General features: G+C 43.5%; 1 protein-coding gene across 1 annotated transcript; it reads right to left on the reverse strand.

Moving 5' to 3' along the window:
• Nucleotides 1–421: 421 nt before the first annotated feature.
• On the reverse strand, nt 422–80,693 carry LOC127572559 (15-hydroxyprostaglandin dehydrogenase [NAD(+)]-like). The gene is made up of 7 exons (XM_052019952.1): nt 80,526–80,693; nt 55,723–55,846; nt 42,225–42,331; nt 38,850–38,946; nt 14,938–15,014; nt 8,014–8,177; nt 422–1,995 (listed from the first exon to the last, which is right to left on the reverse strand). Exons 1-7 carry the CDS (start codon nt 80,616–80,618, stop codon nt 1,887–1,889), a joined length of 771 nt encoding a protein of 256 aa, XP_051875912.1. The 5' UTR covers nt 80,619–80,693; the 3' UTR covers nt 422–1,886.
• Nucleotides 80,694–138,060: the final 57,367 nt, after the last annotated feature.

The raw sequence follows: 138,060 nt of genomic DNA on the forward strand, positions 1-138,060 counted from the left end.
CTTTAAACTTTCCCACTTTCACTTTAAAGCTATGCCCTCTGGTATATGACATTTCCATCCTGGGGAGAAAGAATCTGACCATCTACCCTGTCTATGCCACTCACAATTCTCTCAGGTCTTCCCTCAGCCTTCGACACTCCTGAGAAAACAATCCAAGTTTGTCCAACCTCTCCTTATAGCCAACACTCTCCAATCCAGGCAACATTCTGATGTGAAGGGGTGAAACAGTTCAAGTAGGCAATTCACCAGCACCTTCTCAAGGGCCATTGGCGATGGGCAGTCAATACTGATCTTACAGTGATTTGCGGATCTCAGAAAATGAATACCTTTTTAAAAGATTCTCTTTAACATCAGCAGCTTGTGATATGTAGAGGTGGAGCTAGGACACAATATAAAATGGAAATTAACCAGAAAAATACTTATAGATATCGGAGGTTGTATGTTTTTAATAATTTTAGAACAAGATGTTAAAACAATTTTGTCTTTGAATTCAGAGTACATATTGAGAGTATACAATTACATAATCCCACACATTCAAATGAAAGTTTTCAGTGACATGACGATTACTTAATGGTTATCTCTGGAGCCTCTGTAGTTAGGAATGAGTGGATATTGTTACTAAATATATACTGAGAGGTTTCCTATACAACAAGCATATAGAGTCATAGTCAGAGAGTCATAGAGAGATACAGCATAGAAACAGGCCCTTCTTCCCATCGAGTCTGCACTGACAATCAACCACCCATTTAAACTAATCCTACATTAATCCCACATTCTCATCATCTCCCACCAGATTCTACCACTCACCTACAACACCAGGGCAACTTACAGTGGTCAATTAACCTTCAAATCTCATGTCTTTGGGATGGAGGAGGAAACTTGTCAGAGGAAGAACGTGCAAACTCCACACGGACAGTACCTACGGTCAGGATTGAACCCGGGTCACTGGCATTGTGAAGCAGTGGCTGTACTAATTTCTAGGTGTTACAGGGAGTAGATGCCCACTGTTACCCAAGATAAACTGAGGTTCTCCAGATTAACGAGGCGAATGTACATTGGTATCCCAAGCATACACTAAGTGAACGTACGTATATTGTAACACAACATATACTAACATACACCAGGAACAGGAAGTATGTGACAATTCTTTCTAAGTACATATTGAAGGCACCTTCATGCAGGGACTAATCCTACATTGAAAGCCTGTAGAATTTAGAACTCTCTAGGCTCGGGGAGTACATTCAGTCTGAAAAATAAAAAGAAGCTGCAGATGCTGGAGATCTGAAACAAAAAAGAGAAATTGCTGGTCAGCAGATCAGGCAGCATCTGTCGAATGAGAAACAGAGCTAACATTTCAGATCGAAGACTGTGTCAGAGCTGCAATATTGCATGGCGGTCTAATCAAGTAATACAGCTTGAAATATCTTTGGGTATTGTTTTTATAAAGCAATAAATATCTTTGGCACAGCAACAGAATAGGAAGCCTTGAACAATTCAAAGGAAATTATAGATTAAGCAACCTGAAATATTAGATGCTGACTGACCTGTTGAGTATTTTCACCATTTTCTGATTTGTTGCTATGTATATATTATCTGTACTATGCCACAACAGTATTTCACTGGCCTAGAAATAATGTAAGATGTCCTAAGTACAACAATTTAGAGGTAATTCTTTCTTTACAGAAAAATAAAATTATAATATCTTTCATGCTTGGTTGATTTAGCCTGGAGCAGACAAATTGCGTGGATATCAGGTTTCTCCATTTTGAATGTACTTGGCTGCAATAGTGAGGAATGTGAATTTGGAATCTGTGAAGGAAACTTTGCGAACAGGCAGATACCGCCAACGGGTAAATTAGCTCAAGGTTTTCTTGCTGTTCAGAATTCTAATAGTTCTCAAAGTGAATGCCCTTGGACTTGGTAATTTTCATTGCTGCTCCGTTTAAGCTGTCATCTTCAACCAGTTGTATAAAGCCATCAGCTATGATCGATGGTCTGTAATACAAGATATAGGTGGGAAAAAATGTTAGCAAAGCCAGATCGTTAGAGAACTGTCTTTGTCATAAATTCTTTGACAAGGTAGATTACCATGATTATAAACAACACACACTGGGTGACGAGGGTAACTGGGGATGTCATTATCAGCTCTGATACAGCAGATTTTTGTTTTTTTTTGGTATTATAAATATTCTCCGAGTTGCCATGCAGACATCTAATTTGGCATCTAATTCTGCCAGAGGAGGTGGTAGAGGCAGGTACAATTACAATGTTTAAAAGACATTTAGACAAGTACACGGATAGATAAGTTTAGAGGGTTTTGGGCCAATGCAAGCAATTGGCATGAGCTCAGACATCTTGGTCGGCAGGGACGAATTGGGCCGAAGGGCCTGTTTCCTGTGCTGTATAAGTCTATGACCCTGTGACTCTATGACATGCGGATGTAACATGACCTGACTGTTTTCTAGTGACTTGCCACTCTTTACATTTATGGACTCAACTGACTGGAAAACAAATCAGTTATAACTACTGTTTTGTAGGCAGTATTAGGTAGGTCCCACCTTTGAAAGGTCAGAGACAAAATTGATAAATGATCATTTTGAGTGAATAAGTCAACAGGCCAAGAAAATAAGGGAACCTAACAAACTATCTAAAGAGAAGTAAACAATAAAATGTACGACCTTTATTTCTGGCTGTTTCTGAGTGTTTACTTGCACTATGTATGGTTACTCTTCTACCTTAGACAGCCCCTTGAGAGTGGGGTTGACTTGCTTCTACTCATGTCCTGTGGGTTCCAAGGTGACTGATGTGGACAATCTGGGACCCAAAGACTCTTCACAGTTGGGGAAAGGAGGTGCTAGATGGACAGGGTGGGTAGTTTGGGAGGTGGTCTGCCCCTTTCTCTGTGTCTCCTTGATGCACGGACTCAAGGTGCTCAATAACCACCCAAGTGCTCCTTCTCCACTTTGAGTGGTCATGGGCCAGGCTTCCAAGAGTCAGTGGGATATTGCACCTTTCCTAAGGAGGCTTCCAGTACATCCCTGTATCTTTGTCTCTGTCTACCTGGTAATACCTTCTTGTGACAAAGTTCGTTTCAGGAGTCTGGTGTCAGGCATGCAAATAACGTGGCCTGCTCAATGAAGCTCACAGTGTAATTCAATACAATAATTCCAAGCAAGCTTGTCACCAAACTCCGAGATCTAGGATTCAACACCTCCCTCTGTAACAGGATCCTTGACTTTCTAACCAACAGACCGCAATCAGTGAGGATAGGCAGCAATATCTCCGGCACGATTATTCTCAACAGTGGTGCCCCACAAGGCTGCATCCTCAGCCCTCTACTCTACTTCCTATGCACTCACGACTGTGTGGCCAGATTCTGCTCTAACTCCATCTACAAGTTTGCAGATGATAGCACCGTTGTAGGCCGTATCTCAAATAGCGATGAGTCGGAGTACAGGAAGGAGATAGAGAACTTAGTGGAATGGTGTCATGACAACAACTTTTCCCTCAATGTCAACAAAACAAAAGAGCTGGTCATTGACTCCAGAAAAGGGGGCAGTGTACATGCACCCATCTATGATGCTGAGGTCGAGAGGGTTGAGAGCTTCAAGTTCCTGGGAGTGAACATCACCAACAGCCTGTCCTGGTCAAATCATGTAGATGCCACAGCCAAGAAAGCTCACCTTGGTTTGTCTCCTTTGACTCTCACTAACTTTTACTGATGCACCATAGAAAGCATCCTATCTGGATGTATCACGGCTTGGTACGGCAACTGTTCTGCCCAGGACCACAAGAAGCTGCAGAGAGTTGTGGACACAGCCCAGCGCATCACGGACGCCAGCCTCCCCTCCTTGGACTCTGTCTTTACCTGTCGTTGTCTTGGTGTAGCAGCCAGCATAATCAAAGACCCCACCCACCCAGGATATTCTCTCTTCTTTCCTCTTCCATCGGGTAGAAGATACAGGTGCCCGAGGGCACGTACCACCTTGTTTAAGGACAGCTTCTACCTCACTGTGATAAGACTATTGAACAGTTCCCTTATACAATGAGATGGACTCTGACCTCACATCACTTGTTGTGACCTTGCACCCCATTGCACTGCACTTTCTCTGTAGCTGTGACACTTTACTCTGTACTGTTATTGTTTTTACCTGTACTACTTCAGTGCACTCTGTACTAACTCAATGTAACTGCTCTGTGTAATGAATTGACCTGTACGATCAGTATGCAAGACAAGTTTTTCACTGTACCTCGGTACAAGTGACAATGATAAACCAATACCAATAATTAGGATCTCAGTGATGGAGGACACTAACACTGATGTACATATCCTGCCAGTGGATTTAGTGGATTTTGCACAGTGTTGATGATATCTGTCCAGTGCCTTGAGATGGTGCTGTAGGTAGTCCAAGTCTCAGAAGTCTCCACCAGTCCATGAACTGAGAGGTGGGGAGTGAAATGCCTTGTCACTCACCCTGGACATAACACATGGAATGAGCTCCTGCTACACCGTGAACGTCTATGGTAAGTAAATGATGTGCACTTACAGATAACATGTGATCCCTATCATTTCCTGCAAAGAATTTGTTCCTCTGGGGTGAGAATTCTCCAGAATATTTTTTAAGATAAGAACATAAGAATTAGGAACAGGTGTTTGGCCCCTCCTCAAGATCACAGCTGGTTTACATCAGCTCCCTGTTCCTGGACTATCCGCATGTCCCTTGATTTCCTCCATATCCAGAAGCCTCCACAACCCCCGGGGTAAAGAATTCCAAAGATTCACCACTCTCCAAGTGTAGAAAGTTCTCTACCATCCCTTATTTTGAAACTGTGACTCATATTTCTAGATTCCTCACCCAGGAGAAGCATCCTCCCTGTATCTTACCCTATTGAACTCTGCAAGAATTTTGTAAGTGTCAATGAGATTAATTTCTTCTAAACTCTGGAGAATTCATGTCTAGTCTATTCAATCTCTTCTCATTGGCAAACCCACTTTCCCAGAAACCAGCCTGGTGAATCTTTGCTTTACTCATTCTATGGCAAGAATGTCCTTTTTTAGATAAAGAGACCACAACTGTACACAACACACCAGGTGCAGTCTCATCGAAGCCCTATATAACTGCAGTTAAAACATCCTTATCCTCATTTTATCCTTGTTGGCCATGGACTTGTGCTCTAGTTTTGTAGAATTGCTCAGACAGTTAGATGACTGTGAAATAGTTAGAAAGTATCTGGGGACATGACTCCAGTTATCATGAGTATGGTGCAGATTTGATGAACCAGTTAGATTTTGTCCGCCCATCATTTTCATGGAGAGCACAAAGGCCTTGAAAGTAAACAGCTGAAATTTATTGTATGATTGTTGAACATATAAAATTTTACAGGGGCAATGGTTCAGTGATGATGACAGGACCAGCCCACTACATCATAAGATAAGATAAGATATCTTTATTAGTCACATGTACATCGAAACACACAGTGAAATGCATCTTTTGCATAGAGTGTTCTGGGAGCAACCCGCAAGTTTCGCCACGCTTCCGGCGCCAACATAGCATGCCTACAACTTCCTAACCCATACGTCTTTGGAATGTGGGAGGAAACTGGAGCACCCGGAGGAAACCCACACAGACACAAGGAGAACATACAAACTCCTTACAGACAGCAGCCGGAATTGAACCCGGGTCGCTGGCGCTGTAAAGCATTACATTGATCATGGTGATGTACTGGTGATATAGTGTTCAATTGGCTTGGAAACGTTTCATGATGTCCTGACAATGCAAATTATTTCTTTTAGACAAGTTCTGGGTTGTTAAATGCATCAGAGTTGTGTCAATACACGTGGTTATTCTGGTCATGGGGTTGGGGGGGTGGTGTGGTAACAAACTGCTGGAGGAACTCAGTGGGTCAGGCAGCATCCTGATGCAGGATCTCGACCCAAGACATCGACTATCTCTTTGCCTTCACAGATGCTGCCTGACCCACTGACTTCCTCCAGCGGTTTGCTTTTTGCTCTAGATTACAGAATCTGCAGCTTCTTGTTGTCTCCATTATACAGGTCATGATATGGGTTGCCCTTGGAACACTGATTCGTCCAACGGGTAAGGAAACATCACACTGACAATGTGTTTGCCTAAACTACACTACATTTGGTGCTACCTTGTCTGGACATGGAGCTGAAAGAGACAAAATCATTTTAACCTACTGCTCTCTGATCCCAGATGAGAAAGTTGTCCTCTGAGGAAAGACTGAGTAGAATCAGGTAGGACAGTGACACAGCTAGTGGAGCTGTTACTAACACTGTCAATGACCCGGGTTCAATCCTAACCTCTGGTGCTGTCTTTGTGGGGTTGGTACATTCTATCCTAAAGATGGGTTAGGAAGTTGCAGGCATGCTATGTTGGCGCCGGAAGCATGGCGACACCTGCGGGCTGCCCCCAGAACACTCTACGCAAAAGATGCATTTCACTTTGTGTTTTGATGTACATGTGACGAATAAAGATATCTTATCCCTATGATCTCGTGGGTTTCCTCTGGGTGCTCTGGTTTCCTCCCACATTGCAATGATGTGCAGGTTGGTAGGTTAGTTGGTCACTGTAAATTGTCCCCTAGAGTGATAGAATCTGGGGAGAGTTATGCATGGAGAATTAAAATGGGATTAGTGTAAGATTAGTATAGATGTGCTCTTGATGGTTGGCGATACTCACTGAGCCAAAGAGTCTGTTTCCATGGAGACACAAGAGACTGCAGATGCTGGAATCTGGAGCAACGCACAATCTGCTGGATGAATTCAGCAGGTCGCGCAGCATCTGTGGGAGGACGGGAATTGCCGACATTTTGGGTTGAAACCCTGCATCAGGACCATGCTGCTCATCCCTCTGAGTTCCTTCAGCAGATTGCCTGATTCTGTGCTGTCCAACTCCCTGATTCTTATTGGCTTATACTCACTGGGATTTGTAACAATGATATGTGCTCACATTATAATCAGTACAAATCAGAGAAAGTTGGACAGGGTTTGATGCTGAGTGGATACTTTCTCTGGCTGAGGAATCCTGAACAATTTCAGGATTCATCCATCATCTGTCAACATCCATCATCAAAGATCTCCACCATTTGGGCCATGCCATCTTCTCACATCTACCATCGGGCAAGGGGTACAGAAGCCTGAAGTCCCACACCACCAGGTTAAAGAACAGCTACTTCCCTTCAACCATTTCGTTCTTGAACCAACTGGTATAACATTAATCACTTCAATTTAACATCACCGTGACCACTTTGATCAGTTTGCACTAAAATGGATTTTGTTTTTATTTGTTCCAATTGCATTCTTGTAATTGTGTTCTTTCTTGTAAAAGTTGTGTATAATTTATGTTTTTCTTGTGAATGTTGTCTATCAAATGCTGTGTGCCCGTGACGCTGCTGCAGTAAGTTTTTCATTGCACCTGTGCATACATGTACCTGTGCATGTGACAATAAACTCGACTTTGACTTTGGATAAGTGATTGATCACTTAAATCTATTTACTCAGAGGGTTATGTATCTTTGGAATTCTTTATCCCAGGATGTTGATGCTTGGTTATTGATACTGGCACTGATACATTTTGGGATACTGATTGAGATAAGATAAGATTTCTTTATTAGTCACATGTACATTGAAACACACAGTGAAATGCATCTTTTGCGTAGAGTGTTCTGGGGACAGCCTGCAGTGTTGCCATGCTTCCAGCACCAACATAACATGCCCACAACTTCCTACCCTGTATGTCTTTGGAATGCGGGAGGAAACCGGAGCACCCGGAGGAAACCCACGCAGACACGGGGAGAACATACAAACTCCTTACAGACAGCGGCTGGATTTGAACCCGGGTTGCTGGCACTGCAAAGCGTTGAATCAAGGGATAAGATACATGGGACCAGCTCTGATCATATTGAGTGGTGGAGCAGGCTTGAGGACTTGTGGCCATCTCTTGTTCCTATTTCTTATGAGAATCAGAAGGAAAAGAGTTATAAACTTACTCCAGTATCCCAAAGACATCCATCAAATGCTTGACCGTGTCCTTAAACTGATAAAACATTCCAAGTGTTTCTTCATGGTTTATGGTGTCAAGAATAGGTGTGTTGACAAAACCTGGGCACAGGGCGTTTATACGAATCCCGTAATTTCCAAGTCTTGAAGCTTCCTGGGGGAAAGAAAGGTTGGTTATTCCCAATGCTCCTTCCCCTTCCCAGCAGCTCTTTAATGTATCATCTGGCTGGTGCCTGACTAATCCGATTGAGAAGTCTTGTTTGAGTTATAGAGTCATACAGCACGGAAACAGGCCCTTCGGCCCAACTTGTCCCTGCCGACTGTGTTGCCCAGTGAGCTGGTCCCACCTGCCCGCGTTTGGCCCACAGCCCTCTAAACCTCTCCTTTCCACATACTTATCTAGATGGCTTTTAAATGTTACTAATGTGCCCACCTCAGCCACTACTTCTGGCAGCTCATTCCAAATATGCACCACCCTTTGCGTGAAGAAGCTGCCCCTGATGTCCCTTTCAAATCTTTCGCCTTTGATCTTAAACAAATACCCTCTGGTTTTTAGCACCCCCTCCCTGGGAAAAAGACTATGTGCTTTCACCCTGTCTATGCCCCTCATGATCTTATATACCTAATGGTATAGCTAATGAGAGGTATGGCTATAGCTGATATCCTTGAGTCAGAGTTGTAGTCAGCCTTCAGCAAGTTTGTTCTTAGCTTCTAGCAAACCAACATGGATTCTTGACCAAAACTTTCACCCAGTATGCCTAAGGGAACCAAGGGTCTTGATAAAGAACTTTTCAATCAAGCTGTGAGCTGAGAGAAAGTGCGGTGCTGTTCATACAAACACAAACAGGGTGCAGTTGGAATTTAACTATCCGGATTCTTCCCTGAACTCTTGTAGTGTGACCATCTACAAAATTTACACCTCAATGCACAAGTAACAAATGAAAACAGAAAACATTCAGCAGGTCAGGCAGCAACTGTGGGAAGAGAGCGGGTTATGTTTCAATCTGTGATCCTTCATCGGAGCTGGGAAAGAGAGGAAAACAAGTTTCCAATCAGGTATGTCACAGGTATGTTTGGTTTTGTCCACAACAGCCTTTGAAAGTGCTGAACATCAGAACTGTCATTAGTGTTAGACCCACTCGCCAACTTTTCAGGATGCTGATAAGCTCAGATTTTTCCCCGTTGTAGCATTTTTGTTGTGTTTGTGGTTGAATAATAAACAGTAGCTATGTTGAATACACCGTGGATTTTCAGGAGGCATAGAGGATGGAGACAGTACGACCAATGGGAATGGGGATTGCATCAATCAAATCATCCCCGTTGTGATTCTTGCAATATAAATTAAGAAGCGTTCAAGGGCAAATTATAGCAACTTGAAAGACAGTAATCACTAGTTTGAGCTCTGTTCAAACTCGTGTATTAAAAGGTGAGTTACACTTAAAGGGCAGCTTGCAAGGGAACTGCAGACCATTGGGATCATCGATACAGACAGAGTCAGGCTTCTACAAGTGATCACTGGAGTGAGTTGTATCCAGAATCAATCGGAGTGTGAAAGTCATAGAACAGTTAGGTGTTAAGGTAAGACACAGAGTACAATGGTTATAGTGGTTTGTAGTACTTTCCATCATGTAATCTTCAATCCTTCCCTGAATATCTTGCAGGGCTTGTATTTATTTTATTTATGTTGTTTTCTCAGTCTTCATAAACATTTGCAAGGGTGCTGGGTTCTGCTGCTCTGTAGGCCTTAACTATCTTTCTCCCATCCTGACGGGTTCAGACTGAACTCAGAGGATAAGTATAAAAGACAACTATGTGTAGGATGTTGGAGAGTTTTCACTGTTGACCACTCCAACAATTCTAGCTGGGGAAGTCAGTGCATAACTCTCTGGGGTGGGACCCATAAACGTCTGACTCAGGAGTGAGCATTCCAAGCAATAAGTAATGCATTATATCTTAGCTGGTGTCAAACATATCTTCTGAGTTGTAAGTGTGCTGGTATTTCTGACCTTGAACTACATAAGTTTAACCATTGATCTATACTGATATTTGCAGAAACCTGAGTTTGAATCCCACCATGGCAGATGGGGAACTTAAACACAAGTAATTAAATTGTAGAAGAACTTATTTCAGTAATAGTGACCACAGAAAGTTGGGATTACTAAAATGGTGACACAAGAGACCACAGATGCTGGAATCTGGAGAAACAAACAATCTGCTGGAAGAACTGCTGGATATTGGAGGAAGTGCAGAGGATGATGCCCGGACTCGAGAGACTGAGTTATGAAGAGAGGTTGATCAGGCTGGGACTTCATTCATTAAATCGTAGGAGAATGAGGGGTGATCTTATAGCGGTGTATAAAATCATGAGGGGCATAGATAGGGTCAATGCACACAGTCTTTTTCCCAGGGTTGGGGAATCAAGAACTGGAGGACATAGGTTTAAGGTGAGAAATTTGATAGGAACCTGTGGAGCAACTTTTTCACCCAGAGGCTGGTCTGTATATGGAATGAGCTGCCAGAAGAAGTGGTTGAGGCAGGTACATTAACAAAATTTAAAAGATTATTGGACAGGTACATGGATAGGAAACGTTTAGAGGGATATGGACTAGACACAGAAAAATGGTACTAGTTTAGATGGGAACATTGGTCGGCATGGACCACTTGGGCCGAAGGGCCTGTTTCCGTGTTGTATGACTCTATGAATTCAGCATGTCAGACGGCCTCTGTAGAGGGAACTGGACAGTCAACATTTTAAGTTGAGATCCTTGTCATAAAAGCACATCTACTTCACAAGGAAGGAAGTCTTCAGTTTGGCTTCCGTGTGACTCCAGACCCTTCAATGTGCTGGGCTGTTAGATCTCTCCTGTTTAGGAGGCATCAGGGATGGACAATAATTGTTGTGATGTCTACATCTTGTGAAAGGATAAATAAATTTAGCTGACTTCAGCAGTTCGGATCCTGGAGTCAGGCTTGGTGCTGCTAATTGCCTTTTATTGGCCTCGAGCTACAAATGCCTGCACAGGTATATTCATTATATTCCCACTGTCTCTAACCAATTTTTGTTGAAAAAGCATCCTATGCATCACAACTTCGTATGGTAAGTGCTCTGCCAAAGACCATGAGAAATTGCAGAGAGTTGTGAACACAGCCCGGTCCATCATGAAAACCAGCCTCTCATCCGTTGACTCTGTCCACACTTTACGCTACCATAGAAAATCAAGGACCTCTCCCATCCCGGTTATCCACTCTTCTCCTCTGTCCCATTGGGCAGAAGATACAAAAGTTTCAGGACATGTACCACCAGGCTCAAGGACAGCTTCTATCCCACTGTTATCAGACTCTTGAACAGATTTCTTATATGATAAAGATGAACAATTGATCTCTCAATCTACCCCATTGTGTGCCCTGCACTTTATTTGTCTATCCGCACGGCACTTTCTCTGTAACTGTAACACTATATTCTGTGCTCTGTTTTCTTTTTATGACCTTGATGTACTTACTTATGGCAAGACCCACCTGGATAACATGCAAAACAAAAGCTTTTCACCGTCTCTCGGTACAGGTGACAATAATAAACCAATACCAATATATTGGTAAGCTAAGATAAGATATCTTTATTAGTCACATGTACATCAAAACACACAGTGAAATACATCTTTTTTTTGCGTGGAGTGTTCTGGGGCAGCCCACAAGTGTCACCACTCTTCCGGCGCCAACATAGCATGCCCACAACTTCCTATCCCGTACGTCTTTGGAATGTGGGTGGAAACCGGAGCACCCGGAGGAAACCCACGCAGACACATGGGGAGAACGTACAAACTCCTTACAGACTGCAGCCGGAATCGAACCCGGGTTGCTGGCGCTGTAATAGCGTTACACTAACCGCTACACTACTGTGCCTACCCTACACATCAATTGGGTGCCAACGCATCAATTTCTACTGTAATATCCCAACTTCCCAACACAGTCAAATGGAGCCTTGGTACATATGGCCTGACCCACTTGGTCAGCTGAAGGAGGCACCATTACACAGTCATTGAACTAAGAAGGAAAGGAATATTTATGCTGCATTTTGGTCTCATTTGATTGCAAATTGTATTTAAGTGCTGATGCCACATAGCTCCAGGGACATGTGTTGGTTCTGATCTCTGTTGCTGACTGTGCGGAGTTTGCACATTTTCCCTGTAACTGCGTGGGTTTCCTTCAGGTGCTCTGGTTTCCTCCCACATCCCAAAAATGTGTACGTTGGCTGCTGAAAATTACCCCTTAGTGTAGGTGAGGTGGCAGGAGATTCAGGGGGACTTGATGGTCATGTGTGAGAGTTTAGTTTATAGGGAAATAAGTTAGGGAATGGGATTGATGGGATTGTATGAGAGTTGGTATAGACTCAGTGGGCCAAATGGCCATCTATGTTGTAAGGAAATATGAGAAAATATTGAGCAACTGTGCATAAACTGGGGTAAAATTCATTGCTGTCAGTATTTTGGTTGGTTGTTAGATTGTGTGCCTTGAATGGAAGTGTCCAGATTTACCCAGATAGTGTGGGATCTCATAGGTTAATTCACCAGTCTTCAGCTTTCAAAGAGGTATCCTATGATATTATAGCTTGGATACAGCCTGTCCTGAATGATGGACAAGCTGCTTTCTGGCTACAATATCACAGGATAGATTGCCCCTGAACAGAACAGAAGACCTCAGGAGATAGAGTCATAGAGTCATAGAACATGGAAACAGGCCCTTTGGCCCAACTGGTCCATGCTGACCAAGATGCCCCATCCAAACTAATCCCATTTTCCTGCATTTGGCCCATAACCTTTCCTATCCATGTACCTGTTCAACTGTCTTTTAAAAGTTGTTATTGTAACTGCCTCAACTACTTTCTCTGGCAGCTCGTTCCACATAGATACCACCCTCTGTGTAGATGAGATGAGCATTAGGTTTTACATTCCCTTGAGCCTGCTCCAGCATTCAGTATGGTCAAGGCTAATATGATCCTGGCCTGATTTCCACTTTCCAGTCTAATCCCATATAAAGTGTGCATCCAGTTGCTTTTTGAAAGTACTGAGGGTTTATGGCTTCATCACCCCTCAAGCAGACTTGGTTCAACTGTCACAGCCAAGACTGCTTGAAGGATGGTGAAGCCAGAAGCCCTCAGTGCAACTTGTTTTCAGCTCAGACTCCGTGAATCACAAGCAGCAACACAATTGTCAGCAGCTGTAGTCATAAATGTGACATAAACAGAAGTGGCAGTGGTACATCTTGGATTCAGCCGAATCTCTTTGCTCCCTCATTTTCACAAGCTTTTGCTTCACTCCCTCAGTGAAATCCTTCCTGACCTGTTGGATCAATTCAGGGATCTAATGGGCAGCTCACAGTTGGTAACAACACACAAGATGCTGGAGGAACTCAGCGGGTCAGGCAGCATCTGCAGAGGGAAATAAACAGTTGATTTTTTGGGTTGAGACCCTTCATCTTTTCTGTGGAAACAGGCAAATACTTCTACATGCAACATTTTGGAAATTTGGACTCACTTCCACAAGTGATAATTGGTAGCTTTAAATCAGGGAGGGCTAGGATCTCATTAAATGATGTCAAGGAAAAGGCAGATAAATGGAGTTAGATCACATATCAATGGTGGGCGTGGAGTTAGATCACACATCGACAGTGGGTGTGGAGTTAGATCACACATCGATGGTGGGTGTTGAGTTAGATCACACATCGACAGTGGGTGTGGAGTTAGATCACACATTGACAGTGGGTGTGGAGTTAGATCATACATTGACGTTGGGTGTGGAGTTAGATCACACATTGACAGTGGGTGTGGAGTTAGATCACACACCGACGGTGGGTGTGGAGTTAGATCACACATCCACGGTGGGTGTGGAGTTAGATCACACATCGACGTTGGGTGTGGAGTTAGATCACACATCGACGTTGGGTGTGGAGTTAGATCACACATCGACGTTGGGTGTGGAGTTAGATCACACATCGACGGTGGGTGTGGAGTTAGATCACACATCGACGGTGGGTGTGGAGTTAGATCACATTAGATCACACATCGACGGTGGGTGTGGAGTTAGATCACACATCGACGGTGGGTGTGGAGTTAGATCACACGTCGACGGTGGGTGTGGAGTTAGATCACACATCCATGGTGGGTGTGGAGTTAGATCACACACCGACGTTGGGTGTGGAGTTAGTTCACACATCGACGTTGGGTGTGGAGTTAGTTCACACATCGACGTTGGGTGTGGAGTTAGATCACACATCGACAGTGGGTGTGGAGTTAGATCACATTAGATCACACATCAACGGTGGGTGTGGAGTTAGATCACACATTGACGGTGGGTGTGGAGTTAGATCACATATCGATGGTGGGTGTGGAGTTAGATCACACATCGGCGGTGGGTGTGGAGTTAGATCACACATCGGCGGTGGGTGTGGAATTAGATCACACATTGGCAGTGGGTGTGGAGTTAGATCACACATCAATGGCTGGTAAATGGAGTTAGATCTGATAAAGTGGAAGAAAATGTTCAAACGGCAAAATGACCCACTCCTCCTTGAATAACTCGGATGGGGAATTCTGGAGAAAATTCTTTACTGAGAGAATTGAATACAAAACTTGCTGCCACGGGAGTGAGGAAGTGTGGGAAGTAATGTTGATGGATTTCAGAGGAAGTTAGAGAATTCAGAGGAAACAGGGGAGCAGGATATGCTGATAGTGCTTAATGCAGTAGCTGGCTTGTTGGAACATCAACACTGCCATGAACTGGTAGTCTGAAAGACCCCTTCTAATTGTTAATTCCATATATTCATTAGGTCAGAAATAAAAGTAGCTCCAGCGTCTACTTAGAAAATGATGTCCAACCTGGTAGTATCGGCTGATCACCGTTATTGCTGACAATACTCACAGCGAGTGATCTTGTGAAACCCAGCACCCCGTGCTTTGAGGCTGTGTACACTGGAGCATGGGCAGCTGGTAAGAAACCTGAATGTCAAAGAACACACACAATAAGTTACAAGGATCTTCAGTTTAGTGTGCAAAAATAGAACATGCTGGTCAGGCAGCATCCGTGGAGAGAGAATCACAAAGTTAACGTGTCAGGTGGAAGAGCCTTCATCAGATGCTGTCTGACCTGCTGAGCATTTCCAGTATTTTCTGTTTTATTTCTAGAATTACTGTATCTGCAGTTTTCTTATAAATTTTCAGTTTCATCTGACCATCCACAATGTTGCTGGCTCCAGTTATCCTGGATGAGGTTTGCAGGGCTACTGTCAGGGCAAGGAATTTAGTTATGAGAGAAGATAGGCCCAGGTTGAGGTCCCTGTGCTCTGGGATTGGTGCCAATATGTTCTGGGATTGGGACCTGCCCACTGAAGGACGGTATCCTTCTATGCCTTGTCTATCTAAATATCTGTCTAAATATGTCTTAAGAGTAGTAACTGCATCCAATTCCATCACCTCCTCTGGTAGTGAGTGTAAGGTATCAACCATTCCCTGTGTAAAATACTTTTCCTTCATATCCCCTTTAAAACTCCATCCATTCACCTTAAACCCATGCCCTCTTGTTTTTAATACCCTTACCATGGGGAAAAGTTTTTGACTAGCAATCCCACCCATGTCTCTCCTAGTCTTATACATTTCTAACTCAGCCTCCTTTGCTTCAGAATTAGTGGTCGTACCTTCAGTTGCCTAGAATTCTATCTCTAAGCCTCTCCACTCCCTCTTCCTCCCTTAAAACACTTTTAAAAACCTACCTCACCTGTCTCAGTAAGACCATGAGATAGGAGGAGAAGTGGGCCATTTGGCCCATTGAGTTGATTCAGACATTCAATCATGGCTGATTTTTTTTGCCATGATCCTCCGACCCTCTGACCCTGAGAAAAATACTGTGACATTCCTTCTTATCTATTCCCCTCATGGTTTTATTAACCTCTATAAGGTCACCCCTCAGCCTCCTTTGCTCTAGGGAAAACAGTCTCAGCCTATCTAGTCTCTCCTTATAACTCAAGCCGTCCACTCCTCGCAACATCCTTGTGAATCTCTTCTGCACCTTCTCTTGCTTAGTCACGTCCTTCTGACAGAACAATGACCAGGACTGCACACAATATTCCAGGGTCTATCTCACTAAGGTCCCATGGGCAAAGGGTCTGTTTCCATGCTGTGTGTGACTATAACTTCATTCAGGAGTCCCTTGTATCCCATGAGGCCAACTCCTGTTCTTGTGGAAAATGAGGTTGTGGGCAATGAGTTGGAACATCTCCCTGGTAAGTCTTTTCTTCTACCTGTTCCATTTCTTCCTCCCGGTTCCCAGGCTCCAGGTCTCCTTGATTTTGAACCTCATCCCTGACTGCTGCCAATGGTTTGTAAGGTTGTACAGCATGCAGCAGTGACAAAATTGGCCTGTACTGCAGCATTCCCCAAAACTAATGCAGGCAATGAAATCATACCTTGAGGAGACCAACACTGTTTCCCACCACAATCCTGATACTTGTCTGGCTCATGCTGTGCCTGTGCTGAGCTCTGTGATAGGGACACACACTGTATTGAGGAGGCAGGGGACAGAGGGTATCCCTCTCTAGATTCACTCCTCTAGACACATTGGCCACCGTAACTGTCTGACAGCACAGACGATTGACGTTAATGTGTGCTTCCTGGAAACACAGCATTCACCGTGACAAAATTGTTCTGTTGATTCACAATCACCTGCACACCCAGGGAGAAGAGATCCTTCTCGCTCGGAAAAGGCACCTGGGTTAGTAATCGGATCCCTGATTGACACGAGTGCGGTCAATAGATGCTTGCACTGGGGTGAAGCCAGCAATGCCAGCAGACCCCACTGCCCAAGCTGCCACTGTTTCCTCACTGAAACCAAAGCAGATGAAATCATTTCTTTGCCTCTCTGATGAAGACCCATTTGGGAGACATGGCAGGGATCTGCTCGTAATAGTTCTTCAGTGAGGAAGTTGAGTGTCAACCTGATCTTGACCTTAATGGATAGAGCAGTACAGACAGAGAGAGTGGCTGAAGAACTTCCTGCAGAATATCACTTGTCCCAGTGATGGCAGCCTTGGAAAACCCGAGCCTGCAAATGCATTATTCATCAGAGATGTCTAGTAGATTGTGGTGTCTCTGAAGACAGGCTCTTTGTTAATGGAGCAGCAGACAATCTGCTGGAGGAGCTCAGAAGGTCGAGCAGCATCTGTGGTGGGAAAGGAACTGTCGACGTTTCGGGTTGAAACCCTGCATCAGGTCCTGCTCGACCTGCTGAGTTCCTCCAGCAGATCGTTTGTTGCTCCAGATTCCAGCATCTGCAGTCTCTTGTGTCTCCATATTTGTTGTTGGATATGTCTCCCGCTCTGAGGTCTCAGAGTGACCCTGAATCCAGCCATTGCCATGATGATACCTCCAGTTATGGAGTGCTCCTAGCTGTGTCACCTACTGAAAGACTACCTAAACAACTAAATGCTGGAGAACGCACTCCTTCCTAGTTTAAGCACACCCTGTGCACTTTGCAAGGTGTCTGAGCAGCTGTAGTTGGTTCTGACTGTGCCCATGTCCCAATCTCAGATGAATCTCTTTATAGCAAAACAAGCAACAAAGAAGTGTGACGTGCTCCTTGTCACAAGAGTTGTGGGATCATACAACCATGGAAACAGGCCCTTCAGTCCATCGTCCTCCCCAGCCATCACGCACCCATTTACACTAATCCTAAACTAATAGCAGTTTATTCTCCCCATCAACCTCCCTCAGGCTCCACCACTCACCTACACACTAAGGGCAAGTTACAGTGGCCAATTAACCTACCAACGTCTTCAGATACTCTTTTGCAACAATCAGCCTGTGGAGTTCTGTGCTCCATTTTACGAATGGTACAAGGGTGTGAGGCAAATAATGACATTGTTAGGTTTGCTCCTGAAGCCAGGGGAGTGTCAGGCATGCCAACGTGAACAGTGTCCACTCCTGTTTCTTGTCTGATAAGATTTCATCCGCAAATACTCTCCATTGTGATATGAAGGCACAGAAGGCTATAGGCCAAATGCTGGAAGATGGGATTAATATTGGATGGGTTCCCATTGGTTGGGGTAGAATTAGTGGGCCAAAGGGCCTGTTTCTGTGCTGTGATGATTATGGTATTCCAAGCAAAGTTGGAGTCAGATCATGCAGTGCCCCCTGAAAATAATGTTTTATAGGCAATGTAGCCCGTTTATTGGACGCTGGGCAGAGTTAGCATATTGATTCAGTGGTGAAAAACAAGAAGCTGCAGATAAGGGAAATCTGAAATAAAAAGCAGACAATGCTGGAAATACTCAGCGGATCAGGCAGCTTCTGTGGGGTGGTAAACACAGTTAACATTTCAGGTTGATGACAGTCCATTCGACTTGGAAAAGTGAGAAATCAAATGAATTTTAAACTGCAGAGAAGAAGACCAAGTGAGACCTTAATACAACTGGTGGTGCCGCCATCAGAGAGAGAGTAGTGACAGCTTGTTGACATAGCTTATCTGTCCTGGGGAGATGTAAGTCAAAGGATACAAATGAAAATAGAGGGGGGAATAAAGCTACAATGACACTGAAATACAAAACAGTGCAGTCACTGGAAATCTGAAAGATAAAGAGGATTCCTGAAATTCTCAGCAGGTCAGGCAGTAGCTGTAGAGAGGGAGAAAGGAGTTCACGTTATAGGTTTCATAGATTCATAGAGTTATACAACACAGAAACAGGCCCTTCAGCTCAACTTGTCCATAGATAACTGTCCAAGCTAATCCCATTTGCCTGCATTTAGCCGATATCCCTCTATTCCTCTCTTATCCATGAACCTGTTCAAATGTTTCTTAAATGCTACGATTGTGCTTTCCTCTACCACCTTCTCTGGCAGCTCATTACATAACGCTATCATAGTGCCAGAGACCAGGGTTCAATTCCGGCCGCTGTCTGTAAGGAGTTTGTACGTTCTCCCCGCGTCTGCGTGGGTTTCCTCCGGGTGCTCTGGTCTCCTCCCACATTCCAGAGATGTACGGGTTAGTAAGTCACGGGCATGCTATGTTGGTGCTGGAAGCGTGGCGACACTTGCAGACTGCTCCCAGAACAGTGTACGCAAAAGATGCATTTCACTGTGTGTTTCCATGTACATGTGACTAATAAAGATATTTTATCTTATACCCACCACTCTCTGTGTAAAAAGCTTGCCCCTCAGGTGCCCTTTAAATCTTTCCCCTCACACCTCCAAACTGTGCCCTCTAGTTTTAGACACCCATACCCTGGGGGGAAGATTGTGACTATCTACCCTATCTATGCCTCTCATAATTTTAGAAACACCCACGAGCTCACCTCTCAGCCTCCTTCACTCCAGGGAAATCAATCTCAGCCTATCCAATCTCACCTTATAACTCAAGCCCTCCAGTCCAGATACAAACTGGAAAGGCAGGTTATCTGAAATGGTTGAATATTGAATGGTGAGGACTGCAGTGTGCCCAGATGGAAGCTGAGGTACTGCTCTTCAAGCTTATGTTGAGCTTTGTAGGAACAGAACAATAGGCCCAAAGACAGAGAGGGCAGAGTGGGTGTGGGATGGAGAATTAAAGTGACAGGCAACTGGAAGCTCAAGTCATTCTTGAAGACTGAAATGATGCACATTGCAAAGTGGTCAGATATCTGTTGTTGGTTTTTCCACTGCAGAAGAGACCATATCATGAGCTATGAAAGCCATACACTAAATTGGAAGAACACCAAATGAATTTCTGCTTCATCATGGAAGCAATTTTGGGTGCCTGGGATCGCAGGAAGGGAAGAGGTAAGAATGCAGGTGTTGAATTTCCTGTGGTTGCAGGGGAAAGTGGTCTAAGAAGGGTTGTTAAGAAGGCATTTACACTATCAGTGGGTAAACTACCACAATCTTTCTATGAAGCAACTATTTCTTCAATTCTTAAAAAGGATAAAGATCCCACTGATTGTGCATCTTATAGACCTATTTCTTTATTAAATGTAGATTCAAAAATATTTTCCAAAATATTGGCCTTTAGAATGGAAAAGGTTCTCCCACAAATTATCTCTGAAGACCAGACAGGATTTATTCAGAATCGTTATTTACATTTTAATATCAGGAGATTAATGAATATTAATTAATGTATACTCCTTCAGCCCAAATTCCAGAATGTGTTGTTTCACTAGATGCTGAAAAAGTGTTTGACAGAGTCGAATGGGAATATCTATTCACTACACTTCAAAAATTTAATTTTAGCCCTAAATTTATATCTGCGATTAAGATGATTTATTATACACCTATGGCTTCAATACTTACTAATAATCAAAGATCTCCTTTGTTTAGGCTTTTTCGAGGTACTAGACAAGGTTGCCCGTTAAACCCTTTATTATTTGATATTGCTTTAGAACCCTTGGCTATTGCACTTCGGGACTCTTCAAATGTATGTGGCATTACTCGCGGACAGATGATTCATAAGATATCTCTCTATGCCGATGACCTGTTACTTTATATTTCTAATCTGGATGAATCTATCCCCGCAGTACTATCACTACTAGATCAGTTTAGTGTTTTTTCTGGCTATAGATTAAATCTTAATAAGAGCGAACTTTTTCCATTGAATATGCAAACCCCAATTTATAGTCAATTACCTTTTAGATTGGTAACTGACTATTTTATGTATTTAGGTGTTAAAATTACCAAGAAACATAAGGACTTATTTAAAGCTAATCTATTGCCTTTAATTGACCATGTCAAATAATTATTTACTAAGTGGTCTTCACTGTCTTTATCATTGGTAGGCCGAATTAATGCGATTAAGATGAATATTTTACCAAAATTTTTATATTTATTTCAAGTGATTCCAATTTTTGTCCCTAAATCTTTTTTTGACACAATTGATTCTAAAATTCGTTCATATATTTGGCAGAATAAAAACCCAAGGTTAATTAAGAAATATTTACAAAAATTAAAAAAGGATGGTGGTTTGGCCTTGCGTAACTTTAGATTATACTATTGGGCAATTAATACTAGATATTTAATTTTTTGGATACGAGATTCTGATGTAATTCAATGCCCCAAATGGGTATGCCTTGAGCCACAATCAGTTCCTGACTTTTCATTAGTTTCTATTTTAGGTGCTTCTCTCCCTTTTGCACTTAACAAGTTAAGTAAACATACGACTAACCCAATTGTTAAACATACAATACGAATATGGTTTCAATTTCGTAAATTTTTTGGATTGAATAAATTTAATTTGTCAAGTTCCATTCAATCTAATTTTTTCTTCCATCCATCTAGAGTTGACTCAGCTTTCTCCATATGGAAAAGGAAGGTAATAGTATGTTTTCGGGATCTATTTAGTGATAACTGTTTTTCATCTTTTGAACAATTGTCTAATAAATATAATTTGCCTAGATCACACTTTTTTCGATATTTGCAGATTAGAAATTTTTTAAAAACTACTATACCCTCTTTTCCGACACCTTACAAAATTGAAACTACGGAAAAAATTTTAGGTCTTAATCCTTATCAGAAGGGCTTGATAGCGATAATTTATGATTTAATTATGAAAATACGTCTAGAATCATTAGACAAAATTAAGAATGAGTGGGAAAGGGAACTCCAGACATTTATACCTATAGAGACTTGGAAGAAAATTCTTCATTTAGTCAATACATCTTCAATGTGTGCCAGACACTCGTTGATACAGTTTAAGGTAGTCCACAGGACCCATATGTCCAAAGATAAGTTAGCTCGTTTCTATAACCATATAAATCCTGTATGTGATAGATGTAAATCGAATGTGGCTTCTTTGACACATATGTTTTGGTCCTGTCCTCTTCTGGAAAAACATTGGAAAGACATTTTTAACATTATTTCAAACATATTGAAGATTGATTTACAATGTCATCCTATCACTGCAATTTTTGGATTACCAAGGATAGAGTCTGGCCATTTATCTCCTTCCGCTAACCGTATGATTGCTTTTGTTACATTAATGGCCAAACGATCCATTTTGCTTAAATGGAAGGATCCAATACCCCCAACTACTTTTCAATAGTTTTCTCAAACCATATCATGTTTAAACTTGGAAAAAATTAGGAGTGGTACTGTTGATCCTTGGCTTAAATTTGAAAATATTTGGAGTCCATTTATTCAATAGTTTCACATAATGTAGATCCCCCTTCAATAATTTTCCATCTTGGAGGAACGGACTTCCCGACATAATATTGCACTGTTTCTACTGAGAAATTTTAGCCCAGTTTTTTTCCCCTTTTTTTTGTTGTTTGTTTTTCTTTTGGAAAGTTTTTTTTGTTTAGTTTATATTGTTTATAATTTTTTTTATTGATTTGGGTTTTTTTAAAAATTTATATAATAAATCTTTTTCTTTCCTTTCTTTTATATTATATTCATTTACTAAGAGATCATTGGATCTACAGATTTTTAAAATATTTTATTGTTCTTTATGACTATATATGCTATGATTGTTATCCTGATCTCTTGGTATTACATGTATAAATATTGTTGCTATATATCAATCTGTATTAATTTGAAAACTAATAAAAAGCTTGAAAAAAAAGAAAGAAGGTGTTTGGAGTGTTGGTCTTCATTAGTTGGGGTATTGAGTTGAAGAGCTGCGAGGTAATGTTGCAGCTCTATGGAACTCTGGTTAGACCACACTTGGAGTATTGTATTCACTTCTGGTCGCCTCATTATAGGAAGGATGTGGAAGTTTTAGAGAGGGTGCAGAGGAGATTTACCAGGATGCTGCCTGGATTGGAGAGCGTGTCTTATGAGGATAGGTTGAGTGAGCTCGGGCTTTTCTCTCTGGAGAGAAGGAGGATGAGAGGTGACTTGATAGAGGTGTACAAGATGATAAGAGGCATAGATCGAGTGGACAGTCAGAGACTTTTTCCCAGGGCGAAATGGCTAACACGAGGGGACATAATTTTAAGGTGACTGGAGGAAGGTATAAAGGGGATGTCAGAGGTAAGTTTTTTTTTACACAGGGAGTGGTGGGTGCGTGGAACACACTGCCTGAAGAGGTTGTGGGGGCAGATACATTAGGGACATTTAAGAGACTCTTAGACACATGAATGATAGAGAAATGTGGGGCTATGTGGGAGGGATGGGTTAGATAGATCTTAGAACAGGATAAAGTGTCGGCATAACATTGTAGGCTGAAGGGCCTGTACTGTGCTGTAATACTCTATGTTCTATGTTTGAAGAAGGGGAGAGGGCGTTGATGGAGATGGGAGAATAAAGCAGGGATTCTTGGAGATAGCGCTGAAAGGGAAGTGGAAGGGAAGACGTATCTAGTGATGACATCACATTGAGTTGATGCAAATTACTGAACATGGTGTTGAATATGGAGGCTGGTGGGGTGGAGGGTGAGGACATGGGGAACCCTGTTCTTGCTCTGGATGAAGGAGAGGGGTTGAGAACAGAAAATTAGAACTAATGTGGCTGAGAAATACAAATATCCTTTCCAACTAATCAGGAGCATGCACAAGAAGAAGGTGGGGTATGGGGTGGATGGGGAGCCAGACACCATCCTGACTGCACCCCATCCAATGACCATCTCAAAAAATGTAAAGTTATGGGTTGTATCTGCACAGACCTTTGTTGAAGTGTGCGCAAGATGCTGGCATCTTGCTAATCCCTCTAGCTAATGCAGTATGCCCTGATATACGGTAGGGAGAGGCATGAAGCAATACACAAGCAATAGTTCTTTGCTCAACCACATTGTTTAAACGCTGCTCAAACTGTGTAGCCTGCAGCCGCATCAGCAGTATTCCTCCGGTAGTCCTTCAAATAGACATGTCAACGGTGCTTGAATCTTTTCAATAAATGTCAGGATTTATGAAATATTTATTTATCTGAGTAGCAGGAAAAATATTTTCTTGCACAGATTCGATTGTTATCTCTCGTGTGAGCTGGCTTGCTTGTCCAGTCTTTTCAATAGGCCACTTGACTCAATAATAGCCTTTCAATGCAAAGCACATGGGAAAATTCCATTTCTTTATAATAGCACAAGGCACGGTTACACAAACTACCTCTGGGGAATTTTGGCTTCCTATGTACACATGCCACAGCTATATAAAAAATAAATAATGTAGATTGACAAAACATTCTGAACAGCCATTGCTTCAGTTTGACTGATTCTTTCACAGAGCATTTCATGTTAGGATTTTGCTCTAAATCTGTGTTTTGTTTCATGGTCTACAATCCAGTTGACCCCTCCAGATGGTTAAAGACCAATGACCTATTGCACAAAGCAACTTGTTACAGTAATGATTACAGTAGCTGGGACTTGAACTTGCCCTGACTGAACTGCAGCTGAAGGCAATATTTTACCAGGTTAGAATAATCATCTGCAAAAGACAAAATGCTGGAGGAACTCAATGGGTCAGGGAGCAACTGTGGAGGGAAATGAACAGTTGACATCTCAGGTTGTGACCCTTCATCTGGACTGGAAGAGTTGATGGGAGATACCCAGTATCATAAGGTAAGGGGAAGAGGTGATAGGTGGATCCAAGTGAGGAGGGTAGAGTGGAAGTAGCGGCAGAGGCTGGGAGGTGATAGGTGGAGGTGACAAGGGACTGAAGGTGCTGGAATTTGATAGGAAAGGAAGGTGAAGCCTGGAACCAAATAAGGGAGGTGGGCTGGGCAGATGTGAACAGTGGGGGGAGTTTGTGGGTGATGAAGTCCTGATGAAGGGTCTTAACCCAAAACGTTGACGAGTCCAATAACTTAACCACAATATAACTGTATCTCTGCATAACACAAGCAAGATAGAGAGAGAGAGACAAGAGACTGCAGATGCTGGGGCCTGGAGCAACACACAGATTTCCCTCCACAGATGCTGCCTGATCCATTGAATTTCTCCAGCATTTTGTTTTTTTTTGTTCCGGGTTCCAGCATCTGCAATCTCTTGAGCCTCTAGAATAATCATGTGATCATTGCAGCACAGAAGGAGGTTTTGGGAATGTTGAAAGGAGAGGAGGGGGGAATACATGCCCGGTGGTGATATCACCTTGTGGGTGGTGGAAATTACTGTTGAATTTGGGGGCTGGATGGGTGGAGGGAGAGGACGAAGGGATCTCTATCCTTGCACTGGATGGAAGGAGAGAGTTGAGAGAAGTGCAAGGAATACATCTCACATGATTGAAGAACATAAGCATGTTTTACAGCTGGTCAGAAGCATGCAACAGGTGGAGGTGGGGCAAGGTGGGCAACAAGCAAGACATTGCTCCACCTCACCCCATCCTATGATTATCTGGAAGAAAAATAGATGGTTATGGGTCGTGTGTGCACACAGCTTTGCTCTATAGCATGAGTGCAGGTGGGCACTTCCCTCCAAAACCTCTCTCCCCTCCTCCACCTGCCTATCACCCCTCCTCACCTGGATCCACCTATCACCTGCCAGCTCTTGCTCCAGTCCTTCCCCTCACCTCGTTATACTGGCTCTCTCCCCTCTACCTTTCAGTCCAGGTGAAGGGTCTCAACCCGAAACATCGACTGTTCATTTCCTTCTGTGGATGCTGCCTGACCTCCTGAGTTCCTCCGACATCTTATTTGTTGCTCTGGATTCCAGTACCTGCAGTCTCTTGTGTGTGTGTGTCTCCCTCTATCTTGCTTGCTTTATGTAGAGGTCGAGGTTAAGTTATTGGGCTAGGATTTAGCAGCTTGCAATAATGTTTAGAAGTCCATATTGACAGCAGTTGATTTATAATGTTAGATCAATAAAGCTGAAGCAATCGCCCGATAGCAGCAGAATACCATTTAAAGCACAACTGGCTTCACTGGTGATCCTCAGGGAAGGAGACCTGCTAACCTTGGTCTGATTTTACTCTGGACTCGTGATATAGAGTTCTCACTTCAATGGACCAGCAAACCACTTAGTTCAGGGGCAACAAATTCTGGCCCAGTTGGTGATGCTATGAAAGAATAAATTACTACAATATCCCTTAAAACAAACCCTCTTGGACGAGCTTTTGGGCATTTGGTTTCATACAATTTTTGGTGACCGGGGCATAAAGCAAACTGCTGGAGGAACTCAAGGGTTGAACAGAGATCTGTGGGAGGAGAGGAATTGTCAATGTTTCGGGTTGAGACCCTGCATTAGGACGACGGCCACAGTATCCCTGGAAGGTTGAAATGTAAGAAAGGCAAGTCCAGGGAGCCTTGGATGTCAAGGGATGTTGAGGGTTTGATAAGGAAATATAAGGAAGCGTATGGAGCTATAGAGAACTCAAAACAGGGGAGGCACTTCAGGCATATAGAGTGTGTGAGGAGGTGTGGGGGAGATCGTTTTAGAAGAAAGTTAGGAGGGCAAAGGGGGGACCGTGGAATAAGACTGGCAGACAAGAATAAGGAAAATTCCAGGCATTTTATAAGTATATCAAGAGCACGAGGGTAACCAGAGAAGGACTATATCTAACATCTGCTGTCCTTTGTTTCTCAAGGACTCGTACCCATTGGGAACCAAAGAGGTATCTGTATGTATAGACAGAGGATGTGGGTGAGGTCTTTTCATCTGTATTCTCTAAGGAGAAAGATGTTGTAGTTGCAGGTTTCTGAGAGTAAGACGGAGATATTCTAGAACCTATTAACACTAAAATGAGGATATATTAGATATTCCAGGAAGCTTTAAGATGGATGAATGACCTAGAGTCTGATGAGCTGTATACAAGGATGCTATAGGAGGCAAAGGAAGAGAATGGTGAGGCCCTGACAAGAGATTTTTAAATCTTTGCTGGCCCCAGGTGAGGGGCCAGATGATTGGAGGACAACAAATGTGCTGTCTTTGTTCAAAAATAGCAGCAGGGATAAGCCAGCTTATTACAGGCCAATGAATCTTACTCAGTGGTAGGGAAGATATTGGAAAAATTCTGAGGCACAGGATTGATCTACGTTTGAAAAGGCAAGGTTTGAAGAGGGAGAGTCAGCACAGCTTTGCTGGTCGGAGATCCTGTTTGACTAATTTGGTTATTAGTTTGATGCAGTCTACATGGATTTCAGGAAGGCCTTTGACAAGTTTCCACATGGAAAGCTTAGAACTGGTGGGATCAAAGAAAAGTTTGCAAAATTGATCAAAAATTGCTTGGTAATAGGAGTTGGAAAGTGAAGGTGGAGAGTTGCTTTTGCTTTTGTTATTGGAAGTCTATGATTAGCGGCATACCACAGGGATCCGTATTGGGACTCCTACTACTTGTCATATAGATCAATGTTTTGGATGTGAATGTAGGAGATATGATTAGTAGGTTTGCAGATGACTTGAAAATTGGTGTTGATGATGTTGAGGAGGATCGTTTTAGGTTATAGAACAATATTGATCAGCTGGTAAATTGGACAGAGCAATGGCAAATGGAATTTAATCTGGATAAATGCGGAATGATGCATTATGCTCTCAAATAAGGGTGGACATGTACCATGAATAGGGAGTATTGAGCTGGGATCGAGAGGGTTGAGAGCTTCAAGTTCCTGGGAGTGAACATCACCAATAGTCTGTCCTAGTCAAATCATGTAGATGCTGTGGCCAAGAAAGCTCACCAGTGCCTCTACTTCCTCAGGAGGCTAAAGAAATTCGGTATGTCCCCTTTGACTCTCACCAACTTTTATCGATGCACCATAGAAAACATCTTGTCTGGATGCATCACGGCTTGGTATGGCAACTGCTCTAACCTCACGATCTGCCTTGTTGTGACCTTGCACACCTTATTGTACTGGACTTTCCCTGTAGCTGCGACACTTCACTCTGTACTGTTATGGTTTTTACCTGTACTACCTCAATGCACTCTATGCTAACTCAATGTAACTGCACTGTGTAATGAATTGACCTGTACGATTGGTATGCAAGACAAGTTTTTCACTGTACCTCAGTACAAGTGACAATAATAAACCAATACCAATACCAATCCCAATACCAAAAAGAGGAACCCTGGTGTACAAATCCCTAAAGGTGGCAATGCAAATGGATAAGCTGGTGAAGAATGCATACAGGATCTTTACCTTGGATGACACGGTACTACTTTATAAAACTTTGGTTAGGCCATAGCCAGATTATTGTGTACAGTTCTGGCTATGGCTAATCAAAGTTTTATAAAGTTGGTTTATATAAACTTTATAAAGACATCATTGTATTGGCAAGGATGCAGAGGAGATTCACCAGAATATTGCTTGGGATGGAGGAGAGACTGGAGAGGCTGGGTTTGTTTACATTGGAGTAGAGAAGGCTGAGAGAGCACCTGATAGAGGTGTACAAAATGATGAGGGGCAGAAATAGAGTGGACAGTAAGAAACCCTTAACAGAAACGACAAAAAACAGATGGCATAGATTTCAGGTGAGGAGTAAAAGGATCAGAAGGGATCTGAGGGAAGATTTCTTTCACCTGGAGGGGATTGCAATGTTGAACTCGGTGCTTAAGAAGATGTTGGATGCAGATGTATGTGAACGAGCACTTGAATCACAAGGCATATAATACTGCAGACCAAGTGCTGGTAAATAGGATTAGTATAGATGAGTCCTTGTTGGAACACATGGACATGATGGGCCAAAGATCCTGTTTCTGTGTTATATGACTGTACAACTCAGAATCATAGTTAAATACCATTCCTATATAGAGTAGGCAGAAATGTTAGTATGTTAAAAATGCATGGATGTTATAATTGTTGGTGAATTTGAACTATTATGTACAAAATTGTTGGGCTTTTCCTCATTTCATTTCTGAGTCTGTTGCAGACCCTGGCTACCTGACCCATCCCAACAGGGTCAAAATTTATGTGATGGGTTCAAGGTCAGGTTGGTTGTAAATTCTGATAAAACTTTTGGGTTCAGATCGGGCCAGACAGCCCAGCTCAGTACTTTATCCTGGTCAAGATGATTTGCTAGGGAGAAGGTAATTTTCAGAAAGGTTGGAAGTGTCAGGTACACTCATATCAATGCATGGCTCCTAAAATAACATTTCCAGTGACAGCTTGCTCTCAGTTTACAACATATCATAATCCAGTCTCTTCTCTACAAAACAGTGCAAGAATATTTGGAGTCCTGATGAAGGGTCTAGACCCGAAACGTACAGTGTTCATTTCTCTCCTGCTGTCTGACCTGTTGAGTTTCTCCAGCTCCTTTGTGTGTTACTACAAGAATATTGCATGGTAGAAAAGTGCCATTCAATTCTGAAACTAGTGTACTTTGGATGAGAGTTGAAACAAGTCTGTTTCTGGTAAACAGGTTCAGTGCAAGAAGAAGAACAGGGGAGATAGCCCTGGAATATTTAACTAATACTTAACTAACATTACTCAGAACATATGTGGCATTACCACACTGCTGTTTGCAGGAGCTTGCTGGACACAACTTGGATGCTGTGTTTCATCTGTTACTATAATTCTAAAGTTCTTTTTTTGGTGGTAGAAAACTTGGGATGTCCTGAAATTTTGAAAGGTGCAAAGAAATTGCAACCCCTTTCTTTGTTTAGTTCCCTACTGATGAAGGGTCTTTGACCTGAAACATCAGCATTGTTTGTCATTCCACAGATGCTGCCTGACCTGTGGGATGTTTCCACCATTTTCCATTTTGTCGCAATGTATATTGTTATACACTACAGCAGTATTTTGTTGGCTGTAAAATGCTGTAAGATGTTCTAAGTACAATAATACAGAGATAAGTCTTTCTTTACTGAAAATAAATTACAATATCTTTCTCTCCTATTTGATTGCCTTAGCATAGAGTAGATAAATTGCCTTTTCATTAATTTTAAATTCCTTCATTTTACTTGTACTTGGCTGCAATAGTGCATTTTCTGCTTTTTGATTCAGATTTCTACATCTACATTTTTTTTGATTTTCCATTTTTTGCTTGAAGAGTGCAGTGTTAAAGGTAGATTGATGCTGTTTCCTGCTATTGCCTATTTCTCCCTGCTCATTTGGAAGACTTGGATCCATTGATAGTATGGCTGGATCACGTCTTTCCGTCTCTGCAAGGATCATTATTTGAAGAAGAAGACAAGAGGTTACAAATCGTGGCATCACTCTCTTGTTAACTTGACATCTTCCATGATACTTGTCAGAAGATGATTGACATAAGAAATAGGTATCTTAGTGTCAGTTAGATTGGCCAACTAATTAGAATGGCCTTAAAACAGAAATTGACCAGTACTCTGGAGAGGTCTTCTAATCCTCTTCAAAGTAATACCCTGTGTTCCTTAACAGAAACAGCCTTAATTCAACATCTCATCCATTGGATGCTGGTTGACTGTTTCATAACTGTATAGTACTTTCTTACCACAGAATACTCTTTCTGTGTTTTGTGGAGCAGAGACCGGATTATGATATCTTGAAAAGTAAGATTAAACCACAGTTGGAAAAGTTCTTTTAGGAGCCATAGATTGATATGGGTGCCTCTGTGGTCAAGATCTCTCCCAGCATCACCCAGCATAATACTAAAATAGAAATACTCAGCAGGTCACACAGCATCCATGGAGCAATAAATAGGGAATAGTGGGCTGAATTGTAGTCCATCTTCTGCTGTTTGACATGTTTTTGTCTCCTATGTCTATGTGCAGCAGTGTGGAAGGTAGAAACTTGCTGGTTTGGCAGCAGCTCTGTAATGCACTCTGAGAGGTTGGATGCACTTTGCATCTGGCCCCTCAGTTTCTACCAGCCACAGCTAGTTTACAAAAAGGTGACCTCATCAATTTAGAAAAAGTCACCAGCCTTCATTGGAAAGGTTTGTTCAAGTGACTTGTTCTGTTTATATTTCTTTCCAACTGTGTTTAATTAATTTACAGTATGTTAATTAATGTTTAGTTTTTTTCTTATTTTTAAATTAGTTTTAAAATAATTTTTACTTTTTAAATTATTTAAACCCATTGAAACCAGCTTTAAATGACTTTAAATATCAGAGATTTTTCAATAAGCAGCAAGATGCCAGTGGCTGTCAGGGTGGTCTTGGGGACACAGTTTCGGGTTCCTCCATTTGTGGCCTTTGCTGCTGTGCAGTAAAGTCACGGAGTGGGCGTCTTTAGTAAAATGGATGCTGCGGGTGCCACAGCAGGGAAGAATGGCTTCAGGATTAATGAGGGAGCTGAGTGCAAGTGGTCGATAGACTGAGAACTAGAATCGATCAACAAGAGTATGAATTTTGTGCTGGTAATTTGTCAGAGATCCAAAAGTTAGTCCTTGTTTAATCTCATTAATTTCCAGCAGTGACAGACACTACTCTATGCTATAATTATTCAATTAATTATCCAGTTAATAGTATAATGCTGTACTGAGATATTACACTTCAATAAATAGCTTGGTTGATTCATTATTTCTTACTCAAGATGACTGTCTGAAATGAGCTCTGCCTTTTAACTGTATAAAAATGCTTAAATATAAATAGTAACAACTGTAGCTAATAAGCAAGTGTCAATGCATGGCTTATCGCATAATCTCTTACTTGATGATTAGATGAGATAGGGTTAATTTCAAAATCAAGTATTTTTACAGAGTAGAACAGGGAACACAGACTATTAAAAGGCTGCTGCACCTGAAGCTTTCAATGATTCAGAGTCACTGATGGCTTCCTTATTGGATTACTTCCTTTCAGTGACGAGTTTGGGGTGGTACCTTCTGCCAAACCAATGGTTTTTGTGGGATTGATTGGGTAGGGTTGGAAGGCTGGAATTTTATTCAAGAGTCCAAATTATGACATCCACATGAAAAGAAAAGCTCTGCCCAGATCCTGACCTATATCCCCCATTTAACATCAAAATTCCAGATTTTCTGATCATTTTCCCAATGCTATCTGTGGGAACTTTCCATGAGCTTCCTTTCCTACTACACTTCAGAAGGAATTTTTTGGCTGTTAAATGCTTTGAGATATATTGAAGTTGATGCCAAAGGTGATCCATTGGGACAAAATATTCTTTTTTTCCACTTTTTTGGTCAAATTTTAATAAGCAATGATTCAGTGACTGTTGATTTCATCCATCAATATATGAAACAAATGTGTTGCATTTTGGAAAGTCAAATCAAGGTAGGAGTTTCACAGTGCACGGCAGGGCCCAGGGGAATGTTGTAGACCAGAGGCACCTTGGAGTTCAAGTACATAGTTCCCGGAAAGTGGAGCCACAGGTAGACAGAGTGGTGAAGAAGGCTTTTGGCACATTCGCCTTCATCAGTCAGGGCACTGAGTATAAAACTTGGGAGGTCATGGTGCGATTGTATAAGATGCTGGTGAGGCCGCACTTGGAATATTGTGTTCAGTTTTGGTCACCTTGCTATATGAAATATGTTATTAAACTGGAAAGAGTGCAGAAAAGATTTACAAGGATGCTGCCAGGACTTGAGGGACTGAGTTATAGGGAGAGGTTGGACAGGCTTGGAGCATAGGAGACTGAAAGGTGACCTTATAGAGGTATATAAAATTATGAGGGGCATAGATAGGGTGAATGCACTCAGTCTTTTTCCCAAGGTTGGGGAGTCAAGAACCAGAGGGCACAGGTTTAAGGTGAGAGGGAAAAAAAATTAATACAAACTTGAGGGGCAACTCTTTTACACAAAGAGTGGCATGTATGTGGAATGAGCTGCCAAAAGAAGTGGTTGAGGCAGGTACAATAACAATTTTTAAAAGACAGTTGGACAGGTACACGGATAGGAAAGATTCAGAAGGTTATGTGCCAAATGCTGGAAAATGGAACAAGCTTGGATGGGACATCTAGGACGGCATGGACCAGTTGGACCGAAGGGCCTGTTTCTGTGCTGTATCTCTCTATGACTCTATGACTGAATTCCAAAGATTCCCATCTGAGTGAAAAATGTTTCCTTATTTCAGACATGAATTACTGACCCCTTATTTTGATGCTATATCTTCTATCCTAAACTCTCCAACTGGAGGAAACGATCTTTCAGCATCTCTCTGGCCAACCTCTCCAAGAATTTTTAGAGCATTATAGATTACTGAAAGTGGCCATGCAAGTAGATAGCGTGGTAAAGAAGGTGTATGGCATGCTTGTCTTCTTTGGTTGGGGCTGAGTATAAGAGTCAGGAAGTCATGCTGCAGCTATATAAAACATTGGTTAGACCACACTTGGATTGTGTGCAATTCTTACCCCATTACAGGAAGGATGTGGAGGCTTTGGAAATGGTGCAGAAGAGGTTTACCGGGATGCTGCCTGTATTGGAGGGTATGAGCTTCAAGGAGACGTTGGACAAACTTGGGTTGTTTTTGCTGGAACGTCAGAGACTGAAGGGAGACCTGACAGAAGTTTATAAGATTATGAGAGGCATAGATAGGGTAGAAAGTCAGAATCTTTTTCCCAGGGTAGGAACGTCAAGTACTAGAGAGTATGCATTTAAGGTGAGAGGGGAAAGTTTAAAGGAGATGTGTGGGGCAAGTTTTTCACACATAGAGCGGTAGGTCCCTGGAAAGAGCAGCTGGGGAGAGTGGTGGAAACATATATGATAGCGGAGCTAAAGAGGCTGTTGGATAGACACAGGTATGTGCAGGGAATGGAGGGATCTCGTGCAGGTAGAAGAGAATTAGTTCAACTCGAAATTATGTTTGGCGCAGACGTTGTAGGCCGAAGGGCCTGTTTCTGTGTTGTACTGTTCTATGTCCCATGTAATGTTATCTGTTTCAAATGAGATCATCTGTCCTTTAAATTTCCAGTGGGGTCGGCTCTTCCCACTTAATCTCCTCTTCGCAAGTCAATCTCTCCATCAACTTCCGAATGTCTCAAAAATCATAGAATTCTTAAACAGAAGTAGTCCGCTGGGTCCATCGTTTGTGTCAGCTCTGCTCAGACACATTCCATGCCTCCACTCTTTGCCTGTTGCTCAGAAAAGCTTTTACTGACAAATATTTATGTCTTTTGAAATCTACATTGCACTGCCCTCAAGGGAAGTGTTCTTCCCTGGGTATGGATTTCATTATAATATTTATAATATTCTACGAAATAAAACTATGCACAAAATCTGCTATGGAATTACATGTAGCAACATTTTCAGATTGTATTACATAACACTAGTGTGTGATCCAATGTACTAGCTCTTTGAAACACATTCTTCCTTTCCAATAAGATATTTGCATGGGTGGATTGTAAAGATTAGATCTGCCAGAAATGGAATTCCCACAATAATACCTGGAAGGGAAACAGAAAGGGAGATAGGAAGTAGAAATGATCGCATGTCCAAGAGGAAGACTGGGTCAAATAACAGAGAGCAGCCAGGTCTTTCCGAGGCATGGAAGATTTCAAAGGATTATTATAAAAGGATGGGATGAGTCAGCTTGACCTTGAGAGACTCAGTATGCTACCAGTTTAAAGAGCATTTCACTTAAGGCACAGAAGAGCCATGTAACTTCCCTGAGCAACAAACAGATTGCTGGCGGACCTCAGCGGGTCAGGCAGCATCTGTGGAGGTAGAAGGATTGTCGATGTTTTGGGTCCTGATGCAGGGTCTTGTCCTGAAACATCAACCGCCTCTCTGCCTCCATAGATGCTGCCTGATCCACTGAGTTTCTCCAGCAGTTTGTTTTTTTGCTCCAGATTCCAGGATCTGCAGTCTCTTGTGTTTCCATGTAATTTTCCCATTTGTTTTAGGATGGAGGGGTCTGGAACTCAAAGGGTGGCAGAAGCAGAAGCAATCAAAAACTCCTTCAATGTTCATTAAATGTGCATAACTTCCAGGGCTATGAACTAGCAGTTGGAAAAGGAAATTTGAAGCTATATGAGCTGTACTAAGCAACATAAAAGGGGATAATCACCAAGAGTGTACAATGGACAAACTCCAAGGCGGAGTACAAAGTTAATGGCAGGATTCTGGGTAGTGCGGAGAAGCAGAGGGATCTGGGGTCCATATCCACTGATCCCTGAAACTTGCCTCACAAGTGGATAAGGTAGTTAAGAAAGCTTTTGGGATGTTGGCTTTCATAAGTCGTGGGATCGAGGTTAAGAGCCACGAGGTAATGATGCAGCTCTACAAAACTCTGGTTAGACCACACTTGGAGTACTGTGTCCAGTTCTGGTCGCCTCATTATAGGAAGGATGTGGAAGTGTTGGAAAGGGTGCAGAGAAGATTTACCAGGATGCTGCCTGGTTTGGAGAGTATGCATTATGAGGAGAGACTAAGGGAGCTAGGGCTTTACTCTTTGGAGAGGAGGAGGATGAGAGGAGACATGATAGAGGTGGACAAAATATTAAAAGGAATAGATAGAGTAGACAGCCAGCACCTCTTTTCCAGAGCACCAACACTCAATACAAGAGGGCATGGCTTTAAAGTAATGGGTGGGAAGTTCAAAGGAGATATCAGAGGAAGGTATTTTACCCGGAGAGTGGTTGGGGCATGGAATGCGCTGCGTGGGGCGGTGGTGGAGGCAGGTATATTGGTCAAATTCAAGAGATTACAAGATGGAGGAATTTAAAACAGAGGGATATGTGGGAGGAAGGGGTTAGATAGTCTTAGGCGAGGTTTAAAGGTCAGCACAACATTGTGGGCCGAAGGGCCTGTATTGTGCTGTACTGTTCTATGTTCTATGTTCTATGATCTCCAAACAAGAACTTGAAAACACGGTTGCGAGCAAAGTTCTATCAAGTCCAAAAGCACTAGGGTGGTAATCATGGGTATTTCATTTCCCGTAATACTAACTAGGATACATTTTTGGGCAGCACAATGGTGAAGCCAGTAGAATTCATGCCTCACAACTTGGTTTATGTTGGTAAATTGGTTTATTGTTGTCACATGTATCGAGGTACAGTGAAACACTTTGTTTTTCATGCCATCCATACAGATCTATTCATCACAACAGTGTATTGAGGTAGTACAACGGGAAACAATAATAGAATGCAGAATAAAGTGTTACAGTCACAGAAAAAGTGCAGTGCAGGCAGACAATAAGATTCAAGGCCACAATGAGGTAGATTGTGAGGTCAAGAGTCCATCTTACTGTATAAGGGGACTGTTCAATATTCTTATAACAGCGGGATAGAAGCTGTCCTTGAGCCTGGTGGTGCGTGCTTTCAGGTTTTTGCACCTTTTTCCTGATGGGAAGGGGGAATGTCTGGGGTGGGTGGGGTCTTTGATTACGTTGGCTGTGTGGAGTTTGCATATTCCATGTGGTTTCCTCTAAGTGCTCCAGTTTCCTTGCACATCCCAATGACGTGCAGATTGGTAGGTTAATTGTCCACTGTAAATAACCCTGAGTGTGGATGTGAGTGGTAGAATCTGGGGAAAGTTGAAGGGAATGTGGGGAATATGAACAGGAAATGGGTGTTTAATGATCGCCAAACACTCAGTGGGCTGAAAGACCTGTTTCCACACAGTGTGTCTATGCAAAAGTCTTAGAGGGCATTAAATTCCTCATTTTCATTCGGGATAGCTTTTTTAGCCAGTATGTGGGGAGCCCAACAAGATTGAGAAGTTGAAGGGAGTGGTAATTCCGGACTAGGTTTTAGGGAATATGAAGCTAGCCACACATTGAGGGACAGCAGTTTGTAGCAGTGATCATAAGTCTTGATAGACGGAAATAAAATACCCCTCTGACAGATGGAAAAGAACAAATATAAAGAAAAGGATTAAAAGTTCTAAATTGCTGTAACACCAATTTTACTTGGTTGACCTGTGATTTAACTAAACTGCAATGGAAACACCTACTTGCCAGTTAACAATCCATCTGCTGGAGGAAATCAATGGGTTGAACAGCATCTGTGGCGGGAAAGGAACCAACGTTTCGGGATTATTTCAATTCCTTTCAATTATTTCAATTCCTTTCCCCCCACCGCCACAGATGCTGCTCGACCCACTGAGTTCCTCCAGCAGATTGTGTGTTGTTCCAGATTCCAGCATCTGCAGTCTCGGTAGGCACGGTAGTGTAGCAGTTAGTGTAATGTTATTACAGCGCTAGCGACCCGGGTTCAATTTCCACCGCTACCTGTAAGGAGTTTGTACATTCTCCCCGTGTCTGCGTGGGTTTCTTCCGGGTGCTCCGGTTTCCTTCCACATTCCAAAGACGTACGGGTTAGGAAGTTGTGAGCATGCTATGTTGGTGCCGGAAGCACGCCGACACTTGCGGGCTGCCCCCAGAACACTCTACACAAAAGATGCATTTCACTGTGTGTTTCAATGTACATGTGACTAATAAAGATATCTTATTATCTTATCTTATGTCTCTAACTTGCCAGTATATTAGTCGCAAGAGGCTCAGAGTAAATATGCTCCCACAGAGACAAAGAGTGGAACTGCCAAATCTCGAACCCCCTGGATGACAAGGGTAAGTACTAGGCAAGGAAGAAAAGCTTGTGTCAGATACCGACAACTACAACAGAAAACTGAGAAGAGTGCAGAAGGTATAGGGGAGAAATTAAAAGGGAACACTGGAAAGAAAAGAGAGAGCATGACTATAATGGCAGGTAAAATCAATGAAAATCCAAAGAAGTTTTATAAGCACACAGACAGCAAAAGGTTAACCTGAGAAAGACTAACGCATAGTGGGGTCAAAAAGTTAACAGACAAATGGAGGCAAAGGACATGGGTGGGGTTGTTGCTGTTTCCACTGCAGGACAATGTCGATGCTGCAGATAAAGAGGAAGTTATGAAAAATTGGCTGTGATAAACATGGTAGAAGAGGAAGTATTAAGGGGATTAGCAACTTTGAAAGAAGATAATTGCAGGTCTGGGCAAAATATACCCTGCACTGCTAAAAGAAGCATGGCAGGCAATTGTAGAGGCTCTGACCATCGTTTTTCAATCTTCCCTGGATGCAGGTTTGGTGTCAGAGGACTGTTTTTCCATTGTTTGTTTAAAAGGGAAGGGAACAAACTCAGTAATTACAAGCCAATTAGTTCAACTGGTGGCAGGCAATCAATTCTGAGGAACAGTTATAAACCTTCATTCAGAGAGGTGCAGATTAATCAGATTAATCAGACATAATCGGCATGGATCCCTTAACTGCCTAAATTAATTGTATTTTTCAAGGAGGAAATCAGGTGGGTGGATAACTAGCCCCTCGAACTTGCAGCAGAGTTGGACAGTTCTGATGAAAGGTCAATCTGCAACATTAACTTGCTCCTCTCTCCACAGACGCCACCTGGCCTGCTAAGTATTTCCAGCAGTCTCTTTTATTTGAGATTTCCAGTAATTGCAGAGTCTTGTATCTCACAGTTCCACAGTGGTTTTCCTTCCTCTTTGCTCTGTTCTCACTCATTTCTTTCAGAGAGTGATTAACAAGCTTTCATCATCCTCTCTCAGCTGACACCACCTTCTTTATGTGTTGCTCCATCTCGCTTGGTCTCTGCCTATCACAGACATTCCCTTTTTTCCCCTCTCCACCCACCGGTCCCTCCCATTCCCATCCCCCTCCTGGCAACTTTAAGACATTTGATTTTTAACTTTTCCTAAACTCTGACAAAAATGTCATCAGCCTAAAGTACTAAACTCCGTTTCCCTTCCCACAGAGACCATCCGACCTGCTGAGCATTTGCAGAGTATTCTGTGTTTAATTTGTAACTATCCAATTCTCAGTCTGAAGTCATTACTGAGTAACTGTTAGCACCAGACTTCCAGTGGGCAATGAAAATTCATATCATCTTCTGCTTTGGCTCTTTTGCCTGTTACCTTAAATCCATCTTCTCTTGTTACTAGCCCTCCAGCCAAAGGAAACAGTTTCTTCATAAATGTTCCATCAAAACCCCTCTTGATTTTGCACACATTATATTAACTCTTCTTCTTAACTCCAAGGACAACAACGTCATCTCTGCTCTTCATGTAGACCTGGTACTATTTTAATTTCCCTTTGTAGAAATTGGTAATTATTTATTTTTAAGCACTTGCATGACTGTAACATTTTTCACTTCTTACTTGACATGGAGGCCACATTCACGATGCTACCACCCTTCCCTCCATGATCGCACCTCATGTGTTCCAAAGCCAGATAATTTGCTTGTACCAACGCCACCTGAATAAAAGAGTGGAAATGATTAAAGGAAAGTAGGTTGAGGCTAAAATCAATCAAACGAGTTAAAGCCAGACAACCAGTTGGGGTGGCACAGTGTCACAGTGAGTAGAGCTGCTGCCTCACAGTGCTGGAGACCTGGGTTCAATCACGACCTCTGCTGCTGTCTGTGTGGAGATTGCATGTTCTCCCTGTGACTGTGTGGGTTTCCCCCGGGTGCTCCGGTTTCCTTCACAATCCCAAAGATGTGCGGGGTTGGTAGGTAAATTGGCTGCTGTAAATTGCCCGCAGTGTGTACATGAGTGGTAGAATCTGGTGGAATGTGATGGGAACGAGGGGAGGACAAAGTGGATTAGGTTAAACTTGGTATACAAATAGGTGCTTGATGGTTGGCATAGACTTGTTAGGCCAAAGGGCTTGTTTTCCATGCTGTACCTCTCTCTGACTCTATTTATCCTAATATTTAGATATTTGTCCTAATATCTACATATTTGGCTTATTACCAAAGTTTGCTTGGTTGAAATTCTTGTTGAACTGTTTGGGATGTTTTACTATATTCAAAGTACTGAAATTGTATAAATTGGTGAGGTGTTCTTTAAAGGCCATCAGAAGTTTCATATTGACTGCTTACCCTGAACTCTCTCTTACCTATCACTTTACCATTTAGACTGTGCATTCCACTGTTATTCTTCTGTAAACTCTGAAGCACCCAAGATATCATGAGTGCAACCTCTCTGCAGCTGAAGAATTTTGTGCATTTGAAGGACTCATGAATTGCATAAAATCTTCCAGCAGTTGTACTTTTACATAGTGCCTGACTCTATCTATCATCAAAGATACAGAGGAGTTCCTTTTACACATACTTCATGTAATCCACTATAAGGCAATAAAAACAATATTTTCCACTGTATTTCCAGATATTGCTCATAATCGTACTCAATGAAAGATTCATATATTGTCCTCTTCTGTAATTGTTCACTCAGCTGAACAATATAACTATAATTGCGTTGGAAGCTTTTTGATTTAGGTAATTAATGAAACTGGTCCAGTAGTTATAACAGGTTTGGTGCATTATCATCAACTTCTTATCCAAATAATTCCTTTCCACTACCTATCTAGGCTTTGAATTTTCCATTGACCCCTCCCTTTGTGGGAAAGAGTTGCCAATTTCCCATAATCTTAGTGTGAAGAAAACTTCTTGATATATTTCCTGAATGAGTTTACTATAATCTTAAGGTAATGTTCCTTTGTTATTTTATCTTCCAGAGGAAATGGTTTCTGTCTATCTACCAGCCTGTCCCCACTGTAAAATAATCACTCCTGACAATCAATGTCCATGATGTGACCATGACTCTGGCAAATATGAATCATGAGCCACTTCTTGGAACCACCTGTTAGTCAAGGCAGACATAGACAATGAGATTCCCCTATTCTTTACCTGCACTGTACTTTCTCTGTAACTGTACTATATTCTGCATTCTGTTATTGCCTTTCCCTTGTACTACCTCGATGTACTTATGGTTTGAAATGATCTGTATGGATGGCATGCAAAACTAATTTTTTCACTGTATCTCGGTACAAGCGACAATAATGAACCAATACCAATTACAGATTTGACGCTGTCTCTAGTGCACAAGCACAACTTGCAGTTGACTGAGGAAAAGTATATTCAAAGACCATGACCTACACCCTGGTGTCAACCTCTTAGTCCATCAAACAGCAGTGATCTCTGCCCTCCTGGATACTTCAGAGACACGGTCAACATAGGCATCTCAAAGGATTGGAGGAGTAGCACCTACACTGTCTTCACAGTCTTCCAAATCCATTGATGGGATTGGCATATTAATATCAGCATGCTTTCCAAGTGGACAGAGAAAGCACTTCAATGTTGTTCTCAAGGCCTTCTTGAAAAATGCAACATCCTCACTGACTCGTGGGAATCCATGTCTCCTGATCACTCCCAATGGAGATGAAGTATCTGAGAAGGCATCAAGCACCTTTTGTAGACGGAACATGTGGAAACCATGCACTAATAGTGGAAGGAACACACAACATCCTAAATGACCCACTCTCCTGACCTGTAGGTACCACCTGCCTGACCTGTACAGAGCCTACAGATCCTCAATAGGACGATTCAACCACCTATGGAACTGGAATGGAAACAAGTCCTTCTAAATCTGAGGGACTGCCTAAATCAGTACTGCATACAGGGGTCAAACTGGAGAGATGTAACTAAAGCACTGTGGAGACAGAAAACCAGCAAGGTTGAAGATACAAGGCGCAGTATTTAACAAAACATCCATTTTCTTTATCAATTAAGAAACAGCTTACATAGAACAGTACAGCACAGGAACAGGCCCTTCAACCTACGATGTGGTTCCGAACTAATTAAATTAGTAATCAAATGCTTGACTAAACTAATCCCTTCTGCCTACACAATGTCCATATCCTTCCATTTACCGCACATTCACGTGTCTCTCTAAGACCCTCTTGAACGACCCGATCGTATTTGCCTCCTCCACCTCCCCAGGCAACTCATTCCAAGCACCCACCATTCTCTGTGTAAAAAAACTTGCCCCGCACATCTCCTTTGAATGTACTCCCTCTCACCTGAAATACATGCCTTCTGGTATTAGGTATTTCAACCCTGGGAAAAAAATACCGGCCGTCTACTCTATCTATGTCTCTCATAATCTTATAAACCTCTATCAAATCTCCCCTCAGCCTCTGCTGCTGCAGAGAAAACAACCCAAGTTTGTCCAACCTCTCCTTATAGCATCTGCCCTCTATAATCCAGGCAGCGTCCTGGTAAATCTCTCCTGCACCCTCTTCAAAGCTTTGACATCCTTCCCATAATGGGGCAACCAGAGATGAATGCAAAACTCCAGAGGTGGCCTAACTAGAGGTTTATAAAGCTTCAGCATAGCTTCCTGACTCTTGAACTCAATGCTTCAATTAATAAAGACAAGCATGCCATACGCCTTCTTTACCAGCCTATCAACCTGTGCAGCCACTTTCAGGGAGCTATGGACTACTATAAACATATTGCAATCAATTTAGTCAAGATATAGTATCCCACATTCTATATTTCCTTTGCAAGTTAACCAGGGTGATGTTTTTCTAACTATCTTGAGGGCAGCATTTTTTATCTTCCCTTTAGCTATCAGTAATCGCTGTTGAGTCGACTGTATCTTCTGATACACTTACTGTCCAAAAACTTTCCTTCTGAATCTTTGGGGCAGGTTTGATAAATAAACAAAATTTCATTTCACAGTACTTACCAGATTGACAGAAATAGTCTCTTCCCAGGAGTTTTCATTATTTATTCCAGCATTATTGCACAGTATATCTAGTTTTCCAAATTTCTGCAGTGTTTTACTAAAAAGATCTAGAAGACATGATGAAAGAATTTTGAATTAATTGATCTGACTGAGCAAGTATACTGTCCTGTAGCATTGTGCATTAAATAGACAATTAAATGAGCTGGATCATGGGAAAATCTTGGCAAATTAGGATTTTTCACAGTTTATAAGAGTAGGAGAAATAGGAGTGAAGCTGGCCACTCAGCCCTTCAAGTTAGCCTGCTATTCAGTGAGATGCTGGGTGATCCTTTGTCATTAGGTTGACTTTCCTGCTCAGTTTTCATATCTTCTGATACACTTACTGTCCAAAAACTTGCCAACCTCTACCTTAAATATTTTCAGAGATAAAGGATCCTTTGCCGTCTGAAGCAGAGAATTCCAAAACTCAAAGAAATTCTCATCACCTGAGTCCCAAAAGGACAACCGCTTATCCTGAGATTAAGCCTTCTGGTTCTGGTTCTCCAGCGAGAAGAAGTTGTTTCCAGCCAGAAGAAATGGATTCCCAGCATCTACTTGTGAACCTTATTTCTGTGTTTCAGTGCGATCATCTCTCATCTAATTTCCAGTTAGCATAGACTAGTTTTAATCATTCCTCAGGTCAACCCTGTCTAACCAGAAATCAGTCTAGTCACTTTCCCTCATACTAACTCCAATTGAAGTATATTCTTCCTTAAGCATGGAAACCATAGTTGGATACAAGTGCCCAACACCTTGCCTCACCAAAACCCTGAATAATTACAGCGAATTCTGACCCATTAATTCACCACTATCTTATTTCAGGTCTACAGCACAGAAACAGGGTATTGGTCTTCAATGATTTTATGCCTATCTGATGGCTGTTTGTGGGAGCATTATATTTTTGCAGTACTGCATTGTCTATGAAGTGTTGGTAATATATAATTGGCTTATTATTGTCACATGTAGAGAGGTACAGGGAAAAACTTTGTTTTGCATGCCATCCATACAGATCATTCCAGCACATCAGTACATCAAAATAGTACAAGGGAAAAGCAATAACAGAATACAGAATATAGTGTTACAGTTACAGAGAAAGTGCAGTGCAGGCAGACAATAAGGTGCAGGGCCCTGATGAGGTAGATTGCGAAAGTCAAGCGTCCATCTTATTGTACAAGAGATCCATTCAATAGTTTGGAACTTTCTGAGGTCGAGAGTGCATTGTGTAAATTCAAGGCATAAATTACCCATTTCCATGCATTTATTGATCAATTTTGACCATGCTTCAAATTCCATTTATGTACTGATACCTTCCTGGACTATATGACCTCACATGAAGCAACTTTAGTTGATCTATTCAGATCTTCTGCTACCCTAATTCCTAAGTAGTCCCTTTCCTCCTGTAACATAATTTTATAGGCCTTGGAGTCTACTCCAGTCACTATATTCTTATAATTTTAAATGTAGCTGTTGTTCTTGTTAATCCCATCTGATCTCATATTACCCTGTTACAGGAAAGACATCATTAAGCTGCAAAGAGTGCAAAGAAGATTTACAAGGATGTTGCCAGAACTTGAGGGCTTGAGTTATAGGGAGAGGTTGGGCAGGCTAGGACTTTATTCCTTGGACCATAGGAGACTGAGGGGTGATGTTATAGAGGCGTATAAAACCATGAGCATAGATAGGGTGAACGCACATTGTATTTTTCCCAGGGAAAGGGAGCCAAACACTAGAGGGCATAGGTTTAGCGTCAGAGGGAAAAGATTTAAAAGGGAGCTGAGAGGTAACTTCACAGAGAGTGTCACACATATATGGAATGTGCTGCCACCAAAAGTGATTGAGGCAGGGACAATAAAAGACATTTGGACAGGTACATGGATAGGAAAGGTTTAAAGGGCTATGGGCCAAACATGGGCAAATGGGACTAGATTTGATAGGCATCTTGGTCGGTGTGGACCAGTTGGGCTGAAGGGCCTTTTTCTGTGCTGTATTACTCCGTGATTCTATGACTCTATTTCCAAACCCTTAATAAAACATGAAAATTCCTAAAACAGACCTGAGGGACCTTCCCAGTAACATTCTCCCAGGTAGACAGTACTGTGGAGGTTACATTCAGGATCTTATTAAATGGTTTGAGGGACTGAGTGGCCAACTTCTGCTCCTATTTTATATGCTTAAATGTAATATCAACCCTCCTGGCTTCTATGAGTCAAATGCTATTTAACCACTGGAAAATATTTCTAGTGGTTCCCACTTTCTCTTATTTTCACATTTCATTCCAAACGTTTGGAAGAATGAAGTAGATCTTTCCAAGAATTGAGAACATACCAAAGCACTTTTCAAAGTATTGTCGCATGTTGTAACACTGGAAAAATTGTAAATTTGGCAATTAGGAAGGGTGATAAATACTGGCTTTGCCAGTTACACCCACATGTTAAAAATAAATGTAAAAAACATTTGCAATCTTTCCACAGAAACAAACAAACTGCTGGAGGAACTCAGTGAGTCAAGCTGCATCTGTGAGAGGAAAGGAATACATCCTGCAGCAGGAGTGGGGTTAGCAATCTTTCAATAGACACAGAGGATGGAATTGCCCTGAACATAATTGAAAACAGATCTTTAAGCATCTTCAATGATTATCTTTTAGTTGTGGTATAAATTAGGAGCTTTCTATTTATTTTTTGTACCTGTGTTGAACAATGGAGCAGCTGGGAGAGACACTTCCTCAAAGCTCCAGTCACCCGGGTTCGATTCTCACCACCAGTGCTGTCTGTATGGAGTTTGCATGTTCTCCCTGTGACCTCATAGTTTCCTCCAGGTGCTCTGGTTTCCTCCCACATCACAAAAAACGTTTGGTTGGTTGGGTTAATTAGTCTATCATTTGTCCCTAGTGTGTAGGTGTGTGGTAGACTAAAGTGGGTAAGGGTAGGATTAGTGGGTGCTTTATCATTGGCACAGACTCAATGTGGACCTAATGTCCTGTTTCTGCACTATATCTCTTTATAACTCGTATCCTGTGGATTTTAATAGTATAACTTTGACCTTTGTGGCCATAGCAAAGTTTACAATATCTCTTGATCTGTGAGTGTGAGTGCCTTGTCAGAAGAATATAAATCCTCCAGAAAAGGAGCAATCTACTGCATTTTTCTAAACAGTGCGTTTTCTAAAAAGTTGCTGAATCTCAGCTGACTGCATCCTTCAAGTTTAACATTCTCCACTGAAAGATGTCGGGATCAATTTAATAAATGAATTCTTTATCAGGGAATGAAGTGAAACCATCAGAGCTAAACAAAAGCCTCTTCCATCACCAAACAGCTGTTTCAGTTCCGCAGTTAAAGATGTGCTTGAAAATATCACTCTTCACAATCCTGGGTGCTTCAAAGTGCTTTGCCACTAATAATGCATAAATGGAGAAAATGCTTTTAACAGACAAATTTGAAACTTAGAATTTCCTTAAGGACTTAAACAAATTTTTGTGCACCTTTTTGGATTAAGTTTTTGTTATAATATAAATTGCTTTGATTCATTTTCTTCTATGTGTCCAGCAATAACAGTAGCCAATACAAGTAAAGTAAGATCCCACAAACAGCAAATGATAATAACTGGAGAAACAAAGGACTGCAGATACTGGAATCAAGAAGAAAAACACAGTGATGCTGGAGGAACTCAGCAGGCCAGGCAGCATCTGTGGAGAAAAGCAGGCGGTCAACGTTTCGGCTCAGGACCCTTCTTCAGGACTGAAGATAGGAAAAGGGGAAGCCCAATCTATAGGAGGGAAAAACAGAGCAGTGATAGGTGGACAAAAGAGGGGAGGTGGTGTGTGCACGATGTGGTGATAGGTAGATGCAGGTAAGAGATAGTGATAGGCAGGTGCATGGGAAGAGGGGCTAGTGAGATCCACTAGGGGATGGGTCAAAGGTAGGGAGAGAAAGGGGAAAAAAAGGTAGAAAAAATTAGGCTGGGAAAGGGAAGAAGAGAAGAAGCATGGTGGGGGGGGGGGGGTTGTGGGGAAGGAGGGTGGGGATTACTTAAAGTGGGACAATTCAGTGTTCATGCCATTAGGCTGCAAGGTTCCAAGATGGAAAATGAGGTGCTGTTTCTCCAGTTTGCACTTGGAATTCTCCTGGCAATGGAGGAGGCCAAGGACTGAGATATCAGTGATAGTGTGGGAGGGGGAGTTGAAGTGACAATAACTGGGTTCATCTATTTTTAGGAGCAGGATGAAAGCCCCTTCATTCTTCAAGCAATGTCATGATTTTTTTTTAAAATCTGGCCTTTTGATATTGTGCTGGAAATGTTAAAGTGGATTTTGTGCTCAAGCCCCTGGTTGGGTATTGGTATTGGTTTATTATTGAACTCATAGCCTAGAGACTCAGGTGATTCCAGTTTCAAATGCTAATTGGTCACTGTCCTTTTACCTGAAGGTTCTGTTAAGAATGTGCATACTGAAAGCAGGTGACATTGAAGATTTAATCAACACCAAGGCAAAAGACTGAAGTGAAGGGACTTATTCTTGGTTGACTTGGCAGAAGAGTGAAACCTATTGGTAGGAGCTAGCATGGTACTTCCACAGGATGGGTCTACTTACTTGCTTTCAATTTGGCAGGATGTCCACAAAACCAGTGTAAATTATTCCGCCATGTGAAAGAACACTTCTTTCTCCCCAATGGCAATTCAAACAAGCAAGTCGATGGACTTCAATGACACTGAATTTCCGAGGCATTCTTTGTCAATAGGCAACATTGCCAAGTCAGGTCAAGTTTATTGTCATGTGCACAAGTACAGTGAGGTACAGGTGCAATGAAAAACTTGCTTGCAGCGGCATCACAGGCACGTAGGTACAGACTACAACACAGAATATAAATTATACATAAATTATACAAGACGATGAAGAGAGAGAGAAAAAAAGATCGTGCAAAAGCAAGACCTTAGTACAAAAAAAGACACAAAACAGAGACAAGTCCATGGTGACATCACTCCCAATAATGCTTTTAAAATCAGGATGACTTCTTAGTCATGTTTGTAAATTCATGTAATAAAATGTTTGAGTTATAAAAGGTGTACATGTGAATTTGGAACCAGTGTAGAGAAAGCTAAGAACCAAATAAAACATGCCTTTACAGCAAGCAAGGTAGCGTAGCAGTTAGTCTAACGCTTTACGGTGCCAGCGACCTGGGTTCAAATCCGGCCACGGACTGTAAGGACTTTGCACGTTCTCCCTGTGTCTGCGTGGGTTTCCTCCGGATGATCTGGTTTCCTCCCACATTCCAAAGACCTACAGGTTAGGGAGTTGTGGGCGTGCTATGTTGGCGCCGGAAGCGTGGCGACACTTGCGGGTTGCCCCCAGAACACTACGCAAAAAGGTGTATTTCACTGTGTGTTTAGACGTACATGTGACTAATAATGAGATCTTATCTTGTCTATGGTTCTGCATGTCAGCTGTAATCTCGTATTGAATATATGTTAATTTTTTTGGGATAGGGGAGCATGGGAAATGCAGGAACGAGGATTGGAAATAAGCCCCTCAGCTCCTCAAACCTATTCTTCTCAAACATATCATGGTCGATCGATATCTTGATTCAATTTATCCATCTTCACTCCATGTTCCTAGCTATCCTTACCGAGCAAAAATGTAATGATTTGGGGTTTTGGAAGATCCACATATACACCATGTCCATTGTATTTACAGTGTCAGCCGTGTTTTAGTTGGTAGTAGTCTTGCTTCTGAGGCAGTCCTGCATTCACCCTAGGGGAATGAATGCAAAAACTGGGTGGCTGGGTGTGCAGGGGTGCAGTTCAGGGTGGGTAGAAGTGCCATCTTTTGGATGAAGTAACGTCTGACTTATAAAGTGCTCCTGCTGCAGGAAAGCTCTCACTGGTCACCTGTTTCTCAATTAGCAATGCAGAAAAACAAATTAAACTGTAGCTCACTGCTATGGAAGCTTATGTGTGCAAATTAGCTGTCATGTGTCTTATAACAGAAGGGTGATGAGACTACAAGAATACCTTATTGCCTGTGGACTGGTTTGTGACACTGTGAGGTCATATGAAATGAGAAGTGTTTCTCCTTTTATCACACTAATGAAACCTCAGCACCAGCACAGCTGTTGCTCCCTCTTGTTACTGAATCCATGGAAATAAATGTTTACCTAAAATAAAATAAACTCCTCAATCAGGATACAAATGAATACAACTTAATAGCTACCCTAATAATCTTAGAGATCTTCTCTTGTTTACAGAGTGTAGGCAGTGCTGGGAAGGCTGATATAAATTGCCAGTCTTTAAATCTCATGTTTTTATATCTCATGCTTCCTTATGATGCAGGTGGCCATTCGACTCATTGAGTGTCCACTGGTTCTCAGAGCATTCTCATCAGCCCATTCCCCCAACACAGTCTCTCACACACCCCTGCCTGTGTCAATGGTGCTGAGGTGGAGATGGTGGAGAGCTTCAAGTTCCTAGGTGTAAATATCACCACTCATATGTCCTGGTCCAGCCACGTAGACGCCATGGCCAAGAAAGTACACCAGCATCAGGCTAAGGAAATTCGGCATGTCTCCGATGACCCCCACCAATTATTACAGACGCACCATGCATCACAGCTTGCTATGGCAACTGCCCTGCCCGAAACTGCAAGAAGTTGCAGAAAGTTGTGAACATAGCCCTATCACAAAAACCAGCCTCTCCTCCACTGACTCTGTCTAGACTTTCCGCTGCCTCAGGAAAGCAGCCAACCTCTCCCTTCCCAGTCATCCTCTCTTCTCCTCCCTTCCATCAGGCAGAAGATACAAAAGCTTGACAATACGTACCACCAGGCTCAAGGACAGCTTCTATCCCAGTGTTATAAGACTATTGAAAGGTCCTCTTGTACGCCAAAGAACTCATGATTTCTCAATCTACCTCATCATTGCCCTTGTACCTTATTTGACTACCTGCACTGAACTTTCGCTGTAACTATAACACTCTGTTCTGCATCCTGTTATTGTTTTTCCTTTTGTACACACTCGATGTACTTATGGAATGATCTGTCTGGATGGAATGCAAAACAAAGTTGTACTAAGTATTGTGACAATAATAAACCAATTACCAATTACCTACACAACACTGTAGGTGTAAATACTTCTCAACACTGGTGCACCTCAAGGCTGCGTCTTCAGCCCTCTACTCTACTCCCTATACACTCATGATTGTGTGGCCAGATTCTACTCTAACTCCATCTACAAGTTTGCAGATGATACCACTGTTGTAGGCCGTATCTCAAACAGAGATGAGTCGGAGTACAGGAAGGAGATAGAGAGCTTAGTGGAATGGTGTCATGACAACAACCTTTCCCTCAATGTCAACAAAACTAAAGAGCTGGTCATTGACTTCAGGAAAGGGGGTGGTGTACATGCACCTGTCTACATCAATGGTGCTGAGGTCGAGAGGGTTGAGGGCTTCAAGTTCCTGGGAGTGAACATCACCAACAACCTGTCCTGGACAAACCACGTGGATGCCATGGCCAAGAAAGCTCACCAGCGCCTCTACTTCTTCAGGAGGCTAAAGAAATTTGGTTTGTCCCCTTTGACTCTCACCAACTTTTACCGATGCACCATAGAAAGCATCCTATCAGGATGTATCACGGCTTGGTACGGCAACTGCTCTGCCCAAGATCGCAAGAAGCTGCAGAGAGTTGTAGACACAGCTCAGCGCATCATGGACACCAGCCTCCCCTCCTTGGACACTGTCTTTACCTCTCGTTGTCTTGGTGAAGCAGCCAGCATAATCAAAGACCCCACCCACCCAGGACATTCTCTCTTCTCTCCTCTTTTATCGGGTAGAAGATACAGGTGCCTGAGGGCACGTACCACCAGGTTTAAGGACAGCTTCTACCCCACTGTGATAAGACTATTGAACAGTTCCCTTATACAATGAGATGGATTATGAGCTATGACCTCATGACCTGATGATTTACCTTGTTGTGACCTTGCACCTTATTGCACTGCACTTTCCCTGTAGCTGTGACACTTTACTCTGTACTGTTATTTTTTTTATGTACTACATCAAAGCACTCTGTACTAACTTGATGTAACTGCACTGTGTAATGAATTGACCTGTAAGATCGGTTTGTAAGACAAGTTTTTCACTGTACCTCGGTACAAGTGACAATAATAAACCAATACCAATACCAATACCACTATGGGCAATTTACAGCAGTCAATCAAACTAACGGCCCATAACAGGGAGGAAACTGGAGCATCCAGACAAACCAACTTGGTCACAGGGAGGACATGCGAACTCCACATAGACAGCAGCAGGATCCAACCCAGATTGCTGGAGCTGTGTAGTCGCAGTAACTGCTGCACCACTGTACCTTTGAACTCTGTGGCTGGCCAATTACAGATAGCGGTTAAGAGCCAATCAGATTGCTATGGCATTAGCTGCCTGAGGGACAACTTCTTCACACAGAGGGTGGTCAGTATACGGAACGAGCTGCCAGAGGAAGTGGTTGAGGCAGGTTCAATAACAACGTTTAAAAGACACTTGGGCAGGTACATGGATAGGAAGGGTTCAGAGGGATATGGGACAAATATGGGCAAGTGGGACTACCTTAGATGGGCATCTTGGTAGGCATGGACCAGATATGGGTTGAAGGGCCTGTTTCCATGCTGTATAACTCTATCAGACCAGGTATGGACAATCGATTTTTGTGCACCAGTTGGACTTAGTCATATAATGCAACACAGACATAGGCCCTACAGCCCATCAAGTCCATGACAACCATCAAGCATCCATTTACCTGATTCCATTTTTAGTGTAGTGGTTAGCGTAACGCTATTACAGTTCCAGTGACCCAGGTTCAATTCAGGCCACTGTCTATAAGGAGTTTGTACGTTCTCCCCGTGTCTGCGTGGGTTTCCTCCAGGTGCTCTGGTTTCCTCTCACATTCCAAAGATGTACGGGTTAGGAATTCGTGGGCATGCTGTATTGGCGCTGGAGGTGTGGCGACACTTACGGGCTGCCCCCAGAACACTCTATGCAAAAGATGCATTTCACTGTGTGCTTCGATGTGCATATGACTAATAAAGAAATCTTATCATTCCCCCCACAACTCTCGCCAGATTTTACACACAAGGGGGGCAATTTACTGTGGTCAATTAACTACCAACCCACACATCTTCGGGATATGGGAGGAAACTGGAGCACCCGGAAGAAACCCACGTGGTCACCGAGAGGATGTGCAAACTCCGCACACATAGCACTGGAGGTCAGGGTTGAACCCAGGTCTCTGGGGCTGTGAGGCAGCGGCTCAACTGGCTGTACCACAGTGCCACCAGTACAGGAATCTGGCAGCTTCATGCCTCCTAGTATCAATTCCAGCTCTCTAACAGCAGAATTTATTTTATTGACGGAATTTAGATTCCCAAGCACCACAGAGGGACTTGGATCAACCACCACATTTCAGCTGAAGGCTTAAATACTCCAAGCCTCAGGAATTAGTTCCACACTGTGTCAGTATATAGGCAGGAACTTAAATAGGCAAGGCATCGAAGGATACAGACCCAGTGTGGACAAATTGGATGAGGGTAAATGGGGAAAAAGGTGGTGGATTTGTTTCCATATTGTACGACTCTATGTAAAAGACAATAGTGAGGCCGCACTTGGAGTATTACATAGACTTTTGAACATAGAACATAGAACACTACAGCACAGTTCAGGCCCTTTGGCCCACAATGTTGTGCTGACATTTTATCCTGCTCTAAGATCTATCTAACCCTTCCCTCCCACATAACCCCCTATTTTTCTATCATTCATGTGTCTATCTAAGAGTCTCTTAAATGTCCCTAATGTATCTGCCCCCACCACCTCTGCCGGCAGTGCATTCCACACACCCACCACTCTCTGTGTAAAAAACTTACCTCTGGCATCCCCCTTATACCTTCGTCCAATCATCTTAAAATTATATCCCCTCATGTTAGCCATTGTCACCCTGGGAAAGAGTCTCTGACTGTCCACTCGATCTATGCCTCTTATCATCTTGTACACCTCTATCAAGTCACCTCTCATCCTCCTTCTCTCCAAAGAGAAAAGCCCCAGCTCACTCAACCTATCCTCATAAGACATGCTCTCCAATCCAGGCAGCATCCTGGTAAATCTCCTCTGCACCCTCTCTAAAGCTTCCATATCCTTCCTATAATGAGGTGACCAGAACTGAACACAATACTCCAAGTGTGGTCTAACCAGAGTTCTATAGAGCTGCAACATCACCTCGCAGCTCTTGAACTCTTTGGTCAGCCTGTTATATCAAAGACATTATTAAGCTGGAAAGAGTGCAAAGAAGCTTCAGGAGAGTGTTGCCAGAACTCGAGGGCCTGAGTTATAGGGAGTGGTTGGGCAGACCGGGACTTTATTCCTTGGTGCATAGGAGTCTGAGGGGTGACCTTATAGAGGTGTATAAATCATGAGGGGCATAGATAGGGTGAATGGTCACAATATTTTTCCCAGGGAAAGGGAACCGAAACTGCAAGGCATAGGTTTAAGGTGAGAGGGGAAAGATTCAAAGGGACCTGAGGGGCAACTTCTTCATGCAGAGGGTGGTGCATACATGGAATGAGATGCCAGAGAAAGTAGTTGCGGCAGGTACAATAACAGCATTTGGATAAGTATATGCATAGGAAAGGTTTAGAGGGATATGGGCTAAATGCAGGCAAATAGGACTAGCTTAGATGGTTGGCATGGATGAGTTGGGTTGAAGGGCCTGTTTCTGTGCTGTATTACTCTGTGACTATGACTCTCCCTGAATGGCTTGGATTTGTTTGAAATTTCTTCCCTCCACTGTTTTGGCAGAGGAATTGGCCAGCTTGAAATGATTTTTTTAATTCCTTCATTAAAACAATGAGACATATCAGGTGAGTATTGTTTTGGAAGTTGTATCAATTATTTGTTTTTTGACAATACTGATTGACCTGATCTTGAATCATTTGGTGACTCAGTCTAAAAGTCACAGTGTTTAGTTAGAATGAAAGCAAATACAAGTACAATTCAAAACAACATCAGCTTTTGACATGCAGCCCACGTTCAGTCATCCAGTATCATTACCATCTGGCAGCAAACTACCATCATGCCAAGAATGACTACACAGTTGCTGCACCTACTGCACCTCCCTAGTGCATTCACACTTTGATGCACATTAGATCACCATATCATTGATAACAAGTTCCCTTCTCTCGTTTCCAGCTCAAGATATACCAGTCAGTGACATGAAAAGTGATTAGGTTGGGCAGATAACATCTACAGGACAATCAAAAGCTTTTCATCGAAACTGAAAGACGTGCAATTGTTTACCTTCCCTGGGCTGTGTCTCATGTAGTTAAGCTGTTCAAACATCAGTCAATTCACTTGGCAGATCGGACATTATTTGCAGATAGAGCGTAGAACAGAGATGGCACCTCAGTTCAATAACCTTTCTTCATGATCGAGTGAGAGATCATTAAGCTGAAATGTTAACATTGTTTCTATTTCCACAGATGCTGCCTGACCCCTTTGACTATCTTTATTTCAGATTTTGCTTTGAAGGATAATGTAATTACTTTCTTAAGTGATTTTTTCCCCATTTTTAGGTGTCAAAAATGACAACAATGTCTTATCTATCTCTTATGCTGAGCATGGAGCATTTCACCAATTATTCCTCTCTTGGGCAGTTTCTCCTTTCATTTTTCCTCTGATCCCATTTATACATTCACTCATTTTTTACGTGAAAAGCTGGGTGACAAGAGCCAGATTCTGAATTCACTCACAAGCAAGCATTTATGACCATCCCTAATTCCCCTGAACTGCAGGACCACTTCACAGAGCAGTTCAGAGACAACCACATTGCCACAGTCCGGAGTCACATATAGGCCGATTCATATAGGTCGATTCACCTCCCTAAGCATTACGAGTGACCAGATCGGGTTTCACTACAATGCAGTTGTTTTATGATTCCAGTCACTGATATCAGCTTTTTTGCAAATGTAATTAATTAAGGTAATTTTAGTTCAGGGATAGGGCCTCAACCTGGAACTTATTGTGGGAGATAGAGTTCTTGTTTTAGACACAGTCTAAAATCAGAAAAATATTTATGTATTCCTTAAACTACTAGGATGCATTTGTACTCAACACTGGAGAGGTTACTGAAGAGAAGTTACTGAAGAGAGTTCAGAGGATGTTACCAGGCGAGAGAATTATAGTTAAAGGATAGATTGACCAAGCTGGGTTGTTTTCTTTGGAACTAAAGAGAATGAGCTGTGTAACTTTAAGAGAGGCCTAGAGAGGTGAGCAGGAAGATCCTATTTTCCATGGTAGAGAGGTCAATAACTAAGGGGCATAGACAAGTTAATTGGTGAAAGGGGTTTGAAAGGTGGAGTATGGAACTCACTGGAAGAGTGGTAGAGACAGGAAGCCTCATATAAATACTTGAAGAGCTGTGGTCTGCAGGACTATGGACAAAGCGGATTTAATCTAGTGTCCATTTTTGCTCAGTATGGGTACAATAGGCTAAACCACCCCCTTTTCTGCTGCAGAGTTCTAAAATTCAATGATTCGATGAATGACTTAAGTAGTGACGTAATAAGTACAATGCAGGAACCATTATAGACCAATGTAAGAAACATCCAATGGATCAAACAGGTCAATGAAAGGTGTTTTCACTTCCTCTTAATCAAAAACAAATCCTATGCAAATACAACCTAATTGTTTACCTGCAAAAATCAAGACCACTTACCTGTATCACTCAGCTGATGTACTGCCTCAGCTGATGTTGGCCTCAACTGATGTACTCGGCACAGTAGGCCTCAGCTGATGTACTGCCATCAATTCTCTCCACAGAGGTTGGGCTCCTTGATGTGGAGAAGGTTAGTGGGAGATTTAATGGAGGTGTTCAAAACAATGGATGGTTTTGACAGTGTAAATTATTCTTTTTCACTGGCAAGAGCTTCAGAAACCAAAGAGGCACAGATTTAAAATAATTTACACTGGAGGCAAGCGGGAGATGCAGAGAACGTTTTATTTTTGGCAATGAGTTATGTGATCCAGAATACATTCTCTGAAAGAGAGGAGGAAGCAAGCCCAGTAACCACTTTCAACAAGGAGTTGGCCAAATAATTGAAAGGCTGTAAAAGAAGTTTGCAGGCTACGTGGGCAAGAATAGGGGAGAGGAACTAATGAGCAGCCCTTTCAAAGAGCTGGGACAGACATGCTGGGCAGAATGGACTCCACCATATCTTCAGATTAGACACCAAACCTGATTACAATTCCCTGCTAGCCACTTGGAAATTTTCAGAGCTCCAATTTGGATCTTCCATGAAATGTTTGAGCTTTTGACTGACCTAATAATGACTGCATTAATTTTAAAATGCAAAAAAAAATGGCAGAGGGATTTATTTTCTGACTGTTCAATGGCCACGAACAAGAAAGTTTTAATCGTAAGACAACTACTACTGACCTTTCAACTGGGATTGGGATGTGACATCACAGGAGATAAATGTAGTTTGACTAGTCCCATACTTCTGATCAAACTCCGCTTTCGTAATTGCCCCTTGCACATGGTTGATGTCACTTATAACCACCTGAAAGATGAAGGGAAGTCCTTTACACCGTTGAAAGAATGTAATGAAAAAGGAACTGTGGAACCAATTCTTCCAAGAAGCACACAGTCCTTTTCGCTTGAAGATAACAGAAGCTCCTGTTGTTTGTTTGAACAAGAATCAGAAGAAATGTAAATTAAAAGCAAAAATATAAACAGCATCCATGGGGAAAAATAAATTGATACCTCAAGAACTGAGTTCTACTTGATGATATTTCAAATTTTCAAGAATTCAGAGTATTTTGCTGTTGTCTAAGAAGAAAATTCTCTTAGATGTGAAAAAGGAAGGAGCATTCACACAACAACATTCACATTCTCAGAGCGTACCAAAAGCACTTCATGAGCAATGAAATGTGTGTAATTTATTGCCATTATTCTTGTATTGGAAAACCATTAAGAGGCTATCCAACACCCTGATCCATTTTGTATGCAGTAAGTGAAAGTCAAAAAAGCCTAATACAAGTTCGTAGAATGTTTATTGATTTCCTTAAATTTAAAACCAATTGCAGGGTCTGAATTATGAGTCTGGCACTTGAAAATAAGTCTTCATATAAGCATAAATTGAAATGTTAAAAAACCACAGACGCAAGAAATTTAACATAAAAACAAAGTGCTGCAAATATTTAGCGTATGCTGCCTGACCTGCTGAGTATTTCCAAAACTTTGTTTTTATTTCACGTGAGTATCACTCAGTCATGTATTGAATGTAAAGGCAGATGGATTTTAGAAGTAAGCAAGGAATATAGGGTTATCTGAGGTGTTGCATTTTGGTCAGTTAAACAAGGGCAGAACTTACATAGTAAGTTTGTCATGTAAACTAGGGTTAATTGGTCATTTTGGTCATTTTGGTCACTTTGGTCATTTAGACAGATCATTGATCAGTTTAAACCAGGGCAGAACTTACACAATAAATAATAGGGCCCTGGACAGTGTTGTAGAACATTGAGACCTAGAGGTACAAGTTACATAGTTCTCTGAAAGTTGCAGCACATATAGACAGGATGGTGAAGAAGCTGTTTGGCACGCTTGCCTTTATCAGTCAGGGCATTGAGTACAGGTGTTGGGACATCATGTTACAAATGAACAAGTCATTGGTGAGACCACACTTGGAGTACTGCATGCAGTTTTGATCACCCAGCTATAGGAAGGATGTCACTAAGCTGGAAAAAGTACAGGAAAGATTCATGAGGACATCACCACGACTAGATGGCTTGAGTTATAAGGAGAGAATGGATAGGCAGGCACTTTTTTCCCTGGAGCATAGAAGGCTGAAGGGTGACCTTATAAAGGTTTATAAAATCAATGGCATGGATAAGGTGGATGGAAACAGTTTTTTCCCAGGATAGGGGAGTCTAAAACTAGAGGGCATAGGTTTAAGATGAGAGGGAAAAGATTTAAAAGGGGACCTGAGGGGCAACCTTTTCATGGTCCTGGGTGAACACATTCTTCCTCAGATCAACAATCTCTCACCATTTAAAAAAAAACTCATTTTTTTTGTTTCCTACACCATAGTGAATAATCTCACATTTCTCCGCATTATGTTCTGTCCATATATCTGTTCTCTCCGGCTCACTCAGCTTGTCCATATCCCCTTGAGGCTTCTCTTTACATCCTCCTCCCTACTCACAATCCCACTAAGTTTAGTATCTTCCCCGCTGCTATCAGACTTCTGAAGCAATCACCTCTTTCACATCCCCTTCCCGGCGGTGCTGCCACTTTCTTGAACCCTTAATTCTACCTCTTCCGTTATTGTCACTTTAACATTTCTTTTTCCATCACCCCACTTTGGACCATTCTGTTGTTTTTGTGCTCATCACACTATTTATTGCTGTATTAATTATTTCCATGTATAGCTATTTACCCTGTGAACTTCACGTGAGCAACGAATTTCATTGCACCCTGGTGTATATGACAATAAACTAATCTGTATCTGAATCTGAATCAGCAAATTTGGAAACATGACATTTGATCCCCTCAGCTAAATTGTTGATAGGGATTGTGAAAGACAAGTCCACTATCGTATCTGCTTTTGCCACTACCCCTGGCAGCTCGTTCCAGACACCCACCACTCTCTGTGTAAAAAAGGTTGTCCCACACTTCCTTTTAATCCATCTCCCCCCATCACCTTAAATGCATGTCCTTTAGTATTTGATATTTCTACCCTGGAAAAAAGATTCTGTCTACTTACCCTGTCTATGCCTCTCATAATTTTATAAGTTTTTATCAGGTCTCTCCTTAGCCTCCGAGGCTCCGGAGAAAACAGTCCAAGTTTGTCCAACCTCTCCTTATAAGACATGCTCTCTAATCTAGGCAGCATCCTGCTAAACCTCTTCTGCACCCTCTCCAAAACCTCCACATCCTTCCTGTAATGGGGCGACCAGAACTGCACACAATACTCCAAGTGCAGGCTAACCAAATTGTTATATAGCTGCAACATGACTTCCTGACTCTTATACTCAGCCCCAACCAAAGAAGGCAAGTGTGCCATACTATCTACTTGCGTGGCCACCTTCAGGGAGCTATGGACTTGGACCACAAGATCCCTCTGTACATCAATTATAGTTTCTTCTTTAATGTGTTTTGCGTGGAAAGGTAATTAAGAGGTGTGGCAGAAGCAGTTCATAAATACATGCTCTCTACAAGTATAAATGCCACAATTTTTTGTATGTCATTGGCAGTACCTGTAGTCAGCAAGAATATAGGGCATCCTTTCTATCCGATTCGCATTCTCAAAGACTATCAAGAAAGAGTATCAACGACTTTAGACTTATTTAAGTATGCACCATGATTTCCACCACTGGATTTACTGAATTCTTTCAGTGAATGTCTGAAATTGCAACATCCACACTTTTACTGAACACGTCTGCCATGAACTGATTCTGCAGCACCTCTTGATCACAGCTCTTTGAAGAAATGCAACATTCCCATTGGCTCTTGGAAATTTCAGGCCCACGATCACTCTAAGTGGAGAAGGAACATTCAGGGTGGTTCTGAGAACAACAAGGCTGTGTGTCAAGAGCACAGAGAAGCATCAGAAGGAACAGGCCTCCTCTAACCTACCCATCCACACACCCTATCAGGAACCACTTGCCCTTATATGCTAAAAGATGAACTCTTGATGTTCCAATCTGCCTCGTCATGGCCTTTTATTATGCAAGACAAGTTTTTCACTGTATCTCGGTATATTTTAAGATAAGATATCTTTACTATGTACATTGAAACACACAGTGAAATACATCTTTTTGCATAGTGTTCTGGAGGCAGCCCGCAAGTGTCGCCACGCTTCCAGCGCCAACATAGCATGCCCACAACTCCCTAACCTGTACGTCTTTGGAATGTGGGAGGAAACCGAAGCATCTGGAGGAAACCCATGCAGACACTGGGAGAACGTACAAACTCCTTACAGACAGTGGTCGGAATTGAACCTGGGTCACTGGTGCTCTAATAGCGTTATGCTGACCGGTACGCTACTGTGCCTGCCCATGTAACAATAATAAACCAATTTACCAATTTATCTGCACTGCACTTTGCTGTAACTGTAACACCATATTCTGCGTTCTGTTTTCCTTTTTACTTCCTCAATGTACTTATGTTTGGAATGATCCGTCTGGATGGCATGCAAACAAAAGTTTTTCACTGTATCTCAGTACATGTGACAATAATAAACCAATTTCAATTCCAATTCCAATTCCAATTCTTGGAAGAATTTGTGGTTCCCACATTTGCCTCATCAGCCACCTCAGAACCCATAAAACCGCAGTGGAAGTAAGTCATCCTCAATTCCAAGGGACTGCTGAGAAAGAAGAAAAATGCTACACCAGCATCTGCAAGGAGCAGTGAAACAGTATCAGCTGACAGATTATTTATGTCATTGGAAGTGCCTGTACCCAGCAAAAATACAGGAAGTTCTTTCTGTCAGATTTACATTTGCTTAGCGCATCATTAATAGTAGACTCATTTAAAATGTGCACCATGATATACACCACTGGAATTGCTCAACTCTTCCTGCGAATGGCTGCTCTTCAATTTTAGGTTTTATATACTATTGTGTATGTTAATATTATATCACACACTTTAACACTATGATTAGTTTATCATAATTTATATATTTAAATATTTATTATCTTGGATGTATTTGTTTTAGGAAAAACAATTTGTCAGAGCACAGGAATGAATCAAACAAATATTGACGTTACTGTGGCTTTGAATGTTTTCTTTCTTTCCAGTTTATTTGTATTTTGTGAGGAAGGAAAGGTGGTGCATTTTTTTTGGATGAAGATTTTCTTAAGACTTGAAAACATCAGATTGCCAATTAGTAATAACAAAACCAAATCTAAAAATATAAAAAAAACATGTTCTGAACTTTCTTGTGAATTCCGATAATAAGTGTGTCCTATAATAAAAGTGAGGGAAGAAATCATGATTGTAAATTAACAAAAATAATGAAATTTCAGAGCAGGAGGAGGTCACTTAACCTCCTTGATTCTGTTCAGTCATTCAGTGAGATCAATACTGATTTGCACCTGAACTCTATCCATTTGCTGTCATTCTGTGTCATTTTACATCCCTGTCCAACAACTATTCATCACTCTCAGTTTATCCATTACTGAAGGATTCAGCATTATCAGGGGTCCCTGCTACTCTATGAGTTAGAGGTAGAAATTTGTTCCTTGTCACATCTGCTCAGTATGTCAGATCTTGTGGTGTGTGTGTGTGTGTGTGTGTATGTGTGTGTGTGTGTGTGTGTGTGTGTGTGTGTGTGTGGTGTGTGTGTCTGTGTGTTTGTGTGTGTGTGTGTGTGTGTGTGTGTGTGTGTGGTGTGTGTGTGTGGTCTGTGTGTCTGTGTGTTTGTGTGTGTCTGTGTGTGTGTCCGTGTGTTTGTGTGTCTGTGTGTTTGTGTGTGTGTGGTGTGTGTTTGTGTGTGTGTGTGGTGTGTTTGTGTGTGTGTGTGGTGTGTGTTTTGTGTGTGTGCGCACGCATTCAATTCAGTCACTGAAATTCAATTCCACTAAAGGTGAATGAACCAGCACAGAACGTGGGTGCACAGTAGTACAGCTACTTCACAGCTCCAATGACCTTGGTTTAATCCCGACCTCCGGTGTTGTTGATGTGGAGTTTGCATGTTCTTCCTGTGATCTTGTGGGTTTCCTCCCAAATCCCTAAGATGTGTGAGTGATGGGTTAATAAGCTACTGTAAATTGCCCTGAGTGTGTAGACAAGTGGAAGCAACCAGGGGGATGATGAGTTGATGAGAATTTGGGGAGAATAGTATGGGAGTAGTGTAAATGGGTTCTTGTTGGTCAGCGCAGACACAGTGGACCGATACTGTTCTCTATGAATCTATAATTAGAATCATAGCAGGTGTTTTAAGCAAGCAGCAAAGGACAGATTATCCCTACTCCAGATATTAGCATGGATACACAAGAGACCACAGATGTTGGAATTTGGAGGAAAAAAAACATTCTGCTGGAGGAATTCTGGGTCAAGCAATATCTTGTGGGAGGAAAGGAATTGTCGACGTTTCAGGTCGAAACCCTGCATCAGGACTGTACTGAGATGCAATCATGGTTGACAGTTCAAGGAAGCTGTGAGAAGATGCTGCATTGTCAGCCATGCTGTCCTTTTAATGATGGACCCATTGGTGGACTGTGAATGATCTCTTTGGGGACAAGTGAAGAGATGGGGTAATCTTCCCTTGCAGTCCTGGTCAACACACATCTTCCAAACAGCATAGCCTTGAAAAATAGTGTATGTGTTTTCTATTGTGTATATGGGATCTTACTGTGCACTCACTAGTTGCTTTGTTTCCCACATTACGACAGTATCCAAAACGAAATGATTGCGTGTAAAGTGCTCCCAGATTATCCCTACTCCAGATATTAGCATGGATATATAAGAGACCACAGATGTTGGAATTTGGAGTGAAAGTCGAGTTTATTATCATATTCACCTGTGCAGCAGCATCACAGGCACATAGCATTAGAGACACAACATTCTTACAGAAGTGTTTAAAATTATGAAGGGCATAGATAAAGTGGATGGTAAGAGTCTTTTCCCCAGGGTAGGGGAGTCCAAAACTAGGGGGCATAGGTTTCAGGTGAGACGGGAAAGATTTAAAAGGAACCTGAGGGGCAACATTTTCATGCAGAGGGTGGTATTGGTATTGATATTGGTTTATTATTGTCATTTGTATCGAGGTACAGTGAAAAAGTTGTCTTGCAAACCGATCGTACAGTATATGGAACGAGCTGTCAGAGGAAGTGGTTGAAGCACTTGGATAGGTACATGGAAGGGTTCAGCTTAGAGGGATATGGGTCAAACACAGGAAATTGGGTCCAGGTGGGTGGACACCATGGTCAGCATGGACTGGTTGGGCCGAAGGGCCTGTATCCGTGCTGTATTGCTCTATGACTCCATGACTCTATTCACAAGAAAAACATAAATTAAACATGTTAAACATAAACCTTGAGGTATTATACAAACACAAAAAAGAGTAGGAGTTGGCCATCGGCCTTTTGATATTGCTTGTCATTCAACATGATCATGGCTGATCCTCTAACTCAACACTGTCTTCCTGCTCTTTCCCCATAGAAAACATCCTATCTGGATGTATCACGGCTTGGTACGGCAACTGCTCTGCCCAGGACCGCAAGAAACTGCAGAGAGTTGTGGACACAACCCAGTGCATCACAGACACCAGCCTCCCCTCCTTGGACTCTGTCTTTACCTCTCACTGTCTTGGTGTAGCAGCCAGCATAATCAAAGACCCCACCCACCTGGGTCATTCTTTCTTCTCTCCTTTTCCATCGGGTAGAAGATACAGGAGCCTGAGGGCACGTACCACCAGACTTAAGGACAGCTTCCACCCCACGGTGATAAGAATATTGAACGGTTCCTTTATATGATGAGATGGACTCTGACCTCATGATCTACCTTGTTGTGACCTTGCACCTTATTGCACTGCACTTTCTCTGTAGTTGTGACACTTTACTCTGTACTGTTATTGTGTTTACCCTGTACTACCTCAATGCACTCTGTACTACCTCAATGCACTCTGTACTAACCCAATGCACTCTGTACTAACCCAATGCACTCTGTACTACCTCAATGCACTCTGTACTAACCCAATGCACTCTGTACTACCTCAATGCACTCTGTACTACCTGAATGCACTCTGTACTAACCCAATGCACTCTGTACTACCTCAATGCACTCTGTACTAACCCAATGCACTCTGTACTAACTCAATGCACTCTGTACTACCTCAATGCACTCTGTACTAACCCAATGCACTCTGTACTACCTCAATGCGCTCTGTACTAACCCAATGCACTCTGTACTAACTCAATGCACTCTGTACTACCTCAATGCACTCTGTACTAACCCAATGCACTCTGTACTACCTCAATGCACTCTGTACTAACCCAATGCACTCTGTACTACCTCAATGCACTCTGTACTAACCCAATGTAAGTGCACCGTGTAATGAATTGATCTGTACGAACGGTTTGCAAGACAAGTTTTTCACTGTACCTCGGTACAAGTGACAATAATAAACCAACACCAATGCCAATACCCCTGGATACCTCCACCCATTCCTCCAACATTATCAGCCTGGCCTCTGGTCCAGTCCCCTTTTCTTTCACTCCACCAGGGGCTCCAAGCATCCAGGATCCAAGTCCTCAAGCTCTATTGTATAGTTGGTTCTCTGACTCTCTGCTGGCCCTTTGCTACCTCTCCTTCGAAATTCTTCATAGTTCCTGTTGGAAACTTAGAACAGTACAGCATGGGAACAGGTCCTTCGGCCCACCACGTCTGTGCCGAACATAACGGCAATCTAATTAATCCCATCTGCCTGCACATAGTCCATATCCCTCTATTGCCTGCATGTTCATGTGTCTGTCTAAATGCCCCTTAAACGTTGCTATCCACCACTTCCACTGGCAGTGCATTCCAGGCACCCATCACTCTCTGCGTAAAAAACTTGCCTTGTAAATCTCCTTTAAACTTTTCCCCTCTCACCTTAAACCTATGTCCTCTAGTATCTGACGTTCCTACCCTGGGAAAAAGACTCCAATCTTCCACCCTATTGATGCCTCTCATAATTTTATATACTTCTACCTGGTCATCCCTCAGCCTTCAACGCTCTGGGAAGACAATCCAAGATTGTCCAACCTCTCCTTATGGTTACTGTTCTCACAACCTCCTGCCCACTATCTCCATCTTTAACAAGGTTAAATAAGGTACAGAGTCATAGTCAAACAGCACAGAAACAGGATCTTTGGACCACCACGCCTATCCAACCATGAAGTACCTATTTATACTGATCCAATTTACCAGCACTTCATCCATAGCCTACCATGCCTTGGCAATTCACATGCTTATCTGGATACTTCTAAAACTGTTTCTGAGTGGACATGTCCCTATCATCTACTCATGTAGCTCATTCTAGATTCCAGCTACCCTCTGGGTGAAAAAACTTTTTCCTCAGATCACCTCTAAACCTCTTCCCCCTTATCCTAAACCAATATCCTCTAGTTTTATACACCTCTGTATTGGGGAAAAGTGTCCTACTATTTACCCTATCTATACCCCTCATAATTTGTAAATGTCTATTGGCTCACACCCCAGCCACCTTTACTCCAAGGAAGACAAACCCAGTCTCTCCTCATAACTGAAACATTCCATCCCAGGCAACATCCTGTTATAGTGAGGGCAGGCATGGTAGTGTAGCGGTTAGTGTAATGCTATTACAGTGTCAGCTACCGGGGTTCAATTCCGGCCGCTGTCTGTAAGGAGTTTGTATGTTCTTCCCATGAATGTGTGGGTTTCCTCCGGGTGCTCCGGTTTCCTCCCACATTCCAAAGACGTACAAGTTAGGAAGTTGTGGGCACGCTATGTTGGCGCCGGAAGCGTGGCAACACTTGCGGGCTGCCCCCAGAACATTCTACGCAAAGATGCATTTCATTGTGTGTTTTAATGTACATGTGACTAATAAAGATATCTTATCCTGGTGAACCTCCTCTGCATCCTCTCCAATGCAATCACATCCTTCCTATTGAGTAGCAACCAGAACTGTACACAGTACTCAAGGTGTGGCCTCACCAATGTTTTATAACATTGTACCATAGCCTCTCTGCTTCTTTATTTTATTTCCCTTAGTTGCTTATCTCTGTGCTCCAATTAAACACTATGGGAGGTTATGCAACAGCGGTACACAACACCCTTGTACAGATGTCCAAACCATAATCCCAAACACTCCCAAGTTCCACACACAAGAAGCATGATATATTCTAACCGCACATAATCAGATGCTGTGAAATGTACTTATGTTCCTCATAATAGTTTTTTGAAAAGTTAAGCAACATACACCATGAATGGTAGGGTCTTAGGGAGTGTTGAGAAACAGAGGGATCTTGGAGTACGAGTGCATAGATCATTGAAGGTGGCAATGCAGGTTGATAACGTGGTAGAAAGGTATATGAGTCCTGGCCTTCACTTGTTGTGGTATTGAGTACAGAAGTAGGGAGGTTATAAACTTTATAAAACCTTGGTCAGACCTCAGTGTACAGTTCTCATCATGAAGGTATAGGAAAGATGTGATAGCGCTGGAGAGGGTCCAGAAGAGATTCACCAGGATATTGCCTGGGACAGAGCAGTTCAGTTATGAGGTGAGACTGGAGAGGCTAGCACTGTTCTCCCTGGAGTGGAGGAGGTTAAGAGGGGACATGATTGAGGTATATAAAATTATGAGGGGTGTAGATAGGGTAGAAACCTTTCCCTGTATTAGATTACAACAGGATATTGATAGAATGCAGACCTGGGCTGAGAAGTGGCAAATGGAATTCAACCCAGAAAAGTGTGAAGTGATGCACTTCCGGAGATCGAATTTGAAGGCAGAATACAAGGTTAATGACAGAACTGTTAGCAGTGAGGAGGAACAGAGGGATCTTGGGGTCCATGTCCATAGATCCCTCAAGGTTGCTGAGCAGGTTGATAGGGTTGTTAAGAAGGCATATGGTGTGTTAGCCTTCATTAGTCAGGGTATTGAGTTCAAGAGTCGCAAAGTAATGTTGCAGCTCTATAGAACTCCGGTTAGACCACACTTAGAGCATTGTGTTCATTTCTGGTCACCTCATTATAGGAAGGATGTGGAAGCTTTAGAAAGGGTGCAGAGGAGATTTACCAGGATGATGCCTGGATTGGAGAGCATGTCTTATGAGGATAGGTTGAGTGAGCTAGGGCTTTTCTCTTTAGTTGAGTGAGGTAGGGCTTTAATTCTATCAGGTGACTTGATAGAGGTATACAAGATGATAAGAGGCATAGATTGAGTGGACATTCAGAGACCTTTTTCCCAGGGTGAAAATGGCTAACACAAGGGAGCATAATTTTAAGGTGATTGGAGGAAGATATAAGGGGGATGCCAGGGGTAAGTTTTTTACACAGAGAGTGGTGGGTGTGTGGAATGCACTGCCTGCAGAGATTGTGGGGGCAGATACATTAGGGACATTTAAGAGACTCTTAGATAGACGCATGAATGATAAAGAAATGGAGGGCTATGTGGGAGGAAGGGTTAGATAGATATTAGAGCAGGATAAAATGTCAGTACAACATTGTGGGCCGAACGGCCTGTACTGTGCTGTAACGTTCTTTGTTCTATGTTCTATATCAGAGGTAGATAAAACTAGAGTGCATAGATTTAGGGTAAGGGGGAAGAGATTCAGAGGGGATATGGGGGGACCTTCTTTACCCAGAGAGCGGTGAGTACCTGTAATGTACTGCTTGAGAGAGTGGTTGAAGTTAGGTCGTTGACAGCATTTGTCTAGGTGAACACTTGAATTGCTAAGGCACAGAGGGCTATGGACCAAATGCTGGAAGATGGGATTAATATAGAAGGTAGCCCACTGGTTGGCAGGGACAAGTTGGGCTAAATGGCCTGTTTCCATGCGGTACAATTCTATGACTCTTCTATGACTCTTAATGGTTAATTAAATTTGAAATAGTCGGAGCTTATAAGTGAAACTGAATTTTAAGTATTTGAATAATTAGGTCAAGTTCTCTCACTGATCCTCCACTGCAGAGCTTTCTGACTCTCTGTTGCCTTCTTGAGACCTCTCTGTTGCACCTTCCCATCTGACCTTTTATCTCCCATGCTCTTCTTAGAGCACTCAGGACAAAAGATTTGCATTTAAATAATTTAAAGCAATGATATAAAAATGGTGCAGAATGGGGCAGAGTTTGTGGAGGGGCATTGGGACCCAAATCATTGTTTTGCGCTCTGTAAATTGTTTAAAATGTTGGCCAAAATATTTCCAGTTCATTGCCTGTGAATATTCTTGATTGAAGCTGTGGGAGCTGATGCCTGGCAAGAACAAACATCAGAAAAGGTGACGTTCCTGCCAAGACAACTGCCAGATGTTTGCGTGCAGTATTCCTCAAGCTCGTAGCAAATGTCATTTTACTGCTGGATACAAAGTCCTGGCCCACTTTTCTGCTGCTGCTTGTGGGAGCTTGCTGTGCTCAAACTACTGCCACGTTTCTGGTGTTAAAACTGCTTCTGATGTACGTCATTGAGTGCAAACTGCTTTGAAGTCAAGTAAGGTAATGAATGCAAGTCTTTCTTTCCATTTAAAGTGTGCAAGCAATTGATTCATGGGGCTTCAACTCTTGTGGAGGAAATGCTCTGAGAGAGTTCAGCAACCTTTGCATTTCTCAGATACAATTTTATAATAAAGCAAAGCTATTTCCAAGTTTGTTGTAAATAGGCTGCCTTAATAGTGCAGTGATAACTGCTAGAAATGTCAGTGGATGAATGTTTCACATATTTGAGTGACGTATTTTCGTCTGGCTCCAAAAATTAACAAATGGCTTAAATAGGTTACTGCATGTGAAGAACTCACTCCTGCAAGTTTCCCTCCAGGTTACATACCATCCTGAATGAAAATATATTGTACTACCCTCGGTCTAAATCCTGGGGTTTCTTACCCTGTTGTACCATCAGATTGCCTCCACTAGAAGACTGCAACAATTCAGGAAGGAGATTACCACCTCATTGCATGGATCATCCTCTGCCACCTTCAATGTGATGCCTCCACTGCACACATCTTGCCCTCCCTAACCTTGCAGCATCCTGAAGGAACCTTATCTGTGGTTCCAGCTAACTACCTTCCAGTCCCCTTCTCATGACATCTTCACGTGCAACGGCAGGGGATACAAATCATAAATTAAATATTAGAATAATTTCTAATGTTTCCCCCCTCTCATCTTAAAACCATGTCCTCTTGTATTTCTACCCAGGGAAAGAGGTTCTGACTGTCTCCCCTATCTATGTCTCTCATAATCTTCTCAGGTCTCCCCTCAGCCTCCGATGCTCCAGAGGAAACAATCCAAGTTTGTCCAACCTCTCCTTATAACTCATACTCTCTTTCTAGTGCTCTCATAATTTCTTATGTTATAGTATTCTATTGCTTAATTGAACAGCCTTCCAAGCACCTTGCCACTTTCTAAGATTATGTACGATCGCTGTTCCAGCAAATCTCCTCGACAAGATGCTACGGGAAGCAAGGGAAGGGGACTGCTGGGGCCCTGATGGAGATTCACAGGTGAGGTGACAGAAGACTGGACGATAGTTAATGCTGTTCCTTTATTTAAGAAGGACAGCGTGGATAAGTCTGGTAGCTACAGACCGGTGAGCGTTACATTCGTGGTGGGGAAATAAAGCAGAAGTCTAAGGGATAGAACTTATTTAAGAGATGGGCAGAGGTTGATCAGGGATGGTCAGCATGGCTTTGCATGGTGAAAATCCTATTTTACCAATTTGATTACATTTTTGAGGAGATAACTAAGATGTTTGATGAAAACAGGGAGGTAGACGTTGTCTTCATGGACTATAGTAATGGATTTCACAAGGTCCTGCATGGTAGACTAGTGCAGGATGTTAAGGCACATAGAATACAGGGTGAACCAGCTAATTGCATACAATATTGCCTTGGTGATAAGAGGCAGTGGGTTGTGGTGGAAGGATATTTTCCTGATTGGAGGTGTGTGACCAGTGGTGTACTGCAGGGATCGGTGCTGGGAAGCTTATTGTTTGTGATGCATATTAGTGACTTGGATGTGAATATCGGAGGTATGATTAGTAAGTGTGCAGATGACATGAAAGTTGCTGGTATTTTTGGATGCCTGGGGAGGTTGTTTAAGGCTACAGCAGAATATCAATCAGATGGAAGCATTGGTGGAGCATTGGAAGATGGATTTTAATCCTGACACGTGCGAGGTGATACATTTTGAGAAGTCAAAGAGGAATAGGGCATGTACAGTCAATGGTAGGGTACTGAGGAATGCTGATGAACAGAGGGGCTTCAAGGTTCAAGTCCATATTTTCCTGAATGTGGCAACACAAGTAGATAGGATGCTGAAGGAGGCGTATGGCATGCTTTCCTTCATAGGTTGGCGCATAGAATATAAGAGGTGGGAGGTTATGTTGCAAATTTACAAAACACTGGTTTGACTACACTTTGTGTTCATTTCTGGTCAAGACACGAGAGGAAGGATGTAGTTGTGCTGGAGGGAGGGCAGAAAAGATTCACCAGGTTTTTGCCTGGATTGGAGGATGCTAGTTGTGGGGAGAGATTGCATAGGCTGGGCAGTAAACTCAACTTGACGCAACTTGACTTGACCTTCTCGTAAGTTTTCTTTGCTCTCTTTCCAGCTTAATGATGTCTTTCCTCTAACAGGGTGACCAAAACTGTACACAATACTCGAGGTGCGGCCTCACCAACATCTTGCACAACTGCAACATAATACGAGTGGTGACACTTTTTTATTCTGTTGTGGGCTCTGGATCTTCATGAAGGGCCATGCTGCGTGGGAACTGTATCATGCTTGGAATGAGCAGGTAGCTCTAAGCCTGTCATTTCCATTCCTTCCATCACTGGGGTTTCTCTGTGTGTGTGTGTGTGTGTGTGTGTGTGTGTGTGTGTGTGTGTGTGTGTGTGTGTGTGTGTGTGTGTGTGTGTGTGTGTGTGTGTGTGTGTGTGTGCGCGCGCGTGTGTTGTAAATTAATTAGTCATAAACAGTACCATTATCATTCATGCATGGGTGTTAATTGAACAGTGCTCATTTCTTTGAGAATCTGAAACCTTCCTCCAATTGGAGTATTGTGTTCAGTTCTGGTCACCTCATTGTAAGAAGGATGTGGAAGTTTTAGAGGGGGTGCGGAGGAGATTTACCAGGATGCTGCCTGGATTGGAGAGCACGTATTATGAGGATAGGTTGACCGAGCTAGGGCTTTTCTCTTTGGAGGATGAGAGGTGACTTGATAGAGGTGTACAAGATGATAAGAGGCATAGATTGAGTGGACAGTCAGAGACTTTCACCCATGGCTAACATGAGGGGACATAATTTTAAGATGATTGGAGGAAGGTATAAAGGACAGATAAAGGGTAAGTTTTTTACACAGAGAGTGGTGGGTGCAGAGGTTGTGGGGGCAGATACATTAGGGTCATTTAAGAGACTCTTAGATAGACACATGAATGATAGAAAAATAGGGGGCTATGTGGGAGGGAAGGGTTAGATAGATCTTAGAGCAGGATAAAATGTCGGCACAACATTGTGGGCTGAAGGACCTGTATTGTGCTGTAGTGTTCTATGTTCTATGTTCAGATTGTGGGAAAACCGAAATAAAAAACAAAAAATGCTGGAAATGCCCCCGAGTCGGGCAGTGTCTGTGGAATGAGAAACAGAGTAAACACTTCAAGTCCAAGACCCTTTGTCAGAACTTGGAAAATGAGAAGACAAGTTAGTTTAAGTTTCAGAGAGGGTGGGGACGAGGAGTGAATCCCACTTTCTACAGAACCACCCGGTTAATACATGAATGAGAAAGTTTGAGAGAGAGAAAGAAATGAAGTGACATAGTAAAGCTGTGAACTGCAGGGCACAACTGTTGCTGAAGCTGAAACCAAAAGGTAAATGCCCAGCAGATCAGACACTGTGGAGAGAGAAGATTGACACTGAGTTAATATTACAGACATTAATATGAACAATCGTTCTCCTTTTCGTTTCAGATCCCAGCAACAGTTCTGATCTCTATTTCACAACCTTTGCACGAACCTTTATTTGTTTTCTCCCATAACTTCCTTCATTAAGGTATCAACCAGACAGGTCCATAGAAAGTGGAATTACCTTGGCAACCCTAGCCCTACCCTGTTGGAGATATTGCCTCTGCTGTATCCATTCCTTCCCCACCCTCTACACAACTTAAAACTAACTTGATTTCTCTCTTTTCCAGTTCTAAGGAAACATCTTTGATCTGAAACTTTAATTCTGTTTCTCTTTCCTCAAAGGCTGCTTGTCCTGTTGTGGTTATTCCTTTGTCTGATGTCGCTATGGTCCATCCTCGTTCATGCTACACATTGCCGTGTACCAATCTGTTCCACATTATCTGCCTCCTGGTTCCATCCATCCAGTTCACCCACAGGCTTCCACCCACCTCCCCCCTCCTCCCCGATCTGATTGTCGTTCCATCTGCCATACGCCTCTCCCCTAATGGTTCCCATTATCACCTTCCTTACTTATCAGAATCCAGCACTGGTAGCCCTTTGTGTTCCTGCTTCCAGCAGTTTTCTCCAACCTTCACACTCCTTTCCCCCATACCCCCCAACCTCGCTCCATCTGCCTCTCTTTTTTTCTCTTTGTCGGCCTTCAGCCACCATTCACCTCCACTGTCTCCCAACGAAACCCTCCCCCTCCCCACCCTTACCTGGCGCAATCTACCTGTCATCTTTCACCCCTCCTCAGTTCACCAATCACCTCAGACTCCTGTCTCACCGCTCCCTTTATACCAGCCATCTCGCCTCTCCACACTCAGTCCTTGCGGGGTTTTGACCCGAAACAGCGACAATTCCTTTCCTCCCACAGATGCTGCTCGACTCAGTAAGTTCCTCCAGCAGATTGTTTGTTGTTCCGTATTCCAGTATCTGCAGTCTCTTGTGCCTCCTCTGTTTCACATTCATTATTGACCTATTTCAATGCCTCCAGCAAGCTTTCACCCCTTTTGTGTCCCAGACCAGCCGTCAGTTGTGGAAGGGCTTAAAATGGGCATCAGAACGAAGCCTGGCAGCATCACTGACAACAGCGCATCCCTTCCCTGCGAGCTCAAGGCATTCGATGCATGTTTTAAACAGAAGGGCAATGAAATGACATCACACGCTCTGACAGTTTCCAATGCACCTGTACCCAGAGTCACCATCGCAGACTTCAGAGTGAACTCGGGGAAAGTGTCTGATCCAAATGGGTTCCGTGGCCGTGTCCTTAGGTCCTGTGCAGATCAGCTGGTGGGGGTATTTGCAGACATTTATAACCTCTCCCTGCTCCAATCTGAGGTTCCCAACTTCTTTAAGAAGAACACATTATCATCCCAGTCAAAGTAAAATAAAATAACGTGCCTTAATGACTACTGCCAGTGGCTTTGACATCCATCGTCATGAAGTGCTTCGAGAGGCTGGTCATGGCACGCATCAACTCCAGCCTCCCAGACAACCTTAACTCACTGCAATTTGCCTTCTGCTGAATCAGGTGGACACCATTTCCCTGGCCTATGCTCATCTCTGGAGCATCTGGATAACAAAGACACCTATGTCAGACTACCATTTATTGACTACAGCTCTGCCTTTAATACTAGAATTCCAGACAGACTCATCTCCAAACTCCTAGACCTAGGCCTCAACACCTCCTTTTGCAACTGGATCCTTAACTTCCTAACTAACAGTCGGCAATCAGTGAGGATAGGCAGCATCACCTCCACCATGATTACCCTCAACACTGGTGCCCCAAAAGGCTATGTCCTCAGCTCCCTACTTTACTCCCTATACGCTCATGACTGCATGGCCAGATTCTGCTCTAACTCCAGCTACAAGTATGCTGATGACACCTCCGTAGTGGGCCGATCTCAAATAATGATGAGATGGAGTACAGGAAGGAGATAGAGAGCCTAGTGGCATGGTGTCATGACAACAACCTTTCCCTCAATGTCAGTAAAACAAAAGAGCTGGTCATTGACTTCAGGAAGCAGGGTAGAATGCACACCTCTGTATGTATCAGAGCTGCTGAGGTGGAGATGGTTGAGAGCTTCAAGTTCCTAAGTATAATAGCCTGTCCAGGTCCAACCACGTAGACGTCATGGCCAAGGAAGCTCACCAGTACCTCTACTTCCTCAGAAGGATAAGGAAATTTGGCATGACCCCGTTGACCCTCATCAATTTTTACCGATGCACCGTAGGAAGCATCCTATACAGATGCATCACGGCTTGGTATGGCAACTGTTCCACCCAAGACTACAAAAAATTCCAGAGATTGTGGACACAGCTCAATCCATCACGAAAACCGGCCTCCCCTCCATGGGCTCTGTCTACACTTCACTGCCTCAGTAAAGCAGCCAGCATAATCAAAGACCCCACCCACCGCGGACATTCTCTCCTCTCCCCCCTCCCATTGGGCAGAAGATACAAAAGCCTGAAAGCACGTACTACCAGGCTCAAGGACAGCTTCTATCCTGTGTTATAAGACTATTGAATGGACTTCTCATGCGATAAAGATGAACTCTTGACCTCACAATCTACCTCGTTGTGGCCCTTGCACCTTACTGTCTACCTGCACTGCACTTTCTCTGTAACTGCAACACTATATTCTACATCCTGTTGTTGCCTTTCCCTTTGTACTACCTCGATGTACTGATGTGATAAAATGATCTGTACGGATGGAATGCAAAACAAAAGTTTTTCATTGTATCTCGGTACATGTGACAGTAATAGACAAGTTACCAATTCCCACCACTTCTCACATTCCAGGAAGGCACACCTTCAGAAACATAATTGGCATTTAAACAAACATCACCTAACAAGAAATACAAGTTAACAAAATAATTTCAACCAATGTCACGTTGTTCCCTGGATCTCTCAGATTTAACTCTCAGCACAATGGTGAAGCTAGCAGAACTTCTGGCCTGCAGCTCCAGCAATCCAGGTTCAATTCTGACCTCGGTTGCTGTCTGTGTGGAGTTTGCATGTTCTCCCTCTGACTGTGTGGGTTTAGTCCAAGTGATCTGCTTCCTTCTCACATCCCAAAGACGTAAGGGTTGGTAGGTTAACTGGCCACTGTAAATTGCCCCTGGTGTGCACGCGAGTGGTAGAACACAGGGGAATTGATGGGACTGGGGGAAGAATGAAATGGGATTAGGGTATATCATTGCTCAATGGTCAGTGTGGACCCAATAAGGACCAAAGAGCCTGTTGTCATGCTATATAATTCCACAATTCCAGTCCTCCTTACACCATTTATTATAGTACGGTGCCAGAAAGCACTTCAGCAGAGCATTTTGCTTTCAATTTGTTGAGATCTGGGCATCACCAGCAAGGCCAACAGTTATTACCCACTCCTAACTCCTGAGCAAAGGGCAGCACAGTGAGACAGCTGATAAGAGTTGCTGCCTCACTGCTCCAGTGACCTCCGGTTCTGCCGGTGTGGAGGTCAGGATTGAAGCTGGGTTGTTGGAGCTGTGAGCTGCACGTTCTCCCTGTGACCGTCTGAGCCTTGTCCAGATGCTTCCATTTCCTCCCATGTTCCAAAGACGTGGGTTGGAGGTTATCTGATCATTGTAAGTTGCCCCTATTAAGTAGACAAACAGCAGAATCTGGAGGAGTTTACGGAAAGGAGGAGAAAGTGGGGGGTTGGTGTACACTGGTATTTGATGGTCAGTGCAGATGTGGTCGACCAAGTAGTTCAAAAGAGGCTGCAGATGCTGGAATCTGGGGCAAAAAGTGAGCTGTTGGAGGAACTTGGAGGGTCAGGCAGCACCTGTAGAGGGAAATAGACAGTCAACGTTTCAGGTTGAGACCTTTCATCTGGACTGAATGACTTGTTTCTTTGTTCTATGACTGACTCTGTCACTATACTAACAAATCCCATGGACATGATTGCCTACAGCTGAGGATTCTATAAGGTGGTGGAGACAGTGTCAAAGGATGCATTGGTATAGATCTTCCGGGATTCCTTTCATTTTAGACTAGTCCCTTCATATTAGAAGCCAGCATTATAACCCCACAGCCTGAGAAAGGAAGTAGAGAATTATAGCTAGACATTGGTGATAAAGGAAAGACTAGTTTTATTGACATGTTGACTGGACACTGAGAATACTAATATGAATGTGCAAAGCCAACACTCTTTTATGAAAGAGAGGAAGGAGACCTGTGAGGCAGTTGTTTCACGCAGTGGGTGGTGGGTATATAGAACGAGCTGTCAGAGGAAGTGGTAGAGGAGGGTACAATTACAAGAGACATTTGGATGGGTACGTGGATAGGAAAGGTTGAGAAGGGTATGGGCCAAATTCTGGCAAATGGGACTAGCTCAGGTGGGCACTTTGGTTGGCACGGGCAAGTTGGGCTGAAGGGCCTGCTTCTGTGCTGTATGACTCTACGACTCTATGACAGAATCAGAACCAGGTTTCTAACATACGTCGTGAAATTCGTTGCTTTGCAGCAGCAGTACAGTGCAAGACATAAAGTTACTATAAGTTACAAAAATAAACAAATGGTGCAAAAGAGGAATAATGAGGCAGTATTCATAGACCGTTCAAGAATCTGATGGCAGAGGGGAAGAAGCTGTTCCTGAAACGTTGAGTGTGGGTCTTCAGGCTCCTCTACCTCCTCCCTGATGTTAGTAGCGTGAAGAGGGCGTGTCCCAGATGGTGAGGGTCCTCAATGATGGATGCCTTAATGATGGAACTGCCTCTTGAAGATGTCCTCAATGGTGGGGAGGGTTGTGCCTGTGATGGAGCTGGCTGAGTCTACAACTCTCTGCAGCCTCTTTTGATCCTGCATATTGGAGCCTCCATTCCAGTCGGTAATGTAACCTGTCAGAATGCTCTCCACCGTACATCTGTAGAAATTTGCGAGAGTCTTTGGTGACGTACCAAATCTCCTCAAACTCCTAATGAAGTAGAGCCACTGGCGTGCCTTCTTCATGATTGTATCAATGTGTTGGGCCCAGGGTAGATCCTCTGAGATGTTGATGCCCAGGAATTTGCAGCTGTTCACCCTTTCCACCACTGACGCCTCAGGCTGTTGGTCTCAGCACCAGCAATGGTTCCCTGTGTTGTCCTGATGAAGCTCTCATGAGGTTTCCGGTGTCTTCCTCAAACTGTGTGACCATGTAGATGGAGTCCGGCATCTGCCGTCTCCTTTCTCCTTGGCCAGCTGCCGCTCTCCGATCTGGTGGGTCTTCTCCGATGAGGAAGCACGAGCTGTTGGCCGTCCTGGCCTTAAGGAAGCCAGTGACAGCCATCACTTAGTGCCGGGTTCATTGCCTTTGTGAGGACAGAGCAATCCCATTCCGGATGAGCCCCCGGGACCTGGAGTCACACTGAGAGTGGAGAATCTGATCCTGGGTGAGTGTAAGCCCTTAAATTCGGAAGCTTCCTGATGACCTTTCTTCAGGCACAGACTGCACTTCACACCTTCTCAATGGGGCTGTTGTAAGAGGGTGCCCCAGGGAACACTGGGTGGGCTGGGACTGTGCAGGCAAAGAGGTGTCACCATTCCAGATGACAAGGTGATGGAGGCAAATACGATAGAGACGTTTATAGAACATAGAACACTACAGCACAGTACAGGCCCTTCGGCCCACAATGTTGTGCTGACATTTTATCGTGCTCCAATATCTACCTAACCCTTCCCTCCCACATAGCCCTCCATTTCTCTATCATTCATGTGGCTATCTAAGAGTCTCTTAAATATCCCTAATGTATCTGCTCCTACAACCTCTACCGGCAGTGCATTCCACGCACCCATCACTCTCTGTAAAAACCTTACCCCTGATATCCCCTTATATCTTCCTCCAATCACCTTAAAATAATGCCCCCTCATGTTAGCCATTGTCGCCCTGGGAAAAAGTCTCAGACTGTCCGAAGGCTGTTAAAGGGCTCTTAGATAGGCGCATGAATGTGCGGAGAATGGAGGGATATGGGCATTGAGTAGGCAGAAGGGATTCGATAAGTAAGACACTTAATTACTAGTTTTATTAGTTCAGTACAACATCGTGGGCCAAAGGGTCTGTTCTTGTGCTGTACTCTTCTATGTATTGGTAATGGTATTGGTTTATTATTGTCATTTGTACCAAGGTACAGTGAAAAACTTGTCTTGCATACTGATCGTACAGGTCAATTCATTACACAGTGCAGTTACATTGAGTTAGTACAGAGTGCATTGATGTAGTACAGGTAAAAACAATAACAGTACAGAGTGAAGTGTCACAGCTACAGAGAAAGTGCAGTACAATAAGGTGCAAGGTCACAACAAGGTAGATCATGAGGTCAGAGTCCACCTCATCGTATAAGGGAACCGTTCAATAGTCTTATCACAGTGGGGTAGAAGCTGTCCTTAAGTCTGGTGGTACGTGCCCTCAGGCTCCTGTATCTTCTACCCGATGGAAGAGGAGAGAAGAGAGAATATCCCAGGTGGGTAGGGTCTTTGATTATGCTGGCTGCTTCACCAAGACAACAAGAGGTAAAGACATATTCATTCCATCCAAACACGTGGAACATTACCCAGGCAGGAGTAGGGAACTATGCCTGGACTGAGTACAGCGTATAAGTAGACACAGCAGTCCAGATGAAGGGTCTTGACCCGAAATGTCGACTGTCCACTCGCCTCCATGGACGCTGCCTGACCTGCTGAGTTCCTCCAGCACCTTTTGTGTGTTGTATAAGTGGACCAGCCAGACTGACTGTCTGACTGTGCCAGTAAACTAAACCCAAACAGGGAACAGGTCAGCCTCATCTGCTGCGTAACTGTGATATGGATCAGACTCATGTCGTGCAGGCAGATCGGACTAGTTTAGATTGGCACCATGACTTCGAGGGTCAACGAGCCTGTTTCTGTGCTGTATTGCGCTGTGTTCTGTGTGAATATACCAACATACTCATTGGGAGCAGGAATGGACATCTGGCCCTTTGAACCTGCTCCTCTATTCAATGAGATCATAGGTGATCTGACGGTTACCTCCGCTCCACATTCCTGTGTAGCTGTGGTGACCTTTCACCCACCTGTTATCAGTTATTAATCCACACATCTTAAAAGCATTCAAAGATTCTGCTTCTGCCACCCATTAAGAAGGAGAGTTGCAATGACTCACCACCCTCTGAGAGAAAAATAACTTATTTTTAAACTGAGATGTCTCATTCTAGGTTCTCCCAAAAGAAGAAATGTTTCTCCAAATCCATCCTGTCAAACCAGATCTGATTAGTTTCACTAAAGTCACTTCTCTTCTAAACCCCAGTGGATACAATCCTAGTCTGTCCAAACTTTCCTCATAAAACAATCAGCCCATTCCTGATATCAGTCTGGTAGAGCTTTTCTGAACAGCTTCCGATGCATGAACATCCTCTCTTAAATAAGGAGACCAAAGTTATGCACAGTACTCCAGACATGATCTCACTACTACCATAGATAAAGACTGATGACCTTCCTACTTTTTTATTCAATTCTCCTCGCAATAAATGACAACATTCTATTAACTTTTCTATTTTCTTGCAATACTTGTAGATTAGCTTTTTCGAAAACATGCACTTGGACACCCAAATCCCTCTGTGTCACACTCATTATTTAAATAATATGCTTCCTTTTCTACTTTTCATGCCACATTTTCCAACATTATGCTCCATTTCCCAGTTCCTTGCCCTCTCACTTCACCTATCTGTATCCCCTTGTAGCCTCCTTGGATCCTCTTCACAATTTACATTCCTAACTACATGTGTGTCATCAGAATGTTTAACAACTGTACCTTCAGTACCTTCATCCGTCATTGGCATAAATTGTAAAAGTTGAGGCCCTAGCACTGATCCCTGTGGCACACTACTAATTTTGTCTTATTAACTATAAAGATCCCATTTATGCTTGTTCTCCGTTTCCTTTTAGTCAGCCAGTTTACTATCCACACCTGCTACTGGATTTTATTTTTCTCACAGCCTTTGATGTGGCACCTTATCAAATGCCTTCTGGAAATCAAGGTATGTTATTGGTGTATAGGTTTATTATTGTCACATGTACTGAGATACAGCGAAAAACTTAGTTTTGCAAGCCATCCATACAGATCATTGCGGTGGTACGAAGGAAAAGCAATAACAGAACGCAGTGCAGGTAGACAATAAGGTGCAAGGGCCATGACAAGATAGATTGTGAGGCCAAGAGTTCATCTTTAACATACAAGAGGTCCGTTCAAGAGTCTTAGAACAATCTGTCATCCATCAAGTAAACTATCATCCATCATAAACCAGGAATAGTAAACTACTCCTTTTACCACTTCAAAGAACTCCAACAATGGTCAAACATGGTTATCTTTTCACAATGCCATGTTTACTTTGCTTGGTCACCTTGAAGTTTTCTACTCCCCTATTATAATGGGCACGCACAGTAGTATAGCGGTTAGTGTAACACTATTGCAGCGCCAATGACCTGGATTCAATTCTGGCCACTGTCTATAAGGAGTATGTATGTTCTCCCTGTGTCTGTGTGGGTTTCCTCCGGGTGCTCCAGTTTCCTCTCACATTCCAAAGACGTACAGGTTAGGAAGTTGTGGTCATGCTATGTTGGTGCTGGAAGCGTGGCGACACTTGCGGGCTGCCCCTAGAACACTCTACGCAAAGGTGCATTTCACTGTGTGTTCTGATGTACACGTGACTAATAAAGATATCTTATCTATAATAGTTTCCAATACTTTACAACATATGTTAAGTCAACGGACCTGTAGTTTTCTACTTACTGTCTCCCTCCTTTTTTGAACAAAGGAATTTTAATCTGCTGTTTTCCAATCCAACTGAACCTTGCCTGGATCTACAGAATTGTAATAAATTAAAACCATTGCATCAACTACTCACTAGCCACTTCTTTGGATGAAGTCCATTAGGACCCAGAAATTTATCAGCCCACAGATGCAACAGTTTGCTCAGTATCGTGCTCCGGTGATTGTAATTTTCCTGAGTTCCTTCCTCCCTCCCAATTCCCATTTTACAGCATTTTTTGGATGCTTCACATATTCTTTGTGGTAAAGACTGGTGCAAAATGACCATATAGTTTATTTGCTATTTATTTGTTTTCTATTAATACTTCCCAGACACACCTTCTATTGACCGATGCTCACTTTGTTAAGTTCCTCCGTGTCTGCTGATGGGTGTTAGCAGTCCAGGAGTGTTCGAGCATTGGTTTGATTACTATTGCACAGAATGAAGGCACATGGACCAGATTGGTGGGCTCCAGAGTGAACCATCCACCACACTGGCTTGCGAATGAAACTTTTGGTTCTAACCCCTCCAACCTCTCCCCAAAATCTCCCTCTGAATCACAGCCCCTAACTTATCTCTTTTTGAACCCGCTGCAGTAAAAAATAAAAAAATCTATTAAACACAGTCACATTTCAAACTGAAAAGGCAGAATTACATTTTAACTGTGTATTTCAATTACTCCCACTTCAAGTTGAAAGCCGAGTTGCAGAGAAACGTATATAATATTAAATCTCATGCTTGGCAAACAAGCCCTTGTCAGCTTGTTCTTTTCTGGCTCATGGCAATATCCTATCCACTTCAACCCTACCTTTGCAGGATAGAATTGCATTACCTTTGCTCCCTTCTTCAACAAAGCTTCTGCAAAGGCCTTCCCCAGTCCTTGGGATGCACCTGTCACTAGGCTCACAGTGTTCTTCAGATTCATTTCAGTTCCAGTTGTCTCTGTCTCTCAAGGCTCAGGCCTCTGTGTGTGCTTTCTTCTTTCACCTGCCTCCTGAATGACAAGGCAAAACCACCTCCCACTGCTCTTTAACTCTTCACCAACTGGCCACGAGCCAGGGAACGCCCTTGTGCAGTCACATTTCAAAACACTGCTTGAGAATTCCCACTCACTCAAGTTAAAATGGCATTTCTGAATGACTCAGAATCTAAAGCAGTGATTGTTGCACGTCTGAGCTTTGAAGCAACCTTGAATGCTTTTCTTTCCCAAATCTACAATCCAATGCCACTATGAATAAACAGGATGAATTTGCACAATTCTCAAACTGCTCTGCGATTCATAGAACATAGAACAGTACAGCACAGAACAGGCTCTTCGGCCCACAATGTTGTGCTGACATAGCTAATCCCTCCTGTTATGTTTGTTCTTCATCAAGAGACAAACTTCGTGTGGGTTTAACATCTGAACATTTTATTAAACAACAGACTGTTGCTTTCCCTCTCTCTTTACAGACACTTCTTGTTCCACCATGTGATCCCTTGCATTGCCTACTGCGAACTGTAGTTTATTATAACTACATAATAACACATAATAACACACTTCCTACCTACAAAATGCCCATATTGCTCTATTTTCCTCTCATTCATGTGCCCATCCAAGCCCCTCTTAAAAGCCCCCAATAAATTTGCCTCCACCACCCTATCAGGCAACGCATTCCAGGCATCCACCGCTCTCTCAGTAAAAATGTACCCCTCACGTCTGTTCTGAACCTACCCCCTCTCACCTTGTGCATGCCCTTCACATTGCTTCTTCACAGAAAAAAACTATTATGCTGTCTTTGTTCTCCCCTACTTCCTCAGATGGCTAAGGAAGTTCCACATGTCCGCAATGACCCTCACCAATTTTTGCAGATGCACCGTAGAAAGCATCCTATCCGGATGCATCACAGCTTGGTATGGTAATTGCTCAGCACAAGATTGCAAGAAATTTCAGAGAATTGTGAACACAACCCTGGCTATTACAAAACCAGCCTCCCCTCCATGACTCTGCCTACACTTCCCACTGCCTCAGGAGAGCAGCCAACATAATCAAAGACCCCTCCCACCCCAGTTATTCTCTCTTCTCCCACCTTCCATCGGGCAGAAGATACAAAAGCTTGAGAACACGTACCACCAGGCTCAAGGACAGCTTCCATCCCGCTGTTATAAGGCTCTTGAATGAACCTCTTGTAAGATAAAAAAAAAACTCCTGATCTCTCAGTCTACCCAATCATGGCCTTACCACCTTATTTGTCTACCTGCACTGCAAGCGGCCTCCTCTACTGCCACGCTGAGGCCAGACGTAGGAACAACACCTCATACTTAACCTTGGAAGTCTCCAGCCCGACAATCTCAGCATCGATTTCTTCCTTCTTCTCGACCCCTTTTTTTCCTTTGTCATCCCTCATTCCTATGGCCCCCTTCCCCCTTCTCCTTCCGCTTCCACTGCCCTCATGACCTGCACATCCCTTGCCCCACCTGTCTATTTGCCACCTCCCTTCCTTTATTCCATGGTCCACTGTCCTCTCCTACCAGATTTCTTCTTCTTCAGCCCTTGGCTTCTTCTACCTATCACCTCCCAGCTTCTTACTTCTCCTCCCTCCCCCATCCCCAACCTCCTACCTTCCCCCTCTCACCTGGACTCGCCCGTCACCTGGACTCACCTATCCCCTGCCTGCATGTGTTCTTCCCCCTCCCCCCACCTTCTTATCCCGGCTTCTGCCCTCTTCCCTTCCAGTCCTGATGAAGGGTCTCAGTCCGAAACATCGACTGTTTATTTCCCTCCATAGATGCTGCCTGACCTGCTGAGTCCCTCCAGCATTCTGTGTGTGTTGCTCCAGATTCCAGCATCTGCAGAATCTCTTGTGTCTGCAGTTTGTAACTGCAACACTATATTCTGCATTCTCTTATTGCTGTTTCATTTGCACCACCTCCACATACTTATGTATGGAATAATCTATCTGGATGGCATGCAAACAAAAGCTTTTCACTGCATCTTGGTACATGTGACAATATAAAGTAAGATATCTTTATTAGTCACATGTACATCGAAACACACAGTGAAGTGCATTTTTTTGCGTGGAGTGTTCTGGGGGCAACCCGCAAGTGTCGCCACGCTTCCGGCGCTAACATAGCACGCCCACAACTTCCTAACCCGTACGTCTTTGGAATGTGGGAGGAAACTGGAGCACCCGGAGGAAACCCACGCAGACACAGGGAGAACGTACAATCTCCTTACAGACAGCGGCCGGAATTGAACCCGGGTCGCAGGCGCTGTAATAGTGTTATGCTAACCGCTACGCTACCGTGCTGCCATTACCAATTATCAGTTAGAATTTACAGGCTGTCATGCCAATTTTTTAGGCCCTGATTGGTCACCTGAATTTACATGATGGCTATCAGGCAGCCTGAGCTTTAAGTGCATGGGCAAGTAGATACATGGAGACACAAGCAGATGTTGTCATTTGGAGCAAAAAGCAAGCTTCTGGGGGAATCAGTGACTCAAGCAGCATCTGTGGAGGCAAAGGGATAGTTGACATATTGGGTTGAGACCCTGCATCAGGGCCCTGCCTGAGATCCTCTGTGCAAAACTGAGTTTCCCTGAAAAAAAGCCAACTGTGTTCCGGGAAACCAGGTAGCCTATTCCGAAGATGTAACGCAATATGACTAATGTCATTGAGGGAAGCTCAATGCCCGTTGGCCAATGAAACTGTCCTTCCAGGAGCTGAAAGTCATGGGAAAGATATACTCTAAAGTTATCGTAGACTGAGTGACTGTGACTATTGAGGGCAAGAAGTAAATCATAAAAGATTGTAGTTTGTTCCAAAGTCTGGCCAATTAAATTGGGACTTGTGTTCCCAAATTCTTGTGAAGAACGTCCCACTTTTTTACTGTTTGGCCAAACCATCATCTAGGTGGCAGTGTAGCATCAAAAGGAGGGACTCAGGCTCTGGGAGAGGCAAGAGCTTGTGTCCTTTGGTCAACGAATATACTTTTATTAATGTATCAAGCTGGTTGGGGCTTCAAGCCAAGACAAGTCGAGTTTATTGTGTTACGGACTCAGTGAAAGTCCCTTTAAGATAGAGAGTGTGTGTGTATGTGTGTGTGGGGCGTGCTTATGTCAATAGAAGATAAAGGACGTAATGACGTTGTTGAAGAAGTAAGAAGAAGAAGAAGGAGAGAGAGAGAGAAGGGAGAGAGACACCAGCCTGCTTGTTTTCTCTACCGATGGATGAGAAACAATAACTGTGTTTGCCACTGAAATCCATGTATGGAAGTTGGAAGTAATCCGGTGGAGTTCACTTTGTTGCTGACCTGTAGAAGGAAACAGGTATTTGTGTGTGGACGACCACGGTTCGGATGCTTTTCGGGGTGAGGAAGTCACTACCGAGTAAACACTGAAGTGTCGTTTGGGTTCCATCATGGAACATTTGGATTTCGTATTTACTCTCTCTATGTTTCCCTACATCTATGTCTTATCTTCAGACAACGGTGGTTGTTGAAGAAGCCCTTGCTCATGTTTCACCTTATGGCTTGCGGAACTGAACTTTAAGAACCATTCCGGAACTTGGAGTTTTGGACTTTGTCACACACACACACGAAGAGTTTAGTTTTGGGGTTAACGTTCGAGGTTTAACATTTTTGAATTCTAACATACTAACATTTTTACTTTTATTTTACGTATTATCATAAGTAGTGATTAATAAAATAGTTTTTAACACTAAATCATGCTCAGTGTGTTTCTTTTGTTGCTGGTTCGTGACAATTGTCATGTACACAAGTAGGGTGAGGTGCAGGTACAATGAAAAACTTGCTTGCAGCAGTATCACAGGCATATACGTTCAGACAACACAGATTATAAATTGTACATAAATTATACAAGCTACATTAAAGAAATCTTGCAAGTTTGTGCATCCAAACTGAGAAACATCATTATTCGCTGCTAGATTAAAAACATTGGAAAGAAATATCCTTAATTATTTTTTGCTTTATTTATTATGCTACAGTAGGAGGCCATTTGGGCAATTGGGTCCATACCAGCTCTCAGCAGAGTAATCTATAAGTCTCATTTTCCCTTTTCTTATTTCCCTGTATAGTCTCCAATGTTCATCAACTCTACTTTGTCATTTATCTACCCCAGGGGGGTAATTTACAGTAGCCAATTACCTTCCCAGCATATCTTTGAGATGTAGGAGAAAGTTCCAGAACCCACCCAGTTATAAACAGAACATGTAGACCCTTCACAGGCAACATCTGAGATCACATAGAGAAGGTGAATGGTCCCTGTCTTTTCACCAGGGGATTCTAAAAACTAGAGGGCATAGATTTAAGGTGAGAGAGGAAAGATTCAAAGGGGACCATAAGACCATAAGATCATAAGACATAGGAGCAGAATTAGACCATTCCGCCCATCGTCTGCTCCGCCATCCAATCATGGTTGGTTTATCTTTTCCCTCTCGACCTCATTCTCCTGCCTTCTCCCCATAACCTTTGATGCCTTTACTAATCAAGAACCTATCGACCTCCACTTGAAATATACCCAATGACTTGGCCTCCATAGCTTCCTGTGGCAATGAATTCTACAGATTCACCCCACCCTCTGGCTAAAGAAATTATTTCTCATCTCAGTTCTAAAGGGACGTCCTTTTATCCTGAGGCTGTGCCCTCTGGTCCTAGACTTTCCCACTACTGGAAACATCCTCTCCACATCCACTCTATCCAGGCCTTTCAATATTCGATAGGTTTCAATGAGATTCCCCCCTCATCGTTCTAAGCTCCAGCGAGTACAGGCCCAGAGCCATCAAACGCTCCTCATACATTAACCCATTCATTCCAGGGATAATTCTGGTAAACCTCCTCTTGACCCTCTCCATCGCAAGCACATCCTTCCTTAGACATGGGGTCCAAAACTGCTCACAATACTCCACATGTGGTCTGGCCAATGCCTTATAAAGCCTCAGCATTATATCCTTGCTTTTATATTCTAGTCCTCTCGAAATTAATACTAACATTGCATTTGCCTTCCTTAATCCCGACTCAACCTGCAAGTTAACCTTTAGAGAATCCTGCACTAGGACTCGCAAGTCCCTTTGCACCTCCAATTTCTGAATTCTCGGTCAAAAATAGTCTACGCCTTTATTCTTTCTACCAAAGTGCATAACCAGACACTTCCCTGATGGGCAAGTTTTTCATGCAGAGGGTGGTGGGTATCTGGAACGAGCTGTCAAAGGAAGAGGCAGATACAAATACAACTTTTAAAAGACATTCAGATAGGTTCATGGATAGGAAAGGTTTAGTGGGACATGGGCCAAACAGGCAAATGGGACTAGCTCAAATAGGCTCCGTGGTTGGCATGAACAAGTTGGGCCAAGGGCCCTATTTCCCTGATGGGTAACTCTATGACTCTATGACAAGTGAACCTGAGTCCCTGGAGCCATGACACAGCGGAACCAATTGTTTCACCATTGTGTGTTGAATTTTCTGCTATTTGTTTTGTTCATTTTGGCCTAGAAATTCTTCCACATTGGGAAAGGATGGTTGGGACCTTTGGACGTAAAGTGATAGGCAGGAGATCCTGGCATGTGGAAAAAATCTTTCACACTGCATGTTGGTCATGATCCGGAATTCATGAACTGAAGCAGACCAATCGAGTCTTGCAAAAGGGCACCGGAGAGTTAACTGAGGGAGAAAAAAACGCGGGGTCAAAGAGAAAGAGCTGGGGAATGGGACTGACTGGATTCTTATATAGATCCTGTTCTGAGCCAATGGGCCAAATCACCTTCTTTCCATATGCAGTGTATCTGGGATTCCACCACTCCAAGCCCTGGTGTCATTCCAGCAGCTTCAAGTTCCCAGGCGTCAACACCTCAGAGGATCTATCAACACATTGATGCAATCTTGAAGAAGGCACGCCAATGGCTCTACTTCATTAGGAGTTTGTGGAGATCTGATGTGTCAACAAAGACTCTTACAAATTTCTATAGACGTATGGTGGAGAGCATTCTGACTGGCTGCATCCTTGCCTGGTATGGAGGCTCCAATGCACAGGATCATAAGAGGCTGCAGAGGGTTGTAGACTCAGCCATCTCCATCATGGGCACAACCCTCCCCACCATCGAGGACACCTTCAAGAGGCGGTGCCTCAAGAAGGCAGCATCCATCACTAAGGACCCTCACCATGCGGGAAATGCCCTCTTCTCATTACTACCATCAGGGAGGAGGTACAAGAGCCTGAAGACCCACCCTCAATGATTCAGGAACAGCTTTTTCCTCTCCGCCATCAGATTTCTGAACAGTCCAAGAACACTATTGGTATTGGTATTGGAACACTACCTCGTTATTCCTTTTTTTGCACTTTTATTTATTTTTGTAATTTATAGATTTTTATGCCTTTGCACTGTACTCCTGCCGCAAAACAACAAATTTTGCATCATTTGTCAGTGATAATAAATCCGGTTCTGATTCTGATCTTTGTGAAACATAGGAGACTGAGGGGTGTACTTATAGAGTTTCTTTCCCCATGGCAGAGAGTGTCGAGAACTAGAGGGCACACGTTTAAGGTGAGAGGGGAGAAATTTAAAGGAGATTGAGGGGTGAGTTTTTCCACACAGAGGGTGGTGGGTATATGGAATGAGCTGCCAGAGGAAGTGGTAGATGCATATACAATAACATCATTTAAAAGGCATTTGGACAGATACTTGGATAGAAAGGGTTTAGAGGGACATGTGCATAGTGCAGCCATGTGGTATCAGCATAGCTAGGCATCACGGTCAGCATGGATGGGGTGGGCTCGTTTCTGCACTGTATCATTCAATGATTTTATGTTTTTATGCTTCAACGCCTCCCAGCTTCAACAGGAGGTGAGACTCCACTGCCCAGTTTGGCCTCCTGTCAAAGGCTGTCAAGAAGCTCTGGAGGTGTGACCCCAGTGGTTGCCTGAGGCCCAGTTGCCACTAAGTCCTCATGACCTGACTGTTGGTGTCACAGAGTCAACCTATCTGGTATGTAACAGTATGCATGTCAAATTCAGCTTAGTTGGGCCCATTGCTCTTTGTGGAAAATTACTGTAACATATATGCCAAATAAAATAATGGATATACATACCTATGTATAGGAACTGTAGCATGTGGCCAACTTCTCACTGTGCATAGAACTGGACATAGGACAACACTTTTATGTTTGAGGTGGCACCATAGGTACAGCCACTGCCACACAGATCCAGCACAATCTACCTCATTATGACCTTGCACCTTATCGTCTACCTGCACTGTACTTCCTCTGTCGCTGTTACACTTTATTCTGCATTCTGTTGTTGTTTTACCTCGCACTACCTCAATGCACTGTGTAATGAATTGATATGTACGAAAGGTAAGCAAGACAACTTTTTTCACTACATCTCAGTACATGTGACAATTATACACCATCTCGTTCCATCCAGCAACCCTGATTCAATCCTGACCTCTGGTGCTGTCTGTCTGTGTGGAGTTTGCACATGCTCCCTGTAACTGTGTGGGTTTCCTCTTGATGCTCCGGTTTCCTCCCGGAGGGCTGGCAGGATAATTGGCCACTGTAAATTGCCCCTTGTGGGAGGTTGAATAGTAGAATTTGTCAGGGAGTTGATGGGAATAGAGGAAGAACAAAATACATTAGGGTACAATTAGTGCGTGTTTGACAGTCAGCACAGGCTCAGCTGGCCAAAGGGCACATTTCCATGCTGTATCTCTCTACTACTCTCCGTGTCCTAACCTTAGTCACTATTATCCATTACCTTACAGAAAGACACTGATACATAGTGTTAGAAGTGCCGATTAAGGAACCATGAAATTTAGACACAGTGTCTGAATGAGAATACTGGGTGTGATTGCTTGCAATTGCAGGAACAAATGGACATGCACTGGGTGAGATTCATAGAACATTGAACAGAACGGGACAGGAACAGTCCCTTCAGCCTACAATGTCTGTGCTGATCATGATACCAAATGAAACTAATCCCTTCTGCCTGCACATGAAACATATCCCTCCCTTCTCTGCATGTTCATGTGCCTGTCTGATTGCCTTTTCAGCACCAGTGTTATGTCTGCTTCCACCACTTCCCCTGGCAACATGTTCCAAGCAGCAACTACTGTGTAAAAAAATGCCTCAAATCTCTTTAAACTTTCCTCCTCACTTTAAACTTATGTCATCTGGTATTTGACATTTTCCACCCTGGGAAAAAAAACTATCTACCCTATCGATGCCCCTCATAATTTTATAAACTTCTATCAGGTCTGCCCTTAAGCCTCCAACATTCCAGAGCAAACAATCCAAGCCTATCTAACCTCTCCTTAAAGATAATACTGTAGCGACTCACCGCACTGGCATCGAACTGGCTCCTGACATCGCCAATGTTGTCGGAGGTCCCGATCCAAGATGGCACGGGGCCCTCCTTCTTCTCCATCGTCGGGCTAGGAAAGTCCGCGCGCGGGAAGGTCAGGTGACCCGCGCATGAAGTAGCGCGGGAAGTTTTTGGATATTAAAGGCGCACCGCGCCCCTGTCGTTCATTCGACTTCTGATTTCAAACAATTGTCTCTGTGTCTTCATTTCGTAGTGTGTAGCTAGCCGCTACATTGGTGACCCCGATGGGCCCAAACGTTTTTGGACCCACGATGTCTGCACAACAAGAGGTACAGGCAGTAACCCTTAAACTGCCCGCCTTCTGGACCCTCAGGCCTCGTGTCTGGTTCGACCAGGCCGAGGCCCAGTTCCAGATTCGCCAGATCACCTGGGACGACACCAAGTGCTACTACATGGTGAGCGCCCTCGGCCAAGACACCGCAGCCCGGGTCAAGGATTTCATCCAGGTGCCCCCGGAGGAGGAAAAGTACGATAAGTTCAAGACCCTCCTTCTCGAGACTTTCGGCCTTTCCCGACATGAACGGGCTTCCCGCCTCCTCCACCTCGATGGGTTGGGTGACATACCCCCCTCTGCACTCATAAACAAAATGTTGGCCCTGGCAGATGGCCACAAACCCTGCCTGATGTTTGAGCAGGCCTTTCTGGAGCAGTTACCCAACAGCATCCACCTGCTCCTGGCGGATGCTGATTTCAGCGATCCCTGGAAGGTGGCTGCCTGGGCGTATGTCCTTTGGCGGGCGTAAAAGGAGAGCAGGGCGCCCATCGAGCGCGTTGCCATGCCACGTACCCAGTGGCCCAGCAGGCCAGACCCGGCAATCAAACGCACCCCACCCGCCACCAGGTCTGAGACACTGACCAACCAATGGTGTTTCTACCACCAGAGGTGGGGCGCTGACGCCCACAGGTGCCGGCCACCATGCAGGTTTCCAGGAAACACCAGACCCAGCCGCCGCTGATGGCTACGGTGGCTGGCCACCCGGATAGCCTCTTGCATGTGTGGGGCAGGCGTTCTGGCCATCGTTTCCTGGTGGACACCGGAGCCGAAGTCAGCGTCATGCCTTCCAACAGCCACAAGACTCACAACTGCACACCAGGATCCGCCCTCAGAGCCACCAACAGCAGAGCCATCCGGACCTTTGGCACCCGTTTGGTGCACCTCCAGTTCGGCACCTGCAACTTTACTTGGAAGTTCATCCTGGCCGCCGTCGCGCAATCACTCCTTGGGGCAGACTTCCTTCGCGCCAACAGTCTGCTGGTTGACCTGCGGGGTAAGCGTTTGGTACATGCCAGGACCTTCCAAACGTTCTCGTTTGGTGAGGCCAAGCTACCGGCCCCACACCTCGACTCTTGTCACCACGTCGACCAACGAGTTTGCCAGGGTCCTGGCAGAGTTCTCATCCGTACTAAAGCCCTAGTTCTCCACCACCTTGCCCAAGCATGGTATCCAGCATCACATCCCCACCCAGGGCCCTCCCCTCCATGTCTGCACCCGGCGGCTACCCCCGGACAAGCTCCGCCTCGCGAAAGAGGAATTCAAAAGAATGGAGGAGTTGGGGATCATCCGCAGGTCGGACAGCCCATGGGCCTCTCCGCTACACATGGTCCCCAAGGCAGCTGGAGGCTGGCGACCCTGCGGCAATTACCGATGCCTGAACAACATTGCTACCCCGGACTGGTACCCCATGCCGCATATTCAGGACTTCGCTGCCAACCTGCACGGGTGGTCCATTTTCCCAAGGTCAACTTCGTCCACGGGTATCACCAGATCCCGATGCATCCGGACAACATTCCAAAGACGGCACTGATCACACCCTTCGGCCTCTTTGAATTCGTCCAGATGCCCTTTGGCCTCAAGAACGCTGCTCAGTCCTTCCAACGACTGATGGATGCGGTCGGACGCGACCTTGACTTCGTCTTCATATACCTCGACGACATCTTGATCACCAGCAGCAGCCGCCAGGAACATTTCACGCACCTCTGCCAACTCTTTTCTCGCCTGAGGGATTTCGGCCTGACCATCAACCCAGCCAAATGCCAGTTCGGGCTTGAGACAATCATTTCCTGGGCCATCGGATCAATAAAAAAGGTGCCACGCCCCTGCCTGCAAAGGTCGACGCCATCCGCCATTTCGCCAGACCCACCTCCATCAAGGGCCTGCAGGAATCCCTCGGTATGGTAAACTTTTATCACCGGTTCGTACCATCCGCGGCCTGCATCATGTGCCCGTTGTTTGCTCTCCTGTCGGGCAGAAGCAAGGACATTGTTTGGTCGGAGGAGGCTCACACCGCGTTCGTTGAAGCCAAGCAGGCCTTGGCGGACACGGTCATGTTGGTGCATCCTCGTACGGATGTCCCGACTGCCCTCACGGTCAATGCCTCCAGCACAGCGGTCAGAGACGACCTAGAGCAGCTTATGGAAGGGCGTTGGCAACCGCTGGCATTCTTCAGCGAGCACCTTCAACCACCAGAGCTCAAATATAGCGCCTTCATCTGCGAGCTGTTGGCATTGTACCTGGCCATCAGACACTTCCGGTACTTTTGGAAGGCAGGCCGTTTACAGCTTTCACCGACCACAAGCCGTTGACCTTCGCTTTCAACAAGGTCTCAGATCCCTGGTCAGCACGGCAACAGTGGCACTTGTCGTACATCTCAGGGTACACCACTGACGTCCGCCATCTGTCTGGGAAAGAGAACGTGGTCGCGGATGCACTGTCACGGCCCACCATTCAAGTTTTGTCTCGGGGGTGGATTTTGGCGCCTTGGCGGAGGCACAGTGAACGGACATGGAGATGCCCAGCTATCGCACCGCAGTTTCAGGCCTGCAACTGCAAGACCTACTGGTAGGCCCCGGTGAGCGCACCCTGCTCTGTGATATCTCCACAGGTAGATCCCACCCCATCGTCCCAGCTGCCTGGCGCCAACGGGTGTTTGATTCCATCCACGGCCTCGCACACCCATCCATCCGGACTACTGTCCGGATGGTGTCTGACAAGTTCGTCTGGCATGGCCTGTGTAAACAGGTTTCCGAATGGGTCCGGTCCTGCACACACTGCCTAACCTTGAAAGTACAGCAGCATGTCAAGGCCCCCCTGCAGGACTTTCAACCTACCCGCCGGACGTTCGACCATATCCATGTCGACCTGGTCAGCCCCCTCCCAGTCTCCCAAGGAGCGCAGTGCCTCCTCATGATTGTCGACCGTTTTACCCGCTGGCCTGAAGCCATTCCCCTCGCAGACACCTCCACCCAGTCCTGCGCACGGGCCCTTTTGTCAACTTGGGTGGCCTGTTTCAGTGTCCCGGCACATATCACCTCAGACAGGGGAGCTCAATTCACCTCCGGCTGTGGTCTGCTGTTGCCGACTTGTGGGGTTCCCGGACCCACCTCACCACCGCCTATCACCCGCAATCCAATGGGCTGGTGGAGAGGTTCCATGAACACCTGAAGTCGGCACTCATAGTCCTCCTTAAGGGGCCCAACTGGGTGGATGAACTCCCCTTAGTCCTGCTGGGGATATGCACCGCGCCAAAAGAGGACCTGCATGCCTCGTCCACGGAGATGGTCTACAGAATGCCCTTAGTCGTCCCGGGTGAGTTCCTACCAGCCCCTCGGGGGCCAGAGGAAGAACCTGCTGCGGCGCTCGACCGGCTGCGCGAGTGGCTTGGAAACCTGGCCCTGATACCCACCTCGCGACATGGACAGGCCCCGACCCGTATGCCGACTTCCCTCCGAGACTGTAAGTTTGTCTTCGTCAGGAGGGGCACGCACCGAACACTGCTGCAGCGGCCGTACGAAGGTCCATTCCGGGTCGTCGAGAACAATGGGTCTATGTTCGTGCTGGACATCGGGGGGCGCGAGGAGGTTTTTACAATTGACCGGCTGAAGCCGGCTCATTTAGACTTGGACCAACCCGTGGTGGTCCAGCGAGCGCGACGCAGGGACAGGCCATTCAAGTCATAGTTTATTTAATTCTGGTTTTCACGACGCTATCGCCGGTTCTGGCGGGGGGGGGGGGGGATTATGTAGCGATTCACTGCACCAGCATCGAACCGGCTCCCGACATCGCGAACGTCGTCGGAGGCCCCAATCCAAGATGGCGCGGGGCCCTCCTTCTTCTCCATCGTCGGGCTAGGAAAGCCCGCGCGCGGGAAGGTAGGGTGACCAGCGCATTACGTCAGCTCGGGAACTGTAGCGCAGCAAGTTTTCGGATATTAAAGGTGCACCGCGCCCCTGTCGTTCATTCGACTTCTGATTTCAAACCAGCGACTCTGTGTCTTGACTTCGTAGTGTGTAGCTAGCCACTACAATACTCTCTAATTCAGGCAACTTCCTGGCAAACCTGCTCTGCATCCTCTCCAAAGCCTCCACATCCTTCCTGTAATGAGGCAATCAGACCTGCAGATAATACTCCAAATGCAGGCTAGCTAGAGTTTTATACAGCTGCAACGTGATTTCCTGATTCTTATACTCAATACCCCGACCGATGAAGGCAAGCAAGGTTCAATTAAGATGGTGCACAATTGGAACAATTTAAGATGTTTGAGCTGCTGTATTTCCAGGCTTAAAACCTGTTGAAGGACTGGAGAGAGTAGAAGAAAGAAGTTACATTCTTTGTTTGGCTGTATCATGGCAGATAAACCAGAGGAGGCTGAAGTAACGATACTATTGTATCTCATTGATCACAAGGGGAGAGGATTCTACCATAATGTAAAGTGCTGAAAAGAGATCCTTGAGATTACAAGCAGACTGCAATCTGCCCAGAGAGGAAACAGTTGACTAATTTTGTCTAGTTCTACAGACAGAGAGCAGTTGGGTACATGCTGCAGTTCTTAAAATGGTGCACACCTGACATCACATAAGTCACAAGTTACAGTTTCTGCATTTAAACAGGCGACTGCACTTTGCATGTTCCAACAGTGACCACCTGCAAGAAAATATTTCATTGGCTGTAAAGCACTTTGGTATGTGCTGGGGTTGTAATATGTAAAAGCATTTTTTTTTAAATGGAGTCAACATCAAAGTGCAACCAGTAAATTGTACGTTTGAACCCTGTGGTATTGAGATAATGCTGGCTGCAACTGGTTTTGATGCATGTGGATTAATGAGAAGAAAATCAGCCATGCTTCCTGCTCTAGATGTTATCCAGTGAACCATGACCTGAACTGGTGTGGACTTCTGGCTGTGATTTTGTGTTGCAATGAAGCATCTTGCCAACCTTCACATCCTAACCTCATGAATATGGGGTCACAGTCTGAGTAATTGAGAGTGGCTATTCCCTACTTTGAAATCTTTGCATTCAGTTAAGGCTTTGAGAGAGTCTATAAGAGAGCAAGTGGCTAAGCCCTGTGTAAAGTAGGGGAATTAGTTTTAGCTTTGGACTTTGTTACGGACTCAGTGAAAGTCCCTTTAAGATAGAGAGTGTGTGTGTATGTGTGTGTGGGGCGTGCTTACGTCAATAGAAGATAAAGGACGTAATGACGTTGTTGAAGAGGTTAGAAGAAGAAGGAGAGAGAGAGAGAAGGGAGAGAGACACCAGCCTGCTTGTTTTCTCTACCGATGGATGAGAAACAATAACTGTGTTTGCTACTGAAATCCATGTATGGAAGTTGGAAGTAATCCGGTGGAGTTCACTTTGTTGCTGACCTGTAGAAGGAAACAGGTATTTGTGTGTGGACGACCACGATTCGGATGCTTTTCGGGGTGAGGAAGTCACTACCGAGTAAACACTGGAGTGTCGTTTGGGTTCCATCGTGGAACATTTGGATTTCGTATGTACTCTCTCTATGTTTTTCTACATCTACATCTTATCTTCAGACAACGATGGTTGTTGAAGAAGCCCTTGCTCATGTTTCACCTTATGGCTTGCGGAACTGAACTTTAAGAACCATTCCGGAACTAGGAGTTTTGGACTTTGTCACACACACACATGAAGAGTTTAGTTTTGGGGTTAACGTTCGAGGTTTAACATTTTTGAATTCTAACATACTAACATTTTTACTTTTATTTTATGTATTATCATAAGTAGTGATTAATAAAATAGTTTTTAACACTAAATCATGCTCAGTGTGTTTCTTTTGTTGCTGGTTTGTGACAACTTGATCTATACCTTTGCTGTTTTCTGGTGCTATGATACTCCCCAGTCTATTGAGGAATGTTGCACATTCTACAATACTGGACTTCCATGTGCCTGGGTTAGAAAATGAGCCTGGATGTTCTGTTAATGTAGTGTTTGAGCCAAGTCTTGCTCTATCAGTTAGAGCTGGTCATTGACTTCAGGAAGGGGGATGGTATACATGCACCTGTCTATATCGACAGGGCTGAGGTCGAGAGGGTTGAAGGCTTCAAATTCCTAGAAGTGAACATCACCAATAGCATGTCCTGGTCCAACCACGTAGATGACACAGCCAAGAAAGCTCACCAGCGTCTCTACTTCCTCAGGAGGCTAAAGAAATTTGGCATGTCCCCTTTGACACTCACCAGCTTTTATCAATGCACCATAGAAAGCAAAGTTTCTCCAAACTTTCCTGCATCCTCACCACAAAATTCAGCATCAGAAGTTTGCAAAAGAACACCTAACCAAACCTGGTGCATTTTGGAACAAGTCCTGTGGACTGATGAAGTTAAAATAGAACATTTTGGCCGCAATGAGCAAAGGTATGTTTGGAGAAAAAAGGGTGCAGAATTTCATGAAAAGAACACCTCTCCAACTGTTAAGCACGGGAGTGGATCAATCATGCTTTGGGCTTGTGTTGCAGCCAATGGCACGGGGAACATTTCACTGGTAGAGGGAAGAATGAATTCAATTAAATACCAGCAAATTCTGGAAGCAAACATCACACCGTCTGTAAAAAAGCTGAAGATGAAAAGAGGATGGTTTCGACAACAGGATAACAATCCTAAACACACCTGAAAATCCACAATGGACTACCTCAAGAGGCACAAGCTGAAGGTTTTGCCATGGCCCTCACAGTCCCCCGACCTAAACATCATCGAAAATCTGTGGATAGACCTCAAAAGAGCAGTGCATGCAAAACGACCCAAGAATCTCACAGAACTAGAAGACTTTTGCAAGGAAGAATGGGCGAAAATCCCCCAAACAAGAATTGAAAGACTCTTAGCTGGCTACAGAAAGCGTTTACAAGCTGTGATACTTGCCCAAGGGGGTGTTACTAAGTACTGACCATGCAGGGTGCCCAAATTTTTGCTTCAGGCCCTTTTCCTTTTTTGTTATTTTGAAACTGTAAAAGATGGAAATAAAAAAGTAATCTGCCTTAAAATATTAAAGAAATGTGTCATCTTTAACTTTATACCTTTTGGAAATCAGGTCATCTTTTACTTGCTTAGCTATTCACAGTAACAGAAATTTTGACTGGGGTGCCCAAACTCTTGCATGCCACTGTATGTATTATTTTGCCAATATAAATTGCCCCTAGAATATAGATGAGAAGTAGATCTCGGGGGAACTGATGGGAATGTAAGAGAATAAAAATAATGTTATTAGTGTAGGAATAGTGTAAATGGATTCTTGATGGTCAGTATGCACTCAGTGGGCCGAAGGGCCTATTGCCATGATATATGACTCTGACTTTAAGAAATGCAAATAAAATACATTTAATTTGGTAACCAACACTTCAGGATGCAGGGTTCGTGTAAGCTGAGACATGGCAATGTGGTAAGTGCAATATCACTGAGAGAAGCAATTACATTAAAATGCTTAGTTCCCAAAACCCTGTGAGAGTCTTATTGACCTGTTGATAGGATTTGATTGCTAGGAGGGTCATCAGTTCCATTATAAATACTCCATCTCACGTTTCCTTCATGATGTAATACAAGCTATGATCTAACTGTGTCTAAATCAGAGCCGCTCTCAGTAAGGCTGGCATTGCTCAGATACTTTCTTCAGTCCTTCTAACCACATTGCTGTGACCTCACCTCCAACCAGTTCCTCGTGGGACTGGAGCTAATCCTCCAAACCAATGGGAAACTATTCAACCCACAGCTGCCAGACTTTAGAACCAAGGTCACTAGTTCAGTTGCAGTATGCCGACAACACGTGTGCTTTTATGTTTTCAGAGGCTGAGCACTGAGCCATTGTCAATTCTTCTTGGCCAGTCTCTCAGAGCCAAGACATCCCCCTTCTGCTTCATCATCGATGGGAGTGGTAGTAGTCTGTGTGCGAGTTCTTTGAATGTGGACTAGCCATTGTATATCAGCTGCCATACAGAGCTTGACAAAGTGAGGTCCTGGGTCAGTGGTGGGACGTCCAAGATGATTGGAACTTAAATTCTGCTGCCAGGCATAATGTGCATCCATATGTGGACACACACAGGCTGATACTTAGACACCCTATTACCATATACATTACACGGACTCATAGCGGCACAGGCACACACGGCTTTTCCCACATTCTTTCTCAGCTCTTTCCTTCCACACCCTCTACCCTAAATCCCACTTTCCTTCCATCTCTCCTTCCCTCAGTTCCCCTGCCCTCTCCTGCCCCCACATTGACCCTTCTTTTACCTCTCCATGCTTCTTCTCCCCCCTCCTTCTCAAGAGAGACCCATTGCCTACAGTGACGTGGCAGTGACCAGATAATTGGTTTTACTAATGTTGATTGAGGGATCACCATTGGCTAGAAGATCAAAGTAAACTCTCCTGCTCCAATCTGATGGGTCCTGGATGAACGTCTCATCTGTAGAAAGTCTAGTCCTACAGTACAACACTCCCATAGTACTGTCAACCTCAATTCACTACTCAAATCTCCAGAAAGAAACTTGAGCATGTAACCTCTGGACCCAGAGGCAAGCATGAACACTGAGACACAGCTAGCATCTAAATCTTTTAAATTGTTTACACTTTACCTTTGCTATCTGCTCAATTTCAGTCAGCAGTTCAGATTTAGATCTTTCAGACAAGTTTATTGTCATATACACCAGGGTGCAATGAAATCCTTTTCTCGCCTGAAGCTCACAGAGTAGACAGTGTACATGGAATAATAAATACAACAATAAATACAGTGATGAGTGCAAAACAACAGAATGGTGCAAAGTACGGTAGTGCAATCTGAAGTAGTGCAAAAAGAAATGCTAAAAGTGACAATAACAGAAGAAGAAAGTCTTGCCCCATCTCCAGTCAATTTGCCTTTGGAAAAAAAACACAAACTGGCTTGCTAGACTTAGTTTCTAATAGTGATTTGTGGGGGATCAATTACTAATTTGAATTATGTAATGCTAGAAATAACAATTCTTTGCACAATTACCTTAGTGGCAGATAAAATCAGAGCCAGAATATCAAAACACCCATCACCTCAGATATGCAAATTAATGGGAACAGGGTGGTCAAGGGTATGATTTCTTTTCCCTCAAAAACTGTGGGAGGAAATTCAGTCAGACAAAACTCTGCATGTCATCAACTGGCGAGGGTACAGCAAGCACAGCTTGCATGCTATATCCAATTTCATAGAGTAAAACATCCTCAGACACTTTATAATAAACTGAAACTGATCCTATGCCAGTGGAAATGTCAGGACAGGTGACTGAAAGCAGTCTCAGAAAGCCAAGATGACTGAAGGTGCAGCCAAAGAAGTGATGAAAAAAGTTGGGGGGTGGGGGTTTAGTTGTTGTGGGTTATGGGGCTGCTCAAAGGACCCAGGGTTGTAGAGTTCTTTGAAGGTATTGGTATTGGTTTATTATTGTCACATGTACCAAGATACAGTGAAAAACTTAGTTTTGCAAGCCATCCACACAGAAAACATAAGTACTTTGAGGTAGTACAAGGGAAAAGCAATAACAGAGTGCAGAATAAGATAAGACATCTTTATTAGTCACATGTACATCGAAACACACAGTGAAATACCTCCTTTTGCATGGCGTTCTGGGGGCAGCCCGCAAGTGTCACCACGCTTCCAGCACCAACATAGCATGCCCACAACTTCCTAACCCGTACGTCTGGAATGTGGGAGGAAACCGGAGCACCCAGAGGAAACCCACACAGACACGAGGAGAACGTACAAACTCCTTACAGACAGTGGCCGGATTTGAACCCGGGTCGCTAGTTCTGTGAAGCGTTACGCTAACCGCTACACTACCGTGCCTGCCCGAATATAGTGTTACAGTTACAGAAAAAGTGCAGTGCAGGTAGACAATAAGGTGCAAAGGGGTTGTGGGGCTGGAGAGATTGAAATAAATCTGGAGCATTGATTTCCACACATGACAGAGAAAAAGATGGATAACCTGCAAAGCCATATAGTTTGAGGGAGAAAGACCGTGTAGTTTGGGAGATTAATTTGCCAGATTAACAGAAGTCATATTAAGATTGATGGTGGTCTTTGATATTTGTCAGAACTCAGTGGGGAGACTTTTTTACATTGCTTTCATTTTACCTTTGCTATCAGCTCAATTTCAGTCAGCAGTTCAGCCTGTTTAGTCGAGTTTAATTCTGGTTGATTTACTGATTCTGTTTTATTGCCAAAACCCTCCAGGCTTTTTAAAGTGAACACTGTATCTCCTTGCATTACACCTTTTCCTTGTGTGCTCGTCCTTGCCCAACACTGAGTGTTCTGTGGGCTTGAATGAGCATTGCAGCCCAGTGAGTTCCACGAGGTTGATGGCATGTACGTGCAACTGCTTACCATTAAGAAGGATAAGATATTATTGTTTCAGAAGAGCGAAGGAAGAGTTATCTACAGGAACAGTGGCACAACTGTCAGACCTGCAACCACACAGGTCCACTGACCTGGATTTAATCCTGACCTCTGGTGCTTTCTGAGTAGAGTTTGCACGTTCTCCTTGTTAAACATGTGTGTTTCCTCTAGGTGCTCCAGTTTCCTCCCACATCCCAAAGACATTCTGCTTGATAGGTTAATTGGCTACTGTAAATTGCCCTTACTGTGTAGATGGGTGGTAGAATCTGGGGGGAGTTGATGGAAATGGGGGGGGGGGGGGATAAGTTACAGGGAAAATTAGTGAGAAAAAAGATATCTCTATTAGTCCCATGTACATCGAAACATGTTGAAATGCATCTTTTGCGTAGAGTGTTTTGGGGGCAGCCCACAAGTGTCGCCACGCTTCCGGCACCAACATAGCAAGCCCACAACTTCCTAACGCGTACGTCTTTGGAATGTGGGAGGAAACCAGAGAACCTGGAGGAAACCCACGCAGACACAGGGAGAACGTACAAACTCCTTACAGACGGTGGCCGGAATTGAACCTGGGTCACTGGCGCTGTAATAGCATGATGCTAACCGCTACACTACTGTGCCTGATTGGTATGATTGCTCAGCGATCTAGCATAGAGTCGATGACGTATATGGACGTATGGAAAGTTCACATGTTTTGCATTTGAACAGAGAAGTTCAATGCATTGAGGCCTCTTGAAGACTCCTCAGGTAAACAAACAACTTCAAAACTTGAACATTTAATAGAGAACTTCACTCTTGCAGACTCTTTCTACCTCTGTCTTTCCTAACCTCATTCACAATCTCAAGGTAGTAAAAACTGTGAGGCATTTTCACCATCATTTAAAGTGGTCCACACTTCCTTTGTGCTAACTGAACAGATCTCTTCTTCATTCCTTGAAAGTATCTCCATAGGAACTTCTGTGCCCAAATGTTCTTGCGGGCTGCCCCCAGAACACTCTACGCAAAAGATGCATTTCACTGTGTGTTTCAATGTACATGTGACTAATAAAGAAATCTTATCACCTTATCTTAAATGTAAAGGCAGACTGGTGTACTGGCTCGGAAGAGATAGCATTTGAATGGTATCCCAGATTTGATTCATCTTTCTAACTCAGAATCATCTGAGCCACAGCTGTCAATAAGATGGAGATCTTACATTCTTGCACCCAATCCTCCAGTGTTGGACAGTCAGGATGTTAACATTTAGGTTCCTCATTTGCATTCCCATTCAACTGAGAAGTGGAATGTATACAGACACGTACCCTTTAAGCTCTTTCCCTGGACATGACGCAGCGTATCTTTACTTTGTCCTGAGTAGCACTTAAATGCCAGAAAGTTAACAGGGATTTGCTTGAATTAAATGTTGTTCCTTTTTCTTCTGCAGATGCTAACACAGGAGTGTGTTGGCTGGGGAATGGAGGGGGGAAGAGGATGGGATTGCACTTAGAGCTGGCATGGACTTGATGGGCTGAATAGCCTCCTCCCATGTCATAAGTAAATAGGAATCTGTCACTATATAAGGTCCTATATAACTGAAGGAATGCATTCCTTCAAGTATACAGAAACAAGCTTTGAAATGCTGAATAGATGCCTTCTGCTCTTCTTGAAAATAGCTCCATAGGAACATGCTTCTACATGCAAAGACAACCTGGGCTTTGGCTTTGTGTCTCAGGAGAACTGGAACACCATCATATTACTTTTGTAAAAATGATTCAAATCAATAGCTTGCAAACCCAGATTCACCTGAGCCATAGGATGCATGAGCATTAACATTTAACTGGCAGTGAATTGCATAACACACTCATCCACTAAACTTGTTCCCCAGCCAAGATGGAAAGCAGTGTAGCTTTGGCTTGAGTTGCTCTAGGCAGCTGCTTCATAATGCTGTGATAATAAACCTTACAATGATCTGCTATTTCACTTTTAAGCAATATCATAATCACATGACCAGGGTGCCGCACTGTGACTTCCCACGACTAAACTCGGCATAAGTGAAGTCTCATGCTGCCCACCAGCAGTGTAAAACCTTGTAAGCTTTACTCACTAACAGTGATCATCACAGAGCCATAGAGTAGTACAGCACGGAAACAGGCCCTTCGGCCCAGCAAGTCCGCACTGACCATCAACCACCCATTTACACCAATCCTACATTGATCCAAATATTTTTTTGTTCTTCTCAACAACTACCCCCCCAACCCCCCCCCCCCACCCCCTGCAGATTCTACCACTCATCTACACACTAGGGACAATTTACATTGGCTAATTAACCTACTAACACGCATGTCCTTGGAATGTGGGAGGAAGCCGGAGCACCCGGAGGAAACACTTGTGGTCACAGGGAGAGCAAGAAAAATCCACACAGGCAGCACCCGAGGTTGAGATTGAACCCGGGTCGCTGGAGCCATGACTTATGTCTTGGCAGTGGGCCAACATCATTTCAACGATAAGTACACAGGTCACATCCAAAGCTGAGAGTCAGGAATGCCAACAGATAAGTTCCAATCTTCACAAATATTTTGAATCCTCTTACTTTGCACCCATGGTTACTGATATTGATTGTGTACAGATTTTATAGACCTTATGGCCATGTTAGAGGGCTGTTACCGGTCAACTGCATTGCTTTGGGTCTAGATAAAGGCTTCCTTCCATAATGCAAAATATTTTCTTTTCCTAAAGGGCATATGTGTTTTCATGACAGACTACAGACTGAAGTCCACAGTTACCATGGTGGGATTTGAGCATTCATTTATTAGTGTCATAGAGTCATACAGCTGGACACCACAGAAGCAAGAGCTGTCCTTTTTAGCCACCTACATTGATCCCATTTTCCTACATTTGGATTGCATCCTTCTATGCCTTGCCTTTAAGTGTTTAGGTGCCTCTTAAATGTAGTAATTGTGTCTGATTCCACCACACCCTCTGCAGCATGTTCCAGATAACAACCACTTTGTATAAAACAATTACCCTTCAGATCGCCTTTATGTAACTCAATAGCTTCCATGCTATACCACTCATAGGACAGTTAATCAAAAAAAAACAATTCAGTAGTGGGCAAACCTGCAAACAATCTCCATAGGAAATGATCCTGTTGTCAAATGTGTGGCCCCCATTTTTGGGTGTCCTGGACAGACGCATGAATGGAGTTAGAATTGGAATTGGAATTGGCTTATTATTGTCACTTGTACCGAGGTACAGAGAAAAACTATCTTGCATACCATTCATACAGATCAATTCTTTACACAGTGCATTGAGGTATTAAAGGGTAAAAACAATACAGAATGCAGAGTAAAGTGTCACAGCTACCAAGAAATTGCAGTGCAGGTAGACAATAGGGTGCAAGGTCATAACGAGGTAGATTGTGAGGTAAAGAGTCCATCTTATTGTACTAGTGAACCGTTCAATAGTCTTATAATAGTGCAATAAAAGCTGTTCTTGAGCCTTGTGGTACATGCTTTCAAGGTTTTATATCTTCTGCCCATGGGAGAGGGGAGAAGGGAGAACGTCCAGGGTCGGTGGGATGTTTGATTATGCTGGCTGCTTTACCAAGACAGCAAGAAGTATAGACAGTCCATGGAGGGGAGGCTGGTTTCCATGATGCACTGGGCTGTATCCACAAGTCCCTGTACTTTCTTGTGGTCATGGGCAGAGCAGTTGCCATACCAAGCCTTGATGCATCTGGATAGGATGCTTTCTATGGTGCATTGATAAAAATTGGTTTATGGGGTATTGAGTTCAAGAGCTGCCAGGTAATATTGCAGCTCTATAAAACTCTAGTTAGACCATACTTGGAGTATTGTGCTCAGTTATGGTTGCCTCACTATAGGAAGGATGTGGAAGCTTTAGAGAGAGTGCAGAGGAGATTTACCAGAATGCTGCCTGGATTGGAGAGCATGTCTTATGAGGATAGGTTGAGTGAACTTGAAGTTGAGTGAACAAAGGGGACGTGCGAAATTTCTTTAGCCTCCTGAGGAAGTAGAGATGCTGGTGAGCTCTCTTGGCCGTGGCATCTACATGGCTGGACCAGGATATGCTGTTGGTGAAGATCATCCCTAGGAACTTGAAACTCCAACCCTCTGGACCTCAGCACTCTTGATATAAACAGGAGCATGTGCACTACTCCCACCCCCCCCCCCCCCCCCCACCTTCCTGAAGTCAATGACCAACTCTTTTGTTTTGCTGACATTCAGGGAAAGGTTGTTGTCATGACACCATGTCACTAAGCTCTCTATCTCCTTCTTATACTCCGACTCATCGTTATTTGAGATACTGCCTACTACGGTGGTGTCATCTGAAAACATGTAGATTAAGTTAAGAGCAGAATCTGGCCATGCAGTCATGAGTGTATAGGGAGTAGAGTAGGGGGCTGAGGATGCAGCCTTGTGGGGCACCAGTGTTGAGGACAATCATGCTGGAGATGTTGCTGCCTGTCCTTACATGAACTTGAATATTTAAATCAGGAGACCTAAGATCTGTTAAGGTAATACTTTGAGAAAAACTTTGGCATTGTCAGGCCAATTTTGCTGAGGATTTCCTTGTGACCTCCACAGATGTCAATTCCTCCTAACTGCCCATTGAGACAGAAGTGTGGGAGAAGAATCTCTTTCTCCCCAAAGTTATCTGACACCCACAACCCAAAACTAACTCAAGAGTCAGTTATGAGTTGGGGGCTGAAAACTGCTATCAATGCCAACTGAGGTCTCTGTGACTACCCTTGCTTGCCCCGTGACCTGTGTAGTTTGCTAAGTTATTTCAGACGGTAGACTTTGAACTGCTCTCTGAGATTGATGTCTGAAATCGCATGTGGACCAGACCAGCTAAAGGTGGGATTTCCTTCCAGGAAGTACATCGGTGAACCAGTAGGCATTGAGCTACCAACCTATTTTATTCCAGTTCCAATCGAAAAAGCTTACTGGTGCCCTGTCTGCCTCTGGCTCCACCTGTCCCACTCCACACACCTAGGATATGATTTCCAGGCTGGAGTCACCAACCTTTTCCTGCACTTTTCACACGCAGCTATCAGCTCAGGCAAAAACATGTCCTCTTTAATTTGGAACATTCAGCAATAATATTACATTAATATGAGTTCTGAAATCTTTGAAAGCTTTGCAGCTTTATGATTTCTATAAAAATTGATTAAATGTTTATGTTGGATATTTAATTAGTTTTTTAAGTCATATTTAGCTAGTTATGCTGACGTGGTGGGCTTCAGACTCACGTGTGAATCAGTAGTCCAGGACACTCGATACAATGATGGTAATTTGATTTTCATGTTACTGTACTTTATACCCACCTTGTGTATGCAGCTTGAGCCTGGGTTCTGACTCCATTCGATCCTTAGCCCTTTTAAGATAAGATAAGATCTTTATTAGTGACATGTACATCAAAACACACAGTGAAATACATCTTTTGTGTAGTGATTTTGGGAGGCAGTCCGCAAGTGTCGCCACGCTTCTGATGTCAACATAGCATGCCCACGACTTCCTAACCCGTACATCTTTGGAATGTGGGAGGAAACCGGAGCACCTGGAGGAAACCCACACAGACATGGGGAGAACGTACAAACTCCTTACAGACAGTGGCCAGATTTGAACCCGGGTCGCTGGTGCTGTAAAGCATTATGCTAACCACTATGCTACCATGCCTTACTCACTAAACACGCATCAGAAATGAGTCCAGACTAAATTCCTTGATCGTATTTTACTTTGGAGGATTGAGGCACAAATCAAGGGTAAAAAACCATGCCACCCTCTGAATCCCAATCAGCTGTACAACTACTTCTATGTATGTGTGCTACTTTCTAGGTTGTTCAATGCCTAAGAAGTGTTTGCTGCTTTCTATTAAAAATTAATCCCTTATTTACCACCCCTGACTCACTTCTCCTTTCCTCGTCCAGTCCTATTTCCTTCAGAGACCATATGACTCACCCTTTCTATAAAGCTGTCACTGAGAAAAAGGAGAGACACTGTTTAGAATGTTGCTCTTCTGTCAATAAGCCACAAAAAAATTACTTCAACAGTTTTAAAACTTATCTCAGAACAATGAACTAAAACATGAAACTTCTCCTTGCCTCTCCCTGACTGGTCTTCTTTTTCTTAGTTTATACTTCACTTAAAATTTTCAAAAGTTGCAGAATGAGCCAGAGCTTATGAAAGGGATTATTCCTTGAAAATGTTTTGTTAAACAAAACTTCATGAAGTGAAAGGCTGGGTGGGATGCATTATGAGTACTTTGATACCGTGTGTTCCTCTGTTTAGTTTGTTATAGCAAAAGGTGCTTTTGTAATTCGAGAACAAGTACAACGAGGTGTCAATAACATTGCAGCAAAAATTTGGAAATAAGAACATAGAACACCACAGCACAGAACAGGCCTTTTGGCCCACAATGTTGTACCGACATTTTATCCTGCTCTAAGATCTATCTAACCCTTCCCTCCCACATAGCCGTCCATTTTTCTATCATTCATGTGCCTATCTAAGAGTCTCTTAAATGTCCCTAATGTATCTGCCCCCACAACTTCTGCTGGCAGTGCGTCCCACACACCCACTCTGTAAAAAACTTACCCCTGACATCTCCCCTATACCTTCCTCCAATCACCTGAAAGTTGTGTCCCCTCATGTTAGCCATTTTCACCCTGGGAAAAAGTCTCTGACTGTCCACTCGATCTATGCCTCTGATCATCTTGTACAACTCTATCAAGTTACCTCTCATCCTCCTTTTCTCCAAAGAGAAAACCCCTAGCTCATTCAACCTATCCTCATAAGACATGATCTCCAATCCAGGTGGCATTCTGGTAAATCTCCTCTGCACTCTCTCTAAAGCTTCCACATCCTTCCTATAATGAGATGACCAGAACTGAATGCAATCCTGCAAGTATGGTCTAACCAGAGTTCTATAGAGCTGCAACATTACCTGGCAGCTCTTGAACTCAATACACCAACTAATGAAGGCCAACACACCATATGCCTTCTTAACCACCCTATCAACCTGCACAGCAACCTTTGAGGAAGTAAAGGATTAATAAACTTATAACTGTATTCATATCTTACAACTGATGAGAACTGTGGCTACACGAAATACTGATTAAAAAGATGGTTGGCAGGCCAGAGCAGCAAAACCACTTTTTCTGGGCTGGGTGCTGAGTGATAATTGCTGTGTCTGGAACTTAATTGGCTTGCAATCAAGTTAAACTATAAGGATGATGGTTGCACTTAATGGGAAATGGGAAGGCTGTCCCAGACAATCAGTGTGATACCTGTCTTTGTGTTTCTTGATTGCAAACCGATTAACTGAACCTTGGGTGCGATGCTGTTCTTTGTTTCTCTGCAGTTGTCCTTTGTTTCTTTGCTGCTCAACCCAGAACTGTGGTGCCTGGCTCATTAAAGTGTGCGTGACAATGTTTGTATAAATGACTGTCTGCCCCCTCTGTGCCTCGGAGAACTCTGCTGTGGACTCTACCTGAGAGTAAGGAGGTTTATCCCTAGCGATATATTGCTAAATAAACGCGTTTGAATTAACCTGTGGCACTGTGTGATTTTACAGCAGACAGAAGTGGGACTTCAAAATCAGGTTAACACCTTGAGGGATCTATGGATGTGGATGCCAAGGTACCTCTGTTCTTCCACACTGTTGAGAGTCTTGCCATTAACCTTGTATTCTGCCTCATTATTCAATTTTCTGAAGTGTATCATTTCACACTTTTCTGGGTTGAACTCCATCTGCCACTTCTCAGCCCCGCTCTGCATCCTATCAATGTCCTGTTATAATCTACAGCATCACCATCTAACACTATCTACAACACCACCAACCTTTGTATCGTCAGCAAACTTATGAACCCACCCTTCCACATCCTCATCCAAGTCATTTATAAAAATCACAAAGAACAGGGGTCCCAGAACAGATCCCTGCGGAACACCACTGGTCACCGACATCCAGTCAGAATACACTCTGTCTAAAACCACCCTCTCTTCTATAGGTGAGCCAATTCTGAATCCTCAGGGCCAAGTTACCCTGGATCCCATGCCTCCTGACTTTCTGAATGAGCCTTCCATGAGGAACCTTATCAAACGCCTTAATGAAATCCAAGTACACCATGTCCATTGCTCTATCTTCATCAATGTGTTTTGTCACATCCTCAACGAATTCAATCAGGCTGACCTGCCCCTCACAAAGCCATGCTGACTGTCCATAATCAGCCTATGCTTCTCCAAATGCCCATAGATCTTGTTTCTATGAATTTTCTCCAGTAATTTGCCCACCACTGAAGTAAGACTCACTGGCCTGTATTTCCCAGGGTTATCCGTACTCCCTTTCTTGAACAAAAGAACAACATTTGCTACCCTCCAATCATCTGGCACTACTCCTGTGGCCAGAGACGACACAAAGATCATCGCCAAAGACACAGCAGTCTCTTCCTGTAATAACAGATATATCCCATCCGGCCCCAGTGACTTATCTATTATAATCTTTCTAAAAAATTCCAGCACATCCTCTTTCCTCACGACGACATGCCCTAGCACATCAGCTTGTCGTACGCCATCCTCACAAACGTCAAGGTCTCTCTCACTTGTGAATACTGATGCAAAGTATCCATTCAGGACCTCCCCTACCTCTTCTGACTCCAGGCACATGTTTCCTCTTTTATCCCTGATCAGTCTTACCCTCACTCTAGTCATCCTCCTATTCTTCATGTACATGTAGAATGCCTTGGAGTTTTCCTTAATCCTACTCACCAAGGACTTCTCATGTCCTAAGTTCCTGCCTGTTGTGTGAAATCATTCTTTTCTATCTTAAGGATCAAGGACTCTGGACATGAGCTTTGCAGACCAAAACTAGTTTAATCACGAAGGCAAACGCGGGACAGAATGGATGGGAACAGACACACGCTCACTCACGCACAGGATACCACGAACACGAGAGGGGAATCGCAAGTGGGGTAAAATACACTCACACACACACTGATACAAACAAGCACACAATAACAATGTACGACTTCAATGCCTGACCCACACTAGCATTGGCCCTTAACGCTCCCTGAGCCTGAGTGAAATACTTCCTGACCATATGGTGGTGCTCTCTTACCAATGATCTCTGCAGCGTTGTCTTACTACTTCTGGGGTCGTCAAAGAGGAAGGGTTAGTGGATGCAGCCTTTTTTATGGTGCTAGGTAGCTGGGTAGAGCCTCACTGTTGTGATTTAAATGAGCCTATGGTGTGGAAGTCAAAGACAAAGGTTCCTGCCACAGCCAATGGTCAGACAGGTTCAGAGACAAAGGATACTGGTCAGGCAAGTTCAGAGGCAAAGGGTACTCTCACACCTGAGGGGTGGGTGGAGCTGCACCTTGATTGACAGTAGTATCACTTCCAATCAGAGGAGCAATGCTGTCCTCCGGTCAGCGGGGGTCATTGTCATTACTGTCACGTGACAGCCATGTGGATTTCTCACTACACTGCCTAATAGCATTATAATTCCCCCTCCCCCAATTAAATACTTTCCCATATCGTCTGCTCCTATCCCTCTCAAAGGCAAAGGTAAAGGTCAAGGAGTTATGGTCACTGTCCCCAAAATGCTCTCCCTTTGAGAGATCTGAAATCTGATCAGGCTCATTGCCTAGTACTACGTCCAGTATGGCTTCTCCTCTAGTCGACCTGTCCACATGCTGTGTTAGGAATCCTTCCTGGACACACCTAACAAACTCCATCCCATCGATGCCCTTTACACTAAGGAGGTGCCAATCAATATTAGGGAAGTTGAAGTCACCCATGACAACAACACTGTTATTTTTGCACTTCTCCAAAATCTGCCTCCTGATCTGGTCCTTGGTCTCTTTGCTGCTATGGTGGGGGGGGGGGGGGAATGGTCTGTAGAATACTCCCAATAGAGTAATAGCTCCCTTCCTGTATCTGACTTCCACCCACACTGACTCAGTGGACGATTCCTCCAGGACATCCTCACTTTCGGCAGCCGTGACGTTGTCTCTGATCAGCAAAGCCATTCCCCCACCTCTCTTATCTCTATCCCTGTGTCTTTTGAAACATCTAAACCCTGGAATATCCAGCAGCCACTCCTGCCCTTGTGACAGCCAAGTTTCAGTAATGGCCACCACGTCATAGTTCCACGTACTTACCCATGCTCTAAGTTCATCACCCTTGTTCCTGATACTTATTGCATTAAAGACACACTTCAGCCCATCCAACTGACTGCAATTTTGCCCTTTCGACTGCCTGTCCTTCCTCAGTCTTTCTACACGCTGCATCTATTCGTGCACTAAATACACCTATCACTCTGGTTCCCATCCCCCTGCCAAGCTAGTTTAAACCCTCCCCAACAGTTCCAGCAAACCTGCCCACAAGAATATTGGTCCCTCTCCAGCTCAGGTGTAATCCATCCCTTTTGTACAGGTCATACCTTCCCCAGAAGAGATCCCAGCGATCAACAGATCTGAAACCCTGCCCCCTGCACCAACTCCTCAGCCACACATTCACCTGCCAAATCAACCTATTCTTACCCTCACTGGCACGTGGCACAGGTAGCAATTCAAAGATTACTACCCTTGAGATCCTGCTTTTCAGCTTCCTACCAAGCTTCATATATTACCTCTTCAGGACCTCCTCTTTTCCTACCTATGTCATTGGTACCAATAAGTACCATGACCTCTGGCTGTTCACTGTCCCCCTTCAGAATGCTGTGGACCCGTTCCGAGACATCTCAGACGCTGGCACCCGGGAGGCAACATACCATCCAGGAGTCTCTTTCACGTCTACTGAATCTCCTGTCTGCCCCCTTTACTATGGAATCCCCTATCACTACCGCTCTCCTCTTCCCCCCCCTTCCCTTCTGCACCACATGACCAGGCTCAGTGCCAGAGACCTGGTCACTGCAGCTTTCTCTTGGTAGTTCATCCCCCCCCCCCCCCCCCAACAGTATCCAAAGTGGTATACTTGTTATTGAGGGGAACAGCCACACCGGTACTCTGCACTATCTGCCTATTCTCAGTCCTTCTCCTGACAGCCACCCAGCTACCTGCCTCCTGCAGCTTAGGAGTGACTGCCTCCCTATAGCTCCTATCTATGAACTCCTCAGTATCCCACAGGAGCTGAAAGTCATCCAGCTGCAGCTCCATTTCCCTAACACAGTCTGTAAGGTGCTGCAGCTGGATGCACCTTGTGCAGATGTAGCTATCATCTGGAGGTCTCCCAGAACTCCCACATCTCACAAGATGAACACACCACTGGCCCTGGAGCCATTCTAACTACTCTAGCCTGGCACTAAAGGAATAATCAAAGAAAGAAAGAAAGGACACTTACCAGAGACTTCCCTTTGTTTCTTCTTTTTGAAGCCTCTTGAGCCAAAGCCTAGTCCCCCACTCTAACACCGGCCCACTCACACAAAGGCCGCTCCCAAAATGGCCGCTCCACTTATACCTAACCCTCCTTTTATTTGCCGCTGTGAATCAGACAATCGACTGGTAACAATTTTCAAATGTGCCTCATTTAGACTCTTGCAACATGAAACTCACAAACACACGCACAGAGACTCACCTCTTAAAATTAAATATTCATAAATTGGGGAAAACCTGCAGATGTTATCTACAATGCTTATGTATAATTATAACAGATAAAAGGAAATAACAACTACATGTGCAGTAGAAGAGTGAACATGTTCCTTGATTTTATCTGTGGAATGTCACAAGAAGAACTGGCCAGTTGTACATTAAAGGTGCAGCTTACTTGTTGGTTGCCTGCTTGCTGACGTACATAATCATCCAACACAGTAATAATGTAATAAAATGTCAACATTCAATGCTTACACGACATATACTTTTCCTCATGATGACAGTCATTGAGCAACCTAACCAGTTCATTCTTGTCCCGATGGAAAAAGACAACTCGTAACCTGTAAACTGTTGACTCCCACCTCTCAACACTCTACTCACACACCCTCTCCACAAACTCATGATATGGTTTCTGGGCTGGACTTCACAGCCCCCGGAGTCACCATCCCTTTCCTCTGTTGTTTTACGCCCAGATGTACACACAGGCAAAAACATGTCCTCCTTAACTAAGAACACTCAGTTGGTAATTGGTTTATTATCATTACATGTACCGAGATACAGTGAAAAGCTTTGTTTTGAGTGCCATCCATACAGATCATTTCAAAACATACTGTAAGTACATTGGGGTAGTACAAAGGGAGAACCAATAACCAAATGCAGAACAGAGTGTTACAGTTACAAAGTGCAGTGCAGGCAGACAGTAAGGTGCAAGGTCCATGCCGAGGTAGGTTGTGAGATCATTTTGCATTTTTGAAAATACTGAAACCTTTGAAATATATAACTTTACGAACTGTAATTGTTAAAAATTGTTTATACCTCCATTTGAATATTTCAATTAATGAGAATTTAAAAAAAAGAAAAATGGACGTGTTTATATATATAGATATATATATATATCCTCACCTCAGCATCTCAAAGCACTTTACAGACAATTATGGTAGTCACTGTTGCAGACAAAATGGGCCAAATGATCACTTTCTGCGTCATAACCATTCTATGATTCTATTCTGTGAAAAGATTTTACAAGTACAAGAAGCCCACATTACAAAGGGGTTGCGTTCCCAGAAAACTATCTGTATCATGACTTTCTCTAACGTGAAGCCACATCATCTGCTAGAATCCTTTCCAACAGCTTGCCCACCACAGATGGAAGGCTCACTGGTCTGTAATTCCCTGGACTATCCCTACTACCTTTTTTGAATAAGGGGAGAACATTTGCCACCCTCCAATCCTCCAGTACCATTCCTGTGGACAACAAGGACTCAAAGATCCTAGCCAATGGTTCAACAATCTCCTCCCTCTCCTCGCAGAGCAGCCTGGGGAATATTCCGTCAGGCCCCGGGGACTTACCTGTCCTAATATTTTCTAACAAGCTCCAACACATCCTCTCTCTTGATATCTACATGCTCTAGAACAACGGGAGTGAAGGAACCAGGTCCCCACTGTGTGCAAAGGGATTGTGGGAACCAGGACACCCAGTGAATGAAAAGGGAGTGCAGCAAATCTCACCTGGTGAGCCAGATGCCGAATCATTGGGATTCCTGAATCATTGGATAGCAGGTTATTGTTTAACTGTAGCTTCCATTAAATATAAATGCCCTTAATGGATTGATGTCCAAAATTGGTGATGTGGTGATGCCCAGAGAAGAATAATGTCCTGATGGATTAATGGCCAAACTGGATAACAGAAAAAATGTTCAGAAAAAAATCATGATTATAATGGATCATAGATTAATGCCTGTTATTGGTATTGTTAGTGGTTTATTATTGTCACTTGTACCGAGGACAGTGAAAAACTTGTCTTGCAAACCAATTGTACAGGTCAGTTCATTACACAGTGCAGTTACATTGAGTTAGTAAAGAGTGCATTGATGTAGTACAGGTAAAAACAATAACAGTACAAGGACCAAGGAGTAAGGACCATGGTGAACAACAGAGTAACACTGTATACATTAATGGATTTATACTCATAAATTATCTGTGCAATGGATAACTAACTACAGTGGATAATGGATGAACAGCCACAAAAGAATAACGTGCATAATGAATTTAGTTTAGTGCCCATTGAAGATCAATGCCCATAATGGATTAATGGGACATGAATTAATGCCTGTTAATGATAAAGGTGCATGATAGATAAATAGATATGAATATTCAGAATGGATTATGTATTATAAAGAATTAAGGATCATGAATGGATAATAGACTGATAGTAATGGAAAATTTCTGTCCATGATGGATTACTGTCCCTAATTAGGGCATTAAAGCCCCTAATAGATTAATGCTCAAAATGGTACCAGAATAAAGATCACTGATGATCACCCACAAATGATCACTGTCCATAATAGTTTAATGTCTGCAATCTAATAATGCTCCTGTGGATGATAGATTTATGTCTGCTTTTGGATAAATATATTAATGCCAATAATGAAATGAGGACAATAATAGATAATGGATTAATGCCGATAATGGATTTTTGCCAATTATGAATTAAAAGTCATTATAGATGATGAATTAATCATCATAATGGATTAATGCACCTAATTAAAAATAAAATCATGCCCATATTGGATAAAGGATTTATGGCCATTATAAATTAGAGTCCATCATGAATTAATCCCCTTAATGGGAAATGGATTATTGCCCACAGTGGAGAGATACCTAGAATGCAAATTAGATTAATGCCCACAAAATGTTGTCCATAATAGATTAATGCTAATTGTGGATGAATAGGCCAGTGCCCAATGGATAATGGATTGATGCTCATATAGGAAAATGACTGTAATGAATAGTGGAATAATGTCAACTTTTGACAATGGATTAATGTCAATTGGAGATAAATACCCATACATCCTGGAGGTCAGTGACCAGTGGTGTTCTACTGGGATCTGTTCTGGGACCCCTCCTCTTTGTGACTTTTATAAATAACTTGGATGAGGATATGGAAGGATGGGTTAGTAAGTTTGCTGATGATACAAAGGTTGGCGGTGTTGTGGATAGTGTAGAAGGTTGCTGTAGATTACAACAGGATATTGATAGAATTCAGAGCTGGGCTGAGAAGTGGCAGATGGAGTTCAACCCTGAAAAATGTGAAGTGATACACTTTGGGAGATCGAACTTGAAGGCAGAATACAAGGTTAATGGCAGGACTCTGAGTAGTGCGGAGGAACAGAGGGATCTTAGGGTCCACATCCATAGATCCCTCAAGGTTGCCGCGCAGGTTGATAGGGTTGTTAAGAAAATGTATGGTGTGTTGGCCTTCATTAGTTGGGGTATTGAGTTCAAGAGCCACGAGGTAATGTTGCAACTCTATAGAACACTGGTTAGACCACATTTGGAGTATTGTGTTCAGTTCTGGTCACCTCATTATAAGAAGGATGTGGAAGCTTTAGAGAGGGTGCAGAGGAGATTTACCAGGACGCTGCCTGGATTAGAGAACATGTCTTTTGAGGATGGTTTGAGGAAGCTAGGGGTTTTCTCTTTGGAGAGAAGGAGGATGAGAGGTGATTTGATAGAGGTGTACATGATAATAAGAGGTATAGATCGAGTGGACAGTCAGAGACTTTTTCCCAGGATGAAGATGGCTAACACGAGGGGGCATAATTTTAAGGTGATTGGAGGAAAGTATAGGGGGGATGTCAGGGGTAAATTTTTTACACAGAAAGTGGTGGGTGCGTGGAACGCACTGCCGGCAGATGTTGCGGGGGCAGATACATTAGGGACATTTAAGAGACTCTTGGATAACCACATGAATGATAGAGAAATGGAGGGCTACATGGGAGGGAAGGGTTAGATAGATCTTAGAGCAGGATAAAATGTTGGCACAACATCGTGGGCCGAAGGGCCTGTACTGCGCTGTAATGTTCTATGTTCTAAATCATAGGGGTTAATGCCCACAATGGAAAACGATTAAAGCCCCATAAGAAATTAGAGTTCAGAATGGATTAATGCCTATAATGTATAAAAGATGAATAACCATAATGCATAATTGTTAAGGTGAATAATGGGTAATGGATTAATGGCTATAATGGATAAATTAATGCTCATAGATGATTAATGGCCACAATGTTTGATAGATAAATGTAGATTATTGCTCACAATAGCTACTGAATTAATGCCCATCATAGATTCATGTAATTAATGGATTAATGCACAAAATGATGCATTATTTCTCAAAATAGAAAATGGATTGAAACTCAGAAACGACTGTTGTCCGTTATGGATTAATGCTACAATGATTGATGAATAAGTACCCATATTGGATAACAGATAAATGTCCCTAATGGATCACTTTATGATGTATAATTAATTAATGCACCGATATTCATAATAATGGTTTTGTCCACAACAGATTAATTTTCATGAAAAAATGCTCATGACAGATTAATGCTTATATCAGATAATTGACCAATGTGCATAATTCACAATAGATTAAGGCACAAAATAAATTAAAATGCTCATAATGAATGAAGGAATAATGTCTTTAAAATGTTAATATCCATAATATAATATGAGGTATAATATGATTAGGAATAGTCAGCATGGCTTTGTCAAGGGCAGGTTCTGCCTTACGAGCCTGATTGAATTTTTTGAGGATGTGACTAAACACATCGATGAAGGGAGAGCCGTAGATGTAGTGTATATGGATTTCAGCAAGGTGTTTGATAAGGTACCTCATGCAAGGCTTATTGAGAAAGTAAGGAGGCATGGGATCTAAGGGGACATTGCAGTGTGGATCCAGAACTGGCTGTCCTACAGAAGGCAAAGAGTGGTTGTTGAAAGGTCGTATTCTGCGTGGAGGTCGGTGACCAGTGGTGTACCTCAGGGATCTGTACTGGGACCCTTGCTCTTTGTGATTTTTATAAACGACCTGGATGAGGAAGTGGAGGGATGGGTTAGTAAGTTTGCAGATGACACAAAGGTTGGGGGTGTTGTGGATAGTTTGGAGGGCTGTCAGAGGTTACAGAGGGACATAGATAGGATGCAAAGTTGGGCTGAGAAGTGGCAGATGTAGTTCAACCCAGATAAGTGTGAAGTGGTTCATTTTGGTAGGTCAAATATGATGGCAGAATATAGACTTAATGGTAGGACTCTTGGCAGTGTGGAGGATCAGAGGGATCTTGGGGTCCAAGTCCATAGGACGCTCAACACGGCTGCGCAGGTTGACTCTGTGGTTAAGAAGGCATATGGTGTATAGTCCTTCATCAATCGGGGAATTGAATTTAGGAGCCGAGAGGTATTGTTGCAGCTATATAGGTCCCTGGTCAGACCCCACTTGGAGTACTGTGCTCAGTTCTGGTCGCCTCACTACAGGAAGGATGTGGAAGCCATAGAAAGGGTGCGGAGGAGATTTACAAGGATGCTGCCTGGAATGCGGAGCATACCTTATGAAAGCAGGTTCAGGAAACTCGGCCTTTTCTCCTTGGAGCGACAGAGGATGAGGGGGGACCTGATAGAGGTGTATAAGATGAGAGGTATTGATTGGGTAGATAGTCAGAGGCTTTTCCCCAGGGATGAAATGGTGGCCACAAGAGGACATAGGTTTAAGGTGCTGGGGAGTAGGTATAGAGGAGATGTCAGGGGTAAGTTTTTTACTCAGAGAGTGGTGAGTGTGTGGAATGGGCTGCCGGCAACGGTGGTGGAGGCAGATATGATAGGGTCTTTTAAGTGACTGTTGGATAGGTAAATGGAGCTGAGTAAAATGGAGGGCTATGGGTAAGCCTAGTAATTTCTAGGGTAAGGACATGTTCAGCACAGTTTTGTGGACTGAAGGGCCTGAATTGTGCTGTAGTTTTTCTATGTTCTATAATAGATTACCAATTAATGCCCAAGTGTGATAAAAGTTAAAATGGTTATCGTCCATTATGGACAATGGATCAATGCACATAAACGATCAGAATCAGAATCACTGACTTGTATGTTGTTTTGCAGCAGCAGTACAGTGCAAAGACATAAAATTACTATAAATTACAAAATAAATAAATAGTGCAAAAAAAGAATAACGAAGTAGTGTTCATGGGTTCATGACCTGTTCAGAAATCTGATGGCGGAGGGGAAGAAGCTGTTCCTAAATTGTTGAGTGTGGGTCTTCGGGCTCCTGTACCTCCTCCCTGATGGTAGTAACGAGAAGAGGGAATGTCCCAGATGGTGAGGGTCCTTAGTGATGGATGCCGTCTTCTTGAGGCACCGCCTCTTGAAAATGTCCTTGATGGTGGAGAGAGTTCTGCCCATGATGGAGCTGGTTGAGTTTATAACCCTCTGCAGCCTCTTGCAATCTTGTGCATTGGATCCTCCATACCAGGTTGTGATGCAGCCAGTCAGAATGCACTTCACTGTACATCTGTAGAAATTTGCAAGAGTCTTTGGTGACGTACCAGATCTCCTCAAATTTCTAACGAAGTAGTGGATTGGCTGTGGATCAGGCTGCTTCTATGGAGAGTGAAACAGAGTTAATGTTTCAAGTCAATGACCTTTCATCAGAACTAGTTCTACAGACACTGTCTGACCTGTTGAGTATTGTCAGTACTTTCTTTTTTTTTCAAGATTTGTTTTCAATTAGAGATGAATTAGGACCCATAAATGATTCAAGCCCTTTATACGTCAATCCCCAAAAGGATAATGTGTTAACATCCATAAAAGATTAAAGTCCATAAAAGATTAATGCTCATAATGAATAAATAGCCTGAAGACATAGATTAATGTCTATAATTATTTATTCACCTTAACAAAGTAATGCTCATGACTGATGATACTCCCCAATGAGTCAACACTCATAGTGGATTTTTTTTCCATAATCAATTAATAGATTTCCCCAAATCAATGAATTCACATAGTGAATTATTTTCCTTAATAAGTTATTTCCTTTGGGTGAATTAATTCACAATATATAATTGATTGATTAATGCAATACTGGTCATAAAACTGTGGTCCACAATAGATTAATACCCACAGTTTGGAATTGTCCAAAATGATACTAGCTTAATGCTGGTGATGGTATTGGTATTGGTATTGGTTTATTATTGTCACTTGTACTGAGGTGCAGTGAAAAACTTGTCTTACAAACCGATCTTTCAGGTCAATTCATTACACAGTGCAGTTACATCAAGTTAGTACAGAGTGCATTGATGTAGTACAGGTAAAAAAAATAACAGTAATAGATCAATGCATTTTCTTTGCACATTTTCAATGCAAATGGGACTAGCTTGGCTGGGGCATCTTGGTCAGCATGGACCAGTTAGACAAAGGGCCTGTTTCTATGCTGTATGACTCTGTGACTCTATTCATTTTTCAGGATGTAGGCATCACTAACAAGGCCAAGGTTTAGGGCCCATCCCTTTTTTATCTCAGAACACGGAGCTTGCAACGCCATTTCAGAGGAAATTTAAGATTCGAACACTGTGGTCACGTATTCACAGAAAGGCCGACATGAGTGAACTAGATGGGTTTTACTGACAATCCAGTGAATTCCTAATCATTATTAATAAGACTACTGTACCAACTTTTTTTCTAAATCCAGGCAATGCCCATTGGGGGTGGCATGGTGGCACTGGTACCTCACAGCGCCAGCAGTCCAGGTTCAATCCTGATCTCAGGTGCTGCTTGCATGAAGTTTGCATGGTTTCTCCCAGATGCTCTAGTTTAGTCCCATATCCCAAGAAAAAATTGGTAAGTTCATTGGTGTCTCTTAATTACAATAAATGGCAAAATAACATCATGGAGAGATGATGGTTATCTGAGAGAAAATATGTGGACATGTGGGAGATAATAAATTGCAGACAGTAGGGAAACAAAAGGGAATTGGACTGATAGGATTGCTCTGCTGGGCAACCAGTCTGTACCTATGGGCCGAATGGCCTCCTTCTCTGTCATAATAAATATGTAAGCATAAGTATTAATTCCTATAATGTATAATATATTAATGCCAATTTTTGATGTTCATCAAAGAGATGAATGGCCAAATTGGATCATTTCCCTTCAGGTGTGTATTAAATTAATACCCAGAATGGGTTAACATGAAGAAGTGCTGTTTTATTATTTATTTGTTACTTTATGAATGTGCACATTGCTGACAAGGTTAGCACCTCTGATGCACCTGAATTGGGGAGGTAGTTGAGGGTTGCTGTGTTGCTGGGTCTGGAGTTATGTATAGACCAGAGCAGGTTAATGTGGGAGATTCTCTTCCCTGAAGAATATTATTGAATCAGATGGGTTTTCACCACAATCCAGTGGTTTCATGGTCACTATGGCTGGTACCAGCTTTTCACTCTGAATTTATCTAATTACTTGAACTTAAATTCCCTGGTGGAATCCAAACTCTGGTCCAGGCTGATCGATTAAGACCAGTAACTTTCTACCATAATCAAAATAAATTCAGATCACAGAGGTAAATTTAAACTAAGCAGTCCATCACAAATTTGGTGAGATCAGATGTGAAGCTCACTCTGATGTTACTGGGAATAATATTGGGCAAGGTCAAAACTGATATTTTCCAAACCTAGATCTCCAGATTAATATTTTCTATTCCACATTTATTTGAACTTCCTTAGTGGAATTTGACTTAAGATTCAACAATCAGTAGTCTGAGGTTCTGGATACTGGCCAAGGTCTAACAATTAAAACATTATGTGAATTGCTTTCAATATGTTAATTCAAAGAATGAATTAAAGATAATAAAGGATTAACGATGTACAGGTTAGTAGGTCAACGTGGGCGTAATTGGGCGGCGCGGGCTCGTAAGGGCCTGTTATCGTGCTGTACAAATAAAGTTTTAAAGTTTTAAGGTCCATAGTTATATAATGCCCGTAATGGATCATATCCCATGAAGAATTCAACCTTTGTAAGAACAACTTCTGAAGAAATGTAGGGGTGGATCATAAGTTGGCCCAAGGTCGCTGACTGATCACACCCACAATGTCTGATTGAAAGATGGGACAGCTCTGAGCCATACCTGGATGTGAAGTGCACCTGGAACTTCTCCTCAGCATGTCAGTGCTCTGCCTTTATGCACAGTCTAGTGGCAGAAGGGGCAGTCTGGTGCATCCATATCTGACCTTCAGGATGGTTCAGACATCCATATTTAGTTGTGTGCCCTTGGTCATCCGAGACATCCTGAAGCACAAGCAACTGCTGGCTGGTGGTTTCCTTGAGCTGCTGAACATCACCCAGACCATCGGCCCATTTTGTTAATGTTTTCAGTAACGTGCCAAAAAAGGACAGAAACAACTTTCAATCCCAAAGGGATTCTGTTCCATCCCTGGATTATTTTGCCTCTTTGAATCAGTATGTTAGTTTGCTCTAAGACCTGGCATAGATTTGATAGATCGAATGGCCTCATTCTATGTCAAGTATATTGAGAGATATAAATATGGGAATGGGTTGGATGCTGAAGGTTGTCTCCAGGTTCCAGTCTATCTGCATCAACATGCATTCTTATACAACAGTATCAACAGAGGCCAGCATTTAATTAGTACCACTAACACCACAAAACATCCAAGATGCTTCACAAGAAATGATCAAACACAATTTAACACTGAACACCGTTAGAATATATAAGGACTGCTTGATCAGAAAAGTAAGTTTTAAGGAGGAGAGAGATAACGAGCTGGGAAATTCTGGAGCTACGGATTAACATATGGCAGAGTTGTCTCAATCATGGATGTACAAGGAGCCAGAACTGGAGAGTTGTGGAAAGAGGCTGCAGAGACGGGAAAGGACAGGACCACGGGGAGAGTTGAAAATACAGATGACGACGAACAGAGAAATGGGTAAAAAGAGGATGTAGTCACGCAGAGTGGTGGAAACTCATTTCATTGGATAGTTGGAAGTCAAGAGGTAGAAGGTTGGAGTCATCTTGGTCATCCTGGGGGAAACAAGGCAGGATAGTATCGAAAAAAGCAACACACTGGAGGAACCCAACAGGTCAGGCAGCATCTATGGAGGGAAATAGATAGTTGATGTTTTGGGGCAAGACCCTTGAATGGCTTCCTCAAGTTCAAGTTTATTGTCATGGGCAAAGATACCCAGGGTATAAATGCCATGAAAATTAGCTTTTTGCAGCAGCAGCACAGTACATTACAAGATGAGGACAAACATAAATTACATAAATTTTAATTAGCATAAATTATACATAACTCACATGACACAATAAACAAAAATATCATAACGACACTAGTGCAAGTTGAGGGAAACATAGTCCAAGGTTTTTCAGGTTGGTTCAAGAACCTGATGGCAGTGGGGAAGAGGCTGTTGTTGAACAGTGAGGTGTGGGTCTTCAGGCTTCTGATGGCAGCAATGAGAAGAGGGCATGGCCCGGATGGTGAGGGGCCTTCTTGAGACATTGCCCCTTGCATATGTCCTTGATGACGGGGAGAGCTGTGTCATAATAAGTAATTGAAGGGTCTCAACTTGAAATGTCGACCGTCCATTTCCTTCCACAGATGCTGCCTGACCTGCTGAGTTCCTCCAGCGTTTTGTGCGTTGCTCTAGATTCCAGCATCTGCAGTCTCTTGTGTCTCTCGTACAATAAAAACTTGGCTATCCAGCACTTCATTAACCAAAGCTCTTCAGAACCAACACTTCAGAGGGAGCAGTTGGGCCAGATTGGGGCATTGCTGAGGGAGCACCCTGGCCATTACTGAAGGAGTGTCATGGGAACACCTGAGCTGACATCAGAGCAGCATTGAAGGTGCACCCAGGGTGATTTTTGGAGCACACGTTGACATCGAGACAGTGTCAAGAAAGGTATCGAGGTTGATATCGGATCACTGTTGCAGGAGCACACAGGCCAATATCAGGGCAATGCCCAGACGTCCACTGCCACTGTGCATGGCTTATGTCTTTTGTCTTGTCTGCAGGGTAATGATTATTAACTCATTATTGAGTACAATAGAATATAGTATTTCAGTTCCCTTATTCTATTAGCTTCAGTTTGAGTGATGATGTGAAAACATCTTTAATTCTCGGCTAAATTTCATTTTTGACTAATTGGTAATCCCTACCCACTGCTCCCCTCCCACTTCCATCACACTATTCTCATTGAGTCAAAGAATCACTTAATCATACAGACCCTTCAGCCCAGCAAGTCAGCGCCAACCAAAAAGCACCCACTTCAACTAATTAGAATCATAAATAATGGAAACATGCCCTTTGGCCCAACTGGTCCATGCTGACCAAGATTCCCATCTAAGCTAGTTCCATTTGACCACAATTGGCTGATATCCTTCTAAACCTTTCCTATCCATGTATCTGTCCAAGTATCTTTTAAATGTTGTTAATGTACCTGCCTCAACCTCTTCCTCTGGCAGCTCATTCCATATACTGACCACTTCCTGGGTGAAAAAGTTGCCCCTCAAGTTCCTATTAAATCTCTCCCCTCTCACCTTGTTGTGAGAAAAGGTTCTTTCAGGTCTTAAAGGCAGAGGGCTTCAGACACAAGTCCTTGTATTTTAAAAAGGGAAAATTTATTTATAAAGACAAACGCGGGGACAGAATGGATGGACACTCGCACACACACACATGGGGTGATCACGAGACGTGGGGGAAATCGCAGCAGGGGTGAGATGCACACACAGTGAACTGGTTACAAATGACCAAGGAATAAACAATGCAAAGTCTGAACACCTTGAATCTGGACAAACATTGGCTCTATCGCTACCCGGGATCTTTAACTATCTACGCTGAAGTAGTGCACAGCTTATCTCAACATCCTTAGAGAGAGAGGGAGAGGCCATAAGCCAACATGTGGCACTTTTTATACTGCTGGAGGGCTGGGGGTGAAGCCAGCCCAGGTGATTCACAAGCCAATCGCTCGGGGCCAGGTGCAAAGGTGTTTTACAAAAGCCAATGGTTAGGTGAGCCCAGAGGGGCAGGGGTGGAGCCAAACCCTGATTGACAGTGGTGTCGCTTCCAACCCGATGAGCAATGTTGTCATCCGACCAGAGGGGTCAGTGTTGTCACTGTCACATGACAGCCATGACCTTTCACACTACACACCTTAAACCTATGCCCTCCAGTTCTTGATTCCCCACCCCTGGGAAAAAAGCCTGTGCGCATTCACCCTATGTATGCCCCTCATAATTTTATACACCTCTGTAAGATCACCCCTCATTCTCCTATACTCCAATGAATAAAATCCCAACCTGCTCAATCTCTCCACATAACTCGGTCCCTCGAGTCCTGGCAACATCCTCGTAAATCTCCCCTGCATTCTTTCCAGCTTAATTTCATCTTTCCTGTAGAGGGTGACCAAAACTGAATGCGATATTCCAAATGCGACCTCATCAATGTTTTGTGCAACTGCAACATATAATCCCAATTTCCATACTCAATGCACTGACTGATGAAGGCCAGCGTGCCAAAAGACTTCTTCACCACCCTGTCCACCTATGATATCACTTTCAGGAAATCGTGTACTTGGAATCCGAAGTCTCTCTATTCTATCACACCCACAGGACCCTACCGTTCACTATGAAAGCCCAACCGACATTTGTCTTCCCAAAATTCAACACCTTGCACTTATCTAAGTTAAACTCCATTTGCCATTCCTTGGCCCACTAACCCAGCTGATCAAGATCTTGATAACCATCTTCACTGTCAATGACACCACCTATTTTAACATCATCTGCAAATTTACTAACCATGCCTTGTATGTTTTCATCCAAATCATTGATATAGTCACATCTCTCCAATGTTCTTGACAGTGTACGGGCATTCATGGTGCAGTATGATTGGTATTGGTATTGGTTTATTATTGTCACTTGTACTGAGGTACAGTGAAAAACTTGTATACCGTTCATACAGATCAATTCATTACACAGTGCATTGAGGTAGTACAGGATAAAAACAATAACAGAATACAGAGTAAAGCATCACAGCTACAGGGAAGTGCATTGCAGGTAGACAATAACAAGGTAGATTGTGAAGTCAAGAGTCCCATCTCATTGTATAAAGGAACCATTCAATAGTCTTATCAGCATGGGATAAAAACTGTCCTTGAGCCTGGTGGTATGTGCCCTCAGGCTCCTGAATCTTCTGCCTGACGGGAGAGGGGTGAAGAGAGAATGACTTGGGAGGGTGTGGTTTCTGATTATGCTGGCTGCTTCACCAAGGCAGCGAGAGATATAGACAGAGTCCATGGAGGGGAGGCTGGTTTCCGTGATGCACTGAGCTGTGTTAACAACTCTCTGAAGTTTCTTGCGGTGCTGGGCAGAGCAGTTGCCATACCAAGCCGTGGTGCATCCAGATAGGATGCTTTCTGTGGTGCATCAATAAAAGTTGGTTGGGGGTTATTGCAGAAGCACTGATTTGCTGGACCACTTCAGGGCCTGGTTGCTTATCTGGTGTTTTGCTGGGAATTTATTGAGGTGTTTGCTGCTTTCTGCACCCAAGCATTTCCCCCTTTTGGTAAGTAGTAAAACACTTAACAACCAAGGAGCTTGGTCTGGTAGTATCTGCAAATTGCACCAGAATTAATTTATCAATAAGAGAGAATTTGTAAGCATATCATATCTTTCACAACCACACTCCTCCCACTGGGTCCCCTCCCCCACTGTTCCCACCTGCCCTCCCCACATCCCTCACTTAATTCCATGTCCCAACTTCCTCTCCTATCAGACTCCATCATCTTCAGCCCTCTTATCGCCTCCACCAATCACCTCCCAGCCTCTGTCGCTATTTCCACTCTCCCCTCCTCCAACTGCCTACCACCCCTCCTCACCTGGGTCCACCTATCGTTTGTCAGCTCTTGCCCCACCCCTTCCCTCCACCTTGGTATGTTGGCTCTTTCTCTCTATCTTTCAGTCCAGATAAAGGGTCTCAACCCGAAACATTGACTGTCCATTTCCCTTCATAGATGCTGCCTGACCCACTGAGATGCTGCAATCTGGAGCAACACATCTAGATTCCAGCATCTGCAGTTTCTTGTGTCTCCAGTAGGTCTATTTATGTTGAATAAAGACCTTTATATCCACCTGCTTCAGTGCTTCCAGTGACTCAGTTCACAGTCACAACATTCAGGGGCTAATCCAGGATACGTTTGTGATCCACTTCATGGCAAGCTACTTCAGTGGTCTAAGGGGGTGAGTATTTTTAAGTATAGCACCCCACCCTTAGATCTGTTCAGTATCAATTATGAAGTATCAAAGAACAGGTGGAGAGCCGAAGAAGTAGATATAAAAGCATGGCGTGGGTGTGTGCATTTGTGTAAGGGACCAGCTATCAGACAGTATTGGGTAGTTTAGTGAGATAGGGTCACCAGTAGTGAAAGGTGGTTACTGACTGTACTGACTGTTCGAGACGGTGGAGATATGTGTGTATACATTCAGAGACTGCATAGCAGTACATTTGTGTTTTTTTGTGTGCGTGTGTGTGTTTTCGTGTGTGAGCGCGTGTGTGCAAGTGTGTGTCTTGTGCATGCGGGACTAGCTTAGGTGTGTACCTTGGTCGACATGGACGAGTTGGGCCGAAGGGCCTATTTCCGTGCTGTATTACTCTACAACTCTATAGAGCTGGTAAAGACAGCATCCAGGTCAGATAAAAACCAGCAGCCCCCACTGCCAGCACTGGTGACCCATGAATGTACACAACAGCATTATGGGTCTGGCAATGCAATATGTCAGTACACACAGGGGCATCAGTATCGATAATTAACCTACCCTTGCCCACAACAGGAGAGGTTCTCTATATCATTGCTGCAGGCGGGAAATCATTGAGGGCAGAGAGCAGTGACAGTCAGGTTCTTGAAATAGAGGGAATGCACTTTCCAATGGATTTTTGGGTATGCCCAAACAATGAGGCAACTGTCCTGGGAATAAATACACTTTGTAAGGCAGGCACTGTCATAGACTCAAAGGGAGAGATTACATGGACTAGTCAGCATCATCAAACATGTATGATCCACAGAGCAGACAACATGGCCCATGGGGCCACAGCAGCCTCGGTCAGGGATTGGAGGCAGTACTGTGTGTATGGGTTACATCAGGAGTTCCCAGGGTTACAACATTTCATTGCCATCATGGCTGGATTCCTGCAGGTAGCCAGTTAGGGATGATGGACAGAGACACAAAAGACTGCAGGTGCTGGAATGTGGAGCACCAAACAATTTTCTGGAGAACTCAGCAGGTCGAGCAGCATCTGTAGGGTCGAAGGAATTGTTGGTGTTTCGGGTCAAAACCCTGCATCAGCATGACAGATGGTTCAGATGTAGGTTCACAAAGGGACATGGTAGCCCGGTCTTTGGGGAAGGGGTCCTTAATGACAGGCATTTTGCTGCCCTACTTAATTTTGCACCCCCTTAAACTTTGGCTTCCCTGGGACAGATTTCTGTCCAGGGACCAACAGGAGTGTATGTCAGACATTATTCTGGAGTAATGGAATAATGTGGATAGCAGGTGTAAATTAAAACAAGAACCAGCCTTCTAAAAAAGACCAGTTCACAATTTAACTTCCACTGATACTTTAAGACCGTCGAAGCCAGTGTCGGGAGTGAGAAAGTTAAGGAGGTTCGGCATGTCACCAAACACCATAACACACTTCTACAGATGTACTGTTGAAAGTATCCTGACTGGTTGCATCATGGTCTGGTACTGCAGCTCAAACGTGCAGGAACGTAAGAAGCTGCAGGGAGTAGTAGACTCAGCCCAATGCATCATCAGCATATGCCTCCTCATCGTCAGAAGTTTCTATACGAGGTGCTGCCTCAAGAAGGCAACATCCATCATCAAAGATCCCTGCCATCCGAGCTGTGCCATCTTCTCGCAGCTACCATTGGGCAGGAGGTACAGAAGCCTGAAGTCCCACACCACCAGGTTCAAGAACAGTTACTTCCCTTCAACTGTTTGGTTCTTGAACCAACCGGCACAACCCTAATCACTGCAGTATAACAATACTATGACCACTTTAATTGCTTTGCACTAAAATGGATCATGTTTTTTTGTTTTAATTGTGTTGTTTCTTGTAAAAATTCTATTTGATTTATGTTTAATTTATGTTTTTCTTGTGAATGCTGCTTATCTGATTCTATGGGCCCGTGATGCTGCTGTAAGTACATTTTTCATTGCATCTGTGCATACATGTACTTGTGCATATGACAATAAACTTAACTTTGACTTTGATTCTGATTCTGTACTATTGGAACCACTCAGGGGAAGACAATAGATGAATGTTCATGTTAATTGGCCCTCAGTGAAACCCTCATAATGAGATCAAGGAAAACATTAAGTGGCAATCTCCTGTGTTAACACATTGTTAAAGACATATCCTGCCATTTAATACGTAGTTCAGGACATGCTGTTAATATTCTGGCTGTCTGTATATCCAGCAAGCTATCCCTCAACACTAACAAAACTATTTTGGGCGTCCATTGGGATTTGAACATTTAATGTTCTGCCAGTTGGGATGTACTCCCACAGCAAATAGCTATTGAAACTGTAATTAATCATTTATTGTTGATTTGTGTTTAAAAAGATATAAAATATCACTGTGGACACAATGGAGACACAAGAGACTTTAGATGCTGGAATCTGGAGCAACACACAATCTGCTGGAGGAACTCAGCGGGTCAAGCGGCATCTGTGGGGTGAAAGGGATTGTCGACATCTTGGGTCGAATCCCTGCATCCGGACTGAGAGTGGAGAGGGGAGATGGCCGGTATAAAGAGGAGAAGGGGAGTGGTATGGTGGGAGTCCAAGCTGATTGGCGGATTAAGGAGGGGCGAAAGATGACAGGCAGGTAAAACAGTTGAGACGTAAGAGATTGCAGATGATGGAATCCGGAGCAACACAGAAAAGTGCTGGAGGAACCCAGCAGGTCAGGCAGCATCTACGGAGGGAAATGGACGGTCGACGTTTCTGGTTGAGACCCTTCATCTGGACTGGAAAGAAAGACGAGATAGCCAGCGTAAAAAGGTGGAGGAAAGGGATGGAGAAAGAGCCGGCGGGTGATAGGTGGACCAGGTGAGGGGGTGATCGGCAGGTGAGGGTGGGAATGATGTCAGAAGCTGGGAGGTGATGGGTGGAAGTGACAAAGGGCTGAAGGTGACGGAACATGTTTGGAGAGGATGGTGGAGAATGGAATAAAGGGGAGGAAGGTGAGGAGGGGAACCAGTGGGACGAGTGTGTGGGTGATGGGCAGATGGAGGGGGGAAAGAGAGAGGGTGATGGGGGCCAGTGGGATCAGGAGAAAATGAAGAAGAAAAACAGGGGAAATAGGGGAAAAGGGACAGAGGGGGACTGCTTACCACAAGCTTGAGAATTCGATGTTCATACTGCCAGGTTGGAGACTGCCCCAGTGAAATATGAGGTGATGTTCCTCGAATTTTTGTTTGCCTGTGACCTGGCAGTGGAGGAGGCCGTGGACAGACACGTCAGTGTGGGAATGGGAAGTGGAATTGAAATGGCTGGCCACCGGGAGATGCCGGCTGACAGAGCAGACAGAGCGGAGGTGCTCGACGAAGTGGTCCCCCAAGCTATACTGTTGAGTGTAGGGAGGGGCGAAATAGATTCTCCAGAATGCCTGTTTGTGTTGAATGGACACCTTTATCCCCACCAGCTTCAGCGTCTCCAGTGACTCAGTTCACAGTCACAACAGTACGACTCTATAACCTGAGGACAAGTGCTTTACACTGCTTTAAGTTCTGAAGTGAAGTCACTGTTGAAACGAAAGAAAGGGGAAAATGATCTAATACAACCTTGGGCGTGGGACTTGCAGAACCCTCAGTAACCAACACTAGTGATGCACCTACTGTTCCTGAAAAGGGTCTATATCTTTAAATCCAGCCAATGATGCCATTTGAAGTTGGGGTGGATCAGATCTGAAGACCCACACTCAACGATTCAGGAACAGCTTCTTCCCTTCCACCATCAGATTTCTGAACGGTCCATGAACCCATGAACACTAGGATAAGATATCTGTATTAGTCACATGTACATCGAAACACATAGTGAAATGCATCTTTTGCATAGAGTGTTCTGGGGGCAGCCCACAAGCGTCGCCATGCTTCTGGTGCCAACATAGCACACCCACAGCTTCCTAACCTGTCCGTCTTTGGAATGTGGGAGGAAACCAGAGCACCCGGAGGAAACCCACGCAGACACGGGGAGAACGTACAAACTCCTTACAGAGAGCAGCGGGAATTGAACCTGGGTCGCTGGCGCTGTAATCGTGTTACACTAACCGTTACGCTACCTCATTATTCCTCTTTTGCATTATTTATTTATTTTTGTAACTCAGAGTAATTTTTATGTCTTGCACTGTACTGCTGCCACAAAACATCAAATTTCATAAATTTCATGACATATGTGAGTGATAATAAACCTGATTCTGATTACCAAGCATGCTGTCTAAGTCCTGGTATTGGCAATGGCAGACACCCTGTTCAGGCTGAAGGAGTGGGGCCAGATTGCACTGAACAGATGGTTCAAAAAAATAACAATAGCTGACATCAAACAAATTTCCAACAAGCTGAACAGAGGGAAAGGTGGATTGCTTTGTTTGGGTAGATTTTATTCGGAGTAGAGCATTTAAAAATAGGAAAGGAAGCAGTTGCTTTCAAAGGGAAAAAGGCATCAGTGGGTTCTATGAAGAATTTGAATTATATATTATCTAAATTAGGAGCTACATAAATCACTTAGATTTGTCCATCTACCAGATGTAATGACAATTGCATTGCAATGTTATAAATTAATCACTGTTAATGAGGATTTATTTTTCTCACACTCTTGGACAATGTGATAACTGATTTGTGGAAAAGATTTATTAAGGATACTGAATAGACGTGAAGTGGGTATTTTGATGCTTCAATGAATACCGAAGTCAAAGTCACAGTGGAGTTTATTGTCATATGCACAAGTACATGTGTGCACAGGTGCAATGAAAAACTTACTTGCAGCAGCATCACAGGCACACAGCATCTTATAAGTAACATTCATAAGAAAAACATAAATTAAACATAAATTATACACAATTTTTACAAGAAAGAACACAATTAGATCAAAAAAAAGTTCATTTTAGTGCAAAGTGATCAAAGTGGTCATAATGTTGCTAAACTCTGGTGATTAGGGATGTGCCAGATGGTTCAAGAATCGAATGGTTGAAGGGAATTAGCTGTTCTTGAACCTGGTGGTGTGGGACTTCAAGCTTCTGTACCTCCTGCCCAATGCTAGCTGGGAGAAGATGACATGGCCTGGATGGCAGCAATCTTTGATGATGGATATTGCCTTCCTGAGGCAGTGCTTCTCTAGATACTACCGATGGCGGGGAGGGATGTGCCCGTGATGTATTGGACAAAGTCCACTACTCTCTGCAGCTTCTTACGTTCCTGTGCATTTGTACCCACACCTGATTAAAAGTTTAGAAATTTTGGCCTGCTTTGGAGATGCAGTCCATAGCGTTTTTATTCCCCTACAAGGTAATATTTTTCACTCAGGTAGTTCCATGGGGATTCACCAATCTTCAAACGGAGATGTTGCAGAGTCCAAGCAGGATTCCAAGATGTCCTAATTCACATACTGAGGTCCTTTGGCCCTGGTGTTTGCCCGAAGTGGAGAAGGTACAGAGCTGGTGATATGGCCAAAGACACAGCCAAGGCTGGACTTTATTAACGTTTTGTAACGCTACTTTCTACCAGCTAAGAGCAGAGCTGAGAACAAGAACAGCAGCAGGAGGCTAGATCGGCATTTAGGAATGGGTGGGGAGGCTAGAGACTGGGTGGAAGGAGATGTCCGAGATGTGGAGAGTCCATGAGAAGGCACTGAAGGGTCCATTCCTGCTCTTCCTGGAATAACCTTGTAGAGTTGCCACAGCACTGTTCCTTCTCACGGTTGGGTTTGGGCAACCTGTGGTAAACATCACGGCAGTGATGAGTCTTAAATCTGTCTTCCACACTGAGTCACACTCTCATATTTCACCACAGAGGCACACAGCTACTTGAGTGCAGGGTGGAACAGCAGGTAGCTCTGCTGTCTCACACGTCTTAAGAGTGGGTTCAATCCTGACCTCTGCTGCTGTCTGTGTGGAGTTTGTACGTTCTCCCTGTGACTGCGTGTGTTCCCTCCAGTTTCCTCCCACATCCCAAAGACATGTGGGTTGGTAGGTTAACTGGCCACTGTAAGTTGTCCCAAGTGTACTGAGTTGTAGAATTTGGGGGGAGTTGATGGGAATGTAGTAAAAATAAAATGGGATTGGTGTAAATCTGATGGTGGTCAACAGTGAATTGATGGTTTGAAGGAACCATCGGTGATTTATGATGTCGGAGTACAAGAAGGAGATGGAGAGCTTAGTGACATGGTGTCATGACAACAACCTTTCCCTGAATGTCAGCAGAACAAAAGAGCTGGTCATTGACTTCAGGAAATGGGCCGTGTACACACACCTGTCTACATCAACAGTGCTGAGGTTGAGAGGGTTGGAGTTTCAAGTTCATAGGAATGAACATCACCAATAGCCTGTCCTGGTCCAACCACGTAGACTCCACGGCCAATAGAGCTCACCAGCACTCCTGCTTCCTCAGGAGGCTAAAGAAATTTGGCATGTCCCCTTTGACACTCACCAACTTTTATCGATGCACCATAGAAAGCATCCTATCTGGATGCATCACGGCTTGGTATGGCCACTGCTCTGCCCAGGACCGCAAGAAACTGCAGAGAGTTGTGGACACAGCCCAGCGCATCATGGAAACCAGCCTCCCCTCTGTCTATACCTCTCACTGTCTTGGTAAAGCAGTGAGCATAATCAAAGACCCCACCCACCCGGGTCATTCTCTCTTCTCTCCTCTCCCATCAGGCAGAAGATACAGGAGCGTGAGGGCACATACCACCAGGCTCAAGGACAGCTTCTATCCCACTGTGATAAGACTATTGAACGGTTCCCTTATACAATGAGATGCTCTTGCCCTCATAATCTACCTTGTTATGACTTTGCACCTTATTGTCTACCTGCAATGCACTTCTCTGTAGCTGTGACACTTTATTTTTTATTCTGTTATTGTTGTTACTTTGTACTACCTCAGTGCACTGTGTAATGAATTGACCTGTATGATTGGTATGCAAAACAAGTTTTTCACTGTACCTCGGTACAAGTGAGAATAATAAACTGTTACCAATACCAATACTATATGCCTATCATAGAGGGCAAGTGCCTGAGAGTTGCAGTCCTGTTTTGTACAGTTCCGTGGCTGCATTGGGGGCATCAACCCTTTGTCATACTGTTCTCATAGAATCATAGAAACATTGAGCACAGAAATGGGCCCTTACACTCCACCTCATCCATGCCAACCATGATGCCTACCTACGCCAATCCCATTTACCCACATTACACCTGTATTGCTCTACTCCTTTCCTAACTGTCCAAATGGCTTTTAATGTTCTGAGGGTATCTGCCTCCAGCTCCTTCCAAATATTCTTGACCCTCTGTGTCAAAAAACCTACCTCTCAGATCTCCTTTAAATTTCTCCCCTCCGGTTGTGGAAATTGTAAGTTCTCCCGATGACTGTGTGGGCTTCATCTAGGAGGTTTCAATTTCCAAAGACATGCGAATTGGCCTTTGTAAAATTGCCCCTAGTGTTCAGGTGGGTGGTAAAGTTAATGGGAGTGCAGGGAGAATAGGTTACAGGGAAATTTAATAGGGGAATGGGCTTGGTTTGTGAGCCAGCATGGATTCAATGGACTGAATCACCTCCTTCTATTGGTATTGGTTTATTATTGTCACTTGTACCGAGGTACAGTGAAAAACTTGTCTTGCATACCGATCGTATAGATCAATTCATTATATAGTGTAGTTACATTAAGTTAGTACAGAGTGCATTGAGGTAGTACAGGTAAAAACAGTAACAGCACAGAGTCATAAGAAAAAGATATGTCATAAGAAAATGTGGAAATATGTATTCATGTCAGGGTGGTGTGTGACTTTGTAATCTCTTGTTTGCTCTAAGTGATTGTACCTTCAGTTAATAAGTGACAGCCCCTTTCACTCCCCCTCATATCTTCTCAGCTTTATGGCTTTTCTCCCTTCAGATCTTAAAGTGCTTCTGCTTTACCTGTGATATTAACACCTCCCTCCCACCTCCTTCACTCTCATTGCTCAATGTAGTTTCATTTTCACAGTGCTCTATGTTTGGATAAGAGCGGTGCTTTAGAAATGTTTCAGTAAATTCCCCCAAAATAAGCTGGCCTCGAAAGGCACATACCTGAAGGGGTGTAAATTGTCAGGAAGTTGGAGCAACGTCTGGAGGTTGAAATGATTGATCACCTAACACTTGCCAGCACACCGGGGTCAAGTCTGTTCCTCTTCAGATGGGGACAGCGGATCTTTTTACATGTTAATGTTTAATCTCTTACCGAGAAGTTTGCTCACAATGACAACCCAGACTCCCTGAGTCCTGGTGCCATGGCTGGATAACACACTGAAATCATTGGCATGGAATTTGACTCACAACCTTCAGAATGGACAATTTAGACACCAAGTGCTTCTGTGTTCGAATGGTTGGCTGTAAGAATGGAGTCATTAATCTATTTGGATAAACAGGACTTTTATTGAATTAGGAGGTAAAAAGATTGCTTACAAATGTGTTGAGTACATAGGCACTAAATTTCCCAGGGTGATAATTTCAAGGGCACTTACAGTGGCATGCAAAAGTTTGGGTACCCCTGCTCAAAATTTCTGTTACTGTGAATAGCTAAGCGAGTCAAAGATGACCTGATTTCCAAAAGGCATAAAATTAAAGATGACACATTTCTTTAATATTTTAAGCAAGATTACTTTTTTATTTCCATCTTTTACAGTTTCAAAATAACTAAAAAGGAAAAGGGCCCGAAGCAAAAGTTTGGGCACCCTGCATGGTCAGTAGTTAGTAATATCCCCTTTGTCAAGTATCACAGCTTTAAATGCTTTCTGTAGCCAACTAAGAGTTTTTCAATTCTTGTTTGGGGGATTTTCACCCATTCTTCCTTGCAAAAGTCTTTTAGTTCTGTGAAATTCTTGGGCCGTCTTGCATGCACTGCTCTTTTGAGGTCTATCCACAGGTTCTTGGTGATACTTAGGTCGGGGGACTGTGAGGGACATGGCAAAACCTTCAGCTTGTGCCTCTTGAAGTAGTCCATTGTGGATTTTGAGGTGTGTTTAAGATCGTTATCCTGTTGTAGAAGCCATCGTCTTTTCATCTTCAGCTTTCTTACAGACGATGTGATGTTTGCTTCCAGGATTTGCTGGTATTTAATTGAATTCATTCTTCCCTCTACCAGTGAAATGTTCCCCGTGCCACTGGCTGCAACACAAGCCCAAAGCATGATTGATCTATCCCCGTGCCAAACTTTCCTGCATCCTCACCATAAAATTCAGCATCAGAAGTTTGCAAAAGAACATCTAAAGAAGCCTAATGCGTTAGAAACAAGTCCTGTGGACTGATGAAGTTAAAATAGAACTTTTTGGCCCCAATTGGCAAAGGTATGTTTGGAGAAAAAAGGGTGCAGAATTTCATGAAAAGAACTCCTCTCCAACTGTTAAGCATGGGGATAGATCGATCATGCTTTGGGCTTGTGTTGCAGCCAGTGGCATGGGGAACATTTCACTGGTAGAGGGAAGAATGAATTCAATTAAATACCAGCAAATCCTGGAAGCAAACATCACACCGTCTGTAAAAAAGCTGAAGATGAAAAGACGATGGCTTCTACAACAGGATAATGATCCTAAACACACCTCAAAATCCACAATGGACTACCTCAAGAGGCACAAGCTGAAGGTTTTGCCATGGCCCTCACAGTCCCCCGACCTAAACATCACCGAAAATCTGTGGATAGACCTCAAAAGAGCAGTGCATGCAAAACGACCCAAGAATCTTACAGAACTAAAAGCCTTTTGCAAGGAAGAATGGGTGAAAATCCCCCAAACAAGAATTGAAAGACTCTTAGCTGGCTTCAGAAAGTGTTTACAAGCTGTGATACTTGCCCAAAGGGGTGTTACTGACCATGCAGGGTGCCCAAACTTTTGCTTCGGGCCCTTTTCCTTTTTTGATATTTTGAAATTGTAAAAGATGGAAATAAAAAAAGTAATCTTGCTTAAAATATTAAAGAAATGTGTCATCTTTAACTTTATGCCTTTTGGAAATCAGGTCATCTTTCACTTGCTTAGCTATTCACAGTAACAGAAATTTTGAGCAGGTGGGCCCAAACTTTTGCATGCCACTGTATGTTGTACTGTTCCAGTAGTTTTAACAGGAGGAGATAATAAAGATCCCATATCAATAGATCCTTGTGCTACTTTGTATAAAGGTTGTCCTGATTAGACATGGTAATAATCAGGTATTACCACGTCTAATACTTGCAGAGCAAGTTTTTACATAGAGAGTGGTGGGTGTCTGGAACGCACTGCCAGAAGTGGTAGTGGAAGCAGATATGATAGTGGCTTTCAAGAGGCTTTTTGATAGGCACATGAATATGCAGGGAATAGAGGGATAGGGAATGATGTGCAGGCAAGAAGGGATTGGTTTAATTTGGCATCAGGCTCTGCACTGGCATTGTGGGCCGAAGACCCTGTTCCTGTGCTGCACTGATCTATGTTCCATGTTCTATTTTTGCGTGAACTTCAGTTATTAATTAAGAAATGAAGATCATTGACTTTGCCGACATCATCCCATTCATGAATCGTCCAGGAAAATGACACCCTAGCAGAGGTGAATAATGCCTGATCGAATTTCCCAATGGACGAAACTTCAAAAGAGATGGCGCAATCATGTTAAAACATAAAAGTCATTTTGCAGCTAAAAACCAGGTGCAGTCAGGTCCAATTTCGAGGCAAACTTTTTCCCAGACTGAAAAGCACAAGCTGCTTCAGTCTTTCCATATAACTTAATCCAAGAACACTACTTCATTATTCCTTTATTTGCACTATTTATTTATTTTTGTAATTTATAATAATTTCATGTCTTTGCACTGCACTGCTGCCCCAAAACAACAACTTTCATGTAACATAAGTCAGTGATAATAAACCTGATTCTGATTCTGATTCTCATGGACTAATCTTAATCTGTACTCCCCCACGGTGATTTAGTAGCCTGACTGTGGCCACTACATTCGAGTGTTAACTGGAGCTCCATAACCTGCCTTAGCCATGGAATTAAAGGATGTGCAGTAGGTGTGTGTCTCTGTGTCCAAGGTGGAGCACACAATCCAAGATGGAGAGTACCCAGAGATCTGGAAAATTTCACCAGATGTTTTAAGTGCTAATAGTCTCCAAGGTGTGTGCCCAAGATGATGTCCAGAGATCCAGTGCTGGCTAAGATTGTTTTGAGTACAAAATGCCATCTTGGTAAAGGAGTTAAAGGCACTGCCTGGAGAACCAAAAAGCAGCTAATTGTCACCTAAAGAGACTGCTGAAGTCCACTGGGAGGATCCATGGCTTTCTGGTCGTTAGTGGTTCAACAGATGCCCTCACCTACCAGCTGGAAATGTAGTCATCCTTTAAGTTGATTTCCAGTTCTCCGTGAACCAATAATCACCATTTCATGTTCACAATTGCTGAAGCTGTGAGACTTGACTCCGAAACACATCAGTGGACATTCCTGGGACACATTGGAAAGTCTTCTGCGACACTCAGGCAACATTTATTCCAGAAATTCTCTAAAAATTTCAAGTGCTTTGTTTTGCCATTGGATCATGCTCTGGGCCTCTCTCAGTTAGGACAGGGGCAGAGAAAAGAACACGAGTTCAGACAAATCAGTGCCAACTTTTGTGAGAAAGGGGGCATCCCTTCTCTATCAGAAGTCTTCCACTACATCTGGCTGAGCTGTGTTTGATTTGCTCTGTGCCTCCCTTCCCTAGACCCTGACACATCCTGAAACTTCTCACCTTTATGGTCTAATGAAAGCACATACACTGCACCGCAAAGTCTGTGTGCTAGACCCACTGTCTTCTGATTAGCCACTCCAGGCAAGTCCAAATTATGATAATTAATAACAAAACCAAAAATTGTATTCTTGATTTCCAGCAGATGGGTCTTTGTAGCATTGCACCTATTTTGTCCCTGTTTTCACCTACAAGCCAAAAGAAACCCCTGTGCCTTGGTGACTCAAACTGGACTTAGTACTTAAGGTGTAACCTGAGTAGTTGACCCTAGAGTTTGGATAAAACTCCTTCTAACTTTACATTTTCTGCTTCGGTTGTGTGTGAATGGAAGAACAAGATCGGGCTGTTCATTTTCTCAAACTGATCATTTAATTTGTTCAACATCATTTACCCACTTTGGTTACATCTCCCCTAAAGCTTTCACCTAACCAACATCTCTGAACCTTATTTTCAATATAGAGTCATAGAGTATTACAGCACAGAAACAGACCCTTTGGCCCATCTAGTCCATGCCAACCTGATGTTCCGCCTAGTCACATTTACCTGCACCCAAAACATATCCCTCCAAATCCCTCCCATCCATGTACCTATCTAAACCACTCTTAAATATTACAATTGAACCCGCATCTACCACTTCTGCTGGCAGCTCGTTCCACACTCGCACCACCTTCTGAGGGAAGAAGTTCCTCTTCAGGTTCCCCTTAATTATTCCTAGAAGTAAACATCATCAATAGCCTGCCCTGGTCCAACCATGAAGATGCCACGGCCAAGAAATCTCACCAGTGCCTCTACTTCCTCAGGAGGTTAAAGAAATTTGGCATGTCCCCTTTGACACTCACCAACTTTTATTGATGCACCATAGAAAGCATCCTACCTGAATGCATCACAGCTTGGTATGGCAACTGCTCCGCCCGGGACCACAAGAAACTTTTGCTTTTG

This window comes from Pristis pectinata, chromosome 7 (assembly GCF_009764475.1).
Source record: "Pristis pectinata isolate sPriPec2 chromosome 7, sPriPec2.1.pri, whole genome shotgun sequence".
Taxonomy (NCBI): domain Eukaryota; kingdom Metazoa; phylum Chordata; class Chondrichthyes; order Rhinopristiformes; family Pristidae; genus Pristis; species Pristis pectinata.

What these genes read in the sequence shown, in the direction of transcription:
- LOC127572559 (XM_052019952.1), bottom strand. Translation starts at nt 80,618, where the DNA reads ATGAATCTGAAGAACACTGTGAGCCTAGTGACAGGTGCATCCCAAGGA. An exon ending in GAATGTGGCCTCCATGTCAA is followed by an intron (nt 15,015 to 38,849) that starts GTAAGAAGTGAA and finishes TTTGACATTCAG; the next exon opens with GTTTCTTACCAGCTGCCCAT. An exon ending in GATGTCTTTGGGATACTGGA is followed by an intron (nt 1,996 to 8,013) that starts GTAAGTTTATAA and finishes CTTGTATTACAG; the next exon opens with ACCATCGATCATAGCTGATG.